At 42.6% G+C, this 121,896-nt stretch overlaps 1 protein-coding gene across 1 annotated transcript; it reads right to left on the bottom strand.

Moving 5' to 3' along the window:
* Positions 1 to 590: 590 nt before the first annotated feature.
* Positions 591 to 68,422, bottom strand: LOC143974978 (uncharacterized). The gene is made up of 10 exons (XM_077476879.1): positions 68,085 to 68,422; positions 61,457 to 61,863; positions 42,369 to 42,439; positions 26,561 to 26,623; positions 19,593 to 19,735; positions 17,447 to 17,543; positions 15,259 to 15,411; positions 7,356 to 7,528; positions 4,529 to 4,694; positions 591 to 899 (listed from the first exon to the last, which is right to left on the bottom strand). Exons 1-10 carry the CDS (start codon positions 68,126 to 68,128, stop codon positions 705 to 707), a joined length of 1,512 nt encoding a protein of 503 aa, XP_077333005.1. The 5' UTR covers positions 68,129 to 68,422; the 3' UTR covers positions 591 to 704.
* Positions 68,423 to 121,896: the final 53,474 nt, after the last annotated feature.

Below are 121,896 nucleotides of genomic sequence, written 5' to 3'. Positions count from 1 at the left end.
CAGTGAGAGGGGCCTATCCGGTGGTTGCTAGATCCAGTCTGTGGAAGCTGTTTGTCCTCTGGATCAAGGAGATACCTCTAACCCGCAAATTACAAGGTACCTGGATCCCCCTTAACCCTCTATTGCAAATTGTGTGTTTTTCCAAATAAATCTTCAGAAAAAGAACTAAGTGTCGGAGCAATATTCTTTGACCAACCCCTTTAACCGGACCCCTAGGATGGACACAATGAACAGGTGAGGTAATGGTAAGCCCAACAAAAACCAACAGCTCCTTTGTTGGTCAGTGCTTATAATTATATATATATATATATACACACACACACACATACACATACACATACACAATATATATATATATATATATATATATATATATAAATAAATACGTTTATCCCAAGCCACATACTAGTTTAAAAGTAATAGTAAACACATGCACAGTTAGAGCACTATTAAAATGATCACCATGGCTGGATTTTCTATAAGGTACAACAGACCTGTATGGGCAAGGTGTCAGATTTTAGAAACGTGTAAGAACAGAATGAATGAAGCTACTGTCAAGCTACCTAAAATGAAATATCACAAATGCCTGGTTAATGTCATAATAAAATGATTTATTTGAAAAAAAAAAACCGCAATAAAAATATCTTTTTTATAAATAAGCATATAAATAAAATTCTAAAATCAGATGCTCTTTGTTAACAAGTTCAGATTTCATTCACTTTCTTTTTCTTAATCTTGTCTTCTGGAAGCTGTGGAATGTAATGGAAGAATTCCAGTAGGTTCAGGTACAGCCCTCTGTCAAATGGATTATAGAAATTTCCACTTTCGTTCATGAGGTACGAGTACTTCTTTGAATTCAATCTTTCATTTGTTGTGAGGTTCACAGCAGCCATATATAGCTGTTAATATACAGTGAAATGAGAATGGCAAATTATTCCTTTTGTTCAGATGTAGGAGGCTTTTATACAGTGATCACAATAATCTCAGAATTCTAATGGTCAAAGTTACATCTAAAGTGTATGTCAGGCCAAAGTGTCTAAAGTTAGGTATACAATAATAGAAATTTGAAAGAAACTGCCTGCCTATATTCTTACAAACATTTGTACGACAATTCTCAGTACATTCAACAGCTTCATGAATGTCATTCGAAAGTATGGAAACTATAGAAAGTCCATAGTCTGGCTCCTTTGATCATTTATCAAGTAATATGGACATTAGATCCAGAGTTATCAAAGTTATTGCTGGCAGTGTGTACATCATCTAATTTTCTGCCATCCCCATCAGGCTTATGGGGATGGCAGAAAATTGGATAAAGAATAATGGCCACCCCCATCACAAGACCTGGTCATAGGAATTAATGTCTGGGCCATCCTAGGCACTATGCAGTGCAGTTATAGAGATAAGTGTCCATCCCAGGTTCATGCTCTGAGCCATTATTCTCTAAAGTTGGCCATACACATATATTTAAAAATAAAAAATAAAACTATAAATAAAATCTAACAGATGCCTCCATCCATTCTATACAGTGGGGATAGATGAATCTACTGCTGTAATTGTATTCTGACAGCCAGCCCCACCAGTTGTCTAAATACCTGACAAGTGACAGCATTTGATTGAATGCTATTGCTATTTGGATAACAATTTACTGCCTGGTACCTTCAATATTTCAATCTAGGGACAAGGCCACCGAAGGCCCAAATGTGAAGTGCTGCCACCCTCCGCTGTGCACCCCCAATGGCCAAAGGCTGACAGTGTGTCTGCACATTCAGCCTCTATCTTGGTAGAGAGTGCGGATTCCTCATAATGTAACATTCCCCTACATTAGGACATGGCCACCTTGGCCCTGCACTTGCAACTTTGGTGTGCACTCATATGCAGGAGGCTGTGTTCCATAGCTGCTAACATGTGCATGCCTCGCAAATAGAAATAATTTCTATTTGTATCATACTTTATTTAAGATGGCAAAATCCAAAGTGTTTAGTTTTACTTTAACTTATAAGAACTTAGCAGGCTTAATGCTAGTAACATGCTAGTTCTTATGCTTAATTATGGGATTGGCTCAGGTACTGTGGTATGACTGATCCTGGTAAGGAGAACATATACATGTATAGTGTAGAGAGACGTAGGCATTTTGTTTTAGCGTGTAAAGATAAAGAAAATATTGCCATTACAGAGGACTATAGGGGTGAGTATATATGCAAGAAACTAACAGGCAAATCATATTTAAGTAGTAAAGTCAATAGCGTTAAAAAGATGAATTCCAGGCATGGATATTTTATACATAATTAGTTTGGTTCAGCTTGGACCAACTTAAATATATATATACTGTATATATATATTATATCAGACCTGTTTGATGCCACTGGAAGCTGGAAATCAGTGTAGTAGCCACTGGTACTCCATTGATCTCCTTGCTCCCAGGTCCTTTGCCAAATGGATGGCCTGCTGGATTATGAACACAGAATGTCAGCCTCTGGGCTTTGGTGTCATTCAATGAATGCTTTGCATTTTCCAAATGAATGCAAATTGTTCTCTGATTGGATGAGGTGGAGAGGCGGGGCATTGAACACTCTCCACCTTGTCCAATCAGAGAAAGCTTTGCATTCATTTGGAAAATGCAAAACATTCTCTGAATGGCATCTATGCCCCTGAGCAGTTGACCTCCAACGTTCAGTAAGAAACAGAGCAGCTACTTGGCATGGGACCCCGGAAGCAACTGGAGAAACGTATGTAGGGCAGAACCGGAAGTCATGACATCACCAAGCAATGCTCGGTTTGGCATTGCATTGTGGGATTTGCAGCTTCTTTGATTGCGTGATGATGATTGTTTTTACACTTAGTACGTGTTTTTTACTGAAGTACCACCTGCGATTTTACACTATGCGAGCCTGGTGCTCTATTTCTCTTTATTTTTGGGGACCCTAAACGGAGGAACATCTGTCCGTGGATGCCTGCTGGAGGATTCTGGATGACACAGTGAGGTTTTACTGCACAGAGGGGTTGATTTACTAAAGGCAAATCCACTTTGCACTACAAGTGCACTTGGAAGTGCAGTTGCTGTAGATCTGAGGGGAACATTTAAGGAAAATAAAAAAAACAGCATTTTAGCTTGTACATAATTGGATGATAAAATCAGCAGAGCTTCCCCTCATTTCAGATCTTCCCCTCAGATCTACAGCGACTGCACTCCTAAGTGCACTTTTAGTGCAAAGTGGATTTGCCTTTAGTAAATCAACCCCAGAGTCACACTAGCTTATATGCATGTGGGTTGAAAGGAAGCATGGTGCTTTTCCTCTGCATGATTTGGGATCCATGGATGATTTTTTGTTCTGCTTTATCCTGGAATCAATCTTGAATCATAATATTTGGTGTGGGACTGTTCTCAATTCTGTGCATGAATTTTTTTCTTTTATTATGATGATCTGAAAACTCTTCACTTTTTATGTTATTTGAATTAGATTTTTTTACTTTTTATGTAATTTATGTAAAAAAACATTTGCACATTTGTGTTTAAGGTTTAACTCAACATGAATTTATATTTATCATATATTTTTATATGAATTTCCAGTTCATTATTCATTTTGGGCAGCGCGGCACCCTGCATCCTTGAAGATCGCTGGAAAGAATAGCCAAAAAGTGTAGCGCTACCCTCTGAACAGGGGTGGAAACTGTGAATGTGAAATACCATAATGCTGTATCCAACTTATACTGCTGCAACCTTAATAACTAATATATAACTGAAACAAAATAACTAAGTGTACTGAAAATGTGATTATATATATATATATATATATATATATATATATATATATATATATATATATATATATATATATATATATATATATATATAAACACACAAATATATATACTGTATATCACGCATAAAAGAACATCATAAAACCGCAAAGTGCCCTATGTGCAATAGCAAATATACTGGAGTATTGGTATCTATTTCAGGGATTTCCAGCTTTTACGGGCATCAGCCAAGTATGGTATATGCAAAGTAACTTTGGTCCAAGCTAGACCAATGTAACTATAGGGGTTATTTACTAAAGGCAAATCCACTTTGCACTACAAGTGCACATGAAAGTGGCTGTAGATCCGAGGGGGAAATGCAAGGAGAATAAAAAACAGCATTTTAGCTTGCACATGATGGGGTGATAAAATCAGCACAGCTTCCACTCATTTCAGATCTACCCCTTAGATTTAGAGCGACTGCACTTCCAAGGGCACTTTCAAGTGCACTTGTAGTGCAAAGTGGATTTGCCTTTCGTAAATAACCCCCTATGTATAAAATTTCCATAACTAGAATTAATCTTTAAATATAAATTTCATTAGCATATCTTTAGGTCTGTTTTTAGGTTGGTCTCAATACACTCCAACAAACATTTAAGGTTTGCATGCTGCAACCATTAGTTATTATATAAAAGTTTTTGTACATTACTAAGGGAATGTTGGATGAACAGTAGACGTTGTGAATCTGAAGTTTCATTTTAGGCTTGTAAAACTAACCATAATTACTTACACACGTTCCAGTCATCATAGCAGAAATAAAACCAATCACGGCGAGGAATACAAAGCCCATTTCAATTAACAGGCTGTGACCTTCAATATATAACCAGTCCCAACACAGGTAGACTCCAATAAGGCAGCTGATGCACATATTCAACAAGAACCCGACAAAAAACACCCTGTGAAGTAAATATAAATAATGAAATAGAACATATGTAATTAAAACACTTTAGGGGTAATTTACTAAAGAGTAAGGTATTTAACAGAAAATACCTTTTGGCAATTTGGAAATGTTAATCCTAGGGCCTATTTCGATCTTTGCATTCCAGTAATTTGGGGTAAATTGCAGATTTTATCACATGTTGCCACAATATGTAGCAGTAACACCCCAATGCACTGTACAACAGTAGCCAATAGGCAATAGATGTGCATCATGGGGTGTCTGGACATGTATTAAAAAAATAAAATAACGCATATCTGATTTTTTTGGCATTAAGTTGCACTGCCATCTCATTCAAAACTAATGCAGTGTATAATGTGAATAGATCTTTAAAGTAAACCTTTCAAGACACAAATGCAAAGGCTGCTATTACTGAATTTCTTATCTGCATACTTGTTCCACATCAGTACTGTAAGGTCAGTGTGACAGTTGGGCAGTTAGCATCTTAAAAAGTAACTCCACTTTTGCAGGGGGAAAAAAAACAACCCCTCTGGGTGATCAATGTACATTGCACGTATTTTAACAAACTTTGTAGCATAGTCCTACATGCTTCTGTTTTCTTAAGGCTAGGCTCAAACCTATGCATTTTTCAGTATGTTTGCAGATCGGCAGAAACGCACTACAGTTCATTTAACATTAGTTCTTATGAGTCACGTTCACATCTATGCAGTTTTCACCAGCCCAGGGACTTTATTATATGCAGCACCGTGTGTTTTTGGTTCCATAGACTTCAGTAATAATGCAATGCAGTGTTTGCATTTTTAAATGCGTTTCCGCTGCATTTTTGCTGTTTTTTCCCACATGGCAGACACATCCCAAAAAAGCATTGAAACACGCAAATCGTGTGTAAAAAAAATGCAAAATGCACTGGCAAAAAACTCAAACGCAAACCCCCACAGGTGTCAACCTCACCTAAGAAAAAGTTGTATGTTCAATGTCTTGAAAGGCCGATTCCTGAATAGGAGTGTCTGTGCTCAATCCAATCAGCAGATGCACTTGTACGGTTCTAATTAGGAAATTTGCAGAGTCCGCATCCCTTTAGAAGTAATTATCCCTTAGGGAGTATCTCACCAACAATAAAATTCCTATTGCAGAGGATGCCTAAAATCTGACTTGTATCTTAGTGCAGACTTTTGGGAAAATCAATCAGCCAATCACACAAGCAGAAAATGACATCCCTGGGCAGGTTCTATACACCAACTGTGTACAGAAGTCCTCCAGGTTGCCATATTACATTGAATAGGAACAGTAATTTTAATAACATTAAATTACATTATGGCTAGCATAGCAACTGTATATGCTATATTATGTTTTTGTTTTCTTTATAGGTTTCACAAAAGTAGAATTATCCTTTAAGAAAAAAAGGATTCTCTCATGACAGGTTCCTTTTTCGGGTACTATAGTTATATTATAAAATCATATGCCTGTAAATGTATTATATATTTAAATACTATATTGTTTTTATAATGGAGGTTTATCCAAATGCATTCAAGGCAATGCAATAAGCCATGAGATCATAAATGATTTCTTAACAGAGCTAAATGTCAAAACCTAATGTGATGCTATGAGCTATATCCAGGGCTTTTTTTCAGCGGGAACGCAGGGGAACGCAGTTCCAGCACCTCCAGTACTGACTGTATGTAATGGCAAGAAAAGTTGCGGTGTGCTGCTGGGTCTATTGATTGAGGGATATATTCTAGTTGTAGGGGGTCTATTTTTGCAGGGGGGTCTATTGTTGCTGAGGAGGTCTAATGTTGCTGATGGGAGACCTATTGTTGCTGAGGGTGGGTCTTATATTGCTGGGGGGGGGGGGGGGGAGTCAGATGTTTCTGGTTGAGATCTACTGTTGAGGGAGGGATCTATTGTTGTTGGCTGACAGAGAGTCTATTGATGCTGGCTGCGGGGAGATATGTTGTTGCTGCTGATAGTTTGTTCTTAGTAGAGGGGACATTTGTTGCGTATGGTCCATTGTTGGTAGGGGGATCTATTGTTGCTGGCATGGGGGCCCTATTGTTACTGGCTGCAGGGTATCTATTTTACTACTTTTCTTGCTATTGTTACCAAATTCCATACAAAATTACTGAGCACCACAAAATTATATGGTTCTGTATTCTTTAAAAAGGGGTGGTACTGGGAGGTGGCTAGGAGGTGGAACCAAGGAATAGGACTCAGAGGTGGGTTGGGGCAGAGACAAGGGGTGACTCGCAAAGGGGGAGTTCCTGCACCTATTCTGAGAAAAAAAGCCCTAGCTATATCACTTTCTATGGTATCATAATGGCTTTTCATACTAACTTCCTGAATAAGCCCCAAAGAGTCTTTTCTCTAGAGTAACATATACTTTAATCAGTTAATTTAAAAAGTTTTGCAGAGCTACTGTTTGTATACAGGAATGGATGATTACAAGCTTTAGCATGGATTTTTTTATGCGACTAAAAGGAAACGCCTTGCAATGTAGTTCTTTAGGCCATGAAAGATAAGTGCTTCCTGTTTTAGTCTGGGCGAGCATTACAATGAATGAGAAATCAATGGAAAACATTAGTGTTTAATGGCATGCATACACTGTAATTTCCGTACCCATGAATATATACTGAATGAAAAAAAAAAAAAAAAAGCTACAAACCTGTTGCGCTGTCCCACATCATTGTAGACATAAGGACAGTAATGGTCGAAGACTGCAACGCAGCGGTTTGTGACACGGCAGTGCTTGGAGCGCAGAGGCTTCACAAGATGGCACGTGTGGCAGAGTCGGCTCAGGGGGTTCTTACCATTTTTCCAGTCATTAAAATTGATAGCCTATTGGAAAGTATTAAACTGTATTAGAGTCAATGGGAAATTTCAGTAAGTTAAGGTAAAACTTGTTCTGGGCATTGCTAATATGATCTACATTTTTAAGTCCATTTTATTGGCAAATTTGAAAATGAACGAACTCCAAAAAATTTTTTGTGTTTTGTTTTTTATAGAGCATGGATTTACCGTGGTTTTTGTCCCCACTGGAGGAGGGTTTCGCCTCACTTCCTGCCTTGATGGAGACAGTGCACCATCAAGACAGCGAGGAAGGGAGGAAGATAGGCAGATTGGTGAAAATTTAGAACCTCATAAACTTTCATGGTTGTCTGTGTCCCCATGGAGGGGAATCTACTTTTTTTTTTATGAATGCAGCTTCGTCCCCTATGAACAGAAAAGACTGAAGCCTGTACCACATCCTGGTCCTGTTTGCATACACTATACTGTATGCCCAATACTTGGTGCTTTAGACATTTTAAGTTAACCAACATTCTGTTTTAAATGCAATGTAGATATAAAGTACCGTACTAATTTTCTGCACTGCATTTTGCCCTAAAGGCTACAACACTGAAATATTGTTCCTGGTACAAAGTATGATGAGGTTGTTTATATGAAATAAACATTGGGTATGTTTTTTTAACACAACACACAAAAAGACAAATGAATGATAATGTAAGAAATGTTTCCATATGAACAGAAAAGATAAAAGGAAACACAAATCTAGCTGGAGGGGGAAATTAAAAGTGGCCGATCCTGTTCTCTTAACCACTTTCAGACCGGACCAATTTGCTGGTCAAAGACCAGACCACTTTTTGCGATTCGGCACTGCGTCGCTTTAACTGACAATTGCGCGGTCGTGCGACGTGGCTCCCAAACAAAATTAACATCCTTTTTTTTCCCACAAATAGAGCTTTCTTTTGGTGGTATTTGATCACCCCTGCGGTTTTTATTTTTTGCGCTATAAACAAAAATAGAGCGATAATTTTGAAAAAAACGCATTATTTTTTACTTTTTGTAATAATAAATATCCCCCAAAAATATATAAAATTACTAGTAATGGCGGCGATCTGCGATTTTTATTGTGACTGCGACATTGTCGGGGACCCATCGGACATTTTTGACACATTTTTGGGACCATTGTCATTTATACAGTAATCACTGCTATATAAATGCAGTGATTCCTGTGTAAATGACACTGGCAGTGAAAGGGTTAACCAGTGGGTGGCAGTGTAGGGGTTAAGTGTTCCTAGGGGTGTGTTACTAACTGTGGGGGGGTTGGGCTTTCATTTAGTGTACACTGATCTCTGCTCCAATCACATGGAGCAGAGATCAGCGTCACTAGTTGCTAGGCAGAATGGAAAAATGTTGTTTATACAGCATTTCCTCCATTCGGCCGCTCCGTGAGACGATCGCGGGGATGCCCGCGGCGATCGAGTCCGCGGGTCCCGCGACCGGACTCACGGGGGTCCCGACCAGCGCGGGAGCGCGCCGCCGGCGGCGCGCTCCCGATGGCACGGCGGCAACGAATATTGGACGTACATGTACGCCAATATGCCTGCCCGTGCCATTCTGTCGACGTACATCGTCGTGCGCTGGTCGGGAAGTGGTTAAGGCATGATCTATAGTACAGTGCTTGTATCCTGTAATTTGCCCCTTACTATGTTGTAATACTGTATGCTTGGTTGATCCTGCCTGTTCCTGTGTCCCCCTGTCTGTGCTGACCAAGGTAACCATGGCTGGTGAGCCAAGATACCGTGGTCAGTTTACGTGCCTCTGCCATCCCGCTGCTCTGCTGTGCGTCTCTCCCCCTCCCTACCTACCTGTCAGCATGAGAGTGGCTCTCCTACCCACATCTCCCGCCACTATTCAGCTGCAATATGCATAAAAAATACTTGCATCCCCTCTGGATTATGCAGTTAGTGACTACAGTGTGTGTGATTTTTTTATTTTATGAAAAGGCCAAATACCTTTTCCCACACCACCGCTGTGCAGTGATGTGACTTCCCTCTACTGTCACAGAGATATCTCTGGCGTCACAGGGATATCTCAGCCCCTCTCACTGCTATGCATAGATCGAGGAAGAAGTTCAGAGGGGGTTCACGTGGCTACACAGCTTGCTTTAATGCTAATCCTGGTTAAAGTGGAACTAAACTCTCTCAATCAACATTAACTGTTTTTAATCCTTATGCTGCTAGCATAAGTAGATAGGAAGTTTTTTTTTTCTTACATTTCAACTGGTGTTTCCTAGTTTCTGGCCTAGGCTAAAATTATGTCATACATCCCATGAGTCTTCAAGGGCGTTTTATTTTCCTTTTATCTGGAGGAGGGGCTTTCTCAGCTAAGCACATCCTCCTGGCTGCATGCCTGAGCTAAGGGCAGATGGATTCCAGAAAGTAAATGCTACACTATTCATCTGCCCTTACTCAAGATAGCCACAGCTAGAAATGCATTTCTCAGTAAAATAAAGCATGGAGTCATGGATGAATGGGTAAGTATTAAAAATGAATTAAATAGCATTTTCAGTTTGTGGTGCTAATTGGCTATGCCCTGCCGCTGTTGGAGGGAAGGTGCCCCTACTGAAAATCCTGGGCTCACATTCTAAAGATTTATACTAGGGTGACAAATACCAAGACCCCTTTCACGCTGGAGGCATTTTTCAGGTGCTACAGTGCTAAAAATAGCGCCTGCACAGCTCTTGAAAAAAGCCTCAGCTTCAAACCCAGTGTAAAAACCTGAGTGCTTTCACACTGGGGTGCTACGTTGGAAGGGCATCACAAAAAGTCCTGCTTCTTTGCAGCGGTGTAGGAGCGGTGAATACACTACTCCTCCACTGCTCCTGCCCATTGAAAAGAATGGGGCAGCGCTGCTATACCGCTGCACCTGTGTTTTGCAGGTGGATTTAACCCTTTTCTGGCCACTATCCTCGCTAGCGACCGAATTCTGCCGCTTTACCGCCAACACCCGGGCGCTTTCAGTGTGAAAGCACTCTAAGATAATGAATACCCCGACAACCACCTTGCTGTCAACTATTCCTGGTGCAATTAAATCTTGTAGAAAATAAATTTTACACCGTTTCCTCACGGCAGCGAGAACAGTTATCCCTAGACATTGGCACTCATCACAGGTACCATCTATAGCAAAATGGATGATGGAATTGGATTCCATCATTCTTCTGCAATACCTGGTCGCCACAGAATACTTTATGTTAGATCGACACACTTTTACTTGGGTCATCTGGATGGTATTTTTCTATTTTCAAGAGTTCTGAGATTTACTATGCAACTAATAAAACTCAACGGGGGATCTTTCACAGCGCATGCGCGTACTCCGCGCTTGCGCAGTAGATGGAGGGACACTGAGAAGGAGCGCACAGCTGCGCTCTGATCATTTCCGGGTCAGGGTTATGTAAGACGCCGCCGGAACTTAATTTTCTGAGCGACGCCGAGGTGGAGGAGATACACGCTTGTACGGCTGTTATTTTTAAGGTAAAGCCACCATCTATATCTCTATCTTGTTGTTTTCCTTTTTTCATGCTTGCCATCTTCAAGGTCAGCTGCATTTATGACCCACGCTGACCCAACCCCTTTCTCTGACTTTTTTTAATAGAAAATACCTGATACTGAATTTATGGGTGCTGTACACTGAAGATTTGCTGGGCTCTATATTAAACAGCATACTTTACAGCGATTTTGACAGAGTATGGGTAGGTTTTGCCTAACAGCCATGCCTCCTGGTTTCCACTTAGCGATACAGACCTTGGACCACTGGGTGCTTTCCTTTTTTGGTATGATAGACTTTTTCTATCTATTTTCTGACTAACTTAGCTCCCCTAAATTTTTCAGTCCATGGTCTTCAATTTATTTTTATACATATTTCTTCAAATGGATCATGTCATTTATTCTTTATTCTAGTCCTTTATTCGCTGTGTAAAGCCTCTCCATCCACTATACATACCCCCCGTGTCCGCACCCAGGGGGGGCACCCTAATTTTGGGTGTCTCGAGTTTGGTCGCTTGGCTGTAGAGGGATTGGGAGTTCCAGGGGTGAGTCATGACTTACCATTGTTCCTATTTGTATTTCTATTCTTTATATACCACTTTTGGATTTGAATATCAATTTTTGTTTGTATATGATTGTAATACTTATCTATGTATTTTTTGTTCATGTAACTCTATTCAATTTAAAAACTATATCCTCTTTATATATATTAGATTTATAAAGTGACGTTCCCTGAGGAAGCGGCGTTTTCAGTGCCACGAAACCAGTCGGATGTTTACGTTAATTCTACACCTTTGTAAATAATCCCTCTGTTGGAAAACCTCTAGATTATTTTCGAATTTATTCTGTCTTTTTTTTGGGCTGAATATATTTTGTTTATTTCTGTTTTGTTATGTGTATATTTATTTATAATAAAATATGAGTAAATTTTATGAACTATTATCTTTCAATTATTACATGATACCGCAATAGTCCCTATTGTTCCCACTTAACTACTAGGAAACTCTCTAATTCCGAGTTGTTTTCCCTGACGTTTCGAGCGTATGCTCAGTTCTTCTGTAATAAAACTCAACGCCACAGTCATAGGGAGAAAGCTGATTACTAGCCCCCTTCCTCTTGTTCCCCACCCCATTTCCTCTTAGTCTACCCCCCCCCCCCCCTCATATTCTCATGTTTTTCTCTTCTATACGCCTTCAAATTCACCATTTTCCCCTATCTACACTGTCGCTATATCAATAAACTGATACTCACACATTTCTATTAGTAGTATCAGGAGATACCCTAGATTCCCCCTATTCAGTTTAAACTACTGGAAGATAACCCCCCTTCCCCTTTTTTTAAATTAAACTATTGGGAGTTACCCCATTCCCTCTATCCAGTTTAAACTATATACATGTCAGTTTTTTTTTTTTTTTTAATCCAATAGCATCCAGGTATAAGCTAATGCCATGGTATTATGTTATACTGTACTGCAGATATGTTCTCAAGCATTACCCACATGGGCTGTAACATACCCTGTCTTTAATCCATACCCTTTTTCATATAAGACCCAAATACATAAAAATAATTAACCCTTTTTTGGTTCAACCTTTTTCTAACTCTACAGCTATATTTCAGCTCCTGTCATGATGATGTCACAGCCCAGTGATCTACAGTGACAGTTGTTACAACAGTGTAATTTTGTTAGACAATTACATTGAATGATCATTGTCACTAGCTGTTAATTAATGAAATCTGACTGGTATGCTTGCAGATCAGGCCTATGCTTCTCAAACTGGCAACTACTCCCATTGGCAGCATATGTACAGTATATGAATATGAAGCCCTCCAGGACATTTATATAATGTAGCAGGTCTAAAATGGATGGGGGAGTCCTCTCCACTGAGCTATTGCATTCTGAAAGCGGTGAGACTTCCCTGCAGTCAGAATACAATGATTAGTGCTGTCGGCTATAAGCCTGCAGCGCTGATCAAGCAGAAAAAATCTGTCATGGATCGGATCTCAGCCAGTCCCTGCTGAACCAGCCAAATCCATGTATGGCCTGAAATTCAGTATTGTGCACAGTTTTTTTTTTTTTTATCACTTAAAAGGAAAGTAAAGTGTATTTGTAGAAAGCACATGCTTATACTTGAACGGTGATAACATTACCCACATCTGTTTTATGTGCGTTTCTAAAAATAATTTAAGAGAATATACAAATTTCTTTATGTTGACTGTCTATAGTAAGACTTTTTAATTGATTTGATTCAAAGTTTAGCTGATCCCCAACTGGTTTAGTTGCATGCACATGACCAGTTTTGTAAAATCCAAACCGGCAATATGTCTAGATCAGTGGTCTCCAAATTGGCCGGGGGGGGGGGGGGGGGGGTCAGGTGCAGTCCTTTGGAGCATTATTCCTTCCACTGACACCAATGATGGGGCACTATTCCTCCCACTGACACTAATAACACTAATGATGGGGCACTTTTCCTCCCACCGATACCAATGATGGAACACCGTATACTCCCCCTAATATCAAAGATGGGGTACGGTTTACTGACACCAGAACATTTTCTACTCCCACTGACCATAGTCCAGTCCCTCTAAAGTTTGAAGATCTGAAAACTGGCCCTTTGTTTAGAAAGTTTGGATAGCTCTGGTCTATATTAAGCAAAAAAAACAAAAAACCTTACAAAAGATCCCTGGGGATCCATATGATAAATGGAGCCAAACTATGTATCTCTGCACACTGGGGCACATCTCATGCCCCGACGGTGTCTGAATGGCTTACACGCGTGGGAAGGATAGCCGAAATGGAAGAGTTGATCTACATAGCACGAGATTCACCATCCAAATTTGCTCAGACATGGTCCTGTTGGACCTACTTTCGATCCACGGACAGATATTCCTCCTTGATGAACCCTAACATTCCTCCTTGTTCCACTAGCTGATTAAGTTGGTTTACCCAATCCCTCCTGGATAGACTAATCCAGTCATTATTATCGGATACCTTGAGAATACCCCTCACGGGGTCTCAGAGGGCGCTCCCGCAGGCCGGGGACCCCAGGAGAAACCCTCCCCCTTACCGCAGCGGTGGGGGGGCCGAGAAGGCGATGACCCTGGATAACTCCCATCCTCCCTCACCCCCACCCCCCTACCGACCCTCCCCACTTGCCCCATACCCCCCCCTAGAAGACTGAATCCCCCTCCCCTCAGATTCCGACTGATATCCTTCCTTGCCCCTTGAACCCATTGAGACAGATAATAACACCTATCTTCTCAAGACCCCAGATATAGCGATCCAGACCACAGACACTGAAGGTCAAGCTCCTTAGCATATATGTGATTATTACTCTTACTACCGTTAATCCCCTATCTTGCAAGATAGGGCCTGACATGCTCGCATATTATGCGCGGTTGTATACGCTCGCAATCATTGGAGCCACAGCCTACTGTTTGATTCTTATTGTGACTTGTTTGTACCACATGTTCAATTAGATGTTTTCTGTATTAGAGCGCGACTGCGCACGTTTTTGGTTTACTCAACTTACACTTTTCACTGCTATATCTGTTCTCTTTTTCTATTATTGCTAATAAAAAATTTTAATGGAAAAAAAAAAAAAAAAAAAACTAAATCAAATCTAAAGAGCACAAACAGTGGACAATGCAGTAGGTTTAATTCTGCCCATTAGATATCTAAACAGTTATGGATCAGAAAAGTCACTGGAAACTCTTTTTATACAAGGGATGAATATCTGGAAGATAAGGTTCAGAATATCTGTAGAGAGTAATGGGTGGTACACACGGGAAGTTTTTTTCGTTCAACCCAGTGGGCTGAACTTACAGATTGCCATACTAACATAACCAATGTTAGTGTGGCGATCTCCTTGTGAGTTATTGTGTTCTGACAGAGGGACTGCCCCCCACAAGAACACAGTGATCAGCGCTCGCAGCCAATGGCTTTCCAGCATGCTCGCTTGGCAGGCTTCTGTCGGACAAGAAACTGTACACAAGGTCCGAAACTCAACCAGCAACTGCCAAACTGACCTTTTTCAGCTGATTCTCGGACCATGTGTACCTCCCTTAAGGCATCAGCTTGACAGTATATGGCATGTGTAACTGTTGTAGCCAACAGTTGTAACTGTTGTAGCTATATTTCTGGCACAATCCTTACATACATATTCTATGCTGGTTAGAGGTAAGCATTTTTTGTAATAAATCTTATAAAAGAGTTACTTGTTGTTTAATCTAAGAATACAGCACCTGCCTGACAGCATTATTATACTCTTCTGTGTCCCGGAGAAGGAAGCCTGGATCCACAAGGGATGCTTTTAAGAAAAAGAACCACATCAATACATTGCTGAGCAAGAATGTAATATGCCATTCCCAGAGATAATTATATGAGACAGGCACAATCTGTAAAAGATGGGAAACAAACAGAATGTTTAGTCAGCGATACTCCACAATGTATAAGTTACAGAAACAGAGCTCACTGTTACATAGTCAAAAATGAGCCTCAGATTTACTTCCATAGTCAATGTATTGGTTGATAGGGAATTATTATTATTATTATACAGGGTTTATATAGCGCCAACAGTTTTATCAGAGCTTTACAATATGAAAGGTTGGACAGTACAATTACAAGACAGTTTAATACAGAAGGAAGAGGAGGGCCCTGCTCGTGGAGCTTACAATCTAAAGGGAGGGAGAGGTGCTACCAAATGTAATAGCTGCAGGGGATGATCTGATTGAGGTTAAGTACAGTTTTTTTTTAGGTGGAGGTGGGATAGGCTTTCCTTAATAAATGCATTTTTAAGGATTGCCTAAAGGCAGACTGGGTAGGAGCTGATTGGACATACTGGGGTAGGGAGTTCCAGAGGATGGGAGAGGTTCTGGAGAAGTCCTGGAGGGAGAGCATGGGAGGAGGTAACAAGGGGGCTAGAGAGCAGGAGGTCTTCGGAGGAGCGGAGTGGGCGATTTGGGCAATATGTGCAGTTGTGGTTGGTGATGGCTTTGTACGTTGAGGTTAATATTTAAAATTCTATACCTTGGGCTAGTGGAAACAGGTAAAGGGACTGGCAGAAAGGGGCAGCAGTCATGGATCAGTTAGTAAGGCAAGTCTAGCAGCAGCAGGCTGAAGGAGGGATTGACCTGTGTAAAGGAAGGCCAGAAAGGAGGGAGTTACAGTAGTCAAGGCAGGAAATAACTAAGGAGTGAATAAGTTGTTTTGTGGTGTAGTTAGTCAGGAAGGGGCGAATTCTGGAAATGTGGAGGTTAAGGCGGCAAGATTTAGCCAGTGATTGGATGTGTGCTGTTAAAGAGGAAGTAAAAACCCTGATGGGTTTTACTTCCTCTTTGTTTCCCTGCAAAGGTAAAGCATAATGGGCTACTATGCATCGCAGGATCATAGACAGAGGTGCCTGTGTTTTGCAAATATCTCTTAGACCATGTAGGTTTAGGAGATATTTCTTGCACCTACAGGTAAGCCTTAATCTAGGCTTACCTGTAGGTCAAAGTGGTCTGTAAGGATTTATAACCACTTTAAGAAGAGGTCGGAGTCTAGCATTACAACCAGGACCCTGACGTGACCCGTAGAACCAATGGTTGCGCTGTTGATCTCAATGGTAAAGTCATTGTGAAGGGGTGGGAAATCTGGGAGGAAGAAATATTACAAACTCAGTTTTAGAAAGTTTGGGGTTGAGGAAGTGGTGTGACATCCATACTGATATGTTGCTCAATAAATTTGTGATACGTGAGGAGATCGAGGGGTTGAGCTGAGGAGTAGAGAGATAGATGTGGGTGTTGTCAGAGTAGAAGTGGTATTGGAATGCATACAACAAAAAACACACACACTATAGACCGATGTATGATTTTAACCACTTCAGGTCTGCCCATAGCAGTTTTACTGCTACAGGGGTGCACCACCACAATCTTCCTCCTCCTGCCTCTCCATGTCCTGCTAAGCTGTATTTTAACAAATGCTGTGCTCACTGTGTACATTTCAATTTCTAATTGTCAGTTTTGATTAGAGTGTATCATTAGTATACAATAATTTCAGTTATAAAGTTGTGTAGCTTATTCCTCTTTTAAGTTTGATGTAACCCTCTTTGCCTGCTGCTTAGAAGGCCACTGAACCCAATCCACAGTGAGTGGTATTGCTGTGTGCAGATGTACTTTCTATTTGCAGAGTGCAAATCATCTTGGTAGAACTGTCCCTAACTTGATTTGCAGTTTCCACTGCATTTTGGGCTCAGTCCACACCCAACCCTAAGGTGACCGGGTGACTGAATCAAGCAATTATAGTTGCATTACTGTTTGATTTATTCAGTCCAGGGAACAACACAGCAAAACAGGGAAGAGAATAATTAGTTAAGGGACCTAATCATCTTAATCAGTGTATAGCAGAATAGCAATCTGTAAGTTTTTAATTAGCTTTTGACTCTCATTTTACCTTAAAAAAGTATGTTGGGTATCCCCAAAGAAACAAATTGCCAAAAAAGAAGAGGATGGGTCCTTTTGATTTTCCCGGGCGACCAAACAACCACGTACTACAGAGAAAAACAGACATTGCGTTAAGGAATAAAGTATTAGAACCAACGTTTAGAGTAGAGTTACCAGCCCAACTCTATAAAACTGAACACATATGAGTTACACAGGTTCTGTGGTTAATTGCAATGGAAATCAGATTTACTCCGTGCCCTAGCAATGTATTATGGCAGGTTCATATCTGTGCAGTGCATTAAGGTGTGTTTTACATTAACACACCATTGAACATATAGTGCACATTTTCATGAGGGCACATCAAGTAGGCAGTAAGTAGGACATTTTTTAACGCACCATACCTAAAACGTACATAAAATGCACATGTGTGAACGAGGTTCAAGTCACGTCAAATTTGTCTTAAAAGTGGTCAGGTGGTAACCCTAGTTTAGCATGTTTTTTCAGAAGGCAAATGAGGGAAGGAGTAAACAAGCAGCAAAAGTTCCTAAAAGTGCTTGGAACCACAATGTTGTCTCAAAAAGGCATGTGGTCACTGGTGAATCCACTACATGTATACGACCAATACTCATTTAAACCACACATAGTTATTGTGTAAGCGGTTTATAGATAAAGATTTAAACAATGCCAGTGCTAGTGGTGGGTGTGATCAGCGGCTAACTTGTACTCCACTGGGAAAGGAGAGGGATGTGTCTCACTGGGGATGGGTGGCAGCGATGATGACCAGCTAACCGGAAGGTGACTGCCTGGCGACCAGAGCGGTTAATCTGCCACATTGTGAGGACATGCAGGAACCGGAACCAGGAGGAGGCTGTTGCCAAGCCGTGACCCTGAGGGAGGAAGGCGTTTGTGTCCGCCCTCTAGGGATGATGTCACTTGCTAAGTAGGAATTGCCTTGGGAGGAAGCCGCTGGTGAATTGCGCTTGCTATCCAGGCGCTTCAGGGGTGCGATTCACATTGGAAGACGAGAATCACAGATATACAAGTTATGGAGAATCTAACAATGATTTTAAAGGAGCAAGACGATAAATACTGGAAGATCTGGACTCCCTATTTCTTCTATAGGGAACAGACACTACTGGCATCACAGCAAGTGGAGCACCCAGTGGTGTGAACAAGTTAAGAAAGCTTCCTTGCCCAGTCTTTCACGCCCTCCCCCTCACTCCCTCCTTTACCCCTTTTTTTTTCTCTTTTTCACTCTTCATATTTTCTCTCCCTACCTGGCTTTCTTTTATCTTTTTCTGTTCTTATTTCTGTATGAGACTGGACCTTTCGGCCTCTCTCATACAGTAATACTCTCCAAAAAACTTGAAAACCCTGCTCGGGAATTTGTTAAGATTGTGATCAAGCATCTTACAGGTGCAAAGTCACGCATTAAAGTGGGGTGCCCCTTAAAAAAATAAAAAAAATAAAATAAAAATAAAATTAAAAGTCAGCAGCTACAAATACTGCAGCTGCTAACTTTTAATAATTGGACACTTACCTGTCCCAGGGTCCAGCCATGCGGGGGAACAAAGCCCGCTCGTTCCCCGCTCCGCTCGGTGGCGCTGGAATTCTTACTGTGAAGCCACAGCCGGACACCCACTGCGCATACGCAAGTGGCGCCGTGCGCCGTGATATGCCGCGCAGTCATCTGGGACCTGTCACGTGTCCCAGATGACTGACTGCACCGAGGGGAAGTGACGTCAGGTGCCTGGGTACTGAAGGAGGCAGACTACGAGGGATCCCCTAGCAGCAGGCATTTAGAGGTGACTTACATTTTTTTTTTCCAATTTTTTTTTTTTTTTTTTAGGAATTTTAATCAGATTTTATTTTTTGGGGGGAAACACCACTTTAAGGGGGGGGGGGTGGTTGGCAACAGCACATCTTATTGAAGCCTAAGACATAATAGTGTTCATTACTCCTAGAAGGGTGCTCCATAGTACAGAATTTTTCCAGCAGGTGGTGTTGCAGGTAATATGTGAAAATGTTGCTCTTAGTAAAGGAAATAACAGGAACTCAAGAGGCAGGGACGTGTCTAAATAACACTTAAAAAAAATATGTTAAAATCTAAAGCATATCAACAAAAATAACAAATAAAACTTTGTGGAAAAAAATACCTCCAATCAAACTTAGCATTGAGATTCTTTGATCGCGTGATAGCTTTGTTCAGATATGAGACTATTTCTTTGGATTTACGTCCCTTAGCCAGTCTTAGTGGAGTGTTCTTGCTGTTATCTTCTCCTTCCAGCTCTACCCCATCCTGTAAAATAAGAAAATGATTTCTACTGTATATTTAAAAAGCATTAATAAAAATGTAAGATCAAGAAAAAAATAGAACAGCATATGTAAATATAATATATATATATATATATATATATATATATATATATATATATACACACACATACAGTGGTGTGAAAAAGTGTTTGCCCCCTTCCTCATTTCCTGTTCCTTTGCAGGTTTGTCACACTTAAGTGTTTCGGAACATCAAACCAATTTAAACAATAGTCAAGGACAACACAAGTAAACACAAAATGCAATTGGTAAATGAAGGTGTTTATTATTAAAGGTGAAAAAAAATCCAAACCATTATGGCCCTGTGTGAAAAAGTGATTGCCCCCCTTGTTAAAACATACTATAACTGTGGTTGTCCACACCTGAGTTCAATTTCTATAGCCACACCCAGGCCTGATTATTGCCACACCTGTTCACAATCAAGGCATCACTTAAATAGGAGCTGCTTGACACAGTAAGGTCCACCAGAAGATCCTTAAAAGCTACACATCATGCCGAGACCCAAAGTAATTCAGGAACAATTGAGAAAGAAAGTAATTGAGATCTATCAGTCTGGAAAGGGTTATAAAGCCATTTCCAAAGCTTTGGGAATCCAGCGAACCACAGTGAGAGCCATTATCCACAAATGGCGAAGACATGGAACAGTGGTGAACCTTCCCAGGATTGGCCGGCCGCCCAAAATTACCCCAAGAGCGCAGTGACGACTCATCCAAGAGGTCACAAAAGACCCCACAACAACGTCCAAGGAACTGCAGGCCTCACTTGCCTCAGTTAAGGTCAGCGTTCATGCCTCCACCATCAGGAAAAGACTGGGCAAAAATGGCCTGCATGGCAGAGTTCCAAGGAGAAAACCACTGCTAAGCAAAAAGAACATCAAAGCTCGTCTCAATTTCTCCACAACACATCTTGATGATCCCCAAGACTTTTGGGACAACATTCTGTGGACCGATGAGACAAAAGTGGAACTCTTTGGAAGGTGTGTGTCCAAGTATATCTGGCGTAGAAGGAACACTGCATTTCATAAAAAGAACATTATACCAACAGTAAAATATGGTGGTGGTAGTGTGATGGTCTAGGGCTGTTTTGCTGCTTCAGGACCTGGAAGACTTGCCGTGATAAAAGGAACTATGAATTCTGCTGTCTACCAAGAGATCCTGAAGGAGAATGTCCGACCATCTGTTCGTGTACTCAAGCTGAAACGAACTTGGGTTCTGCAGCAGGACAATGATCCTAAACACACCAGCAAGTCCACCACCGAATGGCTGAAGAAAAACAAAATGAAGACTTTGGAGTGGCCTAGCCAAAGTCCTGACCTGAATCCTATTGAGATGTTGTGGTATGACCTTAAAAAGGCCGTTCATGCTCGAAAACCCTCTAATGTAACTGAATTAGGACAATTCTGCAAAGATGAGTGGGCCAAAATTCCTCCAGGACGCTGTAAAAGCCTCATTGCACGTTATCGCAAACGCTTGGTTGCAGTTGTTGCTGCTAAGGGTGGCCCAACCAGTTATTAGGTTTAGGGGGCAATCACTTTTTCACACAGGGCCATGATGGTTTGGATTTTTTTTCACCTTTAATAATAAACACCTTCATTTACAAATTGCATTTTGTGTTTACTTGTGTTGTCCTTGACTATTGTTTAAATTGGTTTGATGTTTCCGAAACACTTAAGTGTGACAAACATGCAAAGGAACAGGAAATGAGGAAGGGGGCAAACACTTTTTCACACCACTTTATATATATATATATTTATATATTAGTCCTGTGCCAACGTTTCAGGCACCTATTAAAAAACGCTAAGGATGCTTTAAAAAATAATGCAATGAACCACTTTATATATTTATCATTTAAATACCTTTAAAATACAGAAACAGAAAAAAGGCCTAAATGAAATCCACCCTTTATGTGTCTACCCTTTGCCTTTAAAATAGCATTACTTCTCCTAGGTACACTTTTGTACACAGTTTTTAAGGAACTTGGCATATAGGTTGTTCCAAACATCCAGGAGGACCAATGACAGTTCTTCTATGAATTTAGATTAATGTCAGGTGCTTATTTCATTTCATGCAATCCCAGACAGACTCAGTGATGTTGGGATCAGGGCTCTGGAGGGTAAGGGAGGCTATATCTTCCAAATCTCTTTGCTCTTTGGTTTTTCTTCATATAGTTCTTTATGACTTTGGTTGTATGTTCAGGGTGATTGTCCTGTTTAAGAATGAATTTGGTACCGATTAGACCCCTCCCTGAAGGTACTGCTCTTTGGATAAATATTTGCCTGTACTTTTCAGCATTGAAGAGACCATTTAATTCTGACAAAAAAACATAAATCCATGTGCGAAAAATGCAGCCCTAAACCTTAAGGAAACTTTCACCATGCTTCACTGTTGCCCGCAGACACCCATCCTCTCTAGGCAATGAAAATGCCTTCTGTTACTGCAGAATATTTCTAACTTGAACTTATCAAGTCTTTCATGAAGACCACTTTTGACCAGTATTCTACAGAGTATAGATCGGTGAACCAGATATGAACTGTGGGTGGCGCTGGACATGTCCAGATTGTGAAGAATCAGTAGGATGTGCCACTGCGGGCCACGTTTTTGTGTGCGTTTACTAAGGGGTCAATTGATAAATAAAAACTGGTTATTTTTTGTTTATAAACCCATCCTAACTTTATAGTATTTTTCCACAAGTGCCTGAACCTTTTGCACACCATAGCCACTTCATTAGAAAAAATTGGAAAGAGTATGGCAAAACTGCAAACCTACCAAGACACGGTCGTCCACCTAAACTGACAGGCCGGGCAAGGAGAGCATTAATCAGAGAAGCAGCCAAAAGGTCCGTGGTGACTCTGGAGTAGCTGCTGAGATCCACAGCTCAGGTGGGAGAATCTGTCCACAGGACAATTATTAGTCGTGCACTCCACAAATCTGACCTTTATGGAAGAGTGGCAAGAAGAAAGCCATTGTTGAAAGAAAGCCATAAGAAGTCCCATTTGCAGTGTGCGAGAAGCCATGTGGGGGACACAGCAAACATGTGGAAGAAGGTGCTCTAGTCAGATAAGACCAAATTTTGGCCTAAAAGAAAAACGCTATGTATGGCAGAAAACTAACAGTGCACATATCCCTGAACACACCATCACCACCGTGAAACATGGTGGTGGAAGCATCATGTTGTGGGGATGCTTTTCTTCAGCAGGGACAGGGAAGCTGGTCAAAGTTGATGGGAAGATAGATGGAGCCAAATACAGGGCAATCTTAGAAGAAATCCTGCTGGAGTCTACAAAAGACTTGGGGCAGAAGTTTACCTTTCAGCCGGACAACTACCCTAAACATACAGCCAGAGCTACAATGGAATGGTTTAGACATAAGCATATTCATGTGTTAGAATGGCACAGTCAAAGTCCAGACCTAAATCCAATTGAGAATTTGTGGCAAGACTTGAAAATTGCTATTACAGACGCTCTCCATCCAATCGGACAGAGCTTGAGCTATTTTGCAAAGAAGAATGGGCAAAAATTTCAGATGTGTAAAGCTGGTAGAGACATCCCCAAAAAGACTTGCAGCTGTAATTGCAGCGAAAGGTGGTTCTACAACGTATTGACTCAGGGGGCTGAATACAAATGCACGCCACACTTTTCACATATTTTTTTGTATAAAATTTTTTAAAACCATTTATAATTTTCCTTCCACTTAACAATTGTGTGCCACTTTGTGTTGATTTATCACATAAAATCCCAATAAAATACATTCATGTTTTTGATTGTAACATGACAAAATGTGGAAAATGTCAAGGGGTATGAATACTTTTTCAAGGCACTGTATATCAGTATCCAAACATTTTGCAGAACGTGGGCATGTGGAGACTGATTTCTGACTCATAATACTTGATGATATGCCCAATATAGTGGACTTAAAGTGGCTCTAAAAGGAAAAAAAGTTTTTTTTTTAAATCTTAATGCATCCTCTGCATTGCATCAAGCTAAAACATTTTTTAAAACTTATTTCCCCCAGCCTCCCTTGGTTAACCACTTCAGCCCCGGAAGATTATCCCCCTTACTGACCAAGCCATTTTTTGCGATACGGCACTGTGTTGCTTTAACTGACAGTTGCGTGGTCTTGCGACACTGTAGCCAAACAAAATTGTTTTCCCCCACAAATAGAACTTTCTTTTGGTGGTATTTGATCACCTCTGCGTTTTTTTGTTTTGTTTTTATGCTATAAACAAAAAAACAACAAAAATTTTGGGGAATTTTTTTTTTTTTTTTACTTTTTGCTATAATAAATATCCCAAATTTAAAAAAAAAAAAAAATTTCTTCATCAGTTTAGGCCAATATGTATTCTTTTAAATATTTTTGGTAAAAAAAAAAACGCAATAAGCGTATATTGATTGGTTTGCGCAAATCAAGTTATAGCATCTACAAAATAGGGGATGAAAAAAAAGGAAGGTGGGACTTTAAATGAGGCTATTGATTTGTGGGGGTGAGATAATTAGAAAATATATTTAATTGGCATATTGAGTCTGACAATACATAACAATGATGCACATAGTGAAAAAAGTTTAATATGTATACACACATACATGTTGTAGACCTCATAAATACTTTACATACACATATCAAAGAGACGGCATATAAAATTGACAAGTGATTTGATATGAATAAAATACATTTTTGCAAATTCATACACGTCATCTAAATGGCACTATGCAGTGTAATCAATGGTAAGCATGGGCTTTTTTTTAGCAGGAACTAGTTGGAACTCAGTTCCACCACCTCTGGCTCAGGTCTTCTGCTCCCTGCTCACCACTATAACTTGGTAACACTAAAGTCCAGCTTCTGCATTTAGAAGTGATAGCTTATCTCCCAGTAGGGAGTGCCGGACAGGGACAAGGAAGATACAGAATAGGTACCCAGGGTTCAGTGCAGTCATGGGCAGGAGAGGGTGCGTGGTAGGCGGCACCATCTGTGGTCTCCATTTTTGTTCCCTGGTGACCAGTTGTTGATGCTCCTACTGCATGATCTCCCTTACAAGTGACTGTAGTATAGTATCGTATGCTGGGAGGTACTACAGCCGGATAGGTGTTTCAGCTTAATATTGCAACAAAGGTAAGACCTATGACAGATGGTATAGCTTTTAAGGAGGGGGTAGAAGAGGGAAGTGGAGGGAGGGGGTTGTATGCAGAGGGAAGAGTTACTATTTGATGCCATTTGGTGGGCATTTGTGTGTGGTGGGCATGGTTGAGTTCCTGCACCTATTCTCTGAGAAAAAAAAGCCCTGATGGTAAGAAACACAGTATAATCATTTGGTTGTAGATAACGAGTCTAAGTAGGTTCCTATCAGTAGGCATGAGAATGCAAGATTACAAATTATATCGGTTTATGTAAAGAGGGTTCTTTAACGCCTATCTCTTGATTTTTAGGTAAGCAGATCACAGTATTGGTATCACACTATCTGGGGATTTGAGTTCCTTTGTTACTAAGGAATTACAATGTTGCGGACCATGAGAATCTTCTGAATACGGTATACTTTGTTTCAAGTTGTTAATGGATGGTTTTCATTTGTTACATTTAATTCATGCAAGACTTACCCTTGATGTTTGTCAATCAGCTCCAAAAATCCTTTAGTTATCACTTTAGCATCTTTATTTGCTAAAACTTTCTAAAAAAGCGGAATTAACCTCTCTCAATCAAGATTAACTATTTTTAATCCTTATGCTGCTAGCCTTACTAAATAAATAGTTAGGAAGGCATATAATATTAACTTGTGATAAACCTGCTGATAACCTTGTGATAACCTGCTGATGGGTACTGCTGGCGGGTACTGCTGGCTGGTACTGTTGGTGGGTACTGCTGGCAGTTACTGTTGGTGGATATTGTTGGTGGGTAATGCTGGCGGGTACTGCTGGCTGATTCCCGACCCAACATCCCCGAGCATTAGCGTGACAGAAGCCGGTGCTGGAGGAAGCATGTGGCTGCAGAGCTGATGCTTCCTGTAATGCTCCTGTCACAGGCGGAGTACATTTGGTATCACTCCTCCTATGACATGAGCTGGCGCTATACAGGAAGCATTGGCTCTGCTTCCGATTGCGCCGACTCTTCACACTAATGCTTGGGGATGGTGGGTCGGGAACCCGTGATCTGGGCTTGCCGACCTGCCATCCCAGAACAGGAGGTGGCAGGCCACATCAGAGGGCACCACGGGCCTCATGTGGCCCGCGGGCCAGCAGTTGGGCGCCCCTGCTTTAGTCACTCCCTAAATGCGTTTTTAATGATTTTACTAGAATTCTAGATTTTGCCAGCAGGTAGTGCTGCGAGTAAAATCTAAAATGTATAGACTCAAGTTCAGGAAAGCTTTAAAATATAACTAAAAGGCATTTTCTTTAAAGTTTTTTTTTTTAATAGCTTGCGCAAATTGAAAGTAAAAGAGAATTACAAATTTTGGGTTGTCCCCAGAAAAGTAATAGATAGGATATCTTCCAATGAGGACATTAGTTCTGTAGACCTGGGGGTCCCCTAGGAATTCCCTTAAATTGCACGGATTTCCTCTCACTTCCTGTTTGGCTATGGGACAGGAAGTGAAGGGAAATCTCTGCAATGGGACACAGATGGTTATTAAAAAAAGACCTGATGGTTATAACCCTCCCTTGCTCTATCCAAAGAAAAAAAAAGGTTTGCCTATAGTTCTACTTTAAGAGATATGTAATTAGAAGAGGTCACAAATAAACAAGGACCTCTAGGATTCCATGTAAATCCAATTTCACAGATTTATTAGCCTATTCAGTTTTACTTACTTGTTCGCATAGCAACTGGACAGTAGGGAGATTTCCACTTAACACAGCTAAATGTAATGGAGTCTGCAAGGAAAGAAAGTTAACTTTTATCATCAGATTTTTTTAGGATGTTATGGCAAAAGTTCTAAATGAGACTTTAAATACCAATCATTCATTGCACTCTTGTTTGCCAGCAACTATACAGCGAATGCAATATGTACGAGTACAGATGTTTGGATTGGAAAACCAAAGGTCAGTTTAACCTCCCTAGTGGTAATCCCGAGTGTGGCTCGGGGCAAATTTTCATTACCAAAAGCAGTAACTCCGAGCCACACTCGGGATCGCATCACAGGATCCAGGCAAAGTTATTTACCTTGTCCCCAGGATCCTGCGATGTCTCCACGCTGTGTGTGCGAGCTGTGTCCTCTGCTCGATATATCACTGTGTCAGGCTCTATTCCCTGAGAGCGTCATGACACATGGGGATGGAGCCCAGTGCCAAATTCAAAAAGTGCAAAAAGCATAATACATACAGTACACTGTAATCTTACTGATTACATTACTGTATCAAATAATTTCAGCTCCCTTTTGTCCCTAGTGCGATATATATATATATATATATATATATATATATATATAGTTCTCTCTGCCTGGAAACTTGAGATTGTCCATGGCAACCAAAAAGTGTCCCTTTGCGTCAAAAGTGGTTTTAGACCAGCTAGAAAACAGTGATAGTAAATTAGAATCACTTGCATAGCGATAGCGATTTGTGGAGAAATCCGTCTCATCAAACACTGAAAGTAATGACAGCGACAATTCTGCAACTGAGCAAATTTCTGTGTTTTTGATTTGATTACATAATTGAATACATTTTATCATTATTATTTTTGATAATTATTTATAGTTATTTATTATATTAAAATTTTTGATTTTGTGTTTCAAACTTTATCATACCCGGGATGCCTACTAGACTCTTGTTTGGACAGATTTAAGTGAGTAATTCCTAAGAATTACAGGCCTACAATATAAAACACCAATTTTCCATGCAAAATAATGTACCGCTCTGAGATGCAAAAATCTGGCATAATCATACTGCCAGGGAGCAGTGGACCTGACCTACAACAGGCAATAGCACTGACAAACAGACACAAAATTTGTATTATTTTTCAAATTATGACCTACATTTGTTCACATGGAGTCCTTTAGCTCCTTGGCCCAGACTGTACATAGTGTTCTGTCACTTTAGGAATAATAAAAACTGCTCACTCAGCAGTGGCTGCACATACCTGCAGCAACCTTCAGTCTCCTCGCCTTTGAAAATTGCCTAGGCCCTAGTGGTAATTCTTCTGCTCAGGCAATGGTTGTTTTGGAGCTTAGTATTAAAGTGGTTGTACCAGACCACTTTTACCTACAGGTAAGCCTAGATTAAGGCTTACCTGTAGGTGCAAGAAATATCTACTAAACCTACACGGTTTAGGAGATATTTGCAAAAGACATACTCAAGCAGTAGAATGTGCTTGTTACACATGGATATGTGCTACACCATCTGTTTATATATGTAGGTGTCTACATTGTTTTATTGCTTTACTGCACTGAGTGGCATTTATGTCTGTTGCCTCAAGAGAAAAAATGGTAATGGGGAGGGAGCTCCAGCTCACAGCCTGTGATTGACAGCCTTAGCGACTGCAGTGACTCACTTAGTGACTCACTAAGCTCTGCAGGGTCGAGCTTCAGCTCTCCGCCCCCTGCTTTCTGGAAGCTCAGACAAGCTGTGTAAACTCTGGACTTTGAATGTCTGTAGAGGAGAGAGGACTGCAGATAAACAGGTACAACTTATGTAGGAGTATTTGTTTAATCTCTGTGTATCACCTGAGGTTAGTCACTTCACTGGGTATATGTAAGGGTTTACAACCATGTTAACGTTTCTCCTACTAATGCATCATTGCACCCTGTGTTTCTCTCTAGATATGACTTATGGATACGATTGTTTCTTAAGTACATTTAGTATGTCCTATTATATGAGAAATGGGATTTAGGGACCTTAGATTGTAAGTTCCTTGAGGGCAGGGACTGATGTGAATGTAGAATATATGTAAAGTGCTGTGTAAATGGATGGCGCTATATAAGTACCCATAATAAATAAATAAAAGTGTAATTCCTGTCAAATTAGAGCAACATGGCCATGCTGTAACTGTGCTGAGGTTCACTGAATTTAAACTGTTATAAAACCCAATGCAGATAGATTTTAAGGCATCTCACTGGGGCTTCTAGGGTTGGCATTCAAGATTCTGTGCTATGAACAATTCTATTCAGAAAATAATGATACCAGCAATGAATGTGGCATTCATGGGAGAGAGTGAGAGAGTGAGAGAGAGAGTGAGAGAGTGAGAGAGTGAGAGAGTGAGAGAGTGAGAGAGTGAGAGAGTGAGAGAGTGAGAGAGTGAGAGAGTGAGAGAGTGAGAGAGAGAGACTTTTACATATACACAGTACGAAGTGACACTGCGTTTTACTATAACTGGTACATAAGATTCACACCTAGGCATTGTGGAATCATGGGTAGAACTCAATCGATTCTGCGCACGATTCCAGAATCGTGGCAAACCGTGGGGTGCGTTTGCGGTGCCATTACTATTTAATGACACCCCAATCACGGTGTGATTTAACATGGCAACGCTGTTGTCCAAAATAAGCTCCTGCGTCTTTTTACTCCTTTTTGAGCGACAAGCTTTGTGCGGTGCGATTTTACCGCTATTGACAGCAGCAAAGTTGCACCAGGTGCCATTAAGAATCGCAATGTCTCCTAAGTTTTCCCACGACAACCTTGCTAAACCTCTTATTACACTGTTGACTGTGACATTTTGACTCTGCACTAACGATTGGTAGCCAAAACCCATTTAATCTAGACCAGGAATCTCCAAACTTTCTAAACAAAGGGCCAGTTTACTGTCCTTCAGGCTTTAGGGGGGCCAGGCTGTGGCTGGTGAGAGTAGAAAATGCCATGCCGTTAATGGGAGCAAGCAATACCTTATCATTAGTTGTAATGGGGGGAATATTGCCCCATTGTTGGTAACAGTGGGAGGAATAGTACCCCATTGCTGGCGTCAGTGGCAGGAATAGCACCCCATTGTTGGTGTGATTGGGAATGTTGCCCCAAGGGCCGGATAAAAGGCAAGCGAAGGGCCTCATCCGGCCCCTGGACCACAGTTTGGAGACCACCGATCTAGACCATCTAGCAGCTGGAGCAGTTTTTATTTCTTGGGAGTTTATTGTGAGTTATTAAAGCGGGAGTCCACCGGGACTCCGCGTTTTTTTTTTTTTTAAAAGCCAGCAGCTACAAATACTGCAGCTGCTGACTTTTAAAATAGTGACACTTACCTGTCCAGCGCGCCCGCGATGTCGGCACCCGAAGCCGATCGCTAGGTCGTCTGTCGGGTCCTGCCGCCGCCATCTTGGGTATGGGAATCAGGAAATGGAGCCTTTCGGCTTCATTTCCCGGTTCCCTACTGCGCATGCGCGAGCCGCGTGGCGCAGTCCGGACGGTCCCCGCTGCCTCTGGGAACTGTGTGTTTCCCAGCAGGCAGCGGGGCACTTGCGCAAAGGGGCGGGCAGTTGCGGAAAGGGGCGTAATCTACGCCCCTTTCCGCAGACAGCTATCCTGGAAGTGGGTGCAGTTACCTGGATTATCCAGGTAACTGCACCCCCCTCCCCCCTGAAAGGTGCCAATTGTGGCGCCGGAAGGGGGGGGGGGGATTCCGATGAGCAGAGGTCCATTTTAGGGTGGACCTCCGCTTTAAATCTGATAAGTGTTCTAGGGATTCTTATCACATTTGAACTTTAATGATATCTTCACTTTAATAGCACATGTCTTTTTTTCTTTAGTATATCTTTATCTTTTGATAATCTGCTGCTTACATTGCTTGGAACATTGTTTCAATTATGTAACACAAAACAAATTCAGTATTGTCAATTAACAATGATATATTGTATATGACCTGTAAAAATGTTTAAATGACCCAAATTGTATCTGCGCAGAGTATGCACATGGTAACAACAAATGTCAAGATGTATTTCCATTTCTGATGCTGTTAGTGTACATTCATCCCCTGGAGAGGTGGACTGCTGTATTCAACAGGCAACAGGAATGCAAATACATGGAGTTTACATCTACATGTGTTTAATTTATTGCTAAGTATATCCAGGAATCTGAAAGAGTTCTGTAGAGCAGTAAATCCTCCAGTGAGTTAATTCCACCACAGCCTTGCGGCTTGCTTTGTTAGGAAAAAATAAATGATATTATAATATATATATATATATATATATATATATATATATATATATATATATATATATATATTTATGGCTGAAGCCCTATGACCGATACGTATCCGAACAATACAAACTTATCATGAGATACCCTATATGAAATGGACCTGAAAGTGTGCCCTGGTCTAATGGACGGTATACCAAAATAAGGGGGCATACCCAGTAATTAGAAATGAATGTGTTTGAAGAGAAATGTTTTGATAAATGCCCTAAAAAAGGGGATGGGAGGGTGGGTATTGCGCACAGGAAACCGACAAAGACCACAGGCGAGTGGGCTGGTTAAATACCCCCCGGGCTCCTCCCATAAATTCAGGCCACCATACTGGCCTTCTTACTTATGGCTGAAGCCCTATGACCGATACGTATCCGAACAATACAAATTTATCATGAGATACCCTATATGAAATGGACCTGAAAGTGTGCCCTGGTCTAATGGACGGTATACCAAAATAAGGGGGCAAAACACTTAGGTAGGGATAAGAGAGTTTTATTGTTTCCAGCTTAACCTTTATTGAGCAAGTTGAGTGAATGCTCGAGACATCTCTACCTGTGGGTTAGGGATGTACCGAGTGAAGCAGGCCGATTTCCACCTGCCCAATCTTTTGATGACGTGGTCCGGGACCCCGTGCCAGGATGCGGATGAAGCTGCTCCGATGCGGAAGGAGTGGCCGGAATACTCACCGGGATTGAGGAGCAAGTTGCGGAGGAGAATCCTAACATGGTTAATGAACTGGCAGTTCGTTAACGGTTTTACCGGGAAGGGCAAAAGAGGGCTAGAGTCCGGGAGCTCGGGTAACCGAGAGAGTAACTGTGTAAGCACAGCGACCGGGCACCAGGCGTTGTTGGTTTTGTAGAGGTGGATATCTACGCCGGTGCCTGTTTGCTGGGTCTTGGTTACCGAGAGGTGGAGGATGAAGTGGTCCTGGTGACGGAGCAGATGACGTCTGTGAAGGACTGGAGTATGTGGGCTGTTATGAGTGAACTCGCTGGGCCGTAGGAAGCCATAGTAGGCCAGGTAAATGGCTGCCTGTATGACCAGACTGGGGAGAACACCGAAGGGGTAACTGGTAAGCATGGTGGACATGTCCCTGAAGATGGAACTGGTGATGGGGAGCCGTTTGACTTTTATTGGCGGCTGTTGCTTCTGGATGCCGCGCAGGATGGCTCGGATCGCGTGGGACGAGAAGATGAACGGCTTGGTAGGATCCTGAAGTGAGAGGAAGTGCTGTATGCCAGCTAAGTATAAGCGGATGGTGTTGAATGACAAGGCCAGTTGATTATGGCAGTATGAGGTGAAGGCTAGTATGTGCCTAGCGTCTGTGGGGGGTGCCTACTGTTGAGGCAAGCAGAAATGTATTGAACGCCTTCCAGGCTACCCGGTAGGCTTTCAGAGTATTGTCCGATAGTGAATGGTTGATGAGCTGAGTGGCTCTATGTAGATGTGGCTCTAGTCCAGGGTCAACTGAGACCAATGCGGGATAGGAGCTGAGACCGTATCTGCACTGGGAACCTGCTGAAAGAAGGACAGGAAATTAAAGCGGGACAATGCGTCAGCTGCACAGTTGTACTTTCCTGGGATAAACGTGCAGTAAACATTAAACTGATGCTGCAGAGACGGCTGCACCAGCCTGCGTAGGAAGGACATCACGGAGAGAGATTTGGACCTGCCCTTGTTGACAATTTCGGCTGTGGCCTGGTTGTCGGTGGTGAAACCTACAGTTTGTCCTGTCCAGGTATGACCCCAGAGCTGGGCAGCCGCTACCATGGGGTAGAGCTCGAAAAGGGATGACGACTGACTAAACCCAGGGATCCTGAGTATTTGAGAAGGCCAGGGTCCGGGGAACCAATGGTGGCCAAAAATTGCCGCAAACCCTGTGGAGGCCGCGGCATCTGTCACTACCTGTGGCGAGAGAGGTGAGATATACAGGATGAACAAAGAGATACCGTTCCAGGTGGACAGGAACTCGTCCCACATCGACAGGTCTGCTAAGGCTGCGGTATCTAGGCATAGGATTTGATCCGGGTCTTGTGCCTGAGAAAGGTAGACCAACAGGCGTGAGACAAAGGAGCGACCTTGCGGAATTATACGCATGGCATAGTTGAGCATGCCCAACAGCGACTGTAGCTGCCTCTTTGTACATCCCCTGGTGTGGGTGAACTCGTGGAGAACTGCCCTGATGCGGGTCAGTTTGTCGAGGGGCAGGCTGGCCTGCATGGAGCTGGTGTCTAGACTGACTCCGAGAAAGGTGATTGATTGCGCGGGCCCGTCCACCTTATGTTCAGCGATGGGAACATTGAGGTTCCCAAAGACGGTCCTTAATTTGTCGAGGTCCCTTGGAGGTGTGCCTGGCTGTTCGATCAACAGGAAGTCATCCAAGTAGTGGATAACTTGCTGACAACCAACTTTGTGCAGGAGAATCCACTCGAGAGACTGCGCGAATGTGTCGAACAGCCACGGGCTGCTTTTAGAGCCAAACGAAATAATGGCGAAATAATATTGATCTCTCCATTTAATTCCGTGCCAGCACCAGAGGGACGGGTGGATAGGCAATAGTTTAAAGGCGTCGGATATGTCGGCTTTGGCCAGCCACGCACCTGTGCCTACTTTAAGGATGGCCTGAATCGCCATGTCCACCGAGGCGTATTTTAATGAGAACTCTTCGGAAGGAATCAAGGAGTTTAAGCTGGGAATGTGGGAAGAACGAGGCGCAGACAGGTCGTACACCAAACGATTTTTATTAGAAAATTTGCCCTTGACAAGCCCAATAGGGCTAACTCTCCACATATTGAAGGGGGGCTGTGAGAAGGGACCTATGACAAAGCCTCGTTCCACCTCGTTCTGCAGCAGTTGGTCAATGGCTTGCTCATCAGAGGCTGCTGAGCGGAGGTTTCTGCACTCGTAGGTCTGGTGGGGTAGGGAGATGAGGCCGGTGTGGAAGCCTGTCGTGAAGCCACCGATGAGGAAGGTGGCTAGTGAAGGAGTGGGGTGCATAGTTAGGTAGAAGCCCAAGCATAGGACGTCTATGCGGCTCAGTCATGAGCCCTTGTGTGCTTTGACCTCGCACAAATTTCTGGGGTGCGCTCTGTGACATACGACACAGATGTGCAGTAGGCGGCACTGGCTAAAATTGCACGAGCCGTAGTTATAATTATTGCAGATGGCCGCTCCCCCTACGGTTCGGACCGTACGTCCAAATTTGTCTACTTGATTCTTTGGCGCAGGGCCTGATTGGCCTAGGGCTGCACCAGAGGTGGAGGGGAACTCTACCGGGCGACTAACCGGTATGTTGGCGCACCAGGAAGCGGTATGGATGGAGGACTGGCAGATGGCACACAGGGGTGAACGAAGGCCGGCAAAATGCCGACAGAACAGTTCCGTGTCCATAAGGCTCCAGTCTGTGGGTGACTGGAACTGTGCCAGTTTAGCGGCTGCCTTGGCTGAGAATGACCGATGATAGTCGTAAAAGGAAAAGCCTCCGTATTTGTATCCTAGGTCCACTACCGTGTGGAGGTACAAATCCAGCTCTTCCCTCCTGGCAGGGGATGCTGAGCAAATGACGTCTCTCAGCATCCCAAAGGCTAGGGCAAACTCTGGGATGGAAAGTTTACGATTCAGCCTGGGGTCCTTAGCTTTCAGGACTACGGAGACGTCTCCCCAGGAGTAAGCCTTGTTTTCTGCAAGGTCATGTACCGAAATGAGCAGGGAGGCCAGGTTGACATCCTTGCCGTCCAAGATGTCCTTCCTTATGCCGGCCGGCACCAGATGTGCTGGACAGACCACGGGACATGTTCCTTCGTTACCTGTCGGCAGTGGTGACGGGACTGGAACCGGAACAGGGGTGGTTGTGGCTGGGAGAGTTTCTAGGAGCGTCACTCTGGCCTGGACGTCCGTGACCGTATTGGTTAGGGACGACACCATAGCGTGCAGTTGGCCTATAGCCACTGAGATGGACTGGAGCGTAGCCTGAGGCGGGGTACTAGGCCCGGCCGTAGCTGGTGGGGTAGAGAGGAGCCTGAAAAGCTCTGCCTTCCTAGACGTAGCGGGGAAGGGAATGCCCCTGCGTCTCAGCTCCGCTGTCAGCCTGGGGATAGTCCAACCCCTAAAGAACTGTACGCTGTCGCTCACTGAAGGCGGGCGAGGAGACAAGGGGGCGGTAAGGTCTTCGCTGCCTAGTTGGGACATGGCTCCAGGTAAATCGTGCCCTAGGAGTGATGTCCTATCTCTTTGGGGACGAAGGATGGACGACCGGAACCTATAGAGCATGACATAAGTCAAGACTGTTTCTCTATTTTACCAAGCGAACCCACCTATTTGCTGAGCACTAAGGCGGGAACGAACGTGTATACATATACATATATATATATATATATATATATATATATATATATATATTGTCACCAGCCTTCACATACATATATATGCCAGCATGGTTGCTGTCGCATTTTCCACGCCTTCCCTTCTCTCCCCCACTTTTTTTTTTTTTACCTGGGAAGATAACGTCCAAGCTGGTGCAGGGTGGACCTACTGAACTTGACTGACCTGGAGAGAGAAACAACAGATGACAATTGGTGAGGAACCTAACAAGTAAACTGAAGAGTGACGTAAACGGCTGGCTAACACGACCGAAGTGCACCGTTGAGTAGACATTTTCCCGCCACCACTCCTTTTTTATCACCGCCATTTATTTATCATCATCATTTTTTTTTTTCTCCTTTTTTTTTTTTGCTGTCCCAATCCGACGTATCATATGCGTAAAGGACGAAGTGCGAGATGACCCGTGTCCAATGCGGGAGCGTAAATAAGTGCTGTAGTTGTGACCGTACAATAAGGCAACCTGTTGGAAAAAGTGAAATGTGGCCGTTCCCTCTGGGGCACGCCGAACCGAATCGATGCATCACGGATGCTACTGGATTCGAGTCGGAGCGCTGTAAGTGACAGTGAAATGAAGCATGATTTGCCATGACAGAGGCACGAAATGGTCGCGTCGCAAGTGCGACTGACAACAAAGCGGACTCTGGAGCATGTACTGAAATGTGGGAAATAACCTGGGGCGAACCGGAACGAATCGGTGCATGTGTATGTGCGACTGGATTCGAACCGGAGCGCGGAGCGTGACAGTGAAATGAAATGAACAACTTCTGTCATGACAGAGGCCTGGATCGGCTGGCCACGAACTGCGAATGGAACCGACTGGTCTCTGGAGCATGCACTGAAATGAGGCTGAAAAAATACCTGGGGCCGTCCGGACGAATCGATGCACAGGGATGCGACCGGATTCTAACTGAACGCATTACGTGACAATGAAATGTTTCCCATGATCGAGCTACGAATCAGAGAGGACGCAGCCTGCGACCGTCAACGAGCGGGCTCTAGAGCATGTACTGAAATGAGGCCAACGCAACTGGGACACGTTGATCGAACCCGTGCGTTTTGAGAAATGCGACTGGTTTCGATTCGGAACGCGATAGGTGACAGTGAAATGATTCCCATGACAGAGACCCGATCGATTAGCAACGAGCGGTTTCTGGAGCATGTACTGAAATGAGGCCGAGCAACTGGGGCACACCGGAACGAACCGTCGCATTTAAGCGAATGCGACTGGATTCGAATCGGGGCGCGGTGAGTGACAGAAATTAGTGAAATGATGAAATGACCTATGTGAGCCAGCTGTGGCAGAGGTACGAATCGTTGTGCCGTGAGGTGCGACTGGCAACGATTTATCTGTGGAACACGGTGATGAGGCAGATAACACAACAATTTACGAAAACAGTGAAGTTTTTTCTTCGAGCAATTCCTACTGAAATGAGGCCCGTGAAATGAAGGGCGCTGCGAAAATGGTGCGTTTTGAGTGACAAACGACCCGGTTTCGTAACGAATGACTCGAGATATTTCAAGTTTTACGATAGTCAAAAATGAAAAGTTTTAGTAAAGTAAGGTCAAACGAGACCCTTACCTGCGGCAGTCGAGCCAGAGACGTTGTACAAAACACGAACGGGAACGAAAACCACGAGACTTCTGGTAGAGAGAAGTTTTCCGAACGGCAACGAAATTCGAGTAGTCGGCCTAGTGACGTAGTATTGCGCACAGGAAACCGACAAAGACCACAGGCGAGTGGGCTGGTTAAATACCCCCCGGGCTCCTCCCATAAATTCAGGCCACCATACTGGCCTTCTTACATATACACACACACACACACACATACACACACACATACATACATACATATACACACACATACACACTGTATATATACATACAGTCAGACTTTTTCCGATCGTGTGTAGAGAATTCCAACGCACAAAGTGCCACGCATGCTCAGAAAAAATTTGGAGACGAAAGCTATTGGCTACTGGCCTCTACGTAGTCCCATCATAGGTTTTGTACGTCACCTCATTCCGAACAATCGGATTTTCCGACACCTTTGTGCGACCGTTTGTAAGACAAGTTTCGGCCAAAATCCGTCTGAAAAAATCTGACGAATTTTGTGGTCGGAATGTCCGAACGTGTGTATGGGGCATTAGTCTGTAGGGTTCAATATGGAGTTAGCCAAATATGGAGTTGTGCACAAAGCAAGGCCCATAAAGACATGGATGAGCGAGTTTGGGGTGGAGGAACTTGACTATGGATTTTGTTGTCGGAACGTGTGATCGTGTGTATGTGGCATTATAGTTGCAAAGATTGGGCCAACTCAATATTGAACCTTACGGACTAAGACTGGGATGCCATTAAAGTGCGTGTAAAGGCAGGCATCCCAATCCTTTTGGTAATAGAGTGTATATTTATATGGTCATTTATAAAATCTTAGAATTTACTACATTTTATAATGCAAGAAATCCAATAACTGGAGCTTTCTGATTAGAGGAGACAACACTGGGGTGACCTGATCAGTGAAATGCAGTGCCTTTACTATTCAGTCTCATTCTTGGCCTATCTATTTTGTTTTGACTGCAGAAAAGCGATGTAAATGCATTTTCAGTATGTTGGTAGCTTGCACATATTGCATATGTGTGTGGTATAGCATAATTTTCTAGGAGATCTTATTGCAAAAACAGGCTTTTTAATATTTGGAAAGCTTTGCAGCCAACAGATATCACACTGCCAAGCATCAACATCACTCTCTACAAAAATGGGAGAGCAGGTGGAAAGTTGGTTGTATGGAAGTAGGGGAAGTAGGGGTGAAAGTACATTTTAATAGCTTAAAGTTGGTATGGTGGATTATCCCATTTTTGTGTTCTCTGCCATACCAATAATACAACCATCAACCATTTTAAACAAAAATAAAGGCAATCAAAAGAGATTGTCCAGACATGTACGGATATGCCCCGTGCACACGGCCGGACTTTTTGGTGGACTTGGTCCGGCGGACAATCCAACGATCATGCAAAAAGTCTGACAGATTGTAACGTGATGACGTAGAATAAGGAAGTTCATAGCCAGTAGCCAATAGCTGCCCTAGCGTTGGTTTTAGTCCATCGGCACACAGACAACTGGATTTTTCGTACTCGAGTGTGTCGGAAAGATTTGAAGACAGTTTTATTTCTAGTTCTGTCTGACTTTTGGGAACAAAAAGTCCACTGGAGCCCACACACGATCAAATTGTCCGACGAATTCCAGTCTGCCGGACCAAGTTCGTCTAAAAGTCCGGTCATGTGTATGCGCCAATTCAGTTTTTGAAATCTATTGCAGTAGATGGGCGATTTGATCAACAAATAATACCTTTAATTAATATTAAATGATCGTCCATGGGGGAAATACAATCAAGTCAATCTTCTCTGTGTGCTAAGTACATATTTCTGAGCGAGATAGGTATTTGATGGCAAGCAAGATTGATAATCTATTCCTAATCTACTTATTGTTGCAGCCAATGACAACATTAGTCTAAAATGTATTGCTTGTTTATCTCCATTTTCAGTGAGTAGTTACAAGTAACAACACCTCATACCGCTAGAGTGGAGAATTAGGAGTACGGCCAACATCCTGAAATATGGTCTACAGGATAATCCTTTGAAGTTCTTTATTTAGTAATGGTTATAAACAGATGTCACTGCTCTGCAACTTTACTTCCGACTATCACTTTACACCAATCAGTTTGACATACAGAAGGTACTAAGGCTATCTGATCACATGGACATATCTTTCTCCAGACAGCTTTTGCTAATGATCCTTTTTATACCCAATGCGCACACGTCTTTTTCTAATAATTAAAAAAGTTGAGTATTTCTGAAACAATATCAAATATTGGTTTACATATAATCCACACGCGGTTGTGTATTCTTAAAAGTTAGCTTACAATCCTACTGTCAGGATGGGAAAAATGAACCCAATTTAAGACGTGTATATAGTAATTGAGATTTTTACTGAATTGTCTTTTTTTATTTTTTTTATTTACTTAGTAAATTATATCCATTACTGGAAATGTGACATCTTCAGTTATGGTGTCTATGTTACAATTATTGGATTGGTGAGAACTCACTGGACTGCACCAATTATCAAAATTCTGATAGCTTTTGGTATTGGGAAGCACTGATAATATCTGATGTAGAGCTCTTGGTGCAGAAAATAATCCTTATGCCCCGTACACACGAGAGGAATTTCCGTCTGAAAAATCTTGGATGGTTTTTCCGACGGAATTCTGCTCAAGCTTAGCTTGCATACACATGGTCACACAAAAGTTCTCTGAACTTTCGATCGTCAAGAACGTGGTGATGTACAACACTACGATGAGCCGAGAAAATGAAGTTCAATGATTCTAAGCATCCATCGAATTGTTTTTGAGCATTCGTAGGAATTTTGCGTGTCGGAATTGCTACAGACGATCAGAATTTTCGATCTGAATTTTTTCTGTCGGAAAAATAGGAGAACCTGCTCTCAATCTTTTGCAGGCGGAAATTCCAGCAGCAAAAGTCAGATGAAAAACAAAAAGCAAAGCAAACGGTTGGAATTTCTGACCGAAAGCTCACATCGGACTTTTGCTAGCGGAATTTCCGATCGTGTGTACTGGGCATTAGCATGTAGCTTTGCCCATCCAATTTTCCTCTACTATTTTTAGTAGTACATTTATGCTGTGAGTATAAGAGCAGGTAGTAGAAGTACTGTTAGCCCTTGTACACATGGTCGGACATTCCGACAGAAAATGTCCGATCGGACCATGTTGTCGGATAATCCGACCATGTGTGGGCTCCATCAGACTGTTTCCGTCGTAATATCCGACCGACAAAGTTTTAGAGCTGGGCCATAAAATTTTCTGACAACATGATTAGATCGGACTTTGTCCGATCGTTTGCAGAGAATTCCGATCAGACAAAGTGCCACACATGCTCAGATCAAATTCCTAGACCAAAGCTATTGGCTACTAGCCTGAACGTAGTCCCGTCGTAACGAAATAACGTCATGTTATGAACGATCGGATTTTCCGACAACTTTGTCCGACCGTGTGTATGCAACACCAGTTTCGGAAAAAATCCGTCAGATGAAATTTAGACGGATTTGGTTGTCAGAATGTCCGACCGTGTGTACAAGGGCTTATAGTTGGTATGTGGACAGAATGCCCTTTGATTCAAGAGAAAAAGCAGAACCAGCATAAAGAGGAAACATGAAATACAGACTAGTACAGTAATAGCATAACCCTCTTCAGTTGTGGATATTGTATAACTAGAATAATATGAATTTAAGTCAAAAGTCCCTGTTAAACAACCACATTATTGTATTGTTGTGAAACACAAATAGTAAGCAGTGGGATTTGAGATACTTGCCAATTATACATTCAGTTTTACTGGAATAGCCCACAAATTATCATACTAGTTCCGGTTAGAATTTCAGTCAATTGACAGCATCTGTACATCTTAAAAAGTCTAGTGAATGTCTGGATATGGAAAAGTTAGTATAATGCCAGTTTCAGAAAATTCCATGGAATGTGCAGATTCCACATAGAGCAATAATTGAATTCAACATTTTATACACTCCTATAAAAAAGGACTTTTTAGGTACATTCCAGCTTTTTCTAGTGTTGCTGTTTCATGCCTTTATAAACTGGTAATAATATATATAAAAAAAAAAAAAAAAACACAGTGAACATTCTCTGTGGTTACAAGTAAATCTGATTGCTAGCTTTTTTTTTACATTTCAGAACTTCAGAATTTCAGAAGAACAAGATTAGATTATCATCTCCTGCCCATTTACTCTGGCCAAAAATGCACACCGTTGATGTAAATTGTGTCATTCTTTCTCCTCCATTCTCATTACGGCCCTATACAATTCAACTATACAATATAGTTTTCAGTAACAATCCACTTGCCCTTTAACCGCTTGCCAACCAGCCGTCGCAGTTGTACTGGGGCAACATGGCTCGGCTGCACGAAACGCTGGCATGTTACGTTGGTAACATAGACGGCCACTAGGGGGCACATGCGTGCCGCCAGAGGCACGTGCGCGCGCCCCCCTGTTCGCCCATGGAGCCGATGTGAGTGCCCGGTGGTCGTGATTATGTGCCCCGAGCATTCGCGGGAGCCCATGGAGAATCAGGATCTGTGTGTGTAAACACACAGTTTCCGGTTCTCTGAGGGGAGAGCAGACAGATTGTCTGTTCATACATAACGTTAGCTTGTTCATTTAGGCTTTGACAAAGAAACCTAGAAGCTGATTGGTTTCTATGCAGATCTGCACCAGATTTTGCATTATCCAGTTTTAGTAAATTAACCCCCTTTAGGTGGAGTCCCTCATTGACTATTTATGTGTTTCTTGTGCCGTGTACACATGATCAGACTATCCGGCGGACCAGAGTCCGCCGGACAATCCGCCCATGTGTGGACTCCAGCGGACTTTTTCTTTCCAAAAGTCTGGCGGACTTAGAAAGAAGTTTTGATTCAAAATTGTTCGCCGGACTTGGTCAGGAACTCAGTCAGGAAAGGGGTTGGGGACGAGCGAGTGCCCCCCCCCTCCTGAGCCATACCAGGCCGGGTGCTCTCAACATTGGGGGGTGCTTTGGGGAGGGTGGGGGGCCTGCGGCCCTCCCACCCCAAAGCACCTTGTCCCCATGTTGGCGAGGACAAGGGCCTCTTTCCGACAACCCTGGCCATTGGTTGTCGGGGGTCTGCGGGGCTTATCGGAATCTGGGAGCCCCCTTTTGGCCCCCGACCCTATGTGAATGAGTATGGGGTACGATGTACCCCTACCCATTCACCTGGTGAGAAAATGAACGGACTTTTCTCCGTGTGTGGGCAAGTCCATTCATTTCAAAAGTCCGGCGGACTCCCGCCATAGTCCGGCGGCTTGTCCACCGGACCTAGTCCACTGGAAAAGTCTGGTCGTGTGTGGGCAGGTCCGCTCGTTCGGAAAATCTGATGGACCTCCACTGCAAAGTCCGGCGGTTTGTCCGCCGGATAGTCCGATCGTGTGTATGCGGCATTAGACTTCATTGAATTGTTAATTCTGTTTCCCCACTTTCTTGTGATGGAGTCTTCCTTCTGCTTTGCATTTTTCTTATTGTTGCTATAGGCTTCTGGCTTACCTGACCATAGTTGTCAGTCTGTCTGGGGTTACAACCTGAGTATATTAGCAGGTGGGATAATTCACAGTGACCTGTATACAAATAAAATAATACATGTTAATAAAATTAATTATGTGCGTGTGCTTTGTTTAAGTGGTGCATCATCAAAAAGTTTTTTGCTTAATTTTTGATAGGCTGGAAATCTTGGTACCTCTTTAGTGTTTTGTGGTTGTTTTTGTTTGCATTGGGGAGGATCTATCATTTCCCTTACTTCATTTGTTTGTGATGATGCTCACGGATGGGGAAAAAAATATGTTTGTTCCAGAGACAGGGATCACTGAAATAGGAATTTTTTGTAATGCTCCCCATTGGGTACCCATAAGACGTCTAAAAAAACTTGGCAACATTACATAATAAAGGTAACTTTATGTTAAGAAAAACACCTGTCCCAGAAGCTTGCCAATACAAGGTTTTGAGATGGATACTGGAGTATGCAAAATGTGAGCCAAGAAAAGGCAGTTTCCATAACAGGTTTCTAAAATGGGTTTTATTCCAGCCAGATTACTTCTAAGACACAAATACGTAGTTTGGAATTGAAGGTCGCTAGACCTAACCAACTAATAATCAGCCCGGTGAGGGTCAAACAGGGTCTTGACTACTAAATATCAATTTATATATTTCCAGGTAATTTTTCGCCAACAACAGCTCTCATATTCTGCACTGACAAGTTTATGTTAATTGTCAGCAGCAAAAAAAAAAAAAATATGTATCTACCAGTGATATTGTTCATTATTTCCATGCCTCTCATTCATTTTGCTGGGTTGCCATTTGCTGATTTGCTAGTAACGTTTCTGTAGGCCTTTTGTTTTTTGGGTAAGAATATTTCCTTAGTTTCATTTTATTAAAATAAAAATATGACCCTTCCTCTGTAAAATACCAGTCTGGCACCTCAGCTATAAAGGGTTGGTATTGAAATATCTGGGGGCTGGGAATGTACAGGTACTCCAGCCCCTACCATACTGTCAGCCCACATGCCCTTGAATATTGGGTGGGAGAGTTTTAAGAGGAGGACCACAAATGGAAAAACATATTCCCAGTGCAGATGGGCACCCATTTATTCCTTTTTTCCAATGCCCCGAGAGGTGTTCTGGAGGGGGTTCATGTAAGAGGAAATCTGTTACCCCTGACTCTGGTAAACTCAAAGACTTACCTGTTCACTTGATGTAAAATATACTGTTAAAAAGACACAAAATTATTTTTTGTCCTAGAAATTATCCCTCCCCCAAACATTATTTATAAAAAAATTTCCATGCCTCTTGTTAGAAACACCAGTGATGTGGAAGCACCCCTGCATAGCTGAAGGGCATATGGGATGGCATTGCAAAGACATGGGTGACACATGGTTTCCAGCTATCATTTGTTATACCAATCTTTATTCTTGGTATGGTAGGCTAGCATTCTGTTTGGGGGGGGGGGGGGTCATTTTTTTTTTTCAATAATAATACAGTAAAGAAGACCAAATCTGAGAACTAACTAGAAGGTCTAGGGATATTTGTCAGCAGCCATGAATTAGTGTGATCTGATGAAAATCTTAACCCTAGGAGATTATCCCATTTATATACAATACTGAATGACAGTAGAGCTCATCACATATAATACTTCTACAGCTAAAGTCGACATGGTACCACTCAAACATCATGGAAGCACACCGAATTGTAAAATTTTATATTTCCAAAATGCACAAAAACCTAGATCTCTAGATGGTTTGGGCACTTTTTTTGCCTTGCCTTCTTCACAGAATTTGTACACTACTTTAAATGAACCTGTCAGGCCGTCTTTACCACGGGGCAAAAGGGGCATCTGCCCAGGGCCCTGTCCTTGTTGGGGGGCCCTGCGCTGCCCGCCGGAGTTCGGCCACCTCTGGTGCTGGTCGCATGCTGGCTCTAATACACACGCGCTCCTCTCTCTCATCCCTCGGGTACACACATTGCTCTATGAGAGAAGAGGAGGAAGGGGGCGGGGACTCCACACAGAGGAAGCTGCTTCTGGGACTGGTACTCTGGTATGCTGCACGGACATCAGAGGACACATGCTGTGTCTGTGAGTAGCACTTGGGACAGAGGAAAACTCTGTACTGCAATGGGGGGTGGGGGGGCTTTGTGGGAGGACAGCCTTGGAGAGGAGCTCTGTCCTGGAATCTGGGTGGGAGGAGAGCTTTGAACCCACCACACTCTGCGCACCCACCACACTCTTCACCAACCTCAGTCCTGCACTCTGCACCCACCACACTCTGCACCCACCCAACTCTTGCAATCTGCACCCACCTCACTCTGCACCCACCTCAGTCCTGCACTCTGCACCCACCCCACTCTTGCAATCTGCACCCACCGCACTCTGCACCCACCTCAGTCCTGCACTCTGCACCCACCCTACTCTTGCACTCTGCACCCATCCCTCACTCTTGCACTCCGCACCCACCCCTCACTCTTGCACTCCGCACCCACCCCTCACTCTTGCACTCCGCACAGCAGTAATGATGTTCTGTAACCTCTAGCAACTAATCTGTGAGCTGTAATGATGTGTTGTAATCTCTGGCAGCCAATCACAATCACTGCCTGATCTGCTGCCGTAAACTAATTTTGAGTCTAGCTGGGGGGGGGGGGCAATTAAAATCTTTGCCCAGGGTCCAATCAATATTAAAGACGGCCCTGCTGTCAGGTTATATTACTGGAGTGCCCAGAACCTTTTGGTGAAACAGCACTTGCACTGGAAGGTTTGCTGCAGGATTGTTGTCTTTCAGCACAGATACATTTGATGATAATAAAATAAGTGCAGATTTTGATGTTAATATAGCATTAGGGAGTAGGCTAAAGTGTTACTAAACCGAGGAACTTGCATTCACTATATGTGGTCTCCCATAGTACACAGAACATGAAAATGCAATCATTTTAGTAAATATAAAAACTACTAAATATCTTTTCTCATCAGCAGTATATAGCAGCCTTGTGACTTTTATCAGTGCCTGGTTAAAGCTTGTAGGGGGAATTTTCATACTGCACTGGCAGTCCTATCAGGATGCAGGACCCCTGACCCTCTGTCTGGACAGTGCCGACTGGCCCTGTGCCGATTACATGCACTCTCCCAGAAAAAAAAAAAAAAAAAACTCTCTAGCAGTACATACCAAACTGAGCATGTACAGCACGACTCCAGTAACTCTGTCTTATCCAGACATGGTTTGGGGGCAATGCAAGAAGGGGAGGATCTGTGCATACAGGATCAAACAGCCTCATTACACAATAGATCCACAGGGAGTATAAAAAGCATGCTTTACTGCATCTACAGACTGATTTTTACTGTTGTGGGTTTAGTAACACTTTAAGGTATGATTAGTCAAAGGCGTTCATTTTAAGAGATCACGGAGGAAGAACAGGGTCAAGTGTTATGGTCAGGTAAGATGATGGGAACCGCCTGTAGGTCCGGGCATGAGTGTACACTTTTTTTTGCCACACTTCATTTTTGGCAACATAAGCACCACACCTAGAACTACTGAGTAAGAATTTTCCAGGGGCCAATATACAACATACAGCCATGCTAACCCCTTGATTGCTAGGCCCGGTCTGGATACTGGACCTTGACTTCTGAAAAATAAAACAGGTTTGAAAAATAACACAGGTATTTGTACTGTACGTATCAAAAGGTGTCTGCACATCAGCCCTATTATTAGCTTAACTTATTGAGAGACCTAAAATCTTCACTTCAAGTAAAGATTTGACCAAACACAAACAAATGCAGATGCCAGCCTTCCATTCTGATCCTCCAAGCTCCAAAAGGCTGTCGCAACAATTTATACATAATGTAGCTGCTGATGCACAGTCTACCAATAGCGATACGGTAGCAAGAATCCTTAGGTTTATCCATTCTTCTTTAGATGGATTGCGTTTTAAATGCGCTTTGTATGGTTTAGTGCAAAGGTTGTATAATACCGGATTGCATCACATTCTTAAGTCTTCTCTTTTTCCTTCCGTAGGGAACAGTTTTACGGGAATGAACTGCAGTCTAGGAATACCTAAACGATCTGCATAAAACAGAAACCACTCTAAAGTGCACTCTGTGCTATGATATTGATACAAGCCCAGTATACCAAATGTCTTTGTATTAACTATGTGCTATACAGTATAGTGTATATATGCCAAATCCGAAATTAGATTTTAGGATCTGTTATTCTGCTTGGACCAAGAGCTGTGATTCTACTATGTATCTGACTGATTCATATTGGAAAAGTTCATTTTTCTATTCCTCCGAGAGTTGCTCAGCTGCTGGCAGAAACATGACAACTATATATGGTAACTAGCTTTACTGACTTCCAAGCAGCACATATTTCGAATATCGGCGCTATAAAAGAACACATTTTTGCCAACAAACACTGTATATTGTCAGGATAAAATAAATGGTGAACATGATATTGGATAACCTAATTTTGCCAGAGAAATATGGATTTATTTAAATAGTTTGTGGGCAAAAAAAGGATTTTTCTTCCATTACAGAGAACGCTAAAAGCATTTATTTCCAGCTCTGCCAAGTTCTTAAGGCTCCATGCACACTGAAGCTCATAAACGGGCGTTTTTATGAGTTTGAGCGTTTTTTTTTTTTAACCGCGCATAAACTCCCCTCTATGTTATCCTATGTGACCATGCACACATGGACATTTTTGGATGTTTATCAGCAGTGTAGTTTATGGGCCATTTTCTGAACGCCATAAAATCACGTTCAGGAGTCGTTTTTCTGACCACAAAAAACGCCAAATGCTCATAAACTCTGATAAACGCTCCAAAACGTGGTTCACCAGTGTTTTTAACGTTTCTGATCCATTGAAAAAAAAATAAAAAAAAATTAGGCTAAAAAATGCTAACGCGGAAAAACGGTAAAAAAACGCTCATAAACGCTATTGCAAAAACGTTAGAAACGTTTAAAGAATCATTGCAAAGCTACTGGCGTTTTTATAACATTATTTTAACGTCCAGTGTGCATGGAGCCTTATGTTCTGTGTCCCAATGGCTGAAATTTCCCCATTTCCTATTTGATAGGTGTCCCATACAAAAGTAAGGTGAATCCAACTCACCAAGGACAAAGATGGCAATAAAAGCAAAAGTCAGACTAAACAGGAAGTTGGAGGAAATCTCTTAAAAGAGACAAAGAAAGCAACCCAGCAAAGAAAGTAAAGCGGAACTGTAAAGTCAAGAATAGTCACCTATGCGCCAATGGCTCGATGCCAATGAGGTTCCACACCACCTCTTCTCCCCAGATTTTTCTGGCTGCCAGTCTTTGGTCATCTTGATTGGCTGGTGATGTCACCCCTGCACATGCATGGGAATTATTCATCCCAGCATGCTGGCACTCCACTGGCATGCACAGCTCCGTGTACATTTTACAGGGGACTGCAAACTGGTAGGTAATTGTATTTTTTTGCAGAAGAGACATTACATGTTGTAGGTCATAACAAAACAACAACTTAATTTTACAGACCAAGCTGTACAGCAAAAGTAGCAGCTAGAAGATTGAGACAAACCATTTACACTGACAGGGGTCTTTACAATGGTCAGCTTTTATTAGGTTTGTAAAACCTTTATCCCAAATAGGGTTCTATAACAACTTCTTAAAAAGCAGGAGTTCATCTTTATTTCATTTATCAAGTCCATCCAAATCTGCTAACTCATCTAAAGCCTAGTACACACTATGAGTTTTTTTGTTGTTCAACCCTGCGGGCTGAATTAAAGAAAACTGAAGAGCTTGAGAGGAGATCCCGTACTAATAATCTGATTTTAGTACAGTGATCTCCTGCACTGAGCTATTGTGTTCTGGCAGTGGGATCACCCATCCTCCAAAACACACCGGTCAGCGTTCTTAGCCATTGGCTGAGAGCGCTAATCGGATGCTGAACGGCAGACCTTTTTCGGCTATACAACTTCGACAGAAGCCAGACGTTTCGGCCTGCTTCAGTCAGACTGCTGTAAACATGGACCGGTGGTCATACCCAATATTCAGCCCAAGTACACATGGGCCTTAACACTACTCTCCTCTCTTGACAATGCTGCTGTCCAAAGGTTTCTCTGCTGCTCTTCAAGGGTGGAGCGTAACCTAAGGCAGGAAGTGTGCTTCTAGCCAGATCACTACGTGGAAAATAAAATATAATAAAAGAAAAGAAAAGAAAAAAGGAAAAAAGAAAAAAACCGAATGTGGCTACCACATTTTAAGGATAACTAAAGGCAAAAAAATATATATTTTTTATTTAGAGTAGAGAGGGATTAGAACACCTAATGCCCTGTACACACGGTCGGACATTCAGATGGAAAGGGTCTGATCGGATTATGTTGTCGGAAAATCCAATCGTGTGTGGGCTCTATCTGACTTTTTCTGTTGGAAATTGAGATGGGCAAAATCCAATCTTTTTCCGATCGTTTGTAGAGAATTCTGACGGACAAAGTGCCAGGCATGCTCAGAATGAATTACAAGAGGAAAGCTATCGGCTACTGGCCTCTACATGGTCCCGTTGTACGCAATGAACTTCACCTTGTTCTGAATGACTGGATTTTCCAACAACTTTGTTCGGCCGTGTGTATGCAACACAAGTTTTGGCCAAAATTTGTCAGAAAAAAATCAGATGGATTTTGTGGTCAGAATGTCCGACCGGGTGTACGGGTCAATACTGCAATATAATAAAATGTTTGCCTTTGGTCTTAATACCCCTTTAAATCTCTTCTTATTGGGCCACATTGACTTTCATTGTGTAATTTCCTTTGTATGGAAGGTCAATTACAATATTGACACCAAGCACCCTCTTTGCATTATGTTTTTATTCTAGAGCTTCCCATATATTAGTCCTGTCTATTTAAACTATATAGTAAATATAATATAGCAAAATAATATGGTTATCGATAGACTGATTTAAAAAGATTGATAAAATAATGTCAACCTTATATTGTATATTAGATATATGTATATTTATTTTTTAATTACTTTGACATAGCTAAACCTTTTATTGCACTTATACAGACCATGCATCCTGAAAATGCCTAAGCATTAAACTGTTCTTCCAGTTGTGTAACAAAATATTTCTTTTATCAACTACAGATGCCTACAGCCCATGTCCTTCACATCCTTGGCTCCTGTGTGCTTCTAAGGTTTCACTCTGCTTCTTTTCATTCCTTTTTTATGATGACTGCTAAATCAGTATTTATACCACTGATGTGTCCAAAGAGTACCTGTCACTTCCCTGTGTATACTTCTCATGTTATGCAATTAATGGTGTTAAAAGTAAAATGTGATAAAATAAAGGGGTGAAACTACATATCATGGGGACCCACAACAAATTGTGACGGGGCTCCCCATTGACCTCCTTTTGTGATACCTGACAATGTTAACAGTGCCAACACTGTCATCAATCTCAGTTTAAAGTATACTTAAATCAACAAAAGGTAGAAAAAGAACTGAGCATATCCAACATACTACAAGTGCAATGATTATAAATTGATGTAGTAGCAATATATATATTTTTTTACTACAATATATTTTAAATATACTATTTTAAATAGTATATAATCTATTATATAATATAGTATAAAATATTATAGTATTATATAGTACATTATATAGTATATAAAATGATATTATATAGTATATAATATTTTAAATATACTACAATATTTTTTTTACAACATACTACAAGTACTACAAGTGCAATGATTATAAATTGATGTACTATAGTAGCAATTTTTTTTGATACAATATATTTTAAATATACCATTTTAAATAGTATATAATATATTATATAATAATATATTATGTAGTATTATATTATATAAAATTATATTATATATAGTATATAATATTTAAAATATACATAAATATATATATGTTTTTTACTACATACTACAGGTACTACAAGTACTACAAGTGCAATGATTATAAATTGATGTAGTAGTAATATATTTTTTTCTGTGTAAAGCACTTATTTACAGTCTTGTATAGCTTGATCCTCCCTGTTTTACAAAAGCACAAATATTACATTTAAACAAGTCTGCTATTTACTTTATACAGTATATTATACTTCAAAGAGATTTTAAAATGATGCTAAATTGGTACACTAACGATTGTAGTGTATTTTTATGACAACATACTGTGCAAGTATTATGGGAGGTACGTGGTTTGAGAGACCTTTTTTAAACATTCAACTCTATAACAAATTCATTCACCTAAGGAGCAAAACGGGAGGCAATACTCAGCTGGGAAAGAGCTAATCTTTAAGGACAAAAGACACCTCCTCCCTAACATATAAACCAAATAAAAAAAATAAAAAAATCTTCATTCACCGCTTGACCCAATAAGAAGTCACACCTGTCTATCCTATAGACATTTCCAATTTGTTATGGTTCTACCTGTACTATGTGCCATCTAAGCTTCAGCCATCAATACACTGGAGATCCTTTTAAACAGGTAACTTCCATCCCACCAACTGTTCTATCTTTATCTAATATCACTAGGAATCCAACTTTTCATATGTAGGAAGTAGAACTATAGGAAAAACTTTATTTTTCATTTTGGATACAGTAAGGGAGGGTGTTATTCTGCCATTTGTCCCCTGGCGGGGATTTCCCTTCACTTCCTGTCCCAAAGCCAAAACAGGAAGTGAGAGGAAATCCCTGGAAATTAAGGGAATTCCTTGGGGATCCTCAGGTCACCAGAACTAGTGTCCCTAATGGAAGATTTTCCCTCTATTACTTTTCTAGGGACAAGCCAAAGGTTGAGATTTTCTTTACATTCACTTTCAGGCCTCATGCACACTGGATATTAAAACGTTATAAAAACGGCAGTAGCTTTGTAGTGAGTTTTTCAGCATTTAACATTTTTGCAATAGCGTTTTTTTGTGTTTATTAGTGTTTTTTATCATTTTTCCACGTTAGCTTTCTTTAGTGCGCATGAGCCTCAGGCCTCATGCACACTGGACATTTTTACAGCAGCTGTTTTTGGCTTCAGATGTTTTTTTTCTACAGTCAATAAACTCCCCATCAGGTTATCCTATGTGTCCATGCACACATAGGCTGTTATCAGCATGTTTTGGCTGGGGTGGTTTTTGGCTTTAAAAAAAAACCCAAAACTAGTGGGTTCCGAGAGGAGTTTTTCAGCTGTTTTCAGCTGTAAAAACGCTCTAACATCAAAAACGCTGATAAACGCTCAAAAACGCATCTCGCCAGCATTTTTGGACGTTTTTGATCCATTGAAAATAAATAAATACATAAAAAAACAACAAAAACAAAAAACGCTTATGGCCCATACATACAGTCGGACATTCCAACCAGGAAATCCGTTGTATTTTTTCAGACGGATTTTGGCCGAAAATTGTGTTACATACACATGGTTGCACAAAGTTGTTTCACAATCCGATCATTCTGAACGAGGCGACGTCAAACATGTACGTCGGGACTATGAACAGGTCAATAGCCAATAGCTTTCGACTCTTAGTTTATTCTGAGCATGCGTGGCACGGAATTGTCTACACACAATCGGAACTTATGCGATTTGTGCGTCGGAAAATCCGATGGAAAAAGTCAGATGGAGCCCACACATGGTCGGATTTTCCGACAACACGATCTGATCGCACATTTTCCATCGGAAAATCCGACCGTGTGTATGGGGCATAAGCCGGAAAAACATTGAAAAACGTTGACTGCAAAGCTACTGGTGTTTTTATAATGTTATTTTAACATCCAGTATGCATGAGGCCTCAATGATAATGGTAAACAGGACAAATAGAGAGGGTGAATCTCCTTAAAGTGGTTGTAAACTTCAATCACTGACTTCTACTTAGAGGTAAGCCTGTAATATCTCCTAAACGTGCACGGTTTAGGAGATATTTACTATATATGCATATATGCAGCCGATTACATCATCAGTGCATGCGCTCTGAAGGAACCGCAACCCTTTTACGGCACCTCCCCCATGCATGCACAGGAGTGGCATCATTGCGGCTCTTGGCAGTCACACAGTCGGAGTCCGCGAACCCAGAAGGAAGATGGGTGAAGGTGGTAGCGGCCTCCATTGATGACAATGCATTGCTGGAATGTTTCGCATAATGTGCTAGTATACAATGCTTTACTTTGCAAGCCAGTAAAAAACAAAGGCGCCCTAGGTGTGTGCAGCCTATTGCATTAGGGTGTGCATCCCAAAGCTCAAAGACACATGCGTGTGTATGTATGTATGTATGTATGTATGTATGTATGTATGTATGTATGTATGTATGTATATATATATATATATATATATATATATATATATATATATATATATATATATATATATATATATATATATATATATATATATATATATATATATAGCAGTAGGGCAATGGGCAGTTTCGGTAGAGCAGTGGACAGTGTCAGTAGGACAGAGGCTGGTGTCAGCAGAGCAGTGGACGGCGTCAGAAGAGCAGAGATTGGTGTCAGTAGTTTATTTTTTATATTTTTTTTATTACTACTTTTTTACAATTTTATTAAAATTTTTTTTTTTTTTCAGGTGTTCCATTTGGGGGCTTTGGTGAAATATCAGGGATCTGAAAAGACCCCTGATGTCTCACTTTGAGACAGAGAAAGGAACTGAGGACAGAGATTCCCCAATCCCTTTCTCTGCAGCCAAGCAACAGGGGAATCTGCCCAGCACAGGGTGATTAGGGTGTGCCCAGGCACACCTGGCACAACCTGTGCGCATGCCTATGGAAGGCACCCATCGGTTTAAAAACGGGTACACAGGCAGCAATAAAAAGTGAAAAGTGTTCTAATCCCTCTGCACTCTTTCCGAAACGAAGAAAATAGTTTTGCCTTTAGTTATACATTAAATGAGGATATGATTTTGATCCAACCTAGTGTAGTCACAAGTGTTGCTTTTGATGTATGGGCCATTCACAACAGAGCAGCTTACACTCTAAATTCCTACCACAGTGACACACACTACTATTATGGCATCAGATGGCGTGTTAGTGACTAAAGCTACCAGTAAATAACACAGTATAGCATCAGTCAGTAACATATCATTATATGACTCTTTGATGGAAGCTGCATGACCAAAGGGTCATTATGACATGATGCAAAGTGTAGTATTAACTGATCTTGCCCTTAAGAATAACCTGTCATCATAACAACATACAGATGTAAGTAGTGACTGAAGCTTTCACCAAGAAGGACCTGTTATTATGGCAATATGCAGGTGTCGCAGTGACTGAAGTTGCCAGTTATACATTGTGCAATTGTATTGGTAACTGCCAATAAACAGGACCAGTCATTATGGTATCAAACAGGTGTCAATGAAAGCTGAACTAAACTGTATCTAAGCACCACGAACTGAAAATGCAGCCTCACCCATCCATCCATGTTCCTTTTCAGCATTTTTGAGCCATCTTGAGTAAGGACAGATAAATCATGTATTGTTTTCTTCCCGAGCTCCACCTGCCCTTAGCTCTGGCATGCAGGCAGGAGGGTGTGCTTAGCTGAGAAAGTCCCTCCTCCTCTCCTAATGACTCCTGGAATGTATGACATCAATCGACTATAGAGTCACACATGTGGGTGTATACACAGTGGTAAATGACAGCCCACTCCCTTCCCTCCTACTCCATGCTATTAACTAGCTAAACACAATGGGGGTGGGATATTACATGTAGATTGGTGGAGGCATCACCTCCCTCTAATGCTAAAACACAGGAGGGAGGGGCATGACACATGTTATTGCCAAAAAATAATAAAGATTTGATTTCAAATATTCAGTATATTTGTATGATGATTTAAAACAGTTTATTGATACTAATTATTTATTTTTACTCTCCCAAGGGCTGTTTTTTTTATTTTGAACATATGACCAGTAGCAGAGGACTAGAAGCTCCTCCTGCTTATGTTTCCCTGCAGACAGGCTGGGAAAGATCTGAGTCTTTTGACAGCTTTATATTGATAAGGAAAAAGGTACTTAGATTTTTTTTTGTTAAAATAATTACAATGCCCTCATTCATATATAGAAATAAAAGGAGCAACGTAAATGAAACAGCGTGTGTGTAGTATCACTTTATCTGTCTTTTCAGGAATAGTGGATATTAGAAATTCCCTTTTATGTAACAAAGTGATGTTAACGCTGTTGTGCAGCGCACTGCAGAAGACTGCTATCAAGAATATTTTATGTACTTGTAATATCTGAACATAAAAAAAAAAAAATGTAAAGTGGTCCTGTCTTTTCAGAAAATTGTTTAAAGCAAGGCCAGCCTGTAAAAGGAGACAGGACATACTTACCTTTCCTTCTGCCTCTGCCATGCTCATGCTGAGAAATCTGCTGCAGAAAATGGTACTGAAACCGACACTTGCAGTAGTGTCGATCTCCCAAGTTCCCCCGCAGCGCTCACTAGTTCTTCCCGATGATATTTATGCCACTTTTGTATTCTGTAATAAGTGAAGGTCGTAACTAAATTACGTCATCACGTTACGAACGATCGGATTGTCCGTCAACTTTGTCCGACCGTGTGTATGCAACACCAGTTTCGGACAAAATCCGTCAGACAAAATCCGATGGATTTTGTTGTCGGAATGTCCGACCGTGTGTACAAGGGCTTAGGGTGGACTTATCCTTTAAGTTTATTTATTTTTTAGCTAAAAAAAAAAAAAAAAATCCCTACAACTTTAGTCACATTACTTATCTGTAATAAAGTATGGCTCACATTGCATAGGCAGCAGGATCCTGGAGAAAACTTCACTGCAGGGATGCCTGTCCTCTTCCTGTCTTTGAACTTTTATCACCTCAATGGTCATCTTCAGGCAGAACAAAAGTATAGATGGTCTAATGGGGACCCCCCCACCTACCATCTTCTCCACTAAGAAAAGTTCTATCACTGACAACATTGCTTGTAACACCATGTTTGATTGAAGGAGATAATGTTGTGACTGACCAGGCTCTTCCCCATTCCCAGATGCTGTTACAGGTAGTGTAGTCAATGATAGAATGTTTCTCAATGGAGGAGGAGGAAGGAGGCGGAGTGTCTGTGTTGACTCACCTTTAGTGCAGCTGAGTCCGGAGAACCAAAGCCATTACGTTCAGCAGCAGGAAGAGGACAGGGCAGCCCTACATTGAAGATTGCTACAGAATCCACAATGCCTGCACGTGGGACATATTTCATAACAGGCAAGTGATTTGACTAAAGCTGTAGTAATTTTTTTCCACTAAATCTCACTTTTTATGAAATCTTCACTATTTTAAACAGTATTTTTTTTTATTTGCTTGGAGTTCTGCTTACATTCTATAGAATAGTGCTATGATTTTATGCATGATATAGCATAGTCTAAGCTATTGTTCATATAAAAGCTAACATAGAATAATTAGGAACCAGCTCAGCTTTAAAATCAATAACTAAAAGCTGAAAAAGTGCTTCACGGACTGACAGCAAGACGCACCAATTGATTTTAGGTTGCTGAATTACGGTAAAGAAGCTCCACAATCAACAGACATGTCAGACAATATTACAAGCTTCTCTATGTGTCTGTACAGTGTGTTTAGTCAGTAAGGAGTCTCCCTAAGATATGTCTGTACATGTTCTCTGTGATTTTCCCAGAAATCAAACCGTATCAGCTTCCATGTTTTCTGCACACTCAGATGAGCACAGAGATATGTGTAATACATTTAAGGACTTTGAGAAGAAATTGGTTCGGTTGCTCTAAAAAAAAAAAAGAAGAACACTATCCTACGCAAACCACTGGTATGTGTACAAAATATCATTTGTGGGCTTTAGAGGTATAATATAGGCACAATTATAACTTACACATGGGTTCTGGATTCTACCATCAGGATTGAACACACTTTGGAACAAATGGTATCTTTATTTGACATGGACAATAATATCATGGGCTGGTGGACCTAAGTGGAGTTAAAACCCCATTCAAAGTTCCATCAGAAAATGACCTACAGTAGGTGGAACATGCTAGGCCAGCCTTTCTCAACCTTTTCAACACAGAGGAACCCTTGGAATAGTTCTCCGGTCTCGGGGAACCCCTGCTAAAAATTAGAAATCTACAACTCATGATACAGTAGTGTGATGGTCAGTGGGAAGAATGGTCCTTACACTTGTGGTCATTGGGAAGAATTGCCTCCTTACAGATAGCTAAAAAGATCAATGGTGTCAGTGGGAACTTATCTGAGAGGCAGAAATTGCCCAATGCTGAAGGAACCACTAACAACCTTTGGAGGAACCGTTGAGAATCACTGTGCTAGGCATTATATAGCTACCTAGCTCAGACCTGCGAACACAGTGCCTGGGGAAGGGAAGTCCTACAGTGCCAACTTCCTTTACGAATCAAAGATTGTGTGTGTCTGAATACTAAGAACCACATGGGAAGTGGATGCTGGAAGATGTGAAAAGGTGTGTCACAAAAAAAAAAAACATGTCCATAAGGAATGCAAAGCTTTTACCATGCCCCAAAATCAATGAGGCACTGTGACACACTTTGCATTGATTGGACACTTTCTTTAGTCCATGGAAATCTGTCCCTAGCATGAAAGGGCTAGTGTTTGTTTGCCCGTCCCCCCCCCCCCCCCCCAAATCAAGGGTTTCCAGTCCTCCCCTGGTGGGACATGTGGTCATTATTAATAATTCACACATCTGATGATCAGATACTACAAAGACTTTGGTGGTCATACACAACTGGGCAACGTGTGGGAAACACAAAGTTAGACAAATACATGGCAGCTCTTGTGTCATTTTGCTCTCATTTCTTCATTGTCATTTCTAAAAATGACTAGAGGTCTCATTCACACTGGCACTCCAGTGTATAGATTTTGTGAACGCTGGAAGTCATCTGTGAAGTACAAACAGATGTTATGAATCCCAGATCACCTTTTCCTGCATTTGGATGTTCTTGCTCTAAAGACGGTTTATTAGCATTTAGTGTTTCTAATCAGACCCTGTATGTACAAAATTCTATTTTCTCAAAACATTCTCTATATTACCAAAAGTATTGTGACGCCTGCCTTTACACGCACATGAACTTTAATGTCATACCAGTCAGTCCGTAAGGTTGAATATTGAGGTGGCCCACCCTTTGCAGCTATAAAAGCTTCAACTCCTTTGGGAAGGCTGCCCACAAGGTTTAGGAGTGTGTCTATGGGAATGTTTGACCATTCTTCCAGAAGAACATTTATGAGGTCAGGCACTGATGTTGGACGAAAAGGCTTGGCTCGCAGTCTCCACTCTAATTCATCCCAAAGGTGTTCTATCGAGTTTATGTGCAGGCCAGTCAAGTTCCTCCACCCCAAACTCGCTCATCCATGTCTTTATGGACCTTGCTTTCTGCACTGGTCCAGATCATTTGGTGGAGGGTGGATCATGGTGTGGGGTCGTTTTTCAGGGGCTGAGCTTGGCCCCTTAGTTCTAGTGAAGAAAACTCTTAAGGCGTCAGTATACCAAGATATTTTGGATGATTTAATGCTCCCAACTTTGTGGGAACAGTTTGGGGAGGGCCCCTTCCTGTTCCAACATGACTGCGCACCAGTGTTTGCTCCATCCCAAAGAGTTTGGGGTGGAGCAACTTGACTGTCCTGACCTTAACCTGATAAAACATCTTTGGGATTAATTAGATGGGACACTGCGAGCCAGGCCTTCTCATCCACATCAGTGCCTGACCTCACTAATGTGCTTCTGGAAGAATGGTCAAACATTCCCATAGACACACTCCCAAACCTTGTTGACAGACTTCCAGGAAGAGTTGAAGCTGTTATAGCTGCAAATGGCGGGTTAACTCAATATTGAACCCTACGACTAAGACTGGGATGCCATTAAAGTTCATGTGCGTGTAAAGGCAGACATCCCAGTACTTTTGGTAATATAGTGTAGCTAAACTGACTGCACTTAAACACATGTAAGGCCTCATGCACACGAGACGCAGATGAAACCTCTGTCAAAAAAAAGCTGAAACGCGCGTTTAGAAACGCGCGTTTTGCCGCGTTTGCATGTCGCGTTTAGACGCGTTTAGACGCGTTTAGACGCGTTTGCGTTTAGACGCGTTTATAAAGATAACATCATGTAGACCCTCCCCAAGCTCTCAAAGCATTTTTTTTAACTATTTCTGCTATTTTGATCAGAGTGAGCAGCAGCAGCATAGAGAGCAGTTGTACACTTGCATTTGCCGTGTCACTTGCCACGGCACCTGCCACAAGTTGTGGATTGTCCACTTGCCACGTCACTTGCCACAAGTTGGGGATTGTCCACTTGCCACATCACCTGCCACGTCACCTGCCACAAATTGTGGATTGTCCACTTGCCACGTCACTTGCCACATCACCTGCCACGAGATGTGGATTGTCCACTTTCCACGTCATCTGCCATGCCACCTGCCACAAGCTGTGGATTGTCCACTTGCCACGTCACCAGCCACATCACCTGCCACAAGTTGTGGATTGTCTACTTGCCGCGTCACTTGCCACATCACCTGCCACGTCACTTGCCACATCACCTGCCACAAGTTGTGGATTGTTCACTTGCCACGTCACCTGCCACGTCACCTGCCACAAGTTGTGGATTGTCCACTTGCCACGTCACTTGCCACGTCACCTGCCACGTCACTTGCCACGTCACCTGCCACAAGTTTTGGATTGTCCACTTGCCATGTCACTTGCCACGTCAGCTGCCACGTCACTTGCCACGAGATGTGGATTGTCCACTTTCCACGTCATCTGCCATGCCACCTGCCACAAGCTGTGGATTGTCCACTTGACACGTCACCAGCCACATCACCTGCCACAAGTTGTGGATTGTCCACTTGCCACGTGACTTGCCACATCACCTGCCACGTCACTTGCCACATCACCTGCCACAAGTTGTGGATTGTCTACTTGCCGCGTCACTTGCCACTTCACCTGTCACGTCACTTGCCACGTCACCTGCCACAAGTTGTGGATTGTTCACTTGCCACGTCACCTGCCACATCACCTGCCACAAGTTGTGGATTGTCCACTTGCCACGTCACTTGCCACAAGCTGTGGATTGTCCACTTGCCACATCACTTGCCACGTCACCTGCCACGTCACTTGCCACGTCACCTGCCACAAGTTTTGGATTGTCCACTTGCCACGTCAGCTGCCACGTCACTTGCCACATCACCTGCCACGTCACCTGCCACAAGTTGTGGATTGTCCACTTGCCACATCACCTGCCACGTCACTTGCCACAAGATGTGGATTGTCCACTTGTCACATCACCTGCCACATCACTTGCCACATAACCTGCCACAAGTTGTGGATTGTCCACTTGCCACGTCACTTGCCACAAGATGTGGATTGTCCACTTTCCACGTCACCTGCCATGCCATCTGCCACAAGTTGTGGATTGTCCACTTACCACGTCACCAGCCACATCACCTGCCACAAGTTGTGGATTGTCCACTTGCCACACCACTTTCCACGTCACCTGCCACGTCACCTGACACAAGATGTGGATTGTCCACTTGCCACGTCACCAGCCACATCACCTGCCACAAGTTGTGGATCGTCCACTTGCCACGTCCCTTGCCACGTCCCCTGCCACGTCACCTGCCACAAGTGGATTGTCCACTTGCCACGTCACTTGCCACGTCACCTGCCACAAGTTATGGATTGTCCACTTGCCACGTCACATGCCAGTCACCTGCCACAAGTTGTTGATTTTCCACTTGCCACGTCACCTGCCAAGTCACTTGCCGCGTCACCTGCCAGGTCACTTGCCACGTCACCTGCCACAAGTTGTCTATTGTCCACTTTCCACGTCACTTGCCACTTCACCTGCCACGTCACTTGCCACAAGTTGTGGATTGTCCACTTGCCACATCACTTGCCACCTGCCATGTCACTTGCCACAAGTTGTGGATTGTCCACTTGCCACGTCACTTGCCACAAGTTGTGGATTGTCCACTTGCAATTGCAATTGTTTAAAATATTTTTCTAATGGTTTTTCATCATTTGCAATCATTTTTGAGATTTTTAATGTAAAAAAAAAGGTCACCTTTAAAAACGCATATAAACGCAAACGCGGCTAAACGCGGTTGCCGCGTTCAGCCGCGTTTAGCCGCGTTTAGCCCCGTTTTGCGTCTGAAACGCAGAAATTTTTGTCTCTGAACGCATTTTTTTGCTTCTGGAAAAACGTGATTAAACGCAACTGCATATAAACGCAAAAAAACGAGACTGTGTGCATGGACACATAGGATAACATTGAATGAGTTCAGGTGCAGTTGAAAAAACTGTCCAACTGCATCTGAACGCGCGTTTAACTGCGTCTCGTGTGCATGAGGCCTAAATGCTTGAGGCTCTTTCACGAGGGACGGATCCGTGTTTATAAATATCCTCTAAATGCATATAAACACAGGGCTGACACTGTCTCTCAACCAAAAAATAAAAACTCCAGCATTCATTCACGGTGCTCCAGGAGATAGATGCACAATGCTTATTCAGGTGCAGTCCTCCACAGATCGAGAAATCTCTAATCAACTGCAAAAAACACACACAAGAGGGTGCAACTCCTCGTGCATTACCCCCACATAATTTATGAAATTCCAAGTAACAAATGGATACTCACAAACATAAAAAAAAATCAATGGACTGAACGGACAGTCCGTGTGAAAGAGGCCTAAGACATGCAGTGTGGGATAAAATACATATTTGTTAAACATAGACTCATCTTCTACTAAACACAGATAATTTGTTAAATGTTACACGTTACTCCAGGCGAGATACGGCTCTATCACATCTTAGGTGCTGGCTCAGCACCAAAGCAATCAATTGTGCCAGCAACAGGAATGCCACACACAGGGATGCAAAATAATATTCTTCATTTATTTATATAGCCAGCAGGAACAGACTTTATTCTGACATGTTTTGCACTAGGCACAGCGGTTTGAGAAAGTGCTGTACCTAGCACAAAACATGTCAGAATAGAACTCGCTCTTGCTGGCTATATTAATAAAGGAAAAATATTATTTTGCATCTTGCGCAGCGCCATTCCTGTTGCTGGCACAACAGATATTTTGTTATTAGATATGAATAAAATAATTTATATATAAACTCACCTTTAAAAGCTGCCCAGTGCAGTGCATTGTCTCCCTCTAAGTCACATAAATGTAATTTGGCACCTTTTCCAATGAGGTAGCAGCAGAGCGCAGTTTGTCCATATTGTGCGGCTGTGATTAAAGGTGTGCAACCTTTCTGGTCTTCCACGTCTAGTGAAACTCCTGCCTTCACAAGCAGGTCCACCACAGCGATGCACCCATTTACTGCAGCCCAGTGTATAGGGTGCTGACCGGACTCAGATTGGCTTGGCAGGTCCACTGGTCCCTTACTGTCCACAAATAGTCCAATCAGCTCGACAGATCCAGCCAGAGCAGCCCAATGAACTGGTGTGTGTCCCTTTTCATCATAATTTCCAACAATTGAAAGACCTTCTTCTTCAATGATCTGCTGGCATTTCTTAACATCACTGCAATACAAAGAAGGTGAAGAAGAGGCCATGGATTCAGGTTACATATATCAGTGAAAAGAAACTACAAAAAAAATACAAAGAGTAACTCCATCCAACTGATATTTTGTTTGTGACTTCACTAGGGACATTTTCCTCACTTTGTTTCCCTGTGATGCACATACAAGGCCTTGAGCAGCAATTAAAGCCTCATGCTAGTCTCATGTGAAAAGTGCAGAGGTTACTCACCATACGAAAATTCTCTTATGACAGAATTCAACAGAAGTGACGTAATGTGTTGAATAGTTTTGGGTGTATTTTTTTGTTTCTAAACATGTGTAGACTTGCTCTTGCGATTTTTTTTGGCGGAAAACCGTACTGGTTAAACGAACATCGGACGTTCAGTTTGCGAAAGTTTTATAGTCTGCACGTCCAGCTTTTGTCGCACGAAAAACTGGAATCGGCTGTCGAAAGCACCATACTAACGATCCAAAAATTGGCAGATGGTTTATCGGACTAAAGTTTACTTCCGAATTTCGTATTGTGTGTATGGGCCTTTAGACATTGTCAAAAGTTCTAATCTCACGCTACTCCGGGAAGGGGGGGGGGGGTGAGTATTCAATTTGCAACAATTTTCTGGTGGTATTGGCTCTTTAAAGTCCTGTGTCTAATTCATAAAAGCATTCGCAGTTGTTTTGGTAACTATTTTTATTGGTGCAACAGATTCAGGTAGTTATTATTTGTACCACTTTGACAATGAGTCCATCCGCTACCACAAATGTAAAAAGAACTTCTGTCAGTTACCAGATAACTAAAAAGTTGGAGTATGGAGGGTGGTCAGAGGTGTTTGTTTACTTACTTTTTATTTTGTGGTACATTTGCTTTATTGGTTGCTAGGACGCAGGCTGTCAGCATCATAACAACCAATGAACAATGTAGGGGTAGCCTGATTCTGAGTGACAGACAGAAGGTGGATTGGAATGAACAGTGGCTATGGAATACACCCGTTGCATTTCACTGTCAACCACAGCAGGTGGACCCGATGAGAAACAAGTGTAATGCCGCGTACACACGGTCGAAATTTCAGCCAACCAAAGACCGATGAGAGCTTTTCGTTGGAGAATGTGACCGTGTGTATGCTCCATCGGAATTTTGCTGGCAGAGTTTCCGCCAGCATAAGATTGAAAGCAGGTTCTTAATTTGTTTGACGGATCGGGAAAAAAAAATAAAATAAAATAAAATTAAAAAAAAAAATCGGAAATTCTGATTGTGTGAATGCAATTCCGGCAAGCAAAAACTCACGCATGCTCAGATTCAACAATGGGATGGAAGATATTGGCTACTGAGTATTGAACTTCCTTTTTCTAGTCCCGTCGTACGTGTTGTAAGCCACCGCGTTCTTGACGGTCAGAATTTGGTGTGTATGCAAGACAGCTTGAGCGAAATCCCGTCGGAATCCCGTCGGAATTCCCACGGGAAAACCATCAGAGCTTTTTCCGACCAAAATTCCGTTCTTGTGTACGTGGCATAAGAGTTCTCCATTAGGCCGACCGCACAACAAAGCTCCTTGGCCACAGTACCTGTCTGTCTGTGAGACATGCGCAGTGGCCAGCAGGGAGCCCAGAGTTACTGACAGTCTGGTCTCAGTCCTCGCTTCCTGCGACAAATTTATATACATTTTCCTGACAGATACATGAATCTGTTGAAAGCACCGACATTTGTCATGTAGCGGTGTGACGGAACTCTAAAAAATGTCTGCAATACTTTTTATGAATTACAGGGATTGTGTTTTTGTCTTTGTGCCAGTTTAGAAATTTTGCATCACTTCCTGTGCTGAAAGGAAGTGAGCGTAAATCCCTCCAATAGGGACACAGGTGCCAATAAGAATCAAACAGAGGCTCTAAAACTTCCCGCTGTATTCAAAACAAAATAATCCTTTTTTGGCTGGAGTTGGGGTGTAATGGCATCTTTACTATACAGTGGGGTTGATTTACTAAAACAGGAGACTGTAAAATTTTCTGGAGCTTTGCATAGAAACCAATCAGCTTTGAGTTTTTATTATCAAAGCTTAAACCACTTCAGCTCCGAAAGGTTTACCCCCCTTCATGACTAGGCCATGTTTTGTAAAACGGCACTGTGTTACTTTAAGGGTCGGTTCACACTAGGACGACTTGTAGCCTGACAAGTAGCGTCCCGTTCTGTACAATGGAACCATTCTAAATCGGAGCAACACAAGTCGCTCCGACTTAGAAAAAGGTTCCTGTACGATTTTGGGGGCGACTTGAGGCGACTTGCATTGACTTCTATAAAGAAGTTGTTTTGCAAGTCAATGCAGTGGTCGCGTCCAAGTCGCCTGAGGCAGTCGCGCCGACCCAACTGACAATTGCGCGGTTGTGCAACGCTGTACCCAAATAAAATGAAGGTTCTTTTTTTACCCACAAATAGAGCTTTCTTTTGGTGGTATTTGATCACCTCTGTGGCTTAATATTTTTTGTGCTATAAACAAAAAAGACCAACAGTTTTGAAAAAAAAAAAATATATATATATATTTTTTTTACTTTCTGGTAAAAAAAACTATCCAATAAAAAAAAATGTAAAAAAAATCTAATTTCTTCATGTATTCTGCTACATATTTTTGGTGAAAAATCCCAATAAGCGTATATTGATTGGTTTGCGCAAAATAATATCATCTACAAACTTTGGAATATATTTATGGAATTTTTATTTCTTACTAGTAATGGCAGTGATCAGCGATTTATAGCGGGACTGCGACATTGCGGTGAACCAATCGGACACTAAAGGAAGTTATTTACGAAAGGCAAATCCACTTTGCACTACAAGTGCAAAGTGCACTTCAAATTGCACTGCAAGTTCACTTGGGGGTGCAGTCGCTGTAGATCTGAGGGGAAGCTATGAAATTAGAGGAAGCTCTGCTGATTTTATCATCCAATCACGTGCAAGCTAAAAATCTGTTTTTTATTTTCCTTGTATGTCCCCATCGGATCTACAGCGACTGCACTTCCAAGTGCACTTTCAGTGCAAGTTCAAGTGCAAGTTCAAGTGCACTTTCAGTGCAAGTTCAAGTGCACTTTGCACTTGTAGTGCAAAGTGGGTTTGTCTCTTGTAAATAACCCCAAGTGACACTTTTTGGAAACCAGTGAGACTACTACAGTGATTATTGCTAAAAATATGCACTGTCACTGTACTAATGACACTAGTTAGGAAGGGGTTAACATCAGGGTTGATCGAAGGGTTAACTGCGTGCCTAACCTATGCTTTACTACTGTGTGGAAGGTGCTTGTACTGTGGGAAGACAGAGATCTGTGTTCCTGCTTTGCAGAAACACAGGATTAATACCTTTCCTACTGACAGAAGGCCGTTTACTTAGGCAGACCGCCATTCTACTTGTGTCCCGTAACGATTGCCGGACCTGCTGATTGTCTTCCGCTGTGTCCAATCACAGCGGTTTGCGGGTTGCCGGCGGCGTGCATGCATGCCCCAGACCAGGAAGTGCAGGATCACGTGGTAGGTACATGACCCTGCGCAGGAGAACTGCCTTGCCGCCGTATGTATACAGTATACGGTCAGCATGTGGTTAAAGTATAACTTTTATTTTTGGATGTGGATTAGAACACCTGTCAGTGTTTACTGCTGTCGGTGCCCCCCGTTAAGGAGCTTCACCCTCTCAAATTTGTCCTGGTATGTGATCCTGCGCAGAGGGCCACCCTGTGGCTGTGGGGTGGTCAGCAAGTGGTTAAAGCAATGCACAATTTTGTATTAGCATGTCGTTCGTTGTGGATGGCACCTCAATACACCCACACCGTGGCACAGCTAGGGCGTCTAGTCTGTTCAAGGATGAAGGTCTTCTTTGGCAAGGACGCACAGCGGATGGCCAGGGCCAAAACTGATTCCAGCCATCATTTCCCTAATGCGGTTTAGAAACACGTGATGGGAAACCAGGAATAAAATAACTTCTGTTTCTTTCATTTCCCAAAATAAAACATCTCCTCCTTCTGCTGGATATCTTTGGCTCTAAAAACTGCAAGAAATCCAGCAGTCCTGTCTTCCCAGCCACATGCAGACATCTGCTGTGCACTTGTTTGTTTCTTATTCTACAGATGAATGGGGACCTACTAAAAACTTGACAGAGGTCCTAGGCCTTCCACATTTCATAGAGGACTAAAAAAGTTAAAGTACATCTAAGGCAGGGGTTCCCTACCCCTGACCTAAGGGCTCATGTACCCGGCAGCTCACTAACCACTTCAGCCCTGGAAGGATTTACCCCCTTGATGACCAGGCCATTTTTTGTGATATGGCACAGGGTCACTGGATCAGGGGCACTGACTGGTGACAGTATGTAAAAAAAAAAAAAAAAAAAAGTGAATATATTTTTTTTTCCAATGTTTTTACATTTTATATTACTTTTTCATAGAATGCATGAAGGTAAAAAAAAAAAAACCTTCATTGTTTACAAACACTTTAATCCATAGAAGTGTTTGTAAACTCTCACATATATTCAGTGAAGTGACTGGGCTATGGGTAATACACAGAGATTAAACAAATTCTATGTTGGTTGTGTCTATCTGCAGCCTTCTCTTCTCTACAGCCATTCAAAGTGCTGATTTTGTAAGCTTGTCTGAGAGTCCAAAAAAAGGGGGCCAGAGAAAATAAAATATGGGCCGGTTCACACAGCCGGCGATGCGAGGCGACACGACTCGCCTCGCCTCGCTCCCGCAAGTCGCCCCCGTTCTGTACAATGGAACCGTTCTGAGAGGAGCGACTCGAGTCGCTCCGACTCAGAAAAAAGGTTCCTGTACTACTTTCGGGCGACCTCGGGGCGACTTGCATTGACTTCTATACAGAAGTCATTTGCAAGTCGCCGCCGAGGCCGCTGCAGGTCGCGGCGAGGCAAGTCGGAGTCGCCTCGCCTCGCCTGCAGTGTGAACCGGCCCTAAAGGGTTTGCAGAGCTCAGTGAGGAGAGCTCTGAGAGCTGATTGGAGGGAAGGGACACACAGACACACCCCCCATCCACACAACACACAGGAACAGAGCTGAGGCCCTCACTCTGCTAGAGATCTCTCTCGTGTCACCTTTTTTTCTCTTGGTGTCAGGAAAACTTGTCAGAATTGACTTATGCTGATAGCAGAGGAACAAATCAGTAGACAGAAATGACACTCAGTGCTCTGGACTAACACAAGTACACACTATACTATAAGGGGATATGCTTTTTTTTTCACATTTCAAGTTTACAACCACTTTAGGAAAAAACCTTCTGCCTTTACCGGTGCCTGCTGGCAAATATGTTAATGTTTTTTACACACTTCTATTTTTATTATTTAAAATTTAAGAGAGTGTTATTATTAACGAATTATTGATGTTATTATTAATAGTATTATTATTCAAGGTTAGTAGTAGTAGTTATAGCGGGGGTAGGGCTTATATTGCAGCCATCACCAACAATCACGCTAGGTCTTATTTTCGGAGGAAACGGGGTAGTTGCAGTAGTAGTAATAGTAGCGGTAGTAGTAGTAGTAGTAATAGTTGCAGTATTAGTAGCAGTAGTAGTAATAGTAGCGGTAGTAGTGGTAATAGTAGCAGTATTAGTAGTAGTAAGAAGAATAGCAGTAGGAGCATTAGTAGTAGTAATAGTAACAGTAGTAGTATTAATTATAGTAGCAGTAAAAGTCGTAATAATAGTGGCAGTAGTATTAGTAATAGTAATACTGGTAATAGTACTATTAGTAGTATTTATAGTATCAGTAGTAATAAGAATAGTAGCAGTATTAATAGTAGTAGTATTAGTTATAGTAGCAGTAAAAGTAGTAATAGTAGTGGCAGTGGTATTAGTAGCAGTAATAGTAGCGGTAGTAGTGGTAATAGTAGCAATTGTAGTATTTAAAGTATCAGTAGTAGTAAGAATAGTAGCAGTAGGAGTATTAGTAGTAGTAGTATTAATAGTAGCAGTAGGAGTATTAGTAGTGGCAGTAGTAATAGTAGCAGTAGTAGTATTAGTAATAGTAGCAGTAAAAGTAGTAATAGTAGTGGCTCTAGTATTAGTAGTAGTAATGATAGCAGTTATAGTTCTAGTAGCAGTATTAGTAACAGTAGCAGCAGGTAACAGTAGTAGTATACACAGAGTCTGCAGTTAGTAACCACCAGTTAAAAGAAAGGTGACTGTACTCAGCAGGGTGTCCCAACCACATTTACTGCTCAGTATAGAATAGACACATAAGATACTTACCATTCCTTGGCAGCCTGGAATATATGTGCTGAGCTGCTGTCCATATGGACGGTGTGCTCCTGAGGTCCCAGCTGGTTGGTGTAGGGGAAGCTCTGTGTGTTGGGGGTGCCAGGTGTGTGGGTTGTTCTGTGTGGATCATGTACAGTGTAGATCCTGGGCTCAGTAGATCCTCTGCTGCATGTGTGTGTGTGTGTGTGTGTATATATTCTGTGCTCTGTGAATACTATGCAATATGAATCATGTTGTGCAGTGTGGATCCTCAGCTCTGTGTACTGTAGTCCCTGTTCCTGTGGATAGTGTGCTGGGGATCCTGTGCAATGCTCAGTGGATTCTGTACAGGGTGGCTACTAGTGTAGATCCTGTGCACTGTGGATCGTTTACTCTCTGCAGATCCTGTGCACAGTGTGGATCGTATACGCTATGTAGATCCTGAGCACAGTGTGGATCGTGTACTCTATGTTGTAGGTCCTGTGCTAAGTGTCTATCCTGTACTCTGTGTAGATCCTGTGCAGTACGGATCGTATACTCTATGTAGATCCTGTGCACAGTGCGGATCGTGTACTGTATGTTGTAAATCCTGTGCAGTGCGGATCGTATACTCTATGTAGATCCTGTGCACAGTGCGGATCGTGTACTGTATGTTGTAAATCCTGTGCAGTGCGGATCGTATACTCTATGTAGATCCTGTGCACAGTGTGGATCGTGTAACTGTGTTGTAAATCCTGTGCAGTGCACAGTGTGGATCTTGCCCTGCTCTCAGTAGCTGATCGTACACAGGACTCTTGGTAGCTCCCTTGTCGGGCTCCGATCGCTGGGCTCGGTGTAGTATGTATCGGATCCTGGCTCCCAGTGACCGGACTCCTCCCGGTAGGTGATCACATAGCAACACTAACAAGTCACTTGTTAGACAATAGGGGACGCGGAGTGCAGCGCTGACCCTATAATTACAGAGAGTTGTCTATACTACACCCCGCACTGCACACACCTCTATGGACTGTGTATGTGACACTCATGGCTTCTCCTTCTGTCATCCTCATCCAATAGCTTCCTGGACACTTCTAGACATGTTTATACCCAACATGACCTCCCTTTGGCTTTCCTCCACCTGCAGCCTGCCAGAATAGTAAATGGCTGTACTCCTGAAATCCTCCATGCCCCTTTGCCCATACATGCCATACTATTCCCTGAGGCTGCATTCACACTTTCATGTAGCAGGAACAATAGGACCCACTTGCGATTTTGGTTGAGCGATTTGCACACGATTGTGCACAGCCCGTTCACTTAAATATAAGCGTATGTCACCAGAAAAGAAGCTCCTGCTCCTTTTTTTTGTGTGACAAGCTTCACATGATTTTTAAAGGTGCAGCACGATCTTGTCGTGTGACAATAGCAGAAGAATGGCCTTTGGGGTGCCAATTTAGACTCCTCTCACACTGTGGCAGTTTTCAGGCATTTTAGCACTAAAAATAGCGCCTGTAAAGCGCCTGAAAACCGCCTCCCATTCTCTGCAGTGAGTGTTTTCACACTGGGGCGGTGCGCTTACCGGGCGTTCCAAAAAGTCCTGCAAGCAGCATCTTTGCGGTGGTTTGGGAGAAAATGCCCCTGCCCATTGCAATGAATGGGCAGCACTTCCAAAGCGCCTGAAAAGCAATTCCCAAGTGCCGCAACGCAGATTTTCTTAACCCCTTTTTTGGGATTTAAAGCGCCCACTAGTGGCCGTAAAGCGCCTGCTAAAACAGCAGTGAAGTGCCGCTAAAACGAGCATCAATTTACTGCAAACACACGGGCGGCCCCAGCGTGAAAGGGGTCTAAGGGATAATGGCACCCACCCAAGTGATTGTCACATAATTTGGAATCGGGCAGAATTGCGACATTTCTGGCCATGATTCCAAACTGTAAAATGTGAATGGAGCCTGGACGCAGATGTTTAGCGTTTGGGTAATACATCAGATGCACATACAAGGGTAAACACTGAAACAAGCATCAGCATTTAGGGGTACAGCCATGTACAGCCATTCACTAGTATGATGGGCAGGCTCAGGAATGTTCCAGGAAACCAACGAGAGACAATGCCAATGACTGTCTGTGTACAAAAACCCTACAGCCAGCCATACACTAGCAGATCTCGTTCTCACAGTATTGGAATATCCTTCAAATGTCCGTCAAAATTTGGCTTTTAACATTTTATTTTGGAGTGAATGAGCTCCCCTGAAAGAAATCCACATTAACGGTTAGAATTTCCTTGGTTTGAAAAACATTTTTATCTCGCTTCCTAAAATTATCTGGTCACCCCACCGGCCAGAAATAAACTTCAATTTGACTCACTAACAATTTAAAACTAAAACCAAACTCTTCTAGTGTATGGCTTTAGGTAGAACTCGCTAAAAAAGGTTTCATTTTCTAAAGGTTAGTGAGACTGGACCCACACTGCAAAGGTTAACCCCTTCCCACCCAGCCCTGGATCTTTATGCCTGGGAGTGGGAAGAATCGGCTGATCACGTGCCAGTCCCACCAGATCCCAACCATTAGTAGAGACCGAAAGCTGTCTTAGACTGCCACCCATGGATGCATAGGTGCGACGTGTGGGTGTTGGGGAGGTTGGGGTGTGGAATGGGGGGGGGGGTGGGTTGTTAACACTCAATGATATTTTATATACAATGGATATATTGGATATTATTGGATGTGGATATATTGGATACTATGGGTTGGTATCAACACCCAATGATATTTTGGATACTATGGATATAATGGATGTGGATATATTGGATACTATGGGTTGGTATCAACACCCAATGATATTTTGGATACTATGAATATATTGGATATGGATATATTGGATACTATGGGTTGGTATCAACACCCAATGATATTTTGGATACTATGGATATATTGGATATTATTGGATATGGATACTATGGGTTGGTATCAACACCCAATGATATTTTGGATACTATTGATATATTGGATATGGATATATTGCATACTATGGGTTGGTATCAACTAGTGATGGCCGAACGGTTCGCCCCTGGCGGTTGTTTCGCGGCAAATTTCGGCTGTTCGCGGTCCGCCCGTTCGGCGGACTATTGGCGCCGTTCGCCCGGCGGACTTCCGTGTTTACTGTGTAAAAGAACTTTGACCTATGATGACACATCCATCATGGGGTACAGGACAGCCAATTGAGACATTACAGCATATGGACACTTGGACATTCCCCCTAACTTATAAATACACCCGATCCGGCAGCCATTTTACATTCTTTCTTCTGTCACTATAGGGAGAGGTTGCTGTGTGGAGCAGGGAGAGATTGCAGTGACCCAAATCGCTAGCTATTTGGTACACAAAAGTTCTTTTCAGGACTGGTATAGGCGTTAGGTGTATATAGGTTTGCTGTGCTACTGATTGTTGCAGCAGCCCGAGTGTCTTTTGTCAGTTTAGAGAAAGGGACAGGACGGTGTGTGCTGCAGGGAGAGTCAGTTTAATCAGTAGCTGTTACTATCAGGTCCACAAAAGTGCTATTCCAGTAACCAGTTATTGTTCCAGCAGCCTCTGTTTTGTCAGTTTATATAGGGACAAGCAGGAAGCAGTGTGTGAGGCAGTGAGGGTCAGTTTAATCAGTAGCTGTTACTATATTAGGTCCACAAAAGGTTCTTTTCAGGACTGGTATCAGTGGTATGGTAATAGGCTTGTGCAGGTATAATATTCTTTCTTCCAAATATAGAAAGAATATTATACTTGACTGCTGCCCTTCTGCTGCAGTCTGCTAATCATTCACAACCTACTTGTTCCACTAAGGTCCTTTATAAGGACTGGTAATAACCTGGTGTAGGGTATAGTACATAGGGTTGAGTGAGGTACAGTCTGCTATTCCGTAAGGACTGGTATAGGTCCACAATACATAGGGTTGAGGTGCACTACTGCTGACCGCTGCCCTATACTGCAGCAGTCCATCAGTATAGGGACTGACGTACAGTCTGCTAATCAGTCACACACAACCTACTTGTTCCACAAAGGTCCTTATAAGGACTGGTAACTTGGTCTGTCTAGGGTGCTACAGTACATAGGGTTGAGTGAGGTACAGTCTGCTATTCTATAAGGACTGGTATAGGTCCACAATACAAAGGGTTGAGGTGCACTACTGCTGACCGCTGCCCTATACTGCAGCAGTCCTTTATCAGTATAGGGACTGACGTACAGTCTGCTAATCAGTCACACACAACCTACTTGTTCCACAAAGGTCCTTATAAGGACTTGTAAGGTATAGGGTACTACAGTACATAGGGTTGAGTGAGGTACAGTCTGCTATTCTATAAGGACTGGTATAGGTCCACAATACATAGGGTTGAGGTGCACTACTGCTGACCGCTGCCCTATACTGCAGCAGTCCTTCATCGGTATAGGGACTGAGAGTTTTGTCACAGGGTCATTTAAAAAATTACAGGCAGAGTAAGAGGCAGGCCCTTCTGCAGGGGTGGTAGGGGTAGGGCAGGAGCAACAGGCTTGAGCCAAAGTGGGAAGTTGCAGAAGGTGCGTTCAATTACTTTAAAGGACGCACCAGACTTGGTTGAGTGGCTCACTCAGCCTTACTCTTCTGCACCCTCCTCATCCTCTCGATCTGCACCCTCTTCTTCACTCTCTTCTATGTGCACCCCCAAAGACACTACCACCAACAACACCACCACCACCACCACATACCTTCCGCTTGAGTCACAGGAATTTTCCGATCCATATCAAGACATTTCTGATGCGCAGCCACTCTTGGTATTGGATCAGGAAGAGGAGGTAGCAACAACCGCTACTCAGCAGTCTGACGACAGTACCCAGATCAGCCCAAGGAGGAGGTTGGTCCCCGGTGTTGCTGCCTACTCTGAGATCTCTACTTATAGCGGTGGGGAAAGTGACATCTACGATGACGTGTCTAGTGATGTCACGTGGGAGCCCACAAGAGAGGAAGAGGAGGGGAGTTCAGAGGGAGATATGGACCAGCAGATAGAGAGGAGAAGCAGGAATAACTTACATTGCACAGGAGGGACAAAGCAGACAGCAAATGTATCAGGAGCGAGTCATCGACCATGTACGGTCACATCTGGCGCTCCCAGGACACCGGCACATGGCTCTGCAGTGTGGGCTTTTTTTAACGTGTCCGCTGCTGACAATAGCGTTGCCATCTGCAATCTTTGCAGTCAACGCATTAGTCGCGGTAAGCCCAACACTCACCTAGGGACGACTGCCTTAAGAAGGCACATGAGCAGCCATCACTGAGCCGAGTGGGAGCAACGGAACACACAAAGCCACACTCCAGGCTCTCACCGTCCAGCCTCGTCTTCTACTACTCCTTCTCCTCTCTCCTCACAATTGTCCTCCACTCCACCTTCCATCACGCCAAGCTCATGTTTTTCTGCAAAAAGGCAGGCTTCCGTGGGCCTAATGTTCGAGCGTAAAAAAATGATGACGCCGGATAACCCTCTTGCCCAACGGTTGACGGCTGGCTTGTCAGAACTCATAGCCCGCCAACTACTGCCATATAAACTGGTGGACTCGGAGGCCTTTCGCAAATTTTTGGCCATTGGAACACCACAATGGAAGGTCCCAGGAAGGAAGTATTTCTCAGATAAGGGCATCCCAGAGCTATATGGCCATGTTCAGCGGCAAGTGAATGTATCTCTGGGACACAGTGTCGGTGCCAAGATACATCTGACCACAGACACGTGGTCTAGCAAACACGGGCAGGGAAGGTATATCACTTTTACTGCCCACTGGGTGAACCTTCTGACGGCCGTCAAGCATGTAACCCGTGGCACCCATGTAGATTTGGTTTTACCACCACGGATTGCATGCAGGCCTGACTCTTCTTCTCCTCCTCCTCCTACTCCATCCTCCTCCCTCTCCTTGGCTGACTCCTCCTTTTCCGCTGCTAGCGTCTCTTCCACTGCGCCGCCCAAGCTCCCCAGAACCTATTCGACATGCCAGGTGAGATGTTGCCATGCCGTGCTGCGTCTGTTGTGCCTGGAAGCCAAGAGCCACACTGGCCCGGCACTCCTTTCAGCTTTGCGTTCACAGGCAGATCAGTGGCTAACACCGCTCAATTTGACAGTTGGTAAAGTGGTGTGTGACAACGGTGCCAATCTGCTTAGCGCATTGAAACAGGGCAAAATCACGCACGTGCCATGCATGGCACACGTCTAAACTTGGTCGTGCAGCGATTCCTTGTCAAATACCCTGGGGTCCAGGACATCTTGCGGCAGGCAAGGAAAATCTCGGCCCATTTCAGAAGATCTTACACGGCCATGGCTCGCCTTGCTGACATTCAGCGGCGACACAATCTGCCGGTCAGACGTCTTATTTGCGATTGCCCGACGCAATGGAACTCAACCTTCTATATGCTTGATAGGCTGCTCCAGCAGAAACATGCAGTTAACGTCTACCTGTATGAACTCTGTGGCAGAACCGGTTCTGGGGAGCTGGGGTTTTTTCCCACCGCGCCAGTGGCTGCTCATGCGCGACGCATTCAGACTTCTGCGCCCATTTGAAGAGATCACCAAACTGGTCAGTCGCAGCCATGGCGCCATCAGTGACATGGTACCTTATGCCTTCTTTATGGAGCGTGCATTGCGTCGTGTCATTGATCAAGCTGTGGAGGAGCAGGAGCGGGAAGATGAGGAAGTCGCAATGCTGGATGAATTCCCAAGGGGGGCTACTCTATCTGAGACAAGTCAACAACAGGAGTCTGAAGAGGAGTCAGAGGAGGATGGTGCCGGGGCGGATGAGGAGGAGCAAGAAGAGCATGCTTTAAACCTTTCTGGGATCCCTGTTGTGTGTGGATGGGGAGAGTATGAAGAGGACGACATTATCCTGGATGATGAGCAGGAGCCAGGCCACCACACCGCTTCCAGTTTAGTGCAAATGGGGGCCTTCATGCTCCAGTGTTTTAATAGGGACCCCCGTATAAAAAGCATAAGGGTCAAGGACCAGTACTGGGTGGCAACGTACTTAGACCCCCGGTACAAACACAAAATGGCGGAAATGTTACCGCCTTCACAGAGGGCTGGCAGAATGGAGCACTTCCAGGCCTTGCTTCGAGAAATGCTGCATTCTGCTTTTGCATGCGCTGGCAGAGGAGCAATTCCCACTCCCAGAGAAGGAGTTGCGGGTACCAATCCAACAGCGCCTGCAAGAAGAGACCGGTTTGAAGATGTGTTGGCGGCTTCGGATATGAGGTCATTCTTTCAGCTGACCCATCGACAGGTGTCATCCGGATCCAGCATCAGGGAACGCCTAGACCGTCAGGTGTCCGACTACATCAGGTTAACGGCCGATGTGGATGCTCTGAGGAGTGATGTACCCCTGGACTACTGGGTGGGCAGGCTTGACCTCTGTCCGAAAGGACGTTCAGCGCAGCAGGGGGGATCGTGACCGATAAGCGTACTCGCCTAGCTCACGACAGTGTTAACTACCTTACATTTCTAAAAATGAATGAGGCATGGATCTCGGAGGAATTCAACACATGTGACCAGTAGACCATGTACAGTGGTGTGAAAAAGTGTTTGCCCCCGTCCTCATTTCCTGTTCCTTTGCATGTTTGTCACACTTAAGTGTTTCGGAACATCAAACCAATTTAAACAATAGTCAAGGACAACACAAGTAAACACAAAATGCAATTTGTAAATGAAGGTGTTTATTATTAAAGGTGAAAAAAAATCCAAACCATCATGGCCCTGTGTGAAAAAGTGATTGCCCCCCTTGTTAAAACATACTATAACTGTGGTTGTCCACACCTGAGTTCAATTTCTATAGCCACACCCAGGCCTGATTATTGCCACACCTGTTCACAATCAAGGCATCACTTAAATAGGAGCTTCTTGACACAGTAAGGTCCACCAGAAGATCCTTAAAAGCTACACATCATGCCGAGACCCAAAGAAATTCAGGAACAATTGAGAAAGAAAGTAATTGAGATCTATCAGTCTGGAAAGGGTTATAAAGCCATTTCCAAAGCTTTGGGAATCCAGCGAACCACAGTGAGAGCCATTATCCACAAATGGCGAAGACATGGAACAGTGGTGAACCTTCCCAGGAGTGGCCGGCCGCCCAAAATTACCCCAAGAGCGCAGCGACGACTCATCCAAGAGGTCACAAAAGACCCCACAACAACGTCCAAGGAACTGCAGGCCTCACTTGCCTCAGTTAAGGTCAGCGTTCATGCCTCCACCATCAGGAAAAGACTGGGCAAAAATGGCCTGCATGGCAGAGTTCCAAGGAGAAAACCACTGCTGAGCAAAAAGAACATCAAAGCTCGTCTCAATTTCTCCACAACACATCTTGATGATCCCCAAGACTTTTTGGACAACATTCTGTGGACCGATGAGACAAAAGTGGAACTCTTTGGAAGGTGTGTGTCCACGTATATCTGGCGTAGAAGGAACACTGCATTTCATAAAAAGAACATTATACCAACAGTAAAATATGGTGGTGGTAGTGTGATGGTCTGGGGCTGTTTTGCTGCTTCAGGACCTGGAAGACTTGCCATGATAAAAGGAACTATGAATTCTGCTGTCTACCAAGAGATCCTGAAGGAGAATCTGTTCGTGTACTCAAGCTGAAACGAACTTGGGTTCTGCAGCAGGACAATGATCCTAAACACACCAGCAAGTCCACCACCGAATGGCTGAAGAAAAACAAAATGAAGACTTTGGAGTGGCCTAGCCAAAGTCCTGACCTGAATCCTATTGAGATGTTGTGGTATGACCTTAAAAAGGCCGTTCATGCTCGAAAACCCTCTAATGTAACTGAATTAGGACAATTCTGCAAAGATGAGTGGGCCAAAATTCCTCCAGGACGCTGTAAAAGCCTCATTGCACGTTATCGCAAACGCTTGGTTGCAGTTGTTGCTGCTAAGGGTGGCCCAACCAGTTATTAGGTTTAGGGGGCAATCACTTTTTCACACAGGGCCATGATGGTTTGGATTTTTTTTCACCTTTAATAATAAACACCTTCATTTACAAATTGCATTTTGTGTTTACTTGTGTTGTCCTTGACTATTGTTTAAATTGGTTTGATGTTCCGAAACACTTAAGTGTGACAAACATGCAAAGGAACAGGAAATGAGGAAGGGGGCAAACACTTTTTCACACCACTGTATATGTCTATAAAAAAAATTTTAATCGAGCACAGAGACCTTATTTCTTCATTTGGCTCACTTCCTTGTCCAAAAAAAGCACACCATACTATATGCCCGTACCCTCCTCTTTGAAGAGGTTGAGCGGTGTCATATTTCTACTGGGGCTGCTTATTATGAGGGGCTCCCACCATCCCTGTGCTATGCTGACATCCTCCTGGGGCTGCTTATTATGAGGGGCTCCCACCATCCTTGTGCTATGCTCTTTATGAGGGGTTCCCACCATCCCTGTGCTATGCTCATTATGAGGGGCTCCCACCATCCCTGTGCTATGCTGACTTCCTCCTGGGGCTGCTTACGGTGCAGATGTCAGTACTCTCTATCACGGTGCTGCTGTCAGTGCTGTATATCACGGTGCTGGTGTTATTGCTTTATGTCACGCTGCTGATGTCAGTGCTCTCTATCACGGTGCTGTTGTCAGATGACTATCACGGTGCAGGTGTCATTGCTGTATGGCACGCTGCTGGTAATCATCTCCTGCACCCTCTTCTTTTCCTACCCTGGTCCCTGACCTTCCCTCTCCTCCATTGCCTTCATGCGCTCCACAGTCCTGAATTGTCACAACAATTTCCCATATAAAAAAAAAGAATGCTTGTAGTTGTCGATCCCAGATTCACCTCATACATGTGTTATGTCATTGGCCATGTGGTGGGACTATGTTTGCACAGCTATTAATTATTTTGTGGCTGCAAATTTGACCTGTAGGTTTGCGAAGTTCGTCTCCCATTGAAGTCAATGGGGCCCGCCGCAAACGTTCCGGTTCGCAAACTATCAGCCGCGTTCGTCCATCACTAGTATCAACACCCAATGATATTTTGGATACTATGGATATATTGGATATGAATATATTGGATACTATGGGTTGGCATAGCTCCCAACTGTCCCCGATTTTGAGGGACTGTCCCTGATTTGGAACAAAATCCCTCTGTCCCTCTTTTCTCCTCATTTGTCCCTCATTTTGGTCTGATCTATATAATTCTTTCATCCAATGTCTAAATTGCTGCATTTGTAAATTTCAAAAGCCAATATAAAAAGGTATAGTAGTGGTAAAAACCAAGCACTTGTAGGTTTAAAGCAGTTCTGCACCTTTAAAAAAAAAAAAATACTAAAAGCCAGCAGCTACAAATATTGCAACTGCTGACTTTTAATATATTGGCACTTACCTGTCCCAGGGTCCAGCGATGTCGGTGGCAGATGAAGAGCGATCGCTCGTCTTTCTGCTGCCCCCGCCACCATCCTCTGTCAGGGAATCGGGAAGTGAAGCGTTGCGGCTTCACTGCCCGGTTCCCTACTGCGCGTCTCTGCTGGTCCCCACTGTGTCCTGGGAACAGTGCGTTTCCCAGAACACAATGGGGGGGGGGGGGGGGCATCTGCGGCGGTCTGTCCCGAAAGTGGGCGCAGATACCTGGATTATCCAGGTAACTGCACCCCCTCCCCCCTGAAAGGTGCCGGTTGTGGCACCGGAGGGGGGAGGGATCACATGAGCGGAACTTCCACTTTAGGGTGGAGAACCGCTTTAACTAATCATTTCTTTTTGTATAATTCTCCTTTAAGAGGGGTGTGGCAGGGGGTGTCCTATGTCTACATACTTTTGTTAATAGGTGTCCCTCATCTCCATCTCAAAAAGTTGGGAGGTATGGATTAGGGTCCTGACCAAAGTGTTGATTGTCTCAAAAGTGGCTGGTTTTAATGAAGTCTTTCTTTAAGGTAGGTATTTAGATTGTTTTGTGTGAAGAAAAGTAAATGTAATTGGATCTCATTTAAAAAAAAAAAAAAAAATCTTTTGTCCTGAGTTTTATGTGTGTATGTGAGACTGTCAGTAGTGGCACAGTATTTTATAGGTACATGGACTGGGGCATAGGCACACAGTGCATGCAGCCACTAGGCTCAGGTTCTGTTAATCATCCCTCTTTAAGCCCATCCCACTGTTAGGTACAACCATGGGGAGAAACCATGATCACCATTGACCACCGTGCACTATGCATGCTGCTGAACTTGTTTTTTCCTCCAACCTAAATTCAGGGTTTCCATAATCCGATTCATGCTCACATTTTATCATGCTGATCCCTGGTTTAGGATTCTCCTAATCCTGGTCATGCTCATATTTTATCATGCTGATCCCTGGTTTAGGGTTCTCATAATCCTGGTCATGCTCACATTTTATCATGCTGATCCCTGGTTTAGGATTCTCCTAATCCTGGTCATGCTCATATTTTATCATGCTGATCCCTGGTTTAGGGTTCTCATAATCCTGGTCATGCTCACATTTTATCATGCTGATCCTGGGTTTAGGGTTCTCATAATCCTGGTCATGCTCACATTTATCATGCTGATCCTGGGTTTAGGGTTCTCATAATCCTGGTCATGCTCACATTTTATCATGCTGATCCTGGGTTTAGGGTTCTCATAATCCTGGTCATGCTCACATTTTATCATGCTGATCCTGGGTTTAGGGTTCTCATAATCCTGGTCATGCTCACATTTTATCATGCTGATCCTGGGTTTAGGGTTCTCATAATCCTGGTCATGCTCACATTTTATCATGCTGATCCCGGGTTTAGGGTTCTCATAATCCTGGTCACGCTCACATTTTATCATGCTGATCCCGGGTTTAGGGTTCTCATAATCCTGGTCACGCTCACATTTTATCATGCCGATACCGGGTTTAGGGTTCTCATAATCCTGGTCATGCTCACATTCCATCATGCTGATCCTGGGTTTAGGGTTCTCATAATCCTGGTCATGCTTAGGTTTTGTCATGCCGATCTCAGGTTAGGGTTCTCATAATCCTTGTCATGCTCACACTTTATCATGCTGATCCAAGGTTTAGGGTTCTCATAATCCTGGTCATGCTCACATTTTGTCATACCGATCTCAAGTTTAGGGTTCTCATAATCCAGGTCTTGCTCACATTTTGTCATGCCAATCCCATGTTTAGGGTTTTCATAATCCTAGCCATGCTCATATTTTGTCATGCTGATCCCAGGTTTATGGTTTCCATAATCCTAGCCATGCTCATATTTTGTCATGCAGATGCAGATTGTTATGGGCATTATTCATTTTTATAAATTGTTTAAATATCTGACAGCTGCCCCCCCCCCCTGCTTTCATACCAGGCCCTTTGGGTCTTGGATTTTGAGAAGTACCCCCGCACCACTACCCTGCCTCTTAGTTATTTAAGAACTGTCAGACAGCCGAGGGGCAGATGGCAGGAGCCTTCGTTGGGAGCAGAGTGTTTTTTTTTTTTTTTTTTTTCAGGTCGGCGGTGGTGGCGGGCATCGTGATTGATGATTAAGCTACACCAGGGAACATTTTTTTTACATTTTTGTTTTTTCAAATACAGAACTTGCCTACTGTCTTTTTTTTGCACTACACTTTTTAATTCTTTGGTGAATGAGTAGGAGTACGTTGTAAAAAAAAAGGCCTTACATTTTGTTTGGGTACAGTGTCGCACGACCACGCAATTGTTAACAGTTAAATCGACGAAGTGCCGTATCGCAAAAAATGACCTGGTCATTGACCTGGTCATTGACCAAATCTTCCGGGGCTGAAGTTGTTAAATAACAGATACTTCCTGGAACAAAGATCAGTGCTTCTAAAAAGGTAAAAAAAACAACATTTAAATTTGGATAGATTATGGAAAGGTTATAACCCGTCAGTTTTTTTTTGCCATCTCCCTTTCTGTCCTATAGCCAAACAGGAAGTCACTGGAAATCTCTCCAAAGTGAGGGAATCCTGTGGTGTCACCAGGGTCACCAGAACTAATGTCCCCATTGGAAGATTTTCCCTTCATTCCTGTTCAGATGTCAACCCAAAATTTGGGATTTTCTTTTACTTTTGGTGATAACAGTAAAGTGGAAAAATAGAAAGGGTGAAACTCCTTAATGGAGGCAGACAGAGCAATAAAAACTGACAGGTGTCTTAATTGGTTTCCACTCTATCCACAACGAAAGACTTAATTTGTTCCCGTTGACCTTCAATGGAAGGTGCTTTTTTGATGTAATAGTTTTCATGCGCATTTGTGCGCAAAAGCGCATCAGTGTGAAAGGGGCCTAAAAACAAAAACATTTTGCCTTTAAAGTGGAACTTCACTCTAAAGGGGAAGTTCCTCTTTATGCCCTCCTTTCCTCCTCCTCTTTTGTTTTTGGCACTTTTCTTTGTGGGGGGGGGGGGGGGTACCTGTTTTGTAAAGATACTCTCCAACTTCCGGTCGGGTCGCTACAGTGGATCTACCGGATGTCCCCTCCCCCCCCTTTGCCTGCAACCCTCTGGGACACATCACATATCCCAAAAGGCTGTGGGACTATTCACAATGTACAGTGCGGCTTATGCATGCGCAGTGGGCAACTGGCTGCCCATAGTAAACATGCCTGAAGACCAGCGAAGAACTGGCTGGGGTGAGGATAGTACTGGACTCCTGGACAGGTGAGTGTCCTTTGTTAACACTTTCATGACTAAGCCTATTTTTGACATTTGGTGTTTACAAGTTAAAATCCATATTTTTTGCTAGAAAATTACTTGGAACCCCCAAACATTATATATATTTTTTTAGCAGAGACTCTAGAGAATAAAATGGTGATTGTTGCAATATTTTATGTCACATGGTATTTGTGCAGCGGTGTTTTAAACACAACTTTTTGGGAGAAGGGACACTTTCATGAATTTTAAAAGAACGAAACAGTAAAATTACCCCTATTTTTTTGCATAATGTGAAAGATAATGTTATGCCGAGTAAATAGATACCAAACATGTCATGCTTTATAATTGCACGCACTCGTGGAATGACAACAAACTACAGTACCTAAAAATCTCTATAGGCGACGCTTTAAAAAAAAAAAAAAAATCCGGTTACCAGGTTAGAGTTACAGAGAAGGTTTAGTGCTAGAATTATTGCTCTCGCTCCGACGATCGCGGTGATACCTCACATGTGTGATCTGAACACCGTTTACATATGCGGGCGCGACTTCCATATGCTTGTGGCGACGGGGGCGCTTTAAAAAAAAACGTATTTATTTCCATTCTTAAATTAATAAAAATCGTTTTTTTTTTTAAAAAAACTTTTTTTTTTTGATCACTTTTATTGCTGTCACAAGGAATGTAAAACATCCCTTGTGACAGTAATAGGTGGTGACAGGTATCTTTTAGACCCCCGATCCCTCCTTTAGACTTCAAAGTATTCAGATCGCCGTTTTTGGCGATTCTGAATGCTGTATTTTTTTTTTTTAAGACCGGCACCATTGGCAGCCGAGTAAACGGGAAGTGACGTCATGACGTCGCTTTCGTGTGTATGATTAGGAGACTGGAATGAAGCCTCTTACGGCTTCATTCCAGTCTGTCCCTAGCCGCCGGAGGCATTGGATGTTCGATCAGGGCTCCCGATTGAACGGGAGCCCCGGTAAGAGCGGCGGGAGGGAGGGCGTCCCCTCCCGCTCCTCCGGCATAACAGCCGAGCGGCTTTTAGTCGTATAGGTTGTTATGGCTGGAAAGCCGATTGCCGGCTCTGAACGGTACCGGGATGATGCTTGCAGGTGCACATCTGCGTACGCTCGGTGGGAAAGGGTTAAAATTCAACAGCTACAGTATTTGTAGCTGCTGATTGAAAAAAACAAAAAAAACAAACAGGGCAAAGAACCTCTATAACTTCTTGCCGACCAGCCGCCACAGTTATACTGCGGCAGGTTGGGGCGGCTATGCGAATTGCTGTCATTGTACGTCGGCCGCTTTAAAAAGCTATAGGGGGCCGATGCGCATGCAAATTCAAAATGCTAACCATAACATACAAAGCCATCCACAACATCGCCCCCATCTACATCACCAACTCATCTGCAGATATCGCCCAAATCGTCCCCTCCGCTCCTTCCAGCACCTCCTGCTCTCTAGCTCCCTTGTTACCTCCTCCCATGCTCACCTTCAGAACTTCTCCAGAGCCTCTCCCATCCTCTGGAACTCACTGCCCCAGTATATCCGATCAGCCCCTAACCTGTCCACCTTTAGGAGATCCCTGAAAACTCATTTATTCAAGGAAGCCTATCCCATACCCACCTAACTGTCCCCGAGCCATCCACATCAAATCATTCTCTGCAGCTATTACCTTTTGTACCACCACCCCCTCCCTTTAGAATGTAAGCTCTACGAGCAGGGCCCTCCTGTTCCTTTTGTATTGAACTGTACTGTAATTGTATTGTCCCCCTTATACATTGTAAAGTGCTGCGAAAAACTGTTGACGCTCTATAAATCGTGTATTATAATAATAATAATAAATAATAATAGTGTTAACCCCTTCCTTGCCAGTGACATTCATACAGTAATCAGTGGCTATTTTTAGCTCTGATAGCTGCATAAATGTCACTGGTCCCCAAAAAAAAAGTGTCCGATCTGTCCGCCGCATTGTCGCAGTCTTGCAAAAAATTGCTGACCGCTGCCACTACTAGTAAAAAATAAATAATAAAAATGCCATAAATCTCCTATTTTGTAGACGCTATAACTTTTGTGCAAATCAATCTATATACGCTTATTTCGATTTTTACCAAAAATATGTAGAAGAATACATATTTGCCTAAACTGATGAAGAAATTATTATTTTTATTTTTTTGGGGGGTGTTTATTATAGCAAAATGTAAAACATATTTTTTTTTCAAAATTGTCGCTGTTTTTTTTGTTAAAAAATAAAAACCACAGAGGTGATCAAATACCACCAAAAGAAAGCTCTATTTGTGGGGGAAAAAAAAGGACATTTTTTTTTTTGGGTACAATGTCGCACGACTGTGTAATTGTCAGTTTAAAGTGACGCAGTGCCATATCGCAAAAAAGGGCCTCGTCATTAAGGGGGCAAATCCTTCCGATCCTTAAGTGGTTAATGAAGAGTGCCATTTTTATACCAACGATGCAAACCAAATCAGAAGAAAATATAACAAAAAAGTTAAGAATATCCAAGCCTGATGAAATGTTTGAATGGGATATGAGAAATTTTCTTAGATATCAGCATAATTGTAAACTAAACTCTAAAGTAGCATCAAAAGGCTGAAATAATGCTGAAGACGAAGGAATACAGGAGTGAGGGGGCCATCTAGTGTAGCAAATGTGCATTGCAGTCACTGGTCACCAAGTAAATGGTCTAAAGACACCAGCAGTGAGGATGCCAATGTATGACGTGTAACAATGGAAACATTACCAATAATCTATATGACACATTTAGTCAATTGCATTAACACTACAGTGTTTATTTTTTCTCTTTCTATACAACAGCTTCCAATTTACCAACACTGTGGCTACTCTCTGCCCTCCCTTTTATAAATGAGGGAATTTGCTTTTTCATAAACCCCTTCAAAGCCTGCTGGCTATACTTCATACATAGGTCTTGCAGTGCATTATGTTTTAGGAAAAAATTCTCATGGGCGAAATTGTACAAAAGTCTGCAGAGACTGAGAAACTTGAACTTGCAGGATTTGCTTCAAACCCATGGTAGTGGTAACCCAAACCTCATCCCTATTAGGTTATATGGCTTCATATGCAAACATGCATTATGGTGCTCCAACAAGCATTGAAAAAGCTAACAATTTTTAATTAAAGATTTTGTCCGTAACATTTTATTTTGTCTGCAACATAATTTTTTTCAGACCTAGACAGACTCAAAAAGGTAGGCAGGTGCAAATAGACACAAGCGACTACAAGAGTAGGAAGGCACAGTTGTAAAGATTAAGATCAAATCTTAATTTAGGTGAGACAATAAGAGACAAAACAAAATAAATATAACAATAATATGGGCAGGGCTGCAAATGTTCAAGAGTAGCATAGATTACCATGAAGCACATTAATAGAAAAGAGTGATTTTTCAGTAATGCACCATACACACGAGCGGATTTTCCGTCGGAAAAAACTTGGATGGTTTTTCTGACGGAATTCCGCTCAAGCTTGGCTTGCGTACACACGGTCACACAAAAGTTCTCGGAACTTTCGACCATCAAGAACGAGGTGACGTACAACACTACGACGAGCTGAGAAAATGAAGTTCAATGCTTCCGAGCATGCGTAGGTATGTTGCACGTCGGAATTTGTACAGATGATTGGAATTTCCGTTCGGAAATTTTACCGACCGAAAAATAGAGAACCTGCTCTCAATCTTTTGCTGGCTGGAATTCTGCCAGCAAAAGTCTGATGGAGCATACACACAGTCGGAAATTTCTGACCAAAAGCTAATTTTTTCTGGCAGAATTTCTGATCATGTGTATGGGGCTTTAGAAGTGGATGTTGAGAGCAGCATAGGTTACCATAAATATAATATAACTCACAACTTTATTATATGAATTATATAACAGAGCTACTATTAACACCAACTATGTCGGTAAAACAAAAACACAAACAAAGCACATCTGTGGAAAATATGAAGTCTGTTAAAGGCTAATGCATATTTTGCACCATGTTACATGTACCCGTATGTAGGATGTAACATACAAAATGACATTTCCTCCAGCCCTCAAACTGAAAGCCTGTACCTTGGTACAGACTGGGAGCTTGAGAAAGAATCTGCAGAAAACTTGCATTGCATCTGCGATCCACTGAACGGGTACAATTCTTTCCAGGCTCCTGTGAAAAAAATAATAAATACACAATTTGTTCTGAAAAAATGTAAATTATTATTTTTTAACCACTTCAGCCCCGGAAGATTTTACCCCCTTCCTGACCAGAGCACTTTTTTACAATTTGGCACTGCGCCGCCTTAAATGGCAATTGTGTGGTCATGCAATGCTGTACCCAACGAAATTTACATCTTTTTCCCCCCACAAACAGAGCTTTCTTTTGGTGGTATTTGATCACCTCTGTGGTTTTTATTTTTTGCGTTATAAACAAAAGAAAGAGCAACAATTTTGGAAAAAAAACTATAATTTTTAACTTTTTGCTATAACAAATATCCCTGATTTTTTGATTTTTAAAACAAATTTCTTCATCAGTTTAGGCTAATATTATGTTCTTCTACATATTTTTGTTAAAAATCACAATAAGCTTATATTAATTGGTTTGCGCAAAAGTTATAGCATCTGCAAGCTATGCAAAAGATTTATAGCATTTTTATTATTATTTCTTTTACTTGTAATGGCAGTGATGTGCGATTTTTAGCAGTACTGTGACATTGTGATGGACAGATCGGACACTTGACACCGTTGACATTTATACAGCTATAAATATGCACTGATTACTGTGTAAATGTCACTGGTAGGGAAGGGGTTAACACTAGCGGGCAATCAAGGGGTTAAATGTGTGTTTCCTCAGTGTGTTCTAACTGTATGGGGATAGGATTGACTGGGGGAGGAGACATATCGTTGTCCCCACCTAGTAGGAACAAACGATATGTCTCCTCTCCCCTGACAGAACAGGGATTTGTGTGTTTACACACACACACACACACACATCCCCGTGCTGGCTCCCGGGTCCTCTGGTGGCTCCTAAAGCGAAAGCCGTTCCCATACGGGGTTTCACCCAGGAGAGCCATTGCGCCACAGTATATCTGCGTGAGCCAGTCGGGAACTGTTTAAAGAAAAGTACCTTAAACAACATTTTGTTAGAAAATACCACGCCACACGATAACCTACTGATCTAATAATCATGAAACATTAGGATATGTATCCATTAATTCATATGGAGACTTCTTTTACATAAACCAATTTATAAATTGTAAACGGAAATTCAAAAGATAATTTCATTTTTCTCCATGCCATACATAAGAAATGTAATCAGCTGTAACTTTAAGTCTAATCTGTTGTGTTCATCTTGAAAAAAAAATCTTACTGAAAGGCACATTACGGTTTTTCAAGTCCAGTCAACAGAAGGGAGGGGTCAAGTGCAGCGAAGAGGCACCAGAGAAGAGGGGGATCTGGACTACTCTGTGCAAATCAAGATTTCACAAAGTGCATGCGTGAAAAACGTGTCGTAACAGCAACAAGTTTCTCTTATGTTCCACACTGGTTTGACTGGGAGGTCTCTTGTGTCCGGCCCTTCCACCCTGACATCATGGTGACGTCGGTGGACTCTGGCTTGGCTCCCAGCATCCACAGTCTTACACCATAGGTGTGCTGCATGATCACAGCGTATTATTTCCTTCCTTCTACCCACCGGACCTTAGCCCAACTTCATCCATCTATACTGGCCTGGTATCATATGCACTGTAATTGTTCTCAATAAACTGTTTAGATTTTACATCGGCACTGTTTAACTGGAGGCTCCACATCCCCATTGAATTCCAGATAGAGCGGTCTGCATCTCTCCTACATAAAACATGCAGGGCTCTGGAGTGCGCTACATAAAGAATGCAGGGCTCAGCTGTGCCCATGTATGCAGCCTCGCCAGTTGCCAGGAATGCAGCCTCGCCAGTGCCCAGGAATGGAGCCTCGCCAGTGCCCAGGAATGGAGCCTCGCCAGTGCCCAGGAATGGAGCCTCGCCAGTGCCCAGGAATGGAGCCTCACCAGTGCCCAGGAATGGAGTCTCACCAGTGCCCAGGAATGGAGTCTCACCTGTTCCCACGTCTTAGCCTCGCCAGTGCCCAAGAATACAGCCTCACCTGTGCCCACATCTCAGCCTCATCAGTGCCCAGGAATTCAGTCTCACCAGTGCCCACATCTCAGCCTCACCTGTGCCAGGGATCAGAGAGGAGAGGAAGAGGAGAGCCAGCCGGATCATCACACAGGCTGGGGTTGCCCGCTGTGTCAGCTTTAATTTGAATCACCGGGTGCCTGCCGTCACATAAGTCTGACCTCCTGGATCGGCTCCTACCTATGATAGGCAGCACATGTCCCTGCATTGAACAATTGTGCTGTCTGTCAAAGGAGCCATACCAGGAGATGGGACTTTAAGTGACGGTGGCACCTGGCGATTCAAATGAAAGCTGACACAGCGGGCGACGCTGGCCTGACACCTGCCAGTGTGTGGCATCTAGGGCGGACTGCCTCTCCTCTGCCTCAGAATCCACCCTGCAACCCGGGGACGAATCCGGGGACAGACTGGATCCAGAGACAGTGTTCTCAATCAGGGGACTGTCCCCTGAAACCGGGGACGTCTGGTCACCCTAACCTATAGCCTGCTACTAGTCTGACACACCGGACCCCCGGGAAAGTGAACGCCCCTTCTGACGCTGGCTGCTGATGTGACTACTCCCATACGGGGTCCAGGGGGGGTGTTACATCTTCAGCTCTGAGGAGTTCATGCTGGGACCTGTAGTCCTTCAAGTCCCAGCATGAACCCCTGATATCAAAGGATGTGACGCCCCTCCAAAAAATTTGAAGGACTACAGGTCCCAGCATGGGCCCCTGAGAATTATGGGTGTGACCCAATATATTTCACGGCTCATGTCGGGACCTGTAGTTCTTAATTAATTGGGGGGGAAAAAAAAATCACATCTTCAGTTTTGAGGGGTTCATGCTGTGACCTGTAGTCATTCACTTTTGGGGGGGGGGTCACATCCCCTAAAAGTGCAGGACTACTAGTTCCAGCATGAACCCTGCCATGATATCTAAGGATGGTTACTGACTATATAATAATTAAATTTTTGACATTATCTGTCCCCTCCCCTTTAGGTGTTTATGGCATGGGTGGTCTGGTTCACCTAGGTCTCCACCATTTGCCATCTGACCGCGACATAGCATATTGTGGGCGCAGGCTGATAGTTTTTCCTCAGCTGCGCAACTTCCTTGGTATCCTTAAACTTGATACATTTATATTACCAGGTATCATTATGACTCTCACTGATCTCTGAATTTTTCATCTCTTCACCTTCTGTCACAATCATTTCAACATTAGTTCACTCACGTTTTTTTCTTGGTCAATGGTATATCCTCCCATTTTCTTTTATTTATTCCCATTTCACGGTTTGTTTCACCCTCTTCACTCTGTTTCTCACAATCGATCACCTGGTTGGGGACCAGGTCTCCATCTTTTTTTTTTATTCCAAGAAATTCTGGATGAAGGTACAAGTTTACTTATATCTACTATAGAAACCCATTATAGAGACCACAAAATACATTTTCTATATCTTTTTATTCCATATCTAAGGATGTGTCCTCCTTCCATCTCTCCAAGGATGTAATCTCATGTCAGTGTCCTCGCTTCTTCTACCAACATACTTATCTGCTGACTGCCCTCTCTGCACTGATAAAGTTTGCTAGCTCCAGGCTAACACACACACACAATCTCTGAGCTGCTGTGAAGTGCTGACAGTTCAGCACAGAATGATGGCTGCTAAGCGAGAGCTCACCGAGGATTTTAACCTGATCTCTCACTTGACTTCTGCAGAGCCTCTCCCATCCTCTACACCAATCTGTCTGATTTTCTCCTACTTTAAATTACTTTCAAACGATTCCTGAAAACTCATCTGTTCAGAGAAACCTATCTGGCTCCCACCTAACAACAAATATACATTTATCTTCTCCATCAGCACATCCCCCACAGTTACTACCTCTTGTATCTCTTGACCTTCCCTCTTAGATGGTTAGCACTAAGGAGCAGAGCCCTCTGATTCCTACTGTATTAAAGTGTATTATATTTCTACTGTCTACCCTCAAGTTGTAAAGCGCTGCGTAAACTGTTGGCACTATACAACTCTTGTATAATAATATTAGTATTGGTGAGTGCTTTGGCTTGTACTTGCCTTTCTACCTAAACTCATCTCTCCCTTTGTGCACTGCAGTCAGTGCCTCAGATGTTTCTTCTGCATGATGCTGGCTGGACTCGAGAAGATGCAGGGAGGAGTTGAGTGGAGCTAACCAAAAGCGCGGAGAAAGAGGAAGTTAAATCCTCCTCCTTTGTGAATGCTGGGGCCTCTGCCTCTCTCTTCTTCGTGATGACACTGATTGCTAGATGCCAGGCGGGCCACGGCTAGCAACAATTTTGGGCACTGAGCCAGCGGCAGTGGTTAACACAATGTAAAAGGACAAAAAGAACATCAAATTTATTATTATTTTTAAAGACTTTATTAAAGTCTCTTTCCATCTTCTTCGGGTCTTCTTCCTTCGGTTTCTTTCTCCATCTGCTTCTTCTCCTCTGCTTTTTTCTCCGGTGTTCTTGTCCGGCATCTTCCTCCTCGCTTCGTTCTCAGGCCGTTTTGCATCAATGGGAGGCTCCCGCTGTGTGACGCTTCTCTTCTTCTGACACTTCTTATATAACGGAGGGCTGGACCACCCAGTGACCCCGCCCCCCTCTGACGCACGGTTCCGTTATATAAAAGTGTCAGGAGAAGAGAAGCGTCACACAGCGGGAGCCTCTCATTGAGCGGAGTGGCCCAAGAACGAAGTGAGGAAGAAGAGACTCCGTGGAGGAAGATGCTGGAAGAGAACACCGGAGCAAGAATCAGAGGAAGAAGATGATGGAGGAAGAAACCGAAGGATGAAAGAAGGAAGACGGAAGAAGACTTTAATAAAGGAATTGTCAAAAACTGTCTCTTGTCACTTAACATTTTTATCACTTTTTTGTGAAAAATGGTAGGGGTACTTTTGTATCCCCTTACCATTTCACACAGGGGGGTGGGGGCGGGATCTGGGAGTCCCCTTGTTAAAGGGGGCTTCCAGATTCCGATAAGCCCCCATGCCTGCAGACCCGCAGACCCCCACAACCACCGGCCAGGGTTGTGGGGATGAGGCTCTTGTCCTCATCAACATGGGGACAAGGTGCTTTGGGCTACCCCCAAAGCACCCTCCCAATGTTGAAGGCATGTGGCCTGGTATGGTTCAGGAGGGAGGGGCCTGTTCAACTTATGCAAATGCATTTACGTTGCTTGACATTTACTAAGATTTTGAGGCGCAGTGAACCAAAGCATTTGAACGTGCGAAAATGCCGCTTGCCCATGTGCAGTGCATAAATTGACCTTGCACAGTTCTAAGTGTATTTGCAGGTGCAGTGGGCTTTCTCATTCTATTTTGGGCATATTTGTTACTTGGACAGTTATAGCTATACTTCCTCACATCACCCACATCACCCCCCATAATATTGGCACTTCCACCTTCTTTATATTCTGAGTTGAAGAATGCGTGCGTCATGTCTTTAGCGGCGCACCGATCGCTGCCTCCCGCGCACCGAGAATATAATAGTAAATGGGAAATTGCGCTGTTAAAGGCGCAAATGTTTTTTGAATACGAAAAAGGCCGTTGCGCATCGGCGCACGCTGCAACTCATGGCGCAAACCGTTTGTAAATCAGCCCCATTGTTTCTTGTTGACACCATGTAACTGTGCATGCTGTTTTTATTCATGGTAATCATATCTTTTTATCCTTATACTATAAATTTACCCGGCCATTCCTCCAGATGAAGCCACGTGTGAGGTGGTGAAACTAGTAGAGGTAGAGCCTGGCGGGGGAATCTTGTTGCAACTGAGTGAGGCCTTTCTGATGTATTACCAATGCTTTTAATGTTTTAAATAAATGTGAGTTGTACACTAGCTGGAGTGGATAGGTTCATTTTTAATCCCTTGAATACTGCACTATTGGAGGCATTTTCTGTTTTTTCCATGTATTATTGAAACTACTGGCAGTTAAATGTGGATTATATTGGAACCAAGTCTGAAGTAGCACAGTGGAAGGAACCCTTATCAGATATACACCTGTGTCTTGAGAGTCCAATAGAGATTACCAAGGACCAGCAAGGATTTCCTGAAGGGAGAGTTTCACATAGTGCAAGGGGTGTTTGACCCCTATTAGGGTCTTGTAAGGAGGTGTGCGAGCATTGCATGTCGTGGCGGGAGCACTATGCATATAGAGGCTGTTTGAAGTAAACAAACACTTTACATATCTCTGCATGTTGGCGGAAGAAATCATCACTTTAATATTGGACTTTTGTTTTGAACACTTATATTGCACATTCGTTTTGTTTTTATTTTTTTTCACTGAAGCAGCACTGTCTCATTTATACAATGTTAAAGGGGACTCACCAGCCAGGGGTCCACAACAGGATGACGGTTAGAGTGTTAGAGTGACAGCGGCAATGTGAGAGCATCAGGTCGGCCCAGGGCCAGGAGGCAATAGGGTTGCCTGGGACAGAGCTGCCAATTGCGGGAGTGTCCCGCCGAATCAGAGATGGTTGAGAGGTATGAGAAAAAGCCTACAGGTATGGCATTTGCATTAAACAATATATTTACAAATGGCACAGTATATTTTAAATGACTGCAGTGAATGCATGGGCTGGTTCATGTAAAAAGAAAAGTTTTGCCTTCATGATTAAAGAAAAGAAGCATCACTTATAAATTAAAAAAAAAAAGCTATATTTTCTAAGAGAAAGACTTTAATTGTTATATTTTCACAAAATGTTGGCAGCAAATGATTACACCATGTGTAAAAAAAAAAAAAAAAAAAAAAAAAAAAAAAAAAAATGTCCCAACTCTGATTGTTTTTACAGATAAAATGCTGTAATCTATAGTACATATCTCTCACACTCTCACAGCACTGCAATCAAACTATGCTGAGCCAAACAAACCAATTAGCCTATTCAATATATAGGCAAGCTACCAAAATGCAGCACTGTTCCTCTTTCAGACTGATTTGAATTGTCCTTATTCACATTGTTCTGCTTTTTCTTACGATCCATAATTAAACAATTTCATTCCCTAACTACATATTTTCTATCTTTGCTACTTTCTTCAGATGTTTTCATCACTTGTGTCTGAAGATTTAACACAAAGTGACTGCAATATGTTCATTTAAATCAGAGTCTGTCCCTCTTTTGAAAATCTAGATTATTATCCTGGTGTGTTAGCAGTAGGGATGAGCTGAGTGTTCGAGTCGAACCCATGTTCGACTCAGACACCGGCTGTTCGCCAAAACCAGAACATTATGGGGTGTTCGCGCCAAATTCATGCATTGCTGGCTGACGATTGGCTAAGCATGCACTATGACCCACATGCTTGGCCAATCACAGCGCCATCAGCGAAGAGAGCCATAATTGGGCACAGGTAGGATCCAGTCTGTGCATTGTGCCACCTGCACAATGTGCACATAAAGCTGCCCCAATTGCTGGTGTTGTTCTGGCCCTATACCACAGACAGCTGCAGCAGTTACAGTCGGTGTACTGTGTCATCTGCACAGTGTACACCTGAAGCTACCCCATTTGCTGGTGTTCTGCTGATCCTATACCGCAGGCAACTCCTTTAATTACAGTCGGTGTACTGTGTCATCTGCACAGTGTGCACCTAAAGCTACCCCAGTTGCCGGTGTTATGCTGATCCTATACCGCAGGCAGCTCCAGTAATTACCCATGTGCCCTGTGTGGCTCACAACCTTAACTTGGGGGTGCAGCGGTTCTTGGGCAGGTACCTGGGCTTACAGGATGTCCTGAGACAGGCCAGGAATGTCTGTGTGCGTTTCCGCCCATCATATAATGACAGTGCTTGGCTGGCTGAGCTCCAAAAGGAATTGAACCTTCCCAACAACTGCCTAATCTGTGACATGCCCACCAGGTGGAACTCAATGTTGGCCATGCTGCAGCGGCTGTACACACAGCAGAGGGCCATCAATGAGTACCTGTGTGGCTACGGCACTATAACAGGGTCAGGAGAGCTCAGGTTTTTTTCCCCCACGCCAGTGGGACATGATCAGGGATGCATGCACTGTCCTGTCACCATTTGAGAAGGCCACGAGGATGGTGAGCAGTGACAGTGCATGCATCAGTGACACTGTACCTCTTGTCCACCTGTTGGAGCACACGCTGGAATAATGGACAGGGCACTTGAGGCAGAAAGAGGAGGACTTCCTTGCCTCTCAAGGCCCCCTTTATCCAGACAGTGTTCCTGGTGGCCCGCCGATCACACAGGAAGAGGAGGACGAGGATTGTGTCAGCATGGAGGTGGAGCCTGGCACTCAGCATCAGCAGCAGTCTTTTAGGGATGATTTACAGTCCCAAGAAACCGCTGGACATGTACGTGGCTGGGAGGAGGTGGCTGCGGATCATGTCGTCCTTAGTGACCCAGAGGACTCTGCACCGAATGCCTCAGCTAACCTACGCTGCATGGCCTCCCTGATCCTGCAAAGCCTGCGGAAGGATCCTCGTATTCAGCGGATCAAGAAGAGGGATCATTACTGGCTGGCAACTCTCCTTGATCAACGGTACAATGGTACAATGGTAAGGTTGCGGACCTTATCTTGCCGTCACAGAGGGAGCAGAGGATAAGACATCTTCGGAAGGCCTTGCAGAAAGGTTTGTGCAACGCGTTGCCAGTGACTGGGAGGTTACAAATTCCTGGTCCTGGACAATGTGTTGCTGAGGCTTCGGTCAGTCACAGAAGGAGCGGTGGAGAAGGTGGCTGTCTGATCGATGCGTTTAGACAATTTTTTAGTCCGCAGCCCCAAGGTATGATCGGTTCCAGCAACCATCACCAGCGTCTGGTTTACATGGTGTAGGAATACCTTGGGGCAAGATCAGACTTGGACACCTTTCCCACCGAAAATCCTCTGGGTTACTGGGTCTTGAAGATGGATCACTGGCCAGAGCTTGCTCAGTATGCAATTGAGCTACTGGCCTGTCCTGCATCCAGCATTCTTTGTAACCGATCACAGGGTGGGCATGTCCACCAACTCGGTTGATCTACTGACCTTCATAAAGATGAATCAGTCTTGGATCACCACCAGCTACCAAGCACCTGAAGCTGATGTAACCGAATAATTTTTGAAATGTCAGATCCCTTCAAGACTGCCTATGCTGATGCTGACTGACTATCCTTTTCCTCCTCAATGATCCTGCTGATAGCTTGGAAGAACATTTTTGGTTCTGGGCGCAATTTTTCAGCCCCTGTTTAACAGGGGCATGTAATTACAATTTTTGATGCAGTATTTTGCAGGAGGGTTCATTGCTGCGCTCAACTACAATATTTGTCCGTGGTTGTAGTGTTGTGGCACCAGCACCAGTGGCTAAGGCCCATTTTTTCAGCCCCTGTTTAACAGGGGCGTGTAATTACAAATTTTTGAGGCAATGCTTTGCAGCAGGGCTCATTCCTGCTCTCCAACTAGAGTTTCTGTGAGGTGTTGCAGTGTTGTGGCACCAGTGTCTAAGGCCCAATTTTCCAGCCCCTGTTTAACAGGTGCATGCAATTACAATTCTTGATATAATATTTCACAGGGGGTGTTCGGCTCATCCCTAGTTAGCAGTGTGAACTGAGCCTATTTTGATGCTTCCTACTCGCTGCATGTACTCCTCTGGGTAAATAAATGCTTCTCCTGCCTCTTGAAAATGATACAGTGGCATTTTAGCCTTGTTTATAAGTGAGAAATTGTGTTATACAAGGCCGCACTTAGATTAAACAGAACGGTTGCTGCCTCCCTTAAATCTGAACCCCCCCTAAGGGGACTAAAGTAGGGTGAACTGACTCCACACTTTTTTACTAAATTGCTTTTGTATAAACATATATTATTTGGGCAACTAAGCATTACTTTTCTTCCACTTTCCATTTCTTATTTATATTTATATATGCACTTATATAATAGTATAATATTGTAACACAACATTTATATATTCACTTAGAATATCTTTACGTGGAACACTTATTTTATATTTTATTATATTTCATTATTTTTAGGTGTGGCCACCTAGGGTGTGCCAAGAACCTCCTCTTCTGTTCCTCTGGTTCCCCTGGATAAACTCCAGATACTGTCAATTCTTGCAAGTCAGCGATCAATGCCCCCGTGAAGTCATTTTCCTCCCCCCCCCTTCTTTCCCCCAGTTTGGTGGGTGGATGAAGTGGGTTAAAACAGCAGGGCAGCGGTACCAGGATGACCCTTTGAGAGAAGGCGCTAATTTCTTTTTCAGATTTTAATAAGAGTCTCTGGTTGAACAGTAACGGTTTGGTGGAACTGGTAAATATTACTGAAATAAGGTATAATAATAAGCTAATTTTTAGTCAAAAACTTTTCTATTGAAAGTCTTTTTTCTTTTGACTATTTGCAGAATATACGATATAATCACCCCTTCTGCTTGGGTTTTGTTCCCCCCTGAAGAAGACCCTGACTCCCTGAAGGTCGAAATGCATTGGGGTAGCATGGGTGCTATTTGTAGCTTTTGAAATATTGATGTATTTGTAAATTGTTCCTGTAACTATCTCTGTACCAAATGTTGCATATATCTTTTACCCATCGATATGCTGTAATAACATATACCAGAGTCCGTATTTTAAATTTTATGACGGCGATTAAGCCTTTGAACTAATAAAATAAATATATTTTTACAAATTTATTTCTACTTCTTGTCGCTGCCTGAAAACCCCAAGGGGAACCTGTCCTTTCATTCTTTTTAGAATATTTAGGGGTGTGCAGCCAGCTCGTTATTTTATTTCCATGCACTCTCTCTTTTTTCTTACATTTAGAAAAATGTAACATTCCCTAACGTTTGACCCTGAAAAAAAATAACCATATGAACATTCGTCCATGCGAGTTAACATTTAACAATAGAGAATGTAACCCTCTTTTGGGGAGGTTTTGAGAAATAGACATCCTCAAACAGGATAAGTACATTAAACCTTCAGGCAAATAAAAGAATCAGAACCTTCACCAAGTGGAAGAATGGGCCTCCACCTAGGACAGGGCCTTTGGGAACAGAGAACATTCCCTTCTTAGGAAATGAACCAGTAATTGGGAACAGAGGAACTACTGTAACAAGCATATAACATTGCCACACGTATATATGGAAATAATACAAACTTTATACAAGAAGAGATTATTATTAGTACATGCATCCAATGTAGAGTACAAATAGGTATTATCAGCAAAGGGCCCAACAAGAGTCCTTGGGGAATTGTACACTATATTATCAAAGTATTGGGACGCCTGTCTTTACAGGTTCAATATTGAGTTGGCCCACCCTACGCAGCTATAACAGCTTCAACTCTTCTGGGAAGGCTGTCCACAAGGTTTAGGAGTGTGTCCATGTGTGTGTCTGTGGGAATGTTTGACCATTCTTCCAGAAGCACATTTTTGAGTTCAGGCACTGATGTGGACAAGAAAGCTTGGCATGCAGTCTCCTCAGGTTGAGGTCAGAACTCTGTGTAGGCTAGTCAAGCTCCTCCACTCCAAAACTTGCTCATCCATGTCTTTATGGACCTTGCTTTGTGTACTGGTCCAAATCATATGGTGGAGAGGGGATTATGGTGTGGGGTTGTTTTTCAGGGGTTGGGCTTGGCCAATGAAGGGAACTCTCAAGGCCTCAGCAAACCAAGACATTTTGGACAAATTCATGCTCCCAACTTTGCAGGAACAGTTTGAGAAATCACACCTTCCTGTTCCAACATGACTGTGCACCAGTGCACAAAGCAAGGTCCATAAAGACATGGATGAGCAAGTTTGGGGTGGAGGAACTTGACTGGCCTGCACAGAATCCGGATCTCAACCCAAAAGAAAACCTTTGGGTTGAATTAGAACAGAGACTGTGAGCCAGGCCTTCTCGTCCACATCAGTGTTTAACCTCACAACTCAATATTGAACCCTATGGACTAAGACTGGGATTCCATTAAAGTTCATGTGTGTGTAAAGGAAGGTGTCGCAATACTTTTGGTAATATATTGTATATAGTTATTAATAGATACCTCCAGATGAATGTTGCAGTAAAGTTCAGTAGCAGGAGCCCCTGAGGATGCTCACAATGCAGCGTCTATCTTTGTGTCAGATACCTGAATACAAGATCAGCGTTGATGGGAGATCTTCAAACTGTTGTCCAACCAGCCTGGAATGCAGTTTCTCACACACAAAAACCGTGGTGTGGCACTGGAACTCAGAGTCAACATATCTACTTTATGCTTTAGTTCCACCTCTACCTACCAGAAATGGCAATCAGATGCCTAACCTGGCTCTAGCCTTTTGTGGTTATCAAACCCTACTCTAAAACTAGCTTCAGAATTCCAGACCAGGAGGGACAGGGTTAACTAAAATAACAGGAGCTGCGTTTAAACTTTATTACAATAAATGGGTTCACCTACCAATAGACTAGAAGGTGACCTCTACATAAATACAGTAGCATAGACCTAGGAATCTGGCACTGTGCATGTGAGATAACAATAGGACAGAGACTTGTCTGTCACTAGGATTCAGATCATAAAAGTTATGAGCAGCCACAGTTAAACAGCTAGAACACAGGAGCAATTAACTAATAGTCTCTACTTCTGATCTGGGTATGTGGACATGTGGTGTAAGTTTTATTCTCTCTCCACTTCCTAATTCTGGGGTTTTAAGCTATCCCCCCCAGAGACAGAAAGTGCTAATAGATAATTATACATAACAATTAGCATCTAATGCCCAATACACACGGTCGGACATTCCGACCACAAAATCCGTCACTTTTTTTCTGACGGATTTTGGGCGAAACTCGTGTTGCATACACACGGTCGCACAAAGTTGTCGGAAAATCCGATCGTTCGGAACGAGGTGGCATACAAAAACATATGACAGGACTATGTGGAGGCCAGTAGCCAATAGCTTTTGTCTCCAAATTTTTGTCTGAGCACGCGTGGCACTTTGTGCGTCGGAATTCTCTACACATGATCGGAAAAAGTCAGATCAGATTTTTTTTTTGATCGCAAAAAGTCCGATAGAGCCCACACACGATCTAATTTTCCAACAACATAATCTGATCAGACCATTTTCCGTCTGAATTTCCGACCTTGTGTATGGGGCATAACAGTAGAGAGCAGCAGGTCCATGCAAGAAAATAGCCTAACACTATAGGCTAAGAACATTCTACTAGCAGGAGACCTCAGCACCATGTACAGTTTATGGAGATTTTTGTGCTAATGACTGAACAAATGGGTGTTTAGCTGAGTGAACCTCCAGCTGCAGCTTGAAGGGAAACATTTAGCAGTGGTATTATTACCACTGCATAATGTAACCACTTCCTCCTGGTTGTTAGGGAGAAACCAGTGACCAACCTCTTGCCTGGTACACTCAGCTGTCAGCTAGGTATTCCCAGGAAATGCAAACAAATAGCAGGGATAGTGTATGAACCCCCCCCCCCCCCAAAAAAAAAACAATGGCGTGGGGCCCCTTTAAAACCTATACCAGACCTTAAGGGCCTGGTATTAATTTATATGCATTAATTCATTAAATTATATGTGTTTATGGGCATTTTTGTTTTTTAAACTATCCCTGCTGTTTGTTTACAATCAGTTGTCAGTTGCAAATCCCCAGCTGTTAGCTGACTGTGCCATGCAGGGAAGAATGACTAGTTGTTAGGATGCCAGCAGGTGCTAGCTCCCTAACAAAAAAAGCAGAAGATGTCATATGTAGCCATGGTAAAAGTACCACTACTAAATATTTCACTTCACATTGCAACTGGAACTTTGCTTGACCGAACACCCATTTGTTTGGCCTGCTGTACAGGAATAGGAATTTCCATAGACTGTACACAATGCTGAGGTCTGCCTCTCTAGTGCCCCTGCTGGTTGAATGTTCTTAGCCCATAGTGTTTGGCTATCTTCTCTATTGGTGAATGTTAACTCTCATGGCCAAATGTTCTTATGGTTATTTTTCTCTTAGGATCGAATGCTAGGGAATGTTACATTCTTTGGCAAAAGGCAACTAACAAACTGTTACATACACATTACAAACATCACAGGGACAATTTTGAGACATTTTCAAAGCTAATTATTTAAAAATAGACCCCCTTACATTCACACTAGGTGCATTTACCTGGCAGAAAAATGCAGGTACCTGCAATGACACACAGAAATGAATAGTTTTCTGTGTGTCATGTTTAGACCAGAACACAGTGTTACACTGCATTCCAGGGCAGAGCAATATTCTGCAACATGTTTGTGCTCTGCTCAGTCTCGCATGTCACTAAATGGCGATTCAGCGTTTCTTTAACCAGATATAAAGACATGATAAAATGCACATCACACTGCCCCTTGTCACACAGCTCTGCAGTCCAAAATGCTATGCAGATGGCAGCAAAGCAGTGTGAACGAGCCTTTAGTGTGCCATGTCACCCTAGGGCAGAAAGTATGATAATGGCAGGATCACCAGGTGAAGATAATAGAAAAAAAAGACTGAAAAACAAGAACAACCACCACAACCAAGGACTGGTAAGCGACAATACATCACATTCCTGGGTTCCTATGTTTAGATACACTCTAAAGTGGCTATAAAGACAAAAGTTATTTTACCTTTATGTACTCTATAAAGGTAAAAAAACTTTCTGTGTGCAGCAGCCCCCCAGCCTCTCCTAAAACTTACCTGAGCTTTATCTCTAACCAGCGATGTGCACAAGAGCCTCAGCTCTCCTGGGTCTCTCCCTCCCAATTGGCTAAGACAGCAGCGGTAGCTCCCGCTACTGTCAATCACAGCCAGTGAGCCAATGAGGAGAGAGCGGGGACAGGACCGAGTTTCACTCTGTGTGTGAAAGGACAAACCTGTTTGTGCCCCCATAGCAATCTGCAAAAAAGCAACTTTTTACTTTCACAAAGTTGAAACATTGTATTAGAAAACAACATACTACTTCTACGTACAGAGTCTCACAAAAGTGAGTACACCCTTCATATTTTTGTAAATATTTTATTATATCTTCTCACGTGACAACACTGAATAAATTAAACTTTGCTACAAAAGAAAAGTAGTGAGTGTACAGCTTCTATAACTGTACATTTGCTGTCCCCTCAAAATAATTCAACACACAGCCATTAATGTCTAAACCTCTGGCAACAAAAGTGAGTACACCCCTAAGTGAAAAAGTACAAATTGGGCCCAATTAGCCATTTTTCCTCCCCAGTGTCATGTGACTCATTAGTGCTACAAAATTTCAGGTGTGAATGGGGAGCAGGTGTGTTAAATTTAGTGTTATCACTCTAATGCCCCATACACACGATGAGATTATCGGACGAATGATCGTCCGTTTTTTATTGCATGCTAATCTCAGATCGAATCTGATGAGTTTACTAAAGTCACGAAAATTCCCGCACGACAGAAAAAAAATTCGGAAGGGATGTCATGTGTTGTAATGCATTTGTATTGCATTTTCGAACGATAGCTGTACTGATTAAACGAAAATCGTACGATCTGGCATCGTACGAAAAAAATTTCCGTGCATGTCCGATAGAATAATATCGGATGAACTGTCCGAATCGGCTCTCGAAAGCTCTGTACTAACGATCCGATTATCGTATGATCGCTTCGAAAGCGGTATTTTCCGTACGATTTTCGGATCATGTGTACGGGGCATTAGTCCTTGTACACACGGTCGGAGATTCTGTCGGAATGTTTCCTATCAGAGCGGTTTGTCGGATATTCCGACTGTGTGTGGTCTGCATCAGACTGTTTCCGTCGGACCAACTTTTCCAACTTGCCGGAAATATTTTCAGACAAAATGCTCCGATCGGACATACTCCGATTATGTGTAGCCTACTCCGACGGACAAGGTGCCACGCATGCTCAGATCAAATTCCTAGACCAAAGCTATTGGCTACTAGCCTGAACGTAGTCCCGTCGTAACGAAATAACGTCATCACGTTATGTACAATCGGATTTTCCGACAACTTAGTCCGACCGCGTGTATGCAACATCACATCATTAATTAATTTGGTTGTCGGAATCTCCGACCGTGTGTACAAGGGCTCACTCTTTCATACTGGTCTCTGAAAGTTCAACATGGCATCTCATTGCAAAGAACTCTCTGAAAATCTGAAGAAAATAAAATAAAAAATTCTTGCTCTACATAAAGATGGCCTAGGCTATAAGAAGGTTGCCAATACCCTGAAACTGAGATGCAGTATGGTGGCCAAGACCATACAGCGGTTTAACAGGACAGGTTCCACTCAGAACAGGCCTTGCCATGGCCAAAGAAGTTGAGTGCATGTGCTCAACGTCATATCCAGAAGTTGTCTTTGGGAAATAGATGTACGAGTGCTGCCAGCAATATTGCAGAGGTTGAAGTGGTGTGGTGTCAGCCTGTCAGTGCTCAGACCATACGCCATACACTGCATCAAATTGGTCTGCATGGCTATCCTTCCAGGAAGCCTCTTCTAAAAGATGATGCACAAGAAAGCCTGCAAACAATTTGCTGAAGACAAGCAGGACTAAAGACATGGATTACTGGAACTATGTCCTGTGGTCTGATGAGACCAACATAAACTTATTTGGTTCAGATGGATTTAAGCGTGTGTGGCAGCAACCAGATGAGGAGTAGACATGTGCGATTAGTTTCTTATGAAACGAAAATTCGTATGAATTTCAGAAAATTCGTACGAATCCGAAATACGAATTTTTAAGCATACGAATTCCGAACGAATTACGAAATTTCGTTTCCGAATTTCAGATGAAAATTCGTAATTAACGAAAAGTTAAAAACCCAGGAAGTCAGCACAGCACAGGGATGGTGGGAACCCCTCATAATGATAAATTCATCATAACGAAAATTCCTAATTGTTACGAAAAGTTAATGAACCTAAAAAGTTAAAACCCCAGGAAGTCAGCACAGGGATGGTAGTAACCCTATGGGAATTTCTATGCTTACGAATTTCATACAAAATACGAAAAGTCGTTAACGAATTTCGGAATTTCGGATCCAGATTAACAGAAACATGACTGGCGTTTTGTTCACCAATCAGAGGAAGTCAGCACAGCACAGGGATGGTGGGAACCTCTCATAATGGGCACAGCAAGTGTACACTCAGACCCAGGAACTCAGCACAGGGATGGTGGGAACACCTCATAATGGACACACAGTAGGTGTACAGACCTGGGACCTCAGCATAAGGATGGTGGGAACCCTATGGGAATTTCTGTGCTTACGAATTTCATACAAAATACGAAATTTCTTTAACGAATTTCAGATCCAAATTAACAGAAACATGACTGATGTTTTGTTCACCAATCAGAGGAAATCAGCACAGCACAGGGATGGTGGGAACCCCTCATAATGATAAATTCATCGTAATGAACTTTCGTTATTTTTACAAAAAGTTAACAAAACTAAAAGGTTAAAAACCCAGGAGGTCAGCACAGCACAGGGATGGTGGGAGCTCCTCATAATGATAAATCAGAATGAACTTTCGTTATTTAAGGAAAAGTTTACGAATCTAACGAAAATTCGTATACTTTGTACGAATCCGAATTGAATTTCGTACACGAATTACGATTTTTTTTCTTCGTACGGAACGAAACAAAAACCCATTTTTGGACGGCGCCCATGTCTAATGAGGAGTACAAAGACAAGTGTGTCTTGCCTACAGTCAAGCATGGTGGTGGGAGTTTCATGGTCTGAGGCTGCATGAGTGCTGTCGGCACTGGGGAGCTATACAGTTCATTGAGGGAACCATGAATGCCAAGATGTACTGTGACATACTAAAGTGGAGAATGATCCTCTCCCTTTGGAGACTGGGACGTAGGGCAGTATTCCAACATAACGACCTCCAAACACACCTCCATGACAACCACTACCTTGCTAAAGAAGCTGAGGGTAAAGGTGATGGACTGGCCAAGCATGTCTCCAGACCAAACCCTATTGAGAATCTGTGGGGCATCCTCAAACGGAAAGTAGAGGAGTGCAAGGTCTCCACCAGCTCAGTGATGTCTTCATTGAGGAGTGGAAGAGGACTCCAATGTGTTGAACTATTTTGAGGGGACAGCAAATTTACACTTTACACTACTTTACATTGTGGCAAAGTGTCATTTCTTCAGTGTTCAAACAAGATATTGGAGAGGCACACCCTAAAACAAAATTTCTTCAGTGTTGTCGCATGAAAAGATATAATTAAATATTTACAAAAATGTGCAGGGTGTACTCACTTTTGTGAGATATTGTATATAAAGCAATATATAAAGCAAGATATAATCATAATTGTGTTTCCATATGTTTGTGCACTAAAAATCAGCTTTCAGAGTACAAGCTTGCCTTTAGCTTCCAAGCACAAAATGCAGGTACATATAGGGTTGCCACCCTTTCTTGAAGCCAAACCCATACACATTAGCGGCGCACAGCATTTTTTTTTTGTAGTATACACTATGGAATTGTGAAAGACCTGGGACAACTTTGGATGTTGCAAGGGCAGGCATAGTGTGCTATGGCGAACAGTGAATGTGGCCCAATTGCATTAACAGTGGGAGGGGCTTAATAAATATGCTTAGATTGCTGTGCCACAAATAAGAGTCTCACAGACAAGTATAAACTTCAGCACAATCAAAATAAATAAATAAAACACTTCCATTAGATATGATTTTGTATACAATGAATATAGTCAGAGAGCTAACATTTTATCTGAGCTGAAATTAAACAATGCCTTAATTAAAACAGTTAGAAACAGCTTAGCAACAAGCAATTGTTAAGACAATGAACACTTTGGTGAGAAGTAGGCAATGTACAATATAGTGTATATAGTGCAGGTTTGTGTAATGTTTGGGAAGAGGGGGGGGGGGAAGTTGGGAGGTCTCCTGGTGTAGTATGATAGATAGGGGAGTCCCCTGGTGTGTACAGTATGTAGGAAGGGGTTGTAGTATTGGGTGGACAGGATCTCCCAGTGTGTACTGTTTTCTCCTGGTGGGGGAGCAGGATCAACCAGTAAGTACACCACCCAGTAGGTCACACAGGGTCCAGTAGATGCTATTCGTCTCGGCCCAGGTGGGCTGTGTTCAGACCCCTGCCAGTGCCTGGCTTGGTGGGTACATGTTTCTTCTGGAATGACATGCCACCCGCTCACCTGAAAATGAGCCCGGCACACCTCCAGTGTGTCCCCACCCCAGGGCTGGCCCTACCATGTGTCCCGCTGGGCCCATTCGACCTAGGCAGCACTTTGAGAGCGGCAGCAAATTGATGCCCAAGATTTCTTTACAGCAGTTTCGTGTGTCATTTGGGTGCAGACTGGGCCGGGGGGCAGAGGCAGCAATGCATGAGCATAAAGCTTAAAGAAAAAAGAAACCCTGCAAGACAAAGGAATAATGAGCTAGTATGTATAGCATACTAGCTCATTATGAATTACCTCAGATCGAAGCCCCTGAAGCGGTCCTCGTTGCACCCTCCTCCGACGCCGCCATCTATCCCGGAGTGACTTCTGGGTATGATTGCCGTTAGACTTCGGTGCCGCCATTTCTGCAAATATCTCCTAAACCTTTTAGGTTTCGGAGAGATTTCTTGCACCTACAAGTAAGCCTTAATCTAGGCTTAACTGTAGGTTAAAGTGGTTGTAATTGGTTTACAACCACTTTAAGCTGAATGGACTAGCAATGCTGTCATTACTGCTGACTCCCCTGTCCTCAGTCACAGGTCCAATGGGTGGAAAGTTTGACAGCTTCTGGCAAGACACTCATTTCACATGAGAGATCCCCTTCTCCCATAAGCAGCACATCTACCTTCTAATTTGAAATCCTCAAGCAAAGCTGGGGGCAGGGAAATTCCATCTCGCTCTCTCTCTACACACCTGCTGAATCAGTCCTAAAGGCTGTAGACAGGACATTTCACATGCTTGGAGTGCCCCTCTGTAGGAGACATCTGCCCCCAGTTAAAATCAACTTTACAAGTGCCTCGGCACTACTGCCATTGGGACTTCGGGAGTCTGAAAAATGTGTCTGGGTTTCAAATGCATGGAAACCCAGATACCTGACTTAAAATTGGACTAGAAAAATAAAAAATTTAACTTTAGTTAAAATTTAACTTTAGTTTTAATTTTTAAATTTAGCTGACTTAAAATTGGGTGAATTCCATATAGGTGGCAACCCTAGGTACACATGCCATTCAGGGTAAATAGTAGTTAGTAAAGAAACACAGAAAGCAATTGACCAAGCACATCTACTATACTCTTGTTTCTATGATCCCTTCTAGCTATTAACTATAATGGAGTAAAATGTATTGGTAGGGAAGATAAGGGTTTTATTTGGATTGTTTGCAGGGTCCTTTGACCTGTTTTGGCTGTTGATATAGTTGCTTTGGGAGGCATTGTTATGGCAGCCATGCTCTTTTCCTGTACCATGCTCTGTAAAATTATTCTGTTTCAGTAAATCACAAAGGGAAGTATTTTTTTCAGGGGTGACTACATTTAGGTTGCAATACTATTATTTATTTATTTTCCCCTTCTTTACATTTAGAAATTAAAATTCCTTCAATCAGGACTGTAATATGATAGGATCTTGCGACAATTACATGGTACCTGCCTGGCTGTCATTAATTGGATTCCAGTAGCTGACTGAATCAAACAGAAACATAATAAACAGTGAAAGTAAAGTCAAAGTTTATTAAACAAACAAGATGAAAGTTACTTCCCAGATGCTACAAATGAACTTTGTTTTTCATCTATTATGGTATTACTGAGTGTTCCATATATTGTATAACTTGAATGAAAACAGTATTAGCGCTTGGCACATCAAAGTACAGTTCTTAGAAAAAAGGTTTACCTTATCAGAAGGTTTTATTGTCATAAAACAGTGCATTTAATGTTTTTTTTTTTAAACAATGATCAACAGAAATATACTCTTTTTTTGCCAAAGCGATCTTATTATTTATAGTCGATGAGATGCTGGTTTTGCCTGTTTGAAGCTTGGCAAATGGGAAAATTACATTTGTGTTGAATAGAACCACAGGCGACAGCTGGAAGTGAAATTTTTAGCAGCGTCCTACCACTACCATCGCTAGCATCAACGAGCCATCCCTGCCCAGCCCATTCATCTGTCACTTTACTGACAGCAGAATAAGTATACAAAAGGTGTAGGGAGTGTTAAAAAAAACCTGGCATGGACCCCCAAACTCTAATACCAGACCCTTCAGTCCCCTCATGTTTGCTTAGGGCATGTGGTCTGGTATGGGTTGGGCTAGAAATGTTGTATAGACTACATAGACAGCATTTCAGCAGTAGGAGTAGGCTACATTTTAACACACACAAAACATGCAATTTTTTTTTTTACAACTGTGTGCAGAATTTTTTTTACTTTTTAGCATTATAAACTACCATATTTATCAGCTTATAACCCGCGCCAGCGTATAAGACGCACCTCAAGTTTAGGAGGGAATTTAAAAGAAAAAAACTTTTAGGAGCCAAGTTTAAGGAAAAAAACTTACATTTAAATGCTTATCAGTGTCATTTGCAGCCTTGTCAGTCATTTGCAGCCTTCTCAGCCGTTTGCAGCCTTGTCAGTCATTTGCAGCCTTGCATTGCAGCCTTGTCATTCATTTGCAGCCTTGCATTGCAGCCTTGTCAGTCATTTGCAGCCTTGCATTGCAGCCTTGTCAGTCATTTGCAGCCTTCCATTGCAGCCTTGTCAGTCATTTGCAGCCTTCTCAGCCGTTTGCAGCCTTGTCAGTCATTTGCAGCCTTGCATTGCCGCCTTGTCAGTCATTTGCAGCCTTCCATTGCAGCCTTGTCAGTCGTTTGCAGCCTTGTCAGTCGTTTGCAGCCTTGTCAGTCCATTGCAGCCTTGTCAGTCATTTGCAGCCTTGTCAGTCCATTGCAGCCTTGTCAGTCCATTGCAGCCTTGTCAGTCATTTGCAGCCTTGTCAGCGTGTTTGTCGTTTAAAAATGGCACCGCCAAGATACAGAGTGGATGTCCTGTGTATCTCGGCGGCGTTTGGTAGTTCTCATCGGCTTTTGGATATTTTCGGCCGCACTCGGCCGTTCTTGGCGGCTTTCGGCTTTGACACTCTCAAGTGTCACTCTTGCTGTGCTTTCTGGGAGAGGGTACTTAAGATGCGGATGTCACTTGTTTTCGGAGTTCTGGTCCAGAAGTATGTTCTGACTCCATGGTCCTGGTCCTCCTGACCAGCCCCCAGGACGCCAAAGGCCTGGGGTGTGGATCCACCCAAACTTTATGTCTTGGGGCTGGCTAGCCCGAGGCAAGGAAACGAAAGCACGGATTCAAAGGTGGTCCAGTGCTGTCTCAGGTTGTGGAGAGGCCCAGCAACTTCGTAGTTATCCAGGGGAGGACTCTTCAGAAGAAGTCCATGCAAGGGTTGGCTTCTTAGCAAGAGCCTTATAAAGCTGAAGGCCCTAAGTGAATCCAAACTTGTGCGGTATCGCTGGACCAGCTGCAAGATACTAGTACCACACGAGTGTTCTATACGTTTTCTAGTTTTCCTGTACATGATCTACAACAAAGTCTGTGGCAGAGACTTTCAAGCACCCTGTTGGCTGCTAGCCCTGGTGAGAGAAGGACTATCCAACTAGGGTGAAGATCCAGCTGTGAATGGCTATTCTCTGGATTTTATTCAAAGTAAGAAAGTTCTTTTATTACTGACTTTGACACTAACAGTACCTGTACTTTTCACCCAAACCCTCTGATCCTATACTGAGACACTATTTTTTTTGCAAATAAAAATACCTTTAAGCGGATCAGTCGTCAGTCTCTATAGTTTCTGGGCATCTACCACGGGAAACCCCTAGACCCAAATCGAGGTGAAGAAGGTAACATTAAGCCCATTAAAACCAGCCGCTCCTTCGGGGGTCAGTGCTACACATCTTTTTTACACAATGCCGAGGATTAACTCCTTAGGTTCCACAGTGATTATAACAAGCATGCTTTACTGCATTTAAAGACTGATTTTACTGTTGTGAGTTTAGTAACACTTTAATTAGCACAAGTATATTCTTTAAAATGATAATTTATTGTTAAAATATTTCAACAATATAAAGTCAAAGTATGGACCAAACTTAGACTTTCTATGGTAGGGAGAACCAACCTTATAAAAATTATCATCAACTCCACCTTTCATGCGCTTATATGGCAAATGAAACCCATGAGAATTAAGCTAGAACAACTTCAGAGACCAAAGGAGAGTGGCGGTCTGGCATTGCCCAACCCCTGGCTATATTACGTGGCAGCCCAGCTACAACATATAGCTAGAGCTATGCACCAGACCAGCAGTAACTCTGATACAGCGAACTATATCCTGCACCACGTGACAAGGGTGGAGGATATCACAATGGGTCTGGAAGCTCTATCCTGGAGAAAATGTAATAAGCTTTTTCTCCACATATGTTCTAATGCAGAAGATATAGAACAAGGTGAGGCAAATGCAGGTTACAGGGTTCACTAGGTATAGCCCAATATGGGCATTATGTATGGTATTATTTTTTCATCCCATGTCTTTAAAAATAGTAAACTGTGCTCCTTCACCACCCTACAATCTAAATTCCAGCTTCCGCAGACTATATACTTCTACTAAATCCAACTCCAACATGTGGTTAAGGCACAAACTGGTTCTGCTATTTGGGTGCGGTCTCTGACACCTATTTTTAATTATATATCTGAGGTGGAGGTATAGAAGGGCATCATATCATGATCCTATTACATGTTACTGCTCATCTTCCTGAAGGTTTTCCCTTTGAGGACTAAGGCCAGATGGGAGCATGATGTGGGTGCATTTGAGGAGGAACAGTGGGAGGAGACTCTACAGGCTATACAAATGTGTTCACTCAACATTACACAATGACTGCCACAGTTGTACATCCTTCTCAGGGTTCACCTTACTCCAAAAAGACTCTTCAAAATGGGAGTGGACCAAAAATTAATTTATTTAGTTACTCCCGAAAATTTGTTTTTATTTATTTCGTTTTTCGTTCAAAAATTGCATTCGTCCGAAAATCCACATGAATTACGGTCGAATCTGTCTTTGAAGGCTTATGGTGTGTGTCGAATGTATAAACAAGATTCGACAGAGCTGCTAAACACTATATAGCCTATAGGAGGAGCATTTGACTCCGGAAATGTACGATTGTAGCCTCGTACAGTTTCAATGCTCCGTCGAATATTATTATAAACGTGTGTGTTTTTCATTGCTTTGTCGAATCTCCGTCGTTCATGTTGAATGAATGGTCTAAGTCTCACAGTGTCAGAGGTAAGGTTAGGCACATTCGACCACAGGTTCAATAGACACAGATTGTTATTGTCAGAGTCACGTCGAATCTCCTATTCTATATCGAACTGTTGTAACAACGAAAACGAAAATAAAGCATTTATTTATGTCGGATCTTTCGTTTTTCGGATTCTGCACTTTCGTTATCGTTTGTCAAAACGAAAATACCTGAAATTCGGACGAAAATGCATTCGGACGAAAACGAATGCACATGTCTAATATGTGCTAGATGTTCTAGGGACCATAGTGACCTCACCCACGTATTATGGAGATGCCCCAAAGTACACCTCTACAAGGTGAAAGTCCTGGATACCCTAAACAAGGTATTCCAAGTCACTGTTGGATGAGACCCCAAACCTTGTCTTTTGGGTATCTTGGATGACCTGCCGGTAGAGTATTGGCCGGGGCTTTGTTCCATGCCAGAAAATTAATTCCCTGACACTGGAAATCCACTGATCCTCCCTCATGGAAAGAATGGGTGGTTGCAAAGGGGGCCACACTAAGTCTAGGGAAATCCATCTTTAAGCATAAGGGAAGCCAGAACATTTCAAGTGGTGTGGTCTCCGTGGCTGGACACGCCTGGTCTGTCACCTGTTGGTTTAATTTTGAACAGGATTTTGTGAATATAGTCACTTGTGTGATATAGCTATGATTGTATTATGGGCTGTACAAGTACAAACTGGTACCTAAAACTGACTGTAGATGAATGGGTACAGTAGGGACATTGTTGGGATACTAAATTGTGATACTTTTAAGTACGTTGCATCCCTTTTTTGTGATGTGTGTATCTAATTTGTATCTGTAATCTTTTTCAATAAAATACTTAAAATACTAAAAAAATAAAATATTTGAACAATAAATGAAGATTTTAAATAATATATTTGTGTCCATAGTACCTGTAAAAATCCTTTTTTTTATAGATTTAGGGCTTGTTCATACTGTCCATATGCTAAATTAACTGTTTTAGCAAGTGGGTAGCTGTCAGCTTTTTTTTTTTTTTTTGCACCTTGCTGCAGTGAGTGGGCAGTGGAAAGTGTAATGCATTAGACTTTTTTCCTTTTGTTCTTTACTTTATTTAACCACTTGCCGACTGCTGCATGTACATTTACGTCGGCAGAATGGCGCGGCTGGGCAAATGGGCATACCTGTATGTCCCTTTGAATTTGCCGCCATGTGTTTGCGTGCACGTTGCTGGTGGCACGCGCGACCCTGCCGTGACTTCCATGAGTAGGATCGCGGGTCCCGTGGACTCGATGTCCACGGGGATACCCGTGATCGTCTCATGGAGAGGATGAATGGGAATATGCTAATGTAAACAAGCATCTCCCCATTCTGCCTAGTGACACTGTCACTGATCATAGCTCCCTGTGATCGGGAGTGATGATCAGTGACTTGTCACTCATAGCCACGCCCCCTAACAGTTAGAATCACTCCCTAGGACACACTTAACCCCTTCCAAACCAGCTAGAGGTTAACCCCTTCACTGCCAGTACCATTTTTACAGTAATCAGTGCAATTTTATAGCACTGATCGCTGTAAAAATGACAATGGTCCCAAAAATGTGTCAAAATTGTCCAATGTGTAAGCCATAATATTGCAGTCATGATAAAAATCGCAGATCGCCACCATTACTAGTAAAAAAATAAAAATATTAATAAGAACTAATAAAAATATAAAAATTATTAATATAACTTTTGCGCAAACCAATCAATAAATGGTTATTGCGATTTTTTTTTACCAAAAATATGTAGAAGAATACGTATCGGCCTAAACTGAGGAAAATATTGTTTTTTAATATATTTTTTTGAGATATTTATTATAGCCAACGTAAAAAATAATGCGTTCTTTTCAAAATTGTCACTTTTTTTTGTTTATACCGCAAAAAATAAAAACCGCAGAGGTGATCAAATACCACCAAAAGAAAGCTTTATTTGTGGGAAAAAAAGACGTCAATTTTGTTTTTTGAGCCTCGGCGCAATTGTCAGTTAAAGCGTCGCAGTGCCAAATCGCAAAAAGTGCTCTGGTCTTTGTCCAGCCAAATGGTCTGGGGCTTAAGTGGTTAAAGTGTGACTAAGTGACCTTTATGCCCGTGTATATCAACGTAGTGCATTGTGTTGCTGTGCAGTGAAATGCAGTGTTTCAGTACCAGTGTTGCCAATCAGCAGTATTTTTACTGGCAGCCACTAAAAAATAGCCACTTTTCTCCTGCCAGTAAATGCCAGTGACAGGAAAATGTTGCCAGTAAATGATATGGCTGTGACGCTCATAACTGCCCATGGGCAGTTCCATTTCGGAGCAGACTCAGACCATCCGAGTCTGCTACAGTGTGCTTGGGCGGTGCCAGCGGGAGGCGAGTCTGGCAAAGGCAAAGCCTGAGCATGTCGCTGGATGACATTGTGCAAGGGAGCTGAGTGGAGCATCTGTAGCCTCATGTGCGGGTTTGCATGACAGGAGCAAGGCGAGTCGGCAGCGGGACTGTCATTAATGTTTGGACTGGAGTGGACTGAAGGGACCACCTGGCGTGGAGAGAGACTGTTACTGTGACTCAGGAGGGAATGTGTCACATCGATGAGATGTCATCATCTGTGCTGCTGCACACTGCTGTCACTGTGAAAGCAAATTGTATGTGTGTGTCCATTCTAATTTCTTGCCCTCCTGAGTCCTGTCCCCCAGCTAATAACTTACTATATGGAAAATAAAATAAGAAATATGTTTTTTTGCCTTAATATCTACCTTAAATCACATCGCTAATAGCATAATATACTTGTTGGTAGCCTAAATACTGAAATTTGCACTTAAAACTGTAATTTTATAACTTTTGGAAATGCCAGTAAAAACTTGGCTATGCCAGGAAATTTTGGGTGTCGTGTCTGTAAATTTCAATCTGGTAGATTGGTAAATGTTACATATCTGCATTTTACCGCAGCTTACTGCACTGCACTTCCTGGCTATGTTGCAGTGTAGATGGGGCACTTAGAAAACAATTGTTTTCTTTGTGCCCTAGTGGTAACTGGCATTCATTAAGTGTAAACAGCAGCCACTGCACTATGTGTGAATGAGCCCTTATAAATAGACCGCTTTGTATTTTATCACGTCCAAGCATTTTGCTTATGTTTCAACACTCTAAAAAAGGCAGGACAACGCATCCAGTGAGAATTCAAACTTTGTGTTTTCTTGATATACTGTTTATACATCAAAGAAAATCTTAACGGAGAGAGACATGGAGACTGGTACTGCAAATTAACCACGTGTTCCATTTATTTGGCGATCAATTGCTACTCCCAGAATCTAATCATTGGCAATTTTAGCAGCATGACTGAGCTACAAAAAATCTCTTGTGTAGCTGAGGTGACTGCCAACATTCAAAAGATTAAAGCTGCCTATGTGGCTTAGTCCTTAGAATGCCAAGGGGGGTTATTTGTGGCCTCTTTATTCTCTCAGTCATTCTGGTCCAACGCTATTTAGTACTGAAAATAAAGCATGGACATTCTACCCGATGTTTGCATAGCCTGTGCTATCTGTAACTAGAAACCCCATAGGAGGAATTAGACTAATTTGCTCTAGGGAACACATGCTACACCATTGTACAATGATTATGATAACATATTTGGGCCTCATGCCTGCATAGCGAAGTATAAGACATGAAATTGGGAACACATTGTGGCATATTTTGACATATCTTCATGTATAGTTGTTAGTATCTATTTAACACTACAATTTTTTAACACCTAAACCTGTCTACTTTGAATTGAGGTCTGACCACCATTTGTTAATTAGGTTCACATGGCAATAATCTTAACCATTAGCTAACTAGGCTACATTTAGAGCAGGTGACCTAGAGGTTAAAAATACTGTGCTTTGAGGCTTGCAAGCTTTGCAGCTCCGGTTTGATTGTTTATGAGTTTTCCAATTCAGCTTAAACTTTGGCTAACATCTGTAACTAATTTAACTGTATACAGGAATTACAAACTACTGCATCTTTATGGGAGTACATACGTTTATCCTGCATATGTTCAGTAGTTGGTAATTAGCTTGCGGTGTTCTACACAAAAAGAAAGAAACAGAGATTAATATACATATTATGTAGGCAGATGAATTGATTACCTTTGACATACACAGATCAATTAATTACCTTTGAAAAATATACTGTATGTAAACTTATACTTTGGAAGGTGGTATGGCAATCCACAAGAGTAAATATAATGTGCAGGGGGGATTCAGTGAGAAATACCATACAGTAACCCATATGAACAGTACGACTGTACTGAACTTCCATCACATAAATATGGGAACTTTTGTTCAGTGATAGAGCAGCAAGTAGATATATCCTAAGTATAAAAACAAAAGTGGGTGTTAAAAATAGATTTGCTGATAGCTACTGAAAAAAGCTGTTGTGAAATTTTTCAAAAAAGTGGTATATTGGTATAAGTTTCTACATACCCCTGAGTAGCAAAACCCTTTTGAAGACCCTCCAAAAGTTTCTGATTTCAGTGGCTTGGTTTTGGATTTTTTGTACTGTTATGGAGAGGATCTGCTTCCTTTCTTTCCCTTATGTCCTCCTCCTCTCCCTTCTCTCTGTTCTATTTTTTTCCCCTTTATTTCTCTCTACGACTTCACTAGTCCCCTTCAATACCCACTTGTCATTTTGACTCTATTTTCCTCCTTTTTTTCCGTTTAATTCAACAATTCCCACCCCCCCGGTTTGGTTTGGTTTGCAGCAGAACTCTCGAGCATCGCAAAATTTCAAACTCCAAACCCTATTGAAGTCTATGGCAATGGTTCTCAACCTCAGTCCCCAAGTACCCCCAACGGGCCATATTTTGGGATATTCCCTTAGATAAAATAGCTCTTATCAATACCACGTCATTGGTATTGATTTAAAGCAGCTGTGCAAAGTAAAGGAAAACCTGAAAACATGGACCCTTGGGGGTTCTTGAGGACTGAGGTTGAAAACCATTGGTTTATGGGACCCGAACTTGAGAACATTGTGCCCGTTTTAAAGGTTTATAAGCAAGTTATTGGATTAGAGAGCTTAGAGGCTACCTTTTATTACCATCTACATCTATTTATATGTTTATATGTCCATGTGTATATATATATATATATATATGAATTTTAATGGGATATTAACCAATATTATGCATTTTTGCATTGTACCTTACTATATACAGATTTATTTGAATAAATACTGTTCTATATACTGATCATTGCATTCTTTTCCCACCCCCTTTTACCTTTTTACTAACCTTCATCACGGGCAGAGCTTTTTTTTTTTCCCTGGGTGGCGGCGGTGTCGTGATTGACAATGGATCTACATGGTGACACATTTTTCTTTTTTTAATAAAGGAATTGTCAAAAAACTATGTCTATATTTTTTTTTCTTTTTGCCACTTTTTTTTGGTGAAAGGTAGGGGTACAATGTTAAAGAGGGCTTCCAGATTCTGATAAGCCCCCTGCCCGCAAACCCCCACAACCACTGCCCAGGGTTGTGGGGAAGAGTCCCTATCAACATGGGGACAAGGTGCTTTGGTGTGGGAGAAACCCCCCTGCCCCAAAGCACCCCCCCCACATTGAGGGCATATGGCCTGGTATGGTTCAGAAGGGGGGGGCGCTCGTTAGTCCCCACCTTTTTTCTGGCCTGCCAGGCTGCATGCTCCTTTAAGGTTCTGGTACAGATTTTTAGGGGGATCCCACGCTGTTTTTTTACATTTATGCATTGTTTTTTTTCATCCAGCTGTCAGCGTTGATGACTCATCCGTTGTTATGTACGCAGCGGCTGGCTTCCCGGCCCGTTTCTTAACAACTAACTATTCACTGTGATGCACTCCGCAGCATGGAGTGCATTGTGGGACGCTCAGCAGGCGAACATCCCGCCTAGTGTTCTGCAAATTTGGGTGTTCACCGAACACGCGAACAGACGATGTACAAGCACAACTTTTGCACAGCTTGAACTGTTCGCCCAACACTATTGTTTGCTGTTATTGCACTGGATATATCATGTTGTTCATCCACCATACTCTGTAACCCTATACACCTGAGTTGTTCATTTATCTTTATATCCTTGGTAGTGATAAAAACTCCTAAATAAAGAATTTGTAAAAATAATAGATTCTGACATACAGAAACTTTAGGGGCAAATCCACACTTTGCATTGTGTTGACCCATGTGTTTTTGGTTATTGAGTTGTGCGGCATTAAGACAGTCTGTCATTTAGAATGGTAGGCAGTGCACCTCAATGCATTAAAAAAAACTTGCTTGTACCATGTTTTTAGTCCATCACAACACAATGCATGGTTCACATTTGTGTGATTTGGGTCCTAAAAATACACATGATTATGATTGCCTTGCTAAAAAAAGCTAACAAGCCTAATATAGAGGTACCTGCATATACATGCAAAAGCCTGCAGTCTTCACTGCTATGCCTTATTTATGAGCAATTACTGAATGAGAACAAAAATGGGGTGAGACTTTACATGTACCTTGCAGCGTTTAATAAATACACATACCAAATTAGGTTTAAAAAATAAACACATCTTAGCTAAGCCTAAGCCTATTTAGTATGTGTATTTATTAGACACTGCAAGGTACATGTAAGGTCCCACCCCATTTTTGTTCTCATTCAGTAATTGTTTTATATGGGATGGTACCTTTGTAGGGTCATAATTGCCTCATATTCATCCCTCATACTCTTCTAACGTATTTCTGAGCAGTTGCTATTGCTAATTTCTGGGCTGTTGTAATTGACAAAGCCAATGTCATTGATCTAATATGGCCATGATCTTGCAGTTTGGCACATTGATCTCAATGTGCAAGTTTAAGAGGTGGTGCCAGCACGTCCCCAAAGTCAAGGCATGTGTTTTCAGCTCTGCCAAGCTGTAATGAGCTCCAGTGGGTGGCCAGGGGCAGTAAAACTGCATCTCATCAGCCTGTTTTTACTTTCCTTGACCACCAGTGTGAAAGAGCACTTAGTGTAGGTGCAGTTGATTGGGCGTCTGTGGATAGGAGTGACACTTCCCTCCCAGGTTCAACCCAAACTTAAGTTCATCCTTAACGTCTATACTTCCTGTTGTGATAAATTACCTTCCTGTATATTTCTATTGACCCATCACAGTGAAGAGTATCTTCTCTGGCCAGTAGAATTCAAATGAGCCATGATAAATTGGCCAAACTTTGACACTACCAGGACATGCTGAAACTTTGCCTGATCAAAATAGCCCAGGGATTGGGGCATAGTAAAGGGCACTGCTGTCTCCTAACTGCCTTCAGTTAAAACATTTTAGCAGCTTATTTTTAATTATAATAACAGAGTTGCTTTACGTTGGCCGTAGATGGACAAATATCTTCCAAAGTACAATTGTGTGAGGCAATATCTTGCTGTCGTTGCATGCCATGAACATGTGTCAAGATCTTCCACAATCCGTGCCTCATACTGAAAGTAGGACATATGGGGTACTTTGGATACTTCAAGCTTTGATGTAATAAAGTGCTGGATTGGGGCACACTCATAAGGAGATTTTGGACAAGTGGGAAAATCCCCCCTGTACAATAAAAAGCATCTCTGATATACCTGAGGTGGGGTTTGGCTTTAGGAGATGGAAATACTGTAAGTGACTAGGCACTGAATAAGGAATATACATGTCATATGCCCTGCCTTTGGATATTATGGAAAATATCACAGATGAACTCTGTGTAGTTGCGAAAGTTCAACAATAATTCAATCTCATAGGAATGCATGAAACATGCTTAATAAGCAAATAACAGTAATAGGATAATGGGAAATAAGTCTCAATTTCTCATTAAATCAGAGTTTGTATCCTTATCTAGGGTCTTGAATGATATTCTAATTTTCTATGTTGACAGCCTGATTAGGGACTTGGAACATGTTGACCATTGCCTACTCTTGTTTGCTGCAATACCAAAGCTGCTCATTTAGATCCATGCAAACCCTCACACACTCACATCTCCAGGTATGAATTGTTAATGGGACATGTTGTTCAGTTTCCAGTGTGTTCTACTCAAATATCACTCACGCCAAGCTGTTAAATTCCTACCTACCCCCGGAGTGATAGGACCTGTAAAGAATATACTGCTAGAAATGTCATTTGCATGTAATAACACTCACCTAAAAGTGACAGTAAAGCAATACCAGCTGTGAAATCTGTAATGCAATCATCATTGCACTTACCCAGAGATGCAAAGCTAACCTCCCTTCGATGTGGCTTAAGTGGGGGTTAGAATAACAGTGCCAAGTAGAAAGGAGACCTGGCCACAAATCTGTGACAGTGCTAAGCGCCTAATTGTTTCTTGCTGTTACTGTTTCTGCCAAATTTCATTCAGTTTTCTAGGACAGCTACACAATATCCACTTTTGTCTGTTGTAATGTAGCACATTAATTAATGTGATCTGTAGTCGAAGACTGACATACCATGTATGACTATATAATGTATTTAATGGTTTGTTAAAACCAGAACGATTATTTTAAACGATTAAAACGCCAGTGGAATTGGTTTTCAGATATTCTTTATGTATTCAACTATACAGGTAAAACATTGTCTACATTTATTGGTAAAATTCTTGAGGATGTTTCACCAAGCTACATATTTCATATTTGGATTACTAAAGCACTACTCTTGATGCTTTCTGTAATCTAAATATGTTAGTAGTACAAAAGTAGGGAGTCTTAGGTTCTTGCAATGTGAAGGGGGAGCACTTTGTAAGAGATTGGCGCAACACAGGCCAATATAAGCGTAAATAGTCTAAAGCAGTGGTCATCAACCCTGTCTTCAGGGCCCACTAACAGGCCAGGTTTTTATGTATTACCTTGGGGAGATGCAGACTAGAATACTGCAATCACTGAGCAGCAAATGATATCACCTGTGATGTATTTCAGTTACCTTGCAAACCTGGCCTGTTAGTGGGCCCTGAGGACAGGGTTGATGACCACTGGTCTAAAGATCATTTGTGTCTGTCTAATTGGCATGGAATGATGATGTATATTCAAATTCTCTGAATGGCTATACTTTTTTTTTTGTTCACATATACCCATTGAAGTGAACAGTCTCAGATGTGGCCCCAAATTGGATCACATGTTAACCAGAAAGGTTGATATTTTTATAATTGAGATCTGAATATGTTTGTTTTCTTGCAGCGGGTTGAGTGTCAGAAACATGCAGATCTTTACTAATATATATTTTTTGTCAAATATCTCTTTTAAACAGCCTTATTAAGTCTCCATGCCAGATGGGAAGTGACGCAAGTCTTTCCGTTACGGAACTTCCGGTTAACGTGTGATCCAATTTGGACCGATTTTACTATATAAGCGCAGGGGTGATGGTGGTCATTCACAACCAAGATGATGTCTATTTAGACAAAACATGTTGGGTTGAATGCTGCCATCACTACTGCACCTTTTTATGTCTGCTAAATGCCTTTGAATACATTGCAAAATGTAAGTGTTTAATTTTACTCTCTTTTTTAATAAACATTCCTTAAATGGTATCACTTTGTTTCATTTCTTTGTTTCAACATGTGGGCATGAGAAATCCTCTGGTTTTTCCTCTCTACATCTGAACCTACCTGCCTGTTTATGAAAACAAACTGCTGATCTGTGCCGTTTATATGTCTTCATTGTGGTCGTGACATCTGGAACGTCGATGATTTCATATCACACACAGCTTGATTGACTTAAGTGGTGTATATCCCTTTAAGTCCACCCTTTCTGGTAAGACTTCATACAATTGGTGGCGGTGTCCTCACAAGATCTTCCTTCAATAGCCTTCCTCAAACATGTCTATTCTGAAGACACTCTAGAAATGCTGTTTCATCGTTAATTGATGCTAACCAATATTCACATGGTGGACTTTATTTTTTTATTTGATGACATTTGTTGTTCACTTTTTATAGGGCGATTTAATTTTCTTTAATTCATTTTTCTGTATTGTGGATATACAATATCACATGTTTCTACCCAATATATTTAAGCACTGCATTTTTTTCTATTTTGTTATTTGTTCTGTTTGTCTTCGGCTGTGCTGTCTGCTTGTATTATATAACACAGCGCGGTATATGATTTGATTTATATTCTGAGTACACATATCTGTAGTGTTTACTTATCTCTCTCCAAAGCCCTAAGTCCTGTGCCTTTCTGCTGCTCTGTTCCTCTGTTATGATCATGATAACTCCTGGCAAGTTCTCTGACACAGGAGATAAAAGTAGCTGGAAATTTGTGTCGGGGGGGGGGGGGGGGGGGGGTTAGAGAGATAGCTAAGCAGAGAAGAGAGCTTGTCTATTCAGACTACAGATCTGCAAGTTTCTTCTTTCCTCTTCCTATGTGGAGGGGGTGTGTGCCTTTCCACCAATCAGCTCATATACAGTGTATGCCCAGACTCCCCTCCCACTGCTGAATGAGGAAACACAAATTGTAACACGATGTGTACTTTCTAAAGAGTGTAGAAAGCTGAAGACAGCAGCTATACATGTAAAATATGTAGGGAGATTTGTTTCATCTCTGTGTATCATCTGAGGCTGTTCACTTCACTGCAAAAAAAAGTATAGCCATTCATTCTGAGGCAAACAGAAATGTTCTTTAGACTATTTTCTATTCAGAATGAAAGTTCTTTTATTATGGGCAGCAGTAATATACTGTATTATAGTCACTAGATGAAACTGAGGAGCAGAGGAAATGCATATCTCCATGCAAGATATACAATGTAATAATTGTAGAGAACGCTAGAGGGAATTAGCAAATACATGTAACTGATGGTCTCTGTGCATGTTGAACATTCAAAAACGTCAACATTTTTATTGAAAGTTAAAAAAATCCAGTGTGATCTTCTGGCTTTGCAATGAAATGCATGTGCGCAAAGCAAACAAGCATTTCAATTAACCCTATGTCTCAAGCTATTAGACCAAAAAGACCGCACCTACATGGGCGTTTGCCAACTTGTTCTGAGGCACCAGAGTGTGAAATCATGTTGCTTGCTGTGTTACCTTAAGCATGGTGTGCAGTATACTTTTTATACTTTTGTACATCTAAATCTTTCTTGCCTCTGAAGCCTTATCCCTATTCAGATCGTGCTCCAGAGGCTACTGACAGACGGTGGGGAAGCGATGCAATGCTTCCTCACCACCTTTTTTAACCCCATTTTTGCTGATAAACAGGCTGCTTGAAGGCACTTCCCCATTACTTGAATGTGTAACATTCAGTGGGCCTGCTGCCTGCCGATTGCTACATGTTGGGTTAACTTTGCCGCAGGCGCAAAGCATCGCAGCTTCAGCGTGAAAACATGCCTTTCCGCTGCCTATTGTGACTTGAGGGGGGTGGTGGGCAGGTGGTAAACATGGTTCAACTGTGCATTTTTGTCCCCTGCCTCAACTGCAAGTCTAAATAAAGCCTTATGCCGCTTATGCACGACCAGACTTTCCAGCAGACTAGGTCCGACGGTCTTCCCGAAGGACTTTCGGCAGAGTTCCGACGGACTTTCCGAACGAACGGACTTGGCCACACCTCGACCGGACGAAAGTCCGTTCATTTTGAACATGATGACGTAAATGGGACTCAACAAGGAAGTTCAATAGCCAGTAGCCAATAGCTGCCCTTGCGTCGTATTTGGTCCGTCAGACCAGTACACAGACGAACGGTTTTCCCAATTTTAGTCCATCAGAATTGAGTCCGTCAGGTAGATTTGAAACGTGTTCTATTTCTAGGTCCGTCTGATTTTTTTTCCGAAAAATGAGTCCACACACGATCATATTGTCCGGCAGACTAATCCCTTCGGACCTAGTCTGCCGGAAAGTCTGGTTGTGTGTACGCGGCATTACGGTCTCCTTTAATTATATCAGTACATACTTCATATTATCTTAATCCTACA

The sequence above is a fragment of the Lithobates pipiens genome, unplaced genomic scaffold (assembly GCF_037356315.1).
Source record: "Lithobates pipiens isolate NorthernLeopardFrog02 unplaced genomic scaffold, aLitPip1_a1.2 Scaffold_13, whole genome shotgun sequence".
In the NCBI taxonomy this organism is placed as follows: Eukaryota; Metazoa; Chordata; class Amphibia; order Anura; family Ranidae; genus Lithobates; species Lithobates pipiens.
The sequence above is the reverse complement of the archived record's forward strand: the minus strand, read 5'-3'. Positions and strand labels throughout refer to the sequence as shown.

Bases quoted from the DNA above. Each gene is read 5' to 3' on its own strand.
- LOC143974978 (XM_077476879.1), bottom strand. From the start codon at position 68,128: ATGGACAGCAGCTCAGCACATATATTCCAGGCTGCCAAGGAATG. The intron at 17,544-19,592 runs GTATTTTTTTCC...TTTTCTCTGTAG, and splicing joins AATGCTAAGTTTGATTGGAG to TACGTGGTTGTTTGGTCGCC. The intron at 900-4,528 runs GTAAGTAATTAT...GTATATTAACAG, and splicing joins CTATGATGACTGGAACGTGT to CTATATATGGCTGCTGTGAA.